General features: G+C 39.1%; 2 protein-coding genes across 6 annotated transcripts; one reads left to right on the top strand and one right to left on the bottom strand.

Annotated features, from left to right (window-relative positions):
* Nucleotides 1-41,514: 41,514 nt before the first annotated feature.
* On the bottom strand, nucleotides 41,515-76,075 carry MRPL14 (mitochondrial ribosomal protein L14). Of its 4 annotated transcripts, none has more exons than XM_074310795.1 (3): nucleotides 75,803-76,075; nucleotides 57,605-57,698; nucleotides 41,515-42,057 (listed from the first exon to the last, which is right to left on the bottom strand). In XM_074310795.1, exons 2-3 carry the CDS (start codon nucleotides 57,676-57,678, stop codon nucleotides 41,691-41,693), a joined length of 441 nt encoding a protein of 146 aa, XP_074166896.1. In that variant the 5' UTR covers nucleotides 57,679-57,698; nucleotides 75,803-76,075; the 3' UTR covers nucleotides 41,515-41,690. The 4 variants fall into 4 exon arrangements, with proteins under 4 accessions (XP_074166896.1, XP_074166892.1, XP_074166895.1 ...); XM_074310791.1 differs by lacking the exon at nucleotides 75,803-76,075 and adding an exon at nucleotides 75,624-75,751; XM_074310794.1 differs by lacking the exon at nucleotides 75,803-76,075 and adding an exon at nucleotides 75,633-75,721.
* TMEM63B (transmembrane protein 63B) lies at nucleotides 74,891-114,393 on the top strand. 2 transcript variants are annotated; one of them, XM_074310790.1, is made up of 24 exons: nucleotides 74,891-75,044; nucleotides 82,567-82,740; nucleotides 83,121-83,200; nucleotides 83,532-83,570; nucleotides 86,389-86,479; nucleotides 97,984-98,021; nucleotides 100,918-101,060; nucleotides 101,282-101,333; nucleotides 102,660-102,768; nucleotides 103,326-103,396; nucleotides 103,565-103,645; nucleotides 104,079-104,202; nucleotides 104,803-104,936; nucleotides 105,222-105,359; nucleotides 105,605-105,758; nucleotides 106,693-106,799; nucleotides 107,280-107,366; nucleotides 107,623-107,688; nucleotides 109,220-109,382; nucleotides 110,133-110,238; nucleotides 111,856-112,023; nucleotides 112,415-112,530; nucleotides 112,753-112,824; nucleotides 113,472-114,393. In XM_074310790.1, exons 2-24 carry the CDS (start codon nucleotides 82,594-82,596, stop codon nucleotides 113,739-113,741), a joined length of 2,556 nt encoding a protein of 851 aa, XP_074166891.1. In that variant the 5' UTR covers nucleotides 74,891-75,044; nucleotides 82,567-82,593; the 3' UTR covers nucleotides 113,742-114,393. The 2 variants fall into 2 exon arrangements, with proteins under 2 accessions (XP_074166891.1, XP_074166890.1); XM_074310789.1 differs by lacking the exon at nucleotides 74,891-75,044 and adding an exon at nucleotides 76,024-76,149.
* The last annotated feature ends 29,786 nt before the right edge of the window (nucleotides 114,394-144,179 follow it).

Here is a 144,179-nt window from a genome sequence, read left to right as displayed (position 1 = left end):
AGGGCAACAATTGGCACCCACCTCTTCTGCTTCTAAAAACCAATGTTCTTTCCACTACATCAGGCACACAGTATGTAATTAAGCTCTAAATTGTGTGGGTCAGGCTGTAGGTACAGAGAGCCATCCTGTGGAAAATCAGAGCCCTGGGCACTGTGCCCCTCTCCTGCCCCTTATCAGGGGACAGTGCCTCCGTGCCACCCGGACTGTTCCTAGCTACAACAAGCAAGACACGTCCACTCCCCTGAGGCATCGTGAGTACCTGCACGTCCCCTTTGGGGATGTGGTTGTAGGAAGGGCATGTACCCCCGGGCCCCTTCCCACACCCACCCTTTGGCTCTGATAATAGAGCGGACGCCTGAAAAGACACGTACATAACCTTCAGAAAGGAAACATCAGTGACTGGTGATCAGCTGACAGGGCTAGGCCACGGAGGACACGAAAATTGACCACTGCCCCCACATAGCCTTGGGAAAGGGGAAAGAGTCAAGGGAACACCCTCCAGCAGAGCCCTGATACCCATTCCTGTGACGCAGTGGGCAGAATGTGAAATCTGAAGTCCTGACTCTAAGGTCTACTATGACTTACTGGATCTTGGGTCAGAGAGGCACAGAGCCCAGGGAGTTGTAGACAGTGAGGATTGGGGTAAGTTTGGGAAAGATCTAGGAGCATACTAGTCCAGGAAAAGGAGACATAGACAAAGTTGGAGAAGGGAAGGCACTCTAAAAGCAGGGGGAAAAATGAATAAAAACAAGGTATGAAGAAGATGAGGATAGAGATAAATTTGCATGGCTGGACACAAAGTCTGAATGGGGACTTCAGATAGATAACCATGCATAGGTTATCTTTGGGGGAATAGTTAAAAATGCTCTGAGATCTAGAGAAGCCACAAAATAAAACTTCACTCTTCCCAGGGACCAGTATGGATAAGTGATTTTTTATTTTTTTTTAATGGACTCCTGGACCCATGAAAGCAGGAGTTAAAGCAGATTCCTAGACTTAGAGCTAGAAAGAAACTTAGAACTCTTTTAGTCCAAACACTTCATTTTATAAATGAGGAAATTGAGATCAGGAGGTTAAACCACTGGTCCAAAGCCATATAGTGTCAGAACCCAGTTTTGCAATGAGGTCTATGGACTCCAAATCCTGGAATTGTCACCATGGCATTCCCAAATGGACCTGAGTATAGTGTTCGTTTGAAGGGTCCCAGGGTCTTCAAGTTCCTCTTCTTTTCCTGTCCTCTGAAATAGGATTTACATATTCAAAAAAAAAAAAAAAAAGCAACATTTCCACAGATTCCAAAATTAATTGGCCAAAATCATGGGTGGGTTTGGGAGGTCATAAAAGCCCTAAGTTTCTGGCTGAGATGTGCAGGAAAAACCTATTTCCTCCACAGTTAAGAAAGAAACTACTCCTTCTTTATCTGAAGCCCAGGCTAGAGGTTACTTAGGATAGTGAAGAGTACTGAATTTGGAGTCAGAAGATTTAGATTCAAATTCTACCACACACACATACCACACACACATGTATGTACATATGTATGTATGTATGTATGTGTGTATGTATGACCCTCTCAACTCTAAATCTATGAATCTATTTGAGTTTTAACAACCAATGCTAGAATCCTGCCAAAAACAGTGGAGTAGAGTGGAAAAACAAACAAATAGTACTCTTGGAGTGAAAGATCTTGGGATCCAGTCTTTACTTTGCTGCCTATATGATCTCCCATTGTCTTACCCTCAGTTTCCTCATCTGCACAATGACAGATTTGGACTGGAAGTTCTTTAAAGTCTTTCCTAGATATAAATGCCATGCTCCTATTATCCTACTTTACCTTTGCCCTATAAGAGGGCAAGACAACCCTATAGTACCTCCTGGGTTCTAAAATATCTTTCCATTTGAACAGAAATAAAGTCAGAGGCTGAAAACAACTCTAAATGCCTGTCTACTAACTAATAGGGAGAAGCTTTAAGGGCCATAGCTATTCAAGAAGAAGGGGAAAATACCTCAGGTTAGGCAATACCTGCTGTGGTAACTCCAATGTGGCAACAGCCTGAGGGGTTTTCCAGATTCTAAGTATTCTAAGAACACCATAGAGGCTACAAAGCTCTGAAAAAATGTAAGCTCCTTTAGGAGCTTGCTATGTTTGGGTTAAGAGTGGGATTTGGTTTTTGTAGCTTCAGAGTCAGGGGATAGTTGGTACCCAATAAATAGTATGGAAGTAGTGTGATACAGTGGAAAGAATCCTGAATTTAGAGAAAGGATCTAGTTTCAAATCCCAGCTATACCCCTAATTCTCTGTGACAATGGACAAATCACGTATATTTATATAGCTCTTTGTTCATAAAAACCTTTTAAGATAAATAATAACATTTTACAAATGAGGAAACTGAGGCTCAGAAAGGAAAGTGATTTGCCCTTGACCCCTAGAGCGTATAGCCAGAATTTGTATTAGTCTCTCCTGAGTCTAACTCCAGAGTTCTTCCCAGCACACCATCCTGTCTTTAGTGGGAATCACTGAAGCAAAAGCAGCTTTAACCTGTGCTTTCACACACCCCCTCCACCTCACTCCACTATCCCCAAGGACTCCTTTACCCCATGCCCCGGGCTCAGTGCCAACAGCTGCAGGGGCTTGGCTATGGGTTCAACCTGTACCCAGTCCCAGCTGCCTGGCATTTACCAAAAGGGCAGTAGCAGTGAGAATCATCTCACCTGTGCCTTCAAAATGCCACTTGCTCATGAGGAAGCTGGGTCATGGGGGAGGGACGTGGATTGAATTTCAAAGATCCCTAAGCCAGAGAGAGGGAGGGAGGTAACAATCAGTCACCTCATGGCTACAACAGGCAGCTCTGGACATCTTAGATACTGAAGGGCTCTGGAGTTAGAGATCATCTAGTTCAACCCCCTTGTTTTTCAGATGAAAAAACAGGCCTGTGGAGGGAAAGTGACTAATCCATCACCCATGTGGTCCCTACTCTGCCTCCGAAAAGATGACAAAGGGTAGCCCCGTACTGAGGATTATCTCCAGCCCTCTGATGGAGGTTTCAGAGGGTCCCGGAGGGAAGCTGCTTTCTAGCTCTAGGTCCTTAAATAGGAGGAAGGAGATAGTTCCCACTTTCAAGGACTGGGCTGGTTGGAGAAATGGGGAAAATATGGCAGGAACAGAGAGAAAAGGGGAAATGAGCTTAGTGGCATATGGGGAAAAAAATAAATCCCTGGACACACCTTTGATTCTGTCACGATCTTCCTAGACCCATTTTCTCATCTGTAAAATGAAGGAGTTGGACTAGATAGCCTTTGAGGTTCCTTCCAGCTCAAGCTCTGTGAGCCTGTTCTGAGGGCCCAGGAAATGGAAAGGAAGGGTAAAGAACTTCTATCCCCTTCTTTTCCCAGACACTCTTTAAAGCCTAGGCAAAGCTGTAAGGGATCTTAGAACTCAATCAGTCTAACATTTTTGGAGCTCAGGTTCCCCAGCTACAAAACAAAATAGCTGGCTTAGGCCACCTCTCCCATGCATGTAGTGGAAGCTGCCCTGTTTCTGGAGTCCTTGACTTGTTAAAGGCAGAGACTTTCACTGTTTTCTTCATACTATGTTCTCCACCACTTGACACAGAGTAGGGGCTTAAGAAATGTTCTCTCCAAAGCCAGCGTCTCCCCCCCCCACACACACACACAATTAACACACTGCTTCTGCTCTGCCCTGTCCCTGCTGGTGGGTCTCTGGAGCTTAAGAAACCTTCACAATAAATGACATGATGATGAGCTTAGACAAGCCACTCTCTCCCTTGGCCTCTGTTTCCCTATTAGTACGCAGCCCAAATCTCAAGCCTGAAGCATTTGGGTTACAAGTAAAATGAGATCAGCTAATTCATATATAGAATAGAGATGCTTGTAGCTCTGACAAGTCCAGACCCGCACTACCAGTACAGCACAGGAGCAAGTGCAGAGGGAGCCGGGGCCTTGCGGCCTCCTGGTCCTGCCAGCCGTGCTAAGCCCTCCACCGCCAGAGAAGGGGCACTGAGGTTGTGCGGATGGCAGAAGGATGCTGGCACTCTCCCCGTTCAGCTTTCCTCGGGATTGGAAACCCAACTCCTTGCCACTGACGCTCCGAGGGCAGGTGGCCCTCCTTCATGAGCGGGGAGGGGACCGGAAAGGCGCTGACAGGGGAGAAGGGCATGGCTGTGACCCCTTCGCTACGTCAATCTCCCCCTGACTGACTTTCACATGTTCCTTGTTCTCCGGTGACTAGCGCGGTGGCTGGGCTCCCATTTCTTGAGAAATGCTTCCCCCTGCTGGCCAGCCCCCTGCATGGCCCGGGATAATAGGGTATGCAAGCATGTGTGCCTGCACGCACGCACACCCTCCCCCATGCAAGATTCCTTCTCTATGATAATAGAAATAATAATTTTGTTGTTGAGCCATTTTAATTGTGTCTGGCTCTCTGTAACCCCATGTGGGATTTTCTTGGCAAATACATTAAAGTAATTTGGCTTTCCTTCTCAGGCTCACTTTATAAATGAGAAAACTTTGGCAAACAAGTGAAGTGACTTGCCCAGGGTCACACAACAAGGCCAAATTTGAACTCTGGTCTTCCTAGCTCCCTCCACTGCACGACCTGTCTGACCCACAACTTAACAACGGCTACGACTTAAATGTGTCAGGCACGGGAGCGAATGCTTTCCAAATATTATTGCATTTGGTCCTCACAATGACCCTATGAAGTAAGGGCTGTTATCATCCTCATTTTACAGCTGAGGAAACTGAGGCAAACAACTTAATTTATTTGCCCAAGATCATACAGATAGCATCTGAAGCAAGATTTGAATTCGGGTCTTCCTGACTTGTTGCTATGCTGTAGATAAGCTGCCTCTCTAAAATGAAAGGACTAGACTGACTTCTAAGGTCTCTTCCAATTTTAAAGTTAGCTCAACCCCCTTCTTTTTTGTTTGTGAAGCAATTGGGATGAAGTGACTTGCCTAGGATCACACTGTTTGTGTCGGGTCAAATTTGGAGTCAGGTCTTCCTGACTCTGCCCAGTACTCTGTCCAAACCCCCTTATTTCATAGGTGAAGGCATTAAGACTTAAGGAGGCTGTTGCTTGCAGACAGGAACACAGATATTTAAATAAGAGACAGGATTCGAACCCAAGTCCTGAGTCTAGAACCAACGTTCTTCCTGCTATACTCTGGTACCTCCCTGATCCCATCCTGTTTTGATACCAGGCTGGTGGGGAGAATCAGACAAGCAAGTAGCGAAGGTCAAAGTGCTTAAGATGTTGTATGGCTCTACCAGCAAAGGCAAGACAGAAGGCAGAAGGTCTTTGTGGAAAGAATACTTGATTTGGAGTCAGCTGCCCAGACTTGTTATGCCAGCTACTTAATTTCTCTGGGTCTCAGAAAGGTTAAACACAAACTTCTAAGGTTCCCTCCCAGGTCTAAACCTCAGCTTCTCCGAGTTCCCTGGACGCTGATGGGGCTAAGGCACTGAGCATCCCATTTAATAATTACAGTTACCCACGCTAATTCCCTCCCTTTAGAAGTCCACTCAGCAAGGGATCCCCAGGAGTTAGAATGAGGGAGGCAGGGTTACACCAATGAAGTCTTGATGCTATGATGGGAAGGGTACTAATTCTAACATCAAAGGACCTGGGTTCAAATCCCAGCTCTGTCATTGACCATATTGTGATCTTAAGCAAGTCACTTAACTCTGGGTCTTTTGACTTTTATATAAAATGAAGAGATTGGATAAATTAACTTCTACGATCACCTGCAGTGTTAAGTCCAGAATCCTAGGAGCCTTTTCTTCTCAGTCACCCATAACTAGACTCTATGACCTCAAAGCCTATACAGTTCAAACCCCACCACCCCCATTCTACAGATTAGGAAATTCTCACCCAAAGTTAAGTGACTGACAGTAAGCATCAGAAGTGGTTTGTGAACCCAGATCCTCCATCACCAAAGCCAGTAGACCCCCTTGGCTGTACCATGCCGACAACCAGACTATGGGCTCCCTGGAAAATAAATGAACATTGAGGTAATGATCTTGGGGAAGCCCCTCCCCCTTTCCCACCCATGTCTCCAAATTGTTCCCCATGCCTTCCTTGCCCGGCCCTTTCCTCTCTTTGTGGGAAACGTGCCATGTAGGGGGCACGAGGACTTTCTGGTCCATCAGGTGGGCCCTCTTCCTCACATGACACATCCTTCCAAAGAAGCTAGCCTGGATCCTCAGTGGAGCATAAGCTCTAACAAGACCCACCAAGATGGAAATGTCTTGTGTTCAAGTCCAGCCATGACTTCTCTATCTCTCTCCTGACCAAGGTCAGGCCCAGGTAAGCAGGGCAAGCTTCAGTGAGCTGCCAGGCTGGATCCCAGGATAATCTGCAGGACACGGTGGGATCAAAAGATGGACTGGTGGAGAAAGCACTCACACCAAGGACATCACGTATTTAAACAAGAAGGAAGGGGATGGTTACGATGGCATTTTCCCAGGATGGAGACTGGCTTTATTCCCCCACCATATGGCCTCTCTCCAAGTCTTAGGGAATGCAGTCCATTTACTGAATCGAACAAGCCCATACAGCCTAAATTCAACCAATAATTAACCAGCTGAAGGCCCCTGACATGAACCACCAGCTCTTCATCCTTTCCAGATCTCATCTTTCTCTGTTAGAGGCATCTAAGTAGATAGAGCACTGGCTTCACAGTCAGGGAGACTTGAATTCAGATCCTGCCTCAGACACCAAGTTAGCTATATGGTTCTGAGTACATCATTTACCTCTCTGGGCCTCAGTTTCCTCAAGTGCAAAATGAGAGAGCTAGTCTAGATAATTTCTAAAGTTCCTTCTAGTTCTAGATCTACGCGCCTATGATCCTCCTTCTACTTAAACTTAACACTCACTTCTGTCAGGAAGCCTTCCTAGCCTCATTCCAGCTAGAACTTATTACCTACATCCCAATTTTCCAGCAGCCCAGCCCCTATCTCCAGTTTAGTAGAATAAACTAGCTCTTATTCTATATAAACCAAAAGCCTGGAAATAGAATGGGGGCAAAGTGAGAGACAGAGGCCCCAAGAAAGTATCAACATCGAGTAGGGTATGATGGACTTGGAAATTGGGACACCTGAGTTCGAATCCCACCTCAAATACTCCTTAGTTGTGTTTCACTGGGTAAGTTTTGAAAGTCATGTTTTAACCTCTCTGTACCTCAATTTCTTCATCTGTAAAATGGAGATAACAGCACCTACCTCAGATGGTCAAAAGTGATCCTGAGGATTATTAATCCAACACCCTCATTTTACAGAGTACACAACAAGGTCCAGAGAGGGGAAATGATGTATGCAAGGTCCCACAGCTAAGTAAGTGGCAGGTCCTCTTGATCTTCCCCCACCCCAAACTTTGCCCCTGGAAAACTTAGAGTCAATGGGGCTAGCTATGAAAGACAGCCCAGGGCAGGACAAGTGTTCAGCACCTCTACTCTCAGCTTCAGACTAGATACAGACTCCAAAAACTTGCTTTCGACACAAATATCTTGCTTTCGGCTGTGTATAAAGTAAGGTGGGAGAAGATGTACACACTGAGACACAATGAGAAAACAGATAATGTGATCCCGTCACTTACTACCTGTATGATCTGAAGTAATCCCTTCCCTCTCTCAACTCAGGTTCTTCTACAAAAAAAAAAAAAAAAAAAAACCACAAAAATTTGGGTATTGGCTGTGACCACACCCAGGCACTTGGAAGTACTGTCACATTCAGGGACACCTGGGCTTCCCTTGGGAGGTTTGTTTCCCACCCCAATACTATGTGAGAGTTCACTATATATTTCCATTTTCCCCATTACTAGGTCTGGGTACTCATTAATTCTTTTCTTTGCCAGCCCTGAAAAACATGAGCTTCTTGAGCATGATGACTTTTCAGTTTTGCATCCCCAGTGCCTAGAACAGGGGTTCTCAAACTACGGCCTGCGGACCAGATGCGACCCACTGAAGACATTTATGTGGCCCGCCGGGTTATGGCAAATGGGCTGAGGGGCAGAGACAGAGTGTGAGTTTCTGTTTTTAATACAGTCCAGCCCCCTACAGTCTGAGGGACAGTGAACTGGCTCCTTATTTAAAGTTTGAGGACCACTGGTCTAGAATTACATCTCGCACAAAGTAGACAGAATATCACATAGTGTCATATAGAGCTAGAGCTGGAAGGTATCCCAGAGAAACTGAGGCCCAGGGAGGGAGAAATGCCCAAAGTCCTCCAGAGAGCTCTTGTCGACCGTACCACTAGTCCAAATGAATCTCTAGTTGATGATTGTTTTCAGGCAGGATGACAAAGCAAAAGGAAGACTTAGGGAACTCTTCTGGAGCCCTGTCTTTGCTCAGGCCTCATCGGCAGCCGCCTATCCTGGCTATAAGTGAGGGCCACCATGACCCTCCCTCTTCTCTACTCCACCTCCAGCCTGCCCACAGCTTCAGAACCTCTCTGTTCTTGACACATTTCAATCTTGAACAGTGGGTGAGCAAAGTGCTCTTGAGCCGATCACACATCCTTCTCCATTCTTGCCCCATTTGTGGCGCCTCTCAGCAGAAAGTAAGTTGCAGAGAATGTGCTTAGCCTCCAAATCTCCTCAGACCAGAGAGTGGCAGGCCTAGAAGGCAACCCACTTCATATTATCAGCACTGGAAACTGGCAGAGAACTCCCAATGCTGGGCTACACAATCCTCCCATTAAGTCTCTGGAAATTACATGACTCCCAAGATTAAAGGTCTCTCACAGCCTGGCAGCACCCTTCCTTTCCCATGTCCTCTCCCTCCCAGGTCCCATGCCAAATGGTACCAGTCTCATGCCTTCCTCTATTTATGCCTCTGATTGCCAGTTTTGTGTCTTGAATACCTTTTATCACTATGGTTCAGTCATTCAGTGTCTGACTCTTCATGATCCTGTAAGAGGTTTTCCTGGCAAAGACAGGGAAGTGGTTCAATATAAGCTAAGTAACCTGCCCAGGGGTCACACAGCCAGTATCTGAACTCAGGTCTTTTTTGATTCCAAGCCCAGCACTCTATCCACTGAGCCACCTTGCTGCCTCATTCCTTTTACAATCTCACCATCCTTCAAGGCCTAGTTAAAATGCCTACCTTCTCCATGAAGCCCACTGAGACCCCTTCCCCTCAAGCACTTCACATTTCTATTTTGCAGTTCTAATTTATGTTTTATAGTTAGCTCTGTAATACATTCCCCCTAGTAGAGAGCTCTATCTTCTTGAGGATTAGTAAGTACTATTTCATTAGTTTTTCCATCTCCCACAAGTTCTAATACAGTGTTAAGTGTGTAGTAGTAGCAATAACAATAGAACTAAGAGGAGGGGGAGGAGCAGCCACAGCACAGTATGACAGGGTACTAAGTGATGATAATGATAGAGTTTACCCTGTGCCAGGTTTTATGCTAAGCAATATATATAATAAAAAATCTCCTTTGACCCTCACAACAACTCTGGGAGGTAGATGTTATTATCTCCATTTTACAGATGAGGAAACTGAGGCAGAGAAAGATTAAATGACTTGCTCAAGGTCAAATAGCCAATTTATGCCTGAGTCCAGCTCTGAACATGGTTCAGGCTTGACCCTCTATCTATTACACCACTTAAATCTGGGAAGTGAGACATGACTGCAAGTTTTGGATACCCTAGGAAATAAGTATACTGTCAACTCCTGATCCATGTGGCTTAGATATTAACTAGTAGCTCCTGATTGACTAGTGAAGGGCCCTGACATTGCCCCTGTCTATGGCCTAGCTCTTCCTTTACTTTCAGATGCTTCTCAAAGCTTACCTGGGTTAAAAAGACTCCCTAAACTCTCTTCACCTGGCACTAATCCCCACTGCTTCTAGCATCTCCTCCCCAACCATTTCCTCTCAGCAGTTCTCTAGAACCTACAGAAGTGCTAAGGAGAAGCCCTCTAAGAGGAACCAGTCATGGGCCTCATCTTGTATCCCATTCTCTGTAGAGAGATGTGAGTATCAATGAGATATATGCTCTAGCCATTTCAGTTAGCAGTGAGGAATTAATTCACTTACTCCCACCCAAGTCCTTTTGATCTACAGGATTTCTTGTCAGACCACGGCTACTTTCTGAAAGTTTTGTTCCAACAAAAAACCAAGTGGATCACAAAAGCCCTGAATCAACCTGGTATCTGGATCCCCTGGGCACTGTCTTCTAACCACTTGCAATATCTGGTACAAACCTTTAACTTGGTAAGGTCCCTATTTCTCTATGTATGTCTTATGGATAATGATTATTGGTGTGACAAGCATTTATTTGTGGGTCTATCCCTTATGGATCTGAAGTTATCTATCTGGGCAACAGGCCACAAAAAGCAGGTATGGCTGATGTAATCACAGATACAGACAGACCATAGGGAAAGGGGGAAGAAAGATGGAATTAAAGAGGAGAAAGTACTAAAGTAGCTTAAGGATTTATTCTGAACCTATTTATTGTTCTGTTCAAAGCTTCCAATCAAAAAGACGAAACATAGATAAGTAACATAAGACATACATAGTTAATAATCATTAAGACATAAATAGAGGAATGATACAGAGGTTGGGAGAACAAAAAACCTTGCAAAGTTTCTATTTAGAAAAATAGGTACTGGAGATTAATTTTCAGATTCATATTTTGTAATTTCAATTAAATTTAAAAACATTTATTAAATGCTTATTACATGTAAGGAGATACTACCGTAGGCACCTACCAAAGACATAAAATCAGTCTCTGCCCTCACATATTTCTGAGTAGGGGAAAACCTCATTAGAGAATAGCTCAACATTCATTTTACAAATGAGGAAACTAAGGTGTAAAGGGATGAAGTGACTTACTTGCTCAAGATCAGGCAGTGAACTAACTTAGAAAATTTTTCTGAAGCCATGCCAGGAGCTATAACCTGAAGAAAAGGGAATTTTAATAGAAAAGATAAAAGCTAGGAGAAGCTAAGTACAAGAAAAGTATGACAAAAGGCAAAGATCAAGGACAAGAGAGATAGAGAAAAAATATCTAGAGCAGGAAGATTCATCTTCATGAGTTCAAATCCATTCTCAGACATTTTCTAATTGTGAGACCCTGAGTAAGTCATATAACTCTGTTTGCTTCAATTTCTTCATCTGGAAAATGGCAAATAATTCCAGTATTTTTGCCAAGAAAATCCCAAATGGGGTCAGGAACAATCAAACAGGACTGAAACAATTTAACAAGGCTCCAGACATACAAAGTCAAAAACAAAACAGCCCCCAGCCCTCAAGGACTTAACTTACACCACCCACCCAGGTGAGAAAACAGAGGTTGCTTTAAAGGAGATCTTGCTCTTTGAAGTAATTAAGGATATTTGGTCTTCAGAAGAAAAAAATTTGTGGGAGAGAAAGGTAAAAGATAGCTGCCCTCAAGGATGTGAAGGGTATTTATTTAGAAGGATTCTACTTCTGCTACCTTGGGGCAGAACCACATGCTAAAAGTTTCGAAAAGGCAAATTTAGGCTTGATGTAAAGAAAAAACTTCCTAACATTTAGGGCTATCCTAAAGTAAATGGTCTACCTCAGTAAGTAGTAGACTTCACTCCCACCTCTCCCATCCCTTTACCGCCCCCCCCCCCAAATTTTCAAGCTAAGGACCACTTGCCTAGGAAGTCTCTTCCAATTCTGAGACTCTGTTCACTGCAAAGTGGGGAATATAAAGAGCAAGTGTGATATCAAACCACATGATCTATGAGAAAGGAAAGGTCAATATTATTATTAAGAAATCTGACTTTTTTTCAAGGGGGAAAAAAAAAACCCAGAAAAAACAAACAAACAAACAAACAAACAAACAAACAAACAAACAAAAAAAAACCACCAGACCTGTCCCAATAAGTAATGGATAGACTGTCCTCTGCTGGACAAGAACAGAATCACAAAGAAACAAAGAAAAATAGATCTCACCATGTAACTTTGACAATATTTTCTGGCATGAGGAAGCCATGAGATGGGATCTGAAGGATTTCAGCTACAAAACCAAAGTGTCATCTAAGACCTACCTCAACCAGTAGTCTAAGATGGATCCTGTCTCTCTGATCTGTCCCAGTCTTACTCCAGGGCAGAAGGACTGGATTCCATGACTAAAATCTAGTTAGAGCTGAGGAATGAGCCAGGAACAGAGAAGCCTTTCAGAGATGCTCTTCTGACTTCTCCAAAGTTGAAGACTGAAAATTAAGACTCTTGGGATTTAGAGCTGGAAGAGATATCATCTAGCCCAAACTTGCTACTTTACGATGAAGAAACTGAGGCCCAAAAAAAGGAGAAGTGACTCGCCCCATGCAGGAAATAGAGAGAAGAAATCAGATTTGAATCCAGTCTTCTAACCCTAACTATGAGCTGCATGACATTGCCTAACTCAAACTAAACAGCCATGGCATTTTAGCAGATCAGTCACTGATATTTACATACTCTCTGAAACCCTGAACAAGGCACTTAATTTTCCTAGAGTTCAGCTTCCTTATTTGTAAAATGAGGCTTGAGTAGATGGCCTCAGAGGCTCCTTCTAAATACAATTTATTGTTCTATGATATGGACAATTGCTTTTCAGCCTTAAACTAATCATCTGATCACCACAAGTTTTTGTGTCTATCAGTAAGACTGGGAGAGTTTCACATTCATTTCTTCTTAAATTTTGAATTCCAAATTCTCTCCCATTGACAATATGATGTCAATTATACACATGAAATCATGCAAAATATATGGAGTGGGAGAAGTTCTACTTCCTAAGCCTTTCTCCTACTTTCTTTTAAAATACATCTGCCAAACTACTGAAAGTCTTCTATTCATGCAGAGGAACAAAAAAAATTATTTTTAATTTGAAAAAAGAAGAATTACAGAAATTTGGTAGTTATCTAGTGTTGGTCTTGATCCCCTTAGGAGTCATCCCTTCCCTGGCCCCCTCCTGCTAAGCAGTCCTCCACCTGATGTCAAACAGCCCCAAAGAACATAAGTTATGTCTCACTCAGGACCATTAAGCATAATCAGTAACTATGAGAGAATAAGCCTGCTTCAGTGCCCCAGTGGTGACAGAAAAAGGAGAACAGGCCTAGTGGAAGTTATTCTACTCCTCCCCCCCCAAAAAAAAAAAAAAAAAAAAAAAAAAAAAAAGAGAAAAGAAAACCAGGTAGAATGGGGATTCCAAAAAAGCAAATTCAGGTTCAATGTCAGGAAAAACAGTCTGACAATTAGAGATATCTAAAAGTAGAATAGACTATCTTTGTGGGTTTTGGAGGTCCCCATCCCTGGTAGTCTGCAAGCATGTTCAAACTGTGGACTTAGAGAGAAGATGGTTTAGACTAGATGGCTGCTGAAGTCCCTGTCAAATTCAGTGATTCTGTGACCAGCGGGAAAAAATATTTAGCTCTTGATAAAATCTCTCTCTCCCAAGTCCCTAAAACTTTCTACTAACTAGCAGGATGCACCCTGAGCCTGGATTTCTCTTGGGTCATAGGCAAATGTAAAGTCCCACTAGGAGGCAGCATGAACTAGTGGGAAGAACACTCTGTAGCCAGGGGAATTGGTTTTGAGCCTCAAAGGACTCTGCTATTTCCTCCTGGGCAACTTTGGTCAAGTCACTTAATTTCCCAAATACCTTTACTTGAAAAAAATGAATCAGCTGGACTAGAATCTAATCATTACAGGTCTTTTCCAATTGAGTCAGTTTTGAATGGACTATTTCTCCCCTGAAATAATTTCTCTCCCATCACCACTGAGGCATGTGCAACATTGTCTAGGAAATCTGTTTTTTCTGTAAACACCTGCCCTGCAACAGGGCCTATGGTGGGGCTTCTTCTGAAGCCTATTGGTTGACAATCACCAGTCTCCCACCAGAAAAGACAAAAAGCAAAATCAGAGCACAGAAGGCCACTAGATGGTGATGTGAGCACAGAAATCAGATAAAAGGAAATTTAAAAAAAAAAAAAAAATTAAAAAGCATGGAATCCTTAAGGATGATGGGTAAGCAGATCCATTGTTCGTAATCTGGCCCACAGAGAAAAGAAAATATCTATTCCATCTTTAAAGGACTCCCAAGAAACGCTTTTTAAAAAACCTTTTTCCCCATCCCAATGTCTCTCAAGCCTTGTATTACCAAAATCTTACCAGCTGGATTCAATTTGTCCTGCCTCAGCTTCACTGAAGATGCATACATGGATCTCAAGCAAATCAATGAGCATTTATTCAACACGTATTAAGTGCCAGCCACTGTGCTTAGACCTCGGGATTCAAAGAAAAAGCTAACAGTCACTTATAGGCATATATATGTATTTATGTTATAGGCATTGTTATATGAGTGTTTATACTTGTATGTATATTAATTAATACATCCGTAACAAGATTTGAGAGAATGGGATGTGCATACACATATATACACACGTATGCATGTATCTAATTGTCTATTAAGTCAATACTCAACATTCATACATTCCATGACGTCTAGCATTTTCACACTTTCACAGTGACAACTGTGTACATTTGTAGCTATATACAAGAGAGAAAAACGGAGACAAGCAAGGCATGCAAGTTTACGAAGTGACTGATATCCTGCTAGGCATTTCACTGGTCTAATACTATAGAATAAAGAGCTCTTCGTGCATTTCAAGTGTCAGAGATAATGTCAAAAACTCAGCAGCTAAGGTCCTAGCAACCTTTCCCTTGGTTTTCAGATAATGGCCAAGTTAGAGAAGTTTACAGTATATAGTATTGTATGCATTCAATATGTTTTTATTTTTTTTAATCGAGATGTTATCATAAAAGGTCACAGAATTTTAGGGAATAACCAGTAAGAAAAAATTTTGCATGTTACAAATTTTATTATGTGTACTGCATTTTATGAGTCATTTCATGGTTACTGTATTAGGAAAAGTACATGTTATTAGAATTAATGTCTTATAATAAAGGATTTTATGCCAAAAAGTTTATTTTCAGCAATTTCTAGTTAAAGATTATGGTTTTGGGTGATTGTGAGAACCTGAATCCCTATCTCCTATAGGTTCAATATATCAACATATGTGTTTACTACATCTAGGAACATAACTCCACAAAAGTTGAGGACTAAATGTATGTGTGTGGAGATTTCTATACATATCCAACTCCACATACACACTGCAAACCTTACAATTAAATCAATTTTGAATGAGTTAAAAATACACATCTCTTGGCGTGTGCATGTGTATAGACATGTACACGTGTGCCTATGTATGTGCAGGTGTGTATATGTATATGTAGACAGTGAAGATATACACAGGTATAGGTATACACATATACCCACATATATCTGCACTAATATGTTGTTAAACATTTTCAATGAGGACAAATATGGAATCAAAGTTAGCAACCACACTGATGGAAAATTCTTCAACCTGAAAAAGCTACAGCCAAAACTAAAGTGGAGGGAATATTGGTACATGATTTTTTGTCAATGCAGTCTCTGAAACTGAGATGCAATAAAGTATGGATCTCTTTGCTGCTTGTACTAATTTCAGCTTAACAATTAACACCAAGAAAATACAAGTTCTCTATCAGCCAGCACAAGCCATCCATATGTGGAACCACCAGTTAGAGCAAATGGTGAAGTTTTAAATGCTATGGATAAGTTCTCTTACCTTGGCAGTACACTTTCCGAGACTATCCACATTAATAATTAATTTGACACACACATTTCCAGAGCTAGCTCAATATTGGGGAGGTTCCGAAGGAAGGTGTGGGAGAGGAAGGTTTAGAGTCTTTGTGCTGACCTCTTGTACGCCTGAGGAACCTGGACAGCATATCAGCGCCATGCCAGGAAGTAATCACTTCCATCTGAATTGTCTTAGGAAGATTCTGAAGATTACCTGGCAGGATAAGGTACCAGACACCGAGGTCCTTTTTCAAACTAAATTGCCAAGCATTCCAATTCTACTATAGAGAGCACAACTAACTTCACAGGGTTGGCCACATTGTTCAAATGCCAAATGTACACTTGCCAAAAATATTATTTTATGGATAACTCACACAGGCCAAATGCTCACAAGGTGGCCAGAAAAAGTGATACCAGGACATTCTCAAGGTCTCTCTTAAGAACTTTAGAACTGATTGTATGACATGAGAGATACTACTGCCCAGCATGTTGTGCCCTCATCAGAAAAGGTGCTATGCTCTATGAGCAAAGCAGAATTGAATCAGCTCAGAAGAAATGCAAGATGCACAAAGTTAAACAAGTCACTCCAAATGTTCCTAAGATCTATTTATGTCCAACCTGTAGCAGAGCATTCTGAGCTCGTACTGGTCTGATCAGCTAGTTGGACACATTATAACTTGCTCTCAGTGAATTCGACATGTTAAATGAGGGGTTCCTATGAAATCCCTATCTAGCATAGGGATGCCATTTTGGTCCTCTTCGAGAATGAAGGACAACAACCAACTAACCAACCAAGATAAGAATGGCAAAGGTGTGGATGAGCTGCACTGATGGAAAAACACTAAAATGGTGTCCTCTCTTATAATAAATCATTATATAAATGTAAGGGTCTATATAAAAGACAATCAGTGTGTCGTGGTGAATAGTGCCAATTTTTGGAGCCTCAGTTCCTTCCTTGGTAAAGCATGGAGTGAGAATGCTTACAGAGATAGCATGCCATAGGACTGTCCCCAGAACCAGAAAGATATGGGTTTAAGGCCATCTCTGACACATACTGCCTTCAGTGAATCTAGGGTAATCTCTTACCTCAAAGGACATCAAGTTCTTCTCCGAGTCATAGAATCACAACACTGGAGAATAGCCAAACCAAATGTAAATGTAACTGGAAATATTAAACAAAATAAGTAAAAATACAATAGAATATAGATAATGTTAGTAATTGTTTTTTCTAAGTCAACAAACAGCTAAAGGATTGTATCTGAGCTTGACACCATCATTCTAAGTGAACAAGTTGTAGAACATCTAGGCAGTTCCTCATCCATACCAGTGAAATTATAGGTGTAGACACAAATATTAGATGAAATAAATTCAAAGTATTACTGATATCAATAATTCAGAGCTTCCCTATTGCCTCTAGGATAAAAAGCAAACTCCATTCTTTGGCATTAAAGCTTTTAAAAATATGGCTCCATCCCATCTTTTCCAACTGAACTATTACTCCACCTCACCCACACTTAACCAAAAAGGTCTGTGTGCCATTCCCTGTACTGATGTTTCATCTTCTCTCATTCTGCTTTTGTGCAAACCTAGAATGTTCCCCCTCCTAACTACCTACTTGTAGAATGTGTAGCTTCCTTTAAAGACCAGTTTAAATATTAGCTTCCACAAGAGATCTTTCCTAACTTCCCCAGTCATTAGTATTCTTCTCAGCCCCATTTATCCTCTATGATCTGTTTATACCTATTTGGGTCTAAGTTGCTCTTCTGAGTAAAATTTTAAGTTCATTAAGGACAAGGATTGTTTTTGTTGACCTTGTATCTATAGCATCTAGTACAACATTGAGCCAGTCTTCAATAAATGTGCTAAACTGAATTGAATTAATAAGGAATAATCCTTTGGACTTAAAGACTGATAGTCAATAGTTCTTCAAACTTTTCTCCAGATGGACTTAGTTTCCTTATGAATCCTATGTCTTGAAGGTTAGTTAATTGGTACATTGGATAGAATGCAAGGTCTGGAGTCAGGAAGTATGACATCTTCCTGAGTTCAAATCTGACTTCAGATATTTACTAGCTGTGTGACCCCGGGCAAGTTATTTAACCTTATATGCCTCAGTTTCCTTATCTGTTAATGAGCTGGAGAAGGAAATGACAAATCATTCCAGTATCTATGCCAAAAAAAATCCCAGATGGAATCAGGAAGAGTCAGACATGACTGAAATGATTGAATGACTTATTCTTTAGTCCACAACTTCAAACTTGTCATCTATAAAAAGGGGAATAATAATAAAAAGGGTACCAAGCTTACATAAACATGTTGCCAGCTTCACAACAACTTCATGAATTCTCTCTGCTATCCTTCCTCATCTGTTCCATTTTGTAAAGCTCAAACTCCACTTCTTATAAAAAGTTATTTCTCTAACATTTTTTTATCTTTAAAATAACTTCCTACCTTTTTCTCCTGAGTACTTATGGTTCATATTACATATTCACCCATTTTGATATGTCCATCCAAGTTAATCTACTCACTTACAAAACCAGTTTTCACTTTTTATCTGATCAACATAATTTACACTGTTGTTGTTCAATTGTGTCCAACTCTCCATGATCCCCTTTGGGGTTTCCTTGGCAAAGATCCTGAAGTAACTTTCCATTGCCTTCTTCAGCTTATGTTACAGAGGAGGAAACTGAGGCAAATAGGATAAAGTGAGTTGCCCATGTCACACAGTTAGTATGTGATGGCAGTTGGATCTAAGGTCTTCCTGACTCCAGGCCCAGCACTCTAACCACTGTGCCACTTACTTATTCCCCAATATCACTGATCCATTCTTTTGACACTGCCTTGCTCTCAGTGAATTCAACACGTTAAATGAGGGGTTCCTATGAAATCAGCTCTAAGGCATCTTCAAATTCTAACATTCTTTGATTTTATGGCCAATTTCTTTTCATTTTAAATTTAATACAAAAATAAAATGAGAAGTAGAAGAGAAAAAAACAGGATACATGAAACTGCAAATCACTATTAAGAAAAACCCTGCATTTGTTCCTTAAAGATATAACAAACTCAACAAATAGCTTTCAAAACTCTCTTGTTTGCAGATCAATTAATAGAAAAGACTGCATATTTATGAGCAGAGACACATATAACAAGCAGATTTTGATAAGGAAATTCAGAGGAAGGAGATGTGGTTCCTTAAGAAGCTCCAGGTCTATTACACACTTATCAGATTGGCTAGGCTGACCGGAAAAGATCATGCAAAATGTTGGAGGGGATGTGGGAAAACTGGGACATTAATACATTGTTGGTGGAATTGTGAATGAATCCAACCATTCTGGAGAGCAATTTGGAACTATGCTCAAAAAGTTATCAAACTGTGCATACTCTTTGATCCAGCAGTGTTACTACTGGGCTTATATTCCAAAGAGATCTTAAAGAAGGGAAAGGGATCTATATGTGCAAGAATGTTTGTGGCAGCCCTTTTCATAGTGGTAAGAAACTGGAAACTGAGTGGATGCCCATCAATTGGAGAATGGCTGAATAAATTGTGGTATATGAATGTTATGGAATACTATTGTTCTATAAGAAATGACCAGGATGAATACAGAGAGGCCTGGAGAGACTTACATGAACTGATGCTGAGTGAAATGAGTAGGACCAGGAGATCATTATACACAGCAACAAGACTATATGATGATCCATTCTGATGGACATGGCCCTCTTCAACAATGAGATGAACCAAATCAATTCCATTTGTTCAATAATGAAGAAAAAGCGAAAGAACTATGGGAAATAAGTACGAACCACAACATAGCATTTCCACTCCCTCTTTTTTTGTCCACTTGCATTTTTAATTTCCTTCTCAGGTTATTTTTACCATATTTCTAAATCTGATTTTTCTTGTGTAGCAAAATAACTGTATGGATATGTATACATATATTGTATTTATCATAGACTTTAACATATTTAACATGTATGGGACTACCTGCCATCTAGGGGACAGGGTGGGGGGAAGGAGGGGAAAAGTTGGAACAGAAGGTTTTGCAAGGGTCAATGCTGAAAAATTACCCATGTATATATCTTGTTAATAAAAAGCTATAATAAAAAAATCTCAATAAAAGAAATATTTTTAGCTCTACAAACCAAAGAAGAGCTTTAAAAGTACAGTTTGAAAAACTGTGGGCATCTAAGATTTTGGTCTGCTGAAACCCCAGAGAACCTTAGCCACAGCATTTTATATATTTGGATCTCAGTTTATTCTTCTGTACTTTGAAGAAATTGGGTTAAATGAGTGTTTTTCTGAATGATCTGGGCCCAGAAAACTTTCAAAATTAAAGTTATTTTATTCCCCTCCCCCCCAAAAAAAGAAGCTCCAGGTCTAATGGTTCACAAAAAAACAAAGCCCACATTTGGGATGAAATAGGCATTGAAAATGGAAAAAGACAATATTGGGTATGGAGTCAGAAGACCTGGGTTCAAATCCCATTGCTGTCATTAAGTTACCTTGGGCAAGTCATTTATCTGGGCCTGCGTTTGTTCTGAAAGATGAAAAGATTCCTTTCTGGCTCTAAATCTGTAACCCTGTGAGCTAAGGTAATGTATGATAATCATGACAGAGAGGATTTTAAATATGGGGACAGTGAGGTCATCTGGCTATATCCTAGCTTGGACACTTACTAGCTGAATGACCTTGAAAAAGTCATTTATCTTCTCTGAATTTCTTCATCTCTAAATTGGAGCTGATTACTTTATCTGGGTGAGTTACCCTCCTTTTGAAGGAGGTTTTTATTAATGGGAAATATTGATGACTAATGTCAAAGAGTTTTGAATATGAAATATGAAGTGGTCACTAAGAGTTGCTGTGGGACTTTGACAGGCTAAAGAAGATCTAAATGATGCTGAAAGATGACTCAGCTGCTTAGTCAAGGACAAATGTGCGGAAGGAGGAGGCAGAAAGTGATGGAGGAAGAGAGTAGGTAGCTCATTAGGCTCATGTGGTAATCCAGGAAGGAGATTGGTGGCTCTGGAATTGAGAAAAGAACGCTCTTCAAGGCTAAGGAAGAGAAGGCAGGGCTTGGTAAGCTTGAAGTAGGGAGAAAATAGGAGACAGGAGAAAAAATGAAAACACTAGTGAGCTTCTGAAATGAGAAAATGGTGGTGACAATAATAATGGGAATTTGGGGGAGAAGTTAGGAATCCAGTTTTCCCTTGTTCCCAATTCTCAGGATTAAATGGGACCCTTGTAAAGGATCTAGTATAATATTTATCTGAAGAGGAATCCCCTTGGTAACATCTTTAAGAAGCTACTGATGATTTTTAGGAATCCCCACCACTAAAAATTACCTCTGGATAATTTTTATTATCCTATTGCCTCTGGAGGTAACCTACTCTATCATTAAGATTTACCTGAAACAGAGATTCAATGTGCCATTTCTACTCACTGTTCCCAGTTCTGGCTTCTGTGATTAAACAGAAAAAAGTCTACCTTCAACTACTCAGTAACAACTACTACCATAGTTTTGTTAAGTCTCTTCTTCAAGCTAAATTTTCCAGTTCCTTCAGCGAATCTTCAGAGTATAAGCCTGAGGCCCTCCAATAGAATGGTCCTCCTCTGTTACTCTTACATCCCACTATGGGGAGAGGGGTTGTATATAATATACGTACATACACCTATCTTCCAAGGTTGATGTGATACAATGTTTATAAAGTGATAAATATATATACATGTATCTATACAAGTGTAAATATGTATTGTGTATGTATATACATATGTAGATAAACATTTATATCTGAGATCCGAGATGTAATTTTTCTGAGTCTGAGAATAAACTCACAAATAAACATTTTTATTCTATCATGCTGTCTGAAGGCTATCCATCCTTTCTAGCAGAGAAAACAGAAGAATCGCCATCATTTAGTTATCATCTTTTCATGTTTTCTGGGTAGTGTCTTAACTTTTTTTTGATTGTCCTCTCTTCCAGCATAGCTTGAAAAAAAGTTCTGTTTTAAAAGGGACCTGTATGTACCAAAATGTTTGTGGCAGCCCTTTCTGTTTGTGGCCCCTCTTCTGTGGTTTAGAAACTGGAAAATGAATGGATGCCCATCAATTGGAGAATGGTTGGGTAAATTATGGTATATGAATGTTATTCTTCTGTAAGAAAAGACCAGCAGGAGGAATACAGAGAGGCTTGGAAAGACTTACATGAACTGATGCTGAGTGAAATGAGCAGAACTAGGAGATCATTATGCACTTCAACAACAATACTATATGAGGATATATTCTGATGGAAGTGGATATCTTCAACATAGAGAAAAGCTAATCCAGTTTCAATTGATCAGTGATGGACAGAATCCACTACACCCAGAGAAGGAACACTGGGAAATGAGTATAAACTGTTTGCATTTTTTTGTTTTTCTGCCCAGATTATTTTTACCTTCCAAATCCAATTCTTCCTTTGCAACAGCAACAACAACAACAAAATTCAGTTCTGCACATATATATTGTACCTAGGATATACTACAACATATTTAATATGTATGGGAATGCCAGCCATCTAGGGGAGGGAGTGGAGGGAAGGAGGGGAAAATTTGGAACAGAAGGGAGTACAAGGGATAATGTAAAAAATTACCTATGCATATGTATTGTCAAAAAATGTGATAATTATAAAATTAATTTTAAAAAATTTTTAAAAATAGTAAGTCATGTCAATAGAACTGCTCTTTAGACACCAATTTTTGGATTAGAGAAGGAGATCAGCTCTCTAAAGAAATGAGGGGAGAGACTAAGAATGGGCTCCGGGTATTCCTTTGAAAAGTGTGTTTAAAAGGATTTAGAAACAGTTAAAACCCAACATTTCTTGGAGATTTTGAGTTATCTTTACTTTTTTTTGCTTGGCCTAGAATTTCATAGTTGGATATCTAGTATTGTGCAGGAGACATCATGGTAAAGGGGCCATAGCTCTGTCTATGGAGTCATGGGACCTGGGTTCAAGTCCCACATCTAAGACTTCATATATTGCCTTGGACAGAGCTTGTCATCTCTTTTTACATGAACTCTATTTTCTCATCTGTAAAATAAGGGGGCTATGATGCCCTTTCCTATAGAGGGCTGAAACTGAAAAGGTGTACTTGAATCTGAGACTGCACAGCATTTAAGGCTAATTACATGTTCAATGTGAGATAGTAGTTTTATATACATATATTTAGATGAGATGATGATGTGATAGTTCTCCTCACCATTGGTGCTTGCTGAATTTGTGGTGGTGAGGTAATTGTAGGCAAGGATTGGAGGGTGGGGGGAGAGAGGTCAGAGTTGCTGAAGGATGAGGAAGAGAGAGATTTTAGGCTCTGGACTCCAGAATCCAGGATACATCTTTGGCAAGCTTCATGGCAGCTTGCCTGCCTCCTTTACTTCTCCTCCTAAAGACCAAGGACTTTGATCCTGACTGACTGATCCTGAGGCCCTCCAGGGAGCTAGCCTGGACATTAAAGAGTTTGCCGGAACATTATACTTTCCCCTCTTGATAAATGATCCTGTACTTGAAGGAAGTTAAGAATCAACACACAGCATGTTGGGTGCTGAAAACTCTTTTAAGACTTGAAAGAGATCTCCAGGTTACCTAAGACACAGTTCCTTTCATCCTAATACTTAACAGTCCCTTATAGTGACTTATAGTATATATAGTAATATATAATATTACCTGGGAAACACACTAAAGACTTGAAAAATATAAGTCTCTTTGAGGCGTGAGATCAAAAGCAATAACAACTTAGGAAATCAGGAAAAATTTCATGAAGAAAGTAGGGTTTGATTTGGGTTTTAAAGAATTGGCCGATGCTTTGCATGACTATACATACATATATGTGTGTGTGTATGTATGTATGTATGTATACAAACACACACATTAAACTGCTTGCTTTCTCAAAAAGAGAGAAGGAAGGTGAGAGAGACTTTGGAACTTAAAATTTTAATTTTAATAAGAATAGTAAGGAATTAAGAGGACAAAGGAGGAGACTATCGGAGACTGGAAGTAGTGTGAAACAAAAGGTAGTCAGAACAGCCCATTTTTAACTGTAGTACATATAATAAAGTTCATATAATAAAGAATATAAGGTTGGAAAAGTAGATTGGTACTGTATTGTTGAAGGCCCTGAAGGTTAAGAAAATGAACACATGCTTTATTCAGGAGCTACTGAAGATTTCTAAGCAGAGATTCTGATAGGGTATAGCCATAAAATTAGTATATCAATGACATGAAGAACTGGATAAATTTATTTTCTTGCTCCTGATTCTTTGCTAAATTCTTTCAGAACTTAGTCCACTTCAATTGGCATTATAATTACAATAAACTTTGCCCCCTGACTTGGATATGGATTGAAGCCTGCAAATTCTTTTGAAACACCTCTAGATTCAGTCTGTGAGCCCAAGGGATCTCTTTTGGGATCTCTTCTGAATCTCAACAGTTCCACAGGAGCAGATCAATTTGATGTAATAGAACTGTGTCCACTGATCTTTGTGGAGGGTGAGCCACCTGGTTTGGGGAAATTCCTAAAAGTGATCACCACCCACCTGAATCTCCCTAGGAAAAGCTTCCTTGTTTACCATGGGAATCTCCCAAGTCCAATTAATCTGTGAATAACTTTGATCTGGAAAATAATCACCACCCTTATTGATTTGAAAATTAGCCTTTAATCGCCCCCTAGCCGCAAACCATAGAAGGCTAATAAAAATGACTCTGTACCCAAACCTTTGCTAATTTCTATTTGGAACTGGCCCACTGAGTAACTTCTCAGTGTGAAAATAAACCTTTTTTTTTTTTTTTTTTTTTTTTTTTTTTTTGCCAAAAACCTTGCCTGGAGATCAGGACTGTGAATTCTGTGACATCGGCTTGGGGACTCCACATTGCTGTTAGGGTATCTCTCACCCCTCGACATTTGGTGGCCCATACAGGGATCTCCAAAATTTTGGCCAAGGTTAAGCCTTCTCTTGTCACTGTTGTCTATTCTTAGCTGGGACATCCAAACTCCTGGGAAGGTTTGGGCTGTTGGGACTCTATGCTCACCAGACTTCCTTGACTAGGGATGCCTAGACTAGGAATTTCTTCGTCTTTTAGCAGAAGTACCCTTAATCAGGGAATTTCTGTCACCTCTCTCCCTCTCAGGGATGCCTAAGAGGACAGGGCACTATACAATCTGGGAAAATCTAAGATTTGTGGCAAAAAAAAAAAAGGGACAATCCACCTCAGTCTCTATTCAAAACTAAAAAACTTAAAACAGCATGCAGGATGCTGCTAAAATTTACTGGAGAGAAATCAAAATTAGATACTAACATTTTTAATAACTCCCTCCTTCCTACTCCTTTAGAGACACAGGATCCCTCCTCTGCAACCCCATGTAGTCCTTATCAGGTCTGTGAATCCCTTCCAGATCCATCTCTTTACCAAAGACAGGACTTGGGTCCAACAATATTTCTTTAACTCTGTCCTCCTCATTTCCTGAACCAGATCCTGAGACTTCCTTATCTCCACTCTTCAATCCCTCTGATACAAGGGTTAATATTAAACAATCTGCCCCAGAGATAGAGGAAGCTGCAGAAGTCAGCTTTGGGCCCTCAAACTTCTCCAACTCAGCTGTTAAAAACAGTTTGTGGAGACTTTAATAATAGGTTCCAAAATGCAACATTGGAAAAAAAACTACAGAGTTAAAGTGAGAAATGGAAAACAATCCCAAATTTTAGCTGCTGCCATATTTGAAAACCATAGGAGTTTGTGCTTCAGGTATCATGGACAGGGCCATTGGGCCCCAAACTGTCCTCTGAGGAGGACCTTGGAGGTCCTTGTCCCAAGTGCAACCAGGAGGAGCACTGGAGGAGAGACTGCCCATAAGGCACTGACTTCCAGCAGGATTTGGGGGCTTGGTCAAGCTCCCCCTTGCTCCACCAGGACAGCTGAACTCTGGGTATCTTTGGATGTGATAGGTAAAACAATCCAATTTCTTTTTGCTATGGAAGCCTCTCTGTCTTGCTTCAATACTCTGGTCTCAGCCACCCTTCCCCCATAGGATAATAGGAATCAAAGGGAAATTTAATTGTTTTGACTTTCCCTCTGCCTTGCCAATTTAATGACCTGTTGTTTAAATACTCCTTTCTTATTATTTCCTCCATCCCTGCTCCCTTATTGGGGTGTAATTTAATGAAAAATTGGGCCAAATTTCTCTGCTTAGATCTCCAAGTGATCTTTTTGTACTTCTTTCAAAACCTTCCCATATTCTCTCTGAAATCTGGGAGAAAATAGATTCCTCTGTCGGGGACCAAAGAATCCCTGGGCAAGCCACTCACACCACTCCAATCTTCGTCAGCCTGCAGGACCCCAGTATATTCCCCCCATAAAGGCCGATACTGAATAAAGTCAGAGGCTAGGGAGGGATTGCAATCTCTGATTGAAATATTTCTTAAGCACAAACTTTTAACATTGGCTAAAGATTTAAGGGATTTGGAGTTGCTTAACAGCAATCTCATGCAGTATTGGATGGATGATATCTTGATTTGCAGCCCCACCCACGAACTCTTGATTTCCAGGCCTCCAAGGGTCTCCTTATCCAAAGCCCATATTGCCTGCCAGTCTGTCAAATGTTTGGGCCGTAATCTATTCCCATTCAAGGTTCTGATCAGGCCAAGACTCTGAAAGCCAAACTGGCTTCTGCCCCTACCCTGGATCTATCTAATTTAGAAAAGCCTTTCACTCTGTAAGAGGATGAAAGGCAGGGCCAGGCCTTGGGGGCGGGGAAGGGGGGTGTCTTAACTCAGACTCTTGGACCCAATTCTAGCCTGATTGTCATTTCTCAAAGAAACTGGACTCAGTTTCCCTAGGCTGACCCTTGTGCCTTAGAGAAGTGGGGCTGCTTACAGCCCTTCTGATTGAAGAAACCTTAAAAGACACCCTAAGGCAGCCATTGGAGGTTTTCATCCCCCTCTATGTTCAGAGCATTTTAGAAGCCAAAAGGCATTAATAGCTTGGTGGTGGGAAGCTTACTAGATATCAGGTTCTTCTGCTAGACATCCCTGACCTGACTTTCTGGGTGTATCACACCTTTAATCCTATAACTCTGCTCCCTGACAATAGTCACTCATAATGTGAGGAAGCTTTAGATTTTGTCTACTCCGCATGACCTGACTTGAGAGACATTCCTCTTGACAACCCAAATGGTGAATGGTTTACAGATGGATCCAGTTTTCTTGAAAATGGGAAAAGAAAGGCAGGTTATTCTGTGGTGACCCTCAATGGCATCCTGGAAGCTAAGCCACTGCCCCCTGGTACTTTGACCCAGAAGCTGAACTCATTGCCCTAACCAGAGCTTTGGAATTGGGGAAAGGAATGAGAGTTAACATCTATACTGACTCCAAATATGCTTTTCATATTTTGCCTGCTCATGGAACTATATGAAAGAAAGGGGACTTTTGATAGCAAAGAAGTCTCTTATTAAATATGCAGGAGAAATCTACAGCTATTGCAAGCTGTCCACAGACCTGAGAGTTTCAGTCATATTTTGTAAAGGACACCAGAAGGGAGATTCACTTCAGGCCAAGGAGAATAGATTGGCAGATTCAGCTGCTCAAACTGCTGCCCATTCACCCCTAACTATGGCACCTTTAATCCCCCAGCTCCCTGATTCTTATACCCCTTCATATAGCTCACAGAAACAAGCTCTTGCAGAATAAATGGGATACACCCTTTCTCCTTCTGGTTGGTTTCAAAAACCTCAAGCCAACTTTTTTTTTTTTTTTTTTGGCTGAGGCTGGGGTTAAGTGACTTGCCCAGGGTCACACAGCTAGGAAGTATTAAGTGTCTGAGACCAGATTTGAACTCAGGTCCTCCTGAATTCAGGGCTGGTGCTCTATCCACTGCGCCACCTAGCTGCCCCCTGCTCAAGCCAACTTTTAATCCCAGAGACAAGTCAATGGAAACTCATTTTTGGTCTTCACCAAGCTACCCACTTAGGAAGAAAAGCTCTTCAATCCCTGGTGAAATGCACTTTTACTAGGCACAAGCTGGGAGAAACAATCAGGCATACCTGCCAGGCCTGCCCAGTTTGTGCCCAAGTAAATCTTGAAGGAGCTGTTAAACCTCCCCCTCTCCTGAAGCCTGTTCAGAGAAGGGGCACATACCCAGGGGAAGATTGGCAAATATACTTTACACATATGCCCCCTTGCAGAGGTTTCAAGATGCTTTTGGTCTTTGTTGACACCTTTATTAATCGGGCAGAAGTTTTTCCCTGTAGGACTGAGAAAGCTCAGGAGGTATCATAGTGCTTGCTAAAAGAGATCATACCTCGCTTTGGTCTGCTTAGCTCCTTGCAGAGCAACAATGGCCCGGACTTCACATCTCAGATAACCCCAAATGTGGCTGAGGCACTTAAAATCACTTACCACCTTCATTCTGCCTGGCGTCCTCAGGCTTCTGGTAAGGTGGAGAAAATGAATCACACCCTCAAATCAGTCCTTAATATACTGTGATTAGAGACTGGAGAGGATTTGGGTGAAGAATCTCCCATTAGGGTTTCTTAGAGTCTGCAATCCACTTTGGGAGAACATTAAGCTGAGCCTCTTTGACCTTCTGTATGGGAGGCCCTTCTTAACCTCTGACATTCTTGTAGATCCAGAACAGTATCTAGTCACTCAGTTTGCCACACAGCTTGGTGAGGTCCAGAAAGCTCTTTCTGAATACACAAATGAGCATCTCCCTAAACCTACAGATACTCATTTCAGACTGCCTCTCCTGTAAATCCAGACATGGTATACTTAAAATCTTGGAACCTCAAGGTGCTGACCCTCTGGGTAAAGTGGAAAGGACCATATAAGGTCATTCTGACTACTCCAACATCAGTCAAATTGGAAGGGTTCCCCAGCTGGACTCATGTGTCCCCTAATCTTTGTGGAGGGTGGGCCACTTGGCTTGGGGAAATTCCTAAAAATGATCCCCACCCATCTGGATCTCCCTTGGGAAAGCTACCTGGTTTCCTATGGGAATCTTCTACCTTCAATTAATTTGCGAATCACTTTGCTCTGGGGAACAATAACCACCTTTATTTTTTTGATCTGAAAATTAGCTCTTAATTGCTCCCCCAAACCATAGAAAATTAATAAAAACCAACTCTGTACCCCAAACCTTTGCTAATTCCTATTTGGAACTGGCCCACTGGGTAACTTCTCAGTGTGGGGGGAAAAAACAACTCATTTTTTGCCAAAAACCTTGCTGGAGATCAGAAGCACCCCAAGGTCAGGGGACCTTAAAATTATTGTTGTTTCCCCTAGAAGCTATATTCCATCACGGTCATTCTTCTATTTGAACCAATTAGTGTGATTGGGCAACTTTTATGTGAAATCTGTGACACTGGCCTGGGGACTCCATAGCTGTTATGATATCTCTCACCTCTCATTTCTTACCCCTCAACAAATTCAGGGTATCAGGTAAAGCAAGAAGAGTACTGAATTTGAAATCAGGAAGGTAAGGGTCCAACACCACTACTTCTGACACTTTTTAGCTGTGTATGACCTTAACAAAGTTTTTTCAGAGTTATTTTGAAGGATAAATCTTAAAAATGTTAAGTGTACTCTAGATGTTAAAATATAATTGTTAATTCAACAAATACTGTTTAATTAGCTATTGTGTGATGGACAGGTAGATGGCAAAAGGGAATAGAACAGTGGGATTAGAATCAGAAAGACTCATCCTCATAAAATCAAATCTGGCCTTAGATATGATAGCTTGTGTCACCCTTGGCTAGTCATTTAATCCTGTTTACCTCAGTTTCTCATTTATTTTTATTTTTATTTTTTTCTGAGGCTGGGGTTAAGTGACTTGCCCAGGATCACACAGCTAGGAAGTGTTAAGGGTCTGAGACCAGATTTGAACTCGGGTCCTCCTGAATTCACGGCTGGTGCTGTATCCACTGTGCCACTTAGCTGCCCCATTTCTCATTTATAAAATGAGCTGGAGAAGAAAATGATAAACCACTCCAGTGTGCAAATAACTATGTCTATGCTAAAGAAACATTGCCGTAGGAGTATTAGTGAAAAGATGCAACATCATTTCCCCACCTGTAAAACAAAGAGGCTAGACTAGATGATACAAAAGCAACCTTCCAGCTCTAATATTCCAGGAATCTACCCCAAATACCACTGAACAAAAGGCTCTGCACAATAAACTATCATTCATTAAAGGCCTATTATATGCCAGGCACTGGGAAACAAAACAAACAAAAAGCACCTGTTCTCAAAGAGGTTCCATTTCACCAGTTCATTGCCTTCCCTGAGCCTCCATTTCTTTATGATTTGATGACATTGACCTTACCCAAGTGACTTCCTATTGTAAAGCCTAAGTTTCTTCAGTGGTGAAGTAGATGATCTTCAAGGTCTCTGATGCTCTAAGCTCTTCCTTAAAAGGCTCTAACCTTGATTCTAGGTCTCACTCCAATCCCCCTCCACACAGCCTAAGAAACAAGAAGCATTATATTAGCCAGTATTGATTGGATGACATTGTGGGGACCTTGTATTTTTCTCCCTTAAGAATTCACAAAATATTTTTTGTTCTTTGGGTTTAAAAATAGTTTACATCTACCACAACTATTTTTATATGAATTTAAATATCTGGACACATGCATCTTCACCTTCCTCAGTTGACTCTTTTACTCTTATAGCTGCTCCACCTTCCTGACCAGAGCATCAGGAAAAGCTAAGCCATATACTCTGCATTCCCTGGGACTGAGCATTCTCATCTTCAACCTGGCCTCTTCCTAACTCCTTGGTATCTTTTGTTCCACACCAACAACACTACTATTGCCTCAGGAAAAGGCTTGTTAATGGACTGACCAACCATGAGAATTCTCAGACAAACACACTCTTCCCTGGCTACTACTCTCCTAATCATGCAATCTCTCCCATGGAACAGAATCTCCTTAGGGCAGACTGACTTGCTTTTTATTTATATCCTCAGGCTTAATATAGTGTTTGACACATAGGAACAATTTAATAATGATTTTCATTCATCCCTAAATAAAATTCCAGGACATTTATGCAGTGCTTTAAAGTTTGCAGAGCATACTACATACATTCTATCATTTGAGTCCTCTCTCTAGTTAGTGAGTTAAGTATAGTGGGTATTAACCCCATTTTACTGATAAGGAAACTGGGAATATGAGATTTTAAGTGTCATTGTCCACATTTAGCTACTAAGTATCAGAGGCAGGATGTGAGCTCAGGTCTTCCTGATTCCTATTCACTCTATCCACTTCACCAAGATGACTAGAGGAACAACAAAACACAAAGACAGCTTAAGTGAACAAAATATGACACATATTCCATGACTGCAAACAGACTTAATATTAATGTTATCATATAATAATATTATTAAAATCTTATTTTGTATCTTCCCTAAATTCTAATCCCAGGGCCTGGCACATAGAAGTTGCCCAATCATACTAACTGGTTCAAATAGAATGCCATGATGGAATATAGTTTCTAGGAACACAGCAATAATTTTAAGGTCCCCTGACCTTGGGGTGCTTCTGTTCTAATAATCTGTCAATGATTCTAAAGCCTTCTATAGCTTTGGAATCTGTGATCCTGAGATCTTCCCCTTTTCTCCCCAACCTTGGAATACTATTGTTCTGGCAATCTGTCTGTCAATGATTGCAAAAAGTCTTTTGGCCTAGGAATATAATAAGATTTCTTCCCTTAGACTTTAGGGAAGATATATATTAGTAATCTTGATACTCTAACCTTAGAATACTATTATTCTGACAATTTTGTCTGTCAATGATTCAAAAGTCTTCTGATCATCCTAGGTCTGCTGGTGAGTGGTAACCAAATTCCTGAGGCCACTCCACTAAGTTCTACTTCTAGGCCATAAAATTAGCATATCAATAACATGAAGAACTAGATAAATTTGTCTCCTTGCTTCTGGTTCTTTGCTAAATTCGTTTCCAATGGTATTGCCTGCTCACTACACCAGTCTATGATCCCAAACCTTTTGGCATCCCTTCCCAACCTCAACACTAGGACTATGTTTTACCCTCTTTTGTACCTTCCCTAAGCACTAATCCAGGACCTGGCACACAGAAGTTGCCTGATCACACTAACATGGATTTAAATTCTTAGCTCTGCTCCTTACTCCCTTTCTATATGACCTTGGATAAACAGCAATTTCTCCTTGGGCCTCAGTTTCCATACCTATAAAATGAAAAAACTAGAAGAGACAATAGTTACAGCAACTTCCAATTCAATTCTACAGGGCACTTAAAGGAAGAGGAGCTGAATGGCACATAACAATCTGATCAGAATGAATTTTCTTCCAAAGATGCCAAGACTATTTTCTTTCCTGAAATACCAATTAAGTTCAAAGTTTCTAACTTTTTAACATTGCTCTCTGATCAGAAAAGTTTTCCACCCCCCTATTCCCTGTTGTACAAAAGGAAGAAACATCAATGAAAGAAAATTCTAGTTCCTTTATCTAACTTGAAATAATCTTTCCCTAGTCCCCTAGTCAGGAACCCCCAGTCACAGAATTTAAGTCTCTTGTTCCTTTCGATTCCAAGAATACTAATTATCTCCACAAGTCTTGAAGGGAGTTACCACCCTGAGGCCTTGTAACCCTCTTGTAACGACTTCTTAGCCCCATCATCACCAATCTGTCATTTTCTTTAAGAATTTATCACCACTGTTAGGGGATTTTTTACTTATAAAACTAAACAGAAAGGCATCTGACAGGTCATAATCCCAACCCTCTGAAAAGTGCATTGCAGGGGAATGATTATGTTCTCCTATTCTTCACCTCCTCCATGAAGGCTTCTCTGGATTTCTCAAAGTTAGTACTGATCTCTCTCCTCATACTTCACATGTTTATGCAGCTCTCTGATGTTCAAATCACATAATACAGTATATTATACATATCTATGTTTGTCTTAATCTCCTTCATAGACTAAACTCCAAAAGGGTAATTATGTCTCATCTAAACTTTCTAATCTAAACCCTGAGGCCTAGCAGAGTGTCCTATATATTAGGAGTTAATATTTGTTTGTGGAATAATGAAATGAAATAAAATGAAACCAGGAGAGCTAAAGTGAATAGCCAAGATAGCATACATAACAAATAACTAGCAAAGTTATTAATTCTAGAATAGAAGTTGGTCTCTACCCCATCTAGGCCAGGAGTTATTAATGTTTGTTTTTTTTGAGGAGGCAAGGACCTCTCTGGTGGTCTAGTGAAGCCTATGGAATTCTTCTCTTAATGTTTTTAAATGCACAAAATAAAATACATAGGATTTTCAAGGAAACCAATTATTGAAAGATAGTTAACAAAATATTTTTTAAAAATTTGAAATCTATCACAGACCACTTGGAAGACTCTCTACACCTTGTGAGGCTTAACTTGTGGGGCCTAGCACCTAACATGGTACTCTTCTTCACAGTAAACATGTAATAAATATTTTCTGCTGACATAATATACTCCCCGAAAAAGAGGAAATTGCTCTTTCTTTCTTTATTGTACTTCATTTTCAAAGAGGACCAGAGCATCAGGTAAGTGATGCCATGACTTGTAAGTGAAGTGGATTTAAATGAGAGACAGATGTGCAAAGTCACCAGCCTTACTTCTCCTCCAGAGCCATCTAGGCCCAGTAGCAGCACACAGATCAGGACAGCTTCTCAAAATAATGTTTTTAAATGCATAAAACAAAATATATAGCATTTCAAAGGAAACTAATGATATTGAAATAATTATGAAAATATTTTCCTTTTAAAAAAAAAGGGGGGAGGATAGGGCAGTAGATAGAACACCAGCCCTAGAATCAGAACCTGAGTTTAAATCCAGCCTCAGACACTTAACACTAACTGTATGACACTGCGCAAGTTAGTGTCTCAACAAAAAAAATAAAATGTTTGAAAAAAAATTTTTTAAATCCACAGATCCCAGCTTAAGAACTTTTACTACAGGAAATTCTCCACTAGAAATTCCATTTGTTTGGCTCCTTTGAAACACAGAATGTCTGCTTAAAAAACAGGCTTAGACTGGGATACTGGCTTGGTAGTGACCAAGATCACAATTACTTAATAGCAGAAGGAGGACTAGCACCCAAATTCCCCGATTGCCAGTTCATTGCTCTTTTCATTATATTGCTTTCAGAAAAAGGAAGCATCAAAGCCTTTCTCTGTGTAACATGAAATGGTGAACTGAAAAGTTGTATGACTTTAAAAGCTTAATGCTAAAACAGCACATACGGATTTTCTGAATTTGAAAATCTTTACTAGGGTTTAAAGTCTTCCAGTCTACCTTTTCACTCACATAGGCATAGGAAGAGGTGATTTCAGCCCGTGGCATCATAAGGGCAATAACAAATTAAAAGCCAGCCCTCCCACATACCACAGACACCATACCTTCTAATCCCAGTATATCAGCATCCCCCCAAAAAATATTCCTAGAATCCAGTGCTAGAAAGGATTTCAGAGATTAAGTATGTGCAATTTTCGCATTCCATACGGGAAGTCACTCATCCACAGTCACATGGATATTAAATGGCATAGCTTTGAACTTAAAAAAACCTGTTCCCCATCACAGACGTACATTACCTCTAGCTAGCCAGACAGCTAAAGAAAAATCAGGCTTTTGGTCACAATGAGAACCAAATATTTGTAGAATGTTGATCAAGTAAGAAAATTCATTTAATGATATTTATAGAGCATTTTAAAGTTTGCAACAGTTCTTGATGCTTACCTCTTTATCATCTCACAAAACCATGGTGTGAGAAACCTAAGGATTAATGGCACTCTTCCTATCTTGGGAGATAAGGAAAATCAAGGCAAAAGGAAGCTATATAACTTGTCAGGTCACATAGCTATTAAATATAAAAAACAGAATTTGAATTCAGGTCTTTCAGACTAAGTCCAGTTCTCTACCATTCTGATGATTTACTCCTTTATCATTAAAGAAATCCCAAGGCCACTTCATTCTGTCCATGAGCTGGCTATAAGGGACATCATACTTCCTCCTTCCCCCTTCTCAAAAAGTTAACAAGGTAAGCAAGGACCTAGAAATGAATTACCTGCTTATCCCTAACCTGAGAAAAGGGAAAGAAAGGGAGAAAACACAACTAGAGTCTTTGTCCCAGTGACAACAAAAGGTAGAGACAACAATTAAAAATCTAAGAACCTTTATAGCAGCAAGAGGGATTAACAATTCACCATCCAGATTAGGAAAAAAATTCAACTGATTTATTGTAGCTCCCACTACCAGCTCAGAGAATCCCATACATGGAAAACAACAATAACGGCTCATTTCAAATTTGATTTTCATTTTGGAATCCAAACAATTGAAAAGGTATCCTTTAATTTTAATTTTATTTTTTTACTATACTCAGATGCTTGTTTAAAATCAAATTAAAGAATAGGCAAAGGTGATCATTTATATCTGAAGAGATTCTGGGGAAATAAAGGAGAAAAAAAAAAAGCCGAGCTCACTAACAGAGCAATATTAAAATTTGGAACTATATTCAATGGGCTATAAAACTGTGCATATAAAAAACTTTTGATTCAGTAATACCACTACTAGGTCTGAGTCCCAAAGATATAAAGAAGAAAAAGGACCTTTCTGTACAAAAATATTTATAGTTCATAGTAGCTCTTTTTGTAGCAGCAAAGAACTGCAAATTGAAGGGATGCTCATCAACTGGAGAATGGCTAACCAAGCTGTGGTATAATTGTGAAGGATATTACTTTGCTATAAGAAATGGTGAGGAGAATGATTTCAGAAAAACCTAGGAAGATTTATATTAATGATGCAAAATGAAGTGAGTAGAACCAAGCAAAAGCAATATTGTAACAATGATCAACCATGAAATTTAGCTACTCTGATCAATACAAAGATCTAAAACAACTCCGGAAAAACAAGGAGTGGGGAGAAGAGAGAGACAGAGACAGAGAAAGTGAACTTAGAGCAAATTAAAGCATATTGGTTTTCACTTTCCTTTTCTTGTTTAGGCAAGCTGTGGGGGGGGGGGGGGGTAGGGGAGAGAGAACAATTGGCAAAACTTGCTTTAAGATATTTTACAATCATTTATTATCTCCTTGAAGGAGGTTTTGTTTCTTCTTTCATGGTTTTTTTTTTTGGGGGGGGGTATTTTTTTGGTTTCTTCATATGTTCTTTATATATCTGAATATCTGGTTTTTTAAAAGAAAATTAAAATAAAATTGACACAGTTTTTTTAAAAGACAGCAATGTTGACTGAAAGTACTTTCCACAAAGAGACCAAAGAGTTCCATACTAAATCTAAAAAGATCTAGGAACAAATGTTACATAGCAAAGGATCTTCAAGCAATTCATTGTAGAAACATACAAAACTGCAAATCATTGGTTAAGAGTTAAATCTAGGCAACTAAAATCCACACACAAGTAAACCAAGAACTTCATTTAAATTCAGTTTCAGTCTTCTTCCACCAAACCTTCAAACCAAAGCAGAAATTTTAAAAGGCTAATTAATTAGTTCAGCTGATAAGGAAGCCAACATACAAAGAAAAACTCTTCAGGGGCCTCCAGTTATACCAAAAGCTGAGGCAAATCCATGGTGCAAATGGTTGCTATATTCACAAAGGGATCTGGCTGAATGTGTGTGTATGCATCAACATAATCCATATCTACAGCAAAATAATGGCAACTCAATGTCCTCCAAACAGAGGATCAGAGGTGCCACTGTCACAGATGGAGATAAAACTGGCCAATCTGAAAAATTTAAATATTAGAGCTGGGAGATATCTCAGAGCTCATTTAGTACCAATATCTTCATTTTTCAGAGAAGAAAGAGTAAGGGGAATTGTTTAAAGCCACCCAGCAAATTAACTAAATTATAGTTAAGATTAGAACCCAGGTCTTTTGACTCCTGATCCAGTGTTCCTTACCCAATCCCTACCCCAAATCCAACCTACTTTCTGGTGGTGATAAAGAGGTCAAATATAAGGATACAAAGAAGTAGAACACAAATGACCAGCACTTAAACCAGATAATCAGGTCTTCAGTCACCCAATGGTACCTATATTTATCATGTGCCATATTTATTTTAGAACAGATTTGCAATCCTGCTTTCACAATGCCAGATAGTGTTCTAGTCATCTCTGGAGGTGGTATCACAAAATCTCAAAAAAAATTTAACTTTAATCCACATTTTAAAAAGCAATCACACACAGATGATACAGTCATTTTTACTACCAATAATTTTTACTGACTTCAATAAATTTGACGCTGATAATAATGTTGGGGACACTGGCTTTTCCAAGGCTATGTCCTATGACAGCTTCTAAGGGCTAAAAAGACACTGACTGCTCCCAGCAATCTGTGAAGCAGTTTAGAGAAGTAGGAAAGGCCCATCACTAGTAGAATGGCTTCTTGATGGGGAATTCTTTGGCCACAGAAACCCATCACATAAAGAAAGTTAGTGGAAAAAACATTGCATCTCAAGTCAGAAAACCAGTTTTCAGTTCTAAGTCTCACTAATCATTGTGGCACCTTAGCTTGTTGTTGTGAGTCTTAGTTCCTCAGCTGTAAAACAGGATAATTCAGTCTTTATTGGTACAAACAATGAATCTCCTGAAGTAGTTGTATGGATTCTAAAACACAATGCATACTTCCATTGAGTAAATTATATTTCATGTAAATATTTGCATTTCAAAAAGTATTTCAGAATTGGATTTCAGAAAAAGATCTGATGAATTGAGTGGAGACTAAAGCATACTTTTTTCACTTTGTTTTTTGCTTTTTAATATTAGGTGTCTTGGTTTCTTGCAACATGGATAAAATGGGAATATGTTTTGAATGGCTTTAGATACATAACTGATATTGCTTGCCTTCTTAATAAGTGGGGGAGGGGAGAGAGGAGAGAATTTGAAACTTTTTTTTAAAAAATGAATGATAAGGATAAGGGGAAAAAAAGTGAACATTCAAATACTTCAGGGAACTCAATGTTCAAACTCATCTGGAGATATCTATAATTGAGTGTACTACCTAAATCAAAGAAGCTGTGAAGACAAGTTAAGGTACTATATGTAAAGGACTTGATAACCCCAAAGCACCACATATAAAGGAGAGCCTCTTATTATAACTCTAGGGCAGTGATCCTCAAACTTTTTTAATAGGGGGTCAGTTCACAGACGATTGGAGGGCCAGACTGCAGTAAAAACAAAACCTCACACTCTGTCTCTGCCTCTCAGCCCATTTGCCACAACCCGGCAGGAGCATAAACATCCTCAGCGGCTGCATCTGGCCCACAGGCCATAGTTTGAGAACCCCTGCTCTAGGGGATGATAAATCCAACAAAGGCTAGGAATTACTGGGAATCATAGAAACCCTGTATGAAGATGAAAATGGAAAAACAAATCTGTCAACCCCATTAGCCATGGAAGAAGCAAGAGACTTGGGAAAATACTCAGTAAAACAGTATGGAAAGAAAATCAATCCTTACATTGAGAAATGAATTATGATCAATACCCTCCAGGATGGTGCAAAAAAATAAAAATCACAAAATAAGCGAATTAAAAAGAACAATTTAAGACAGAATTGTAAAATTAGTGGGAGTAAAAGCTACTTAGGACAGATTTGGATTCCAGAGAAGTGGCTGATTTCAATGTCATACAAAAAGTCATGGAAAATAAGAATTCATAATAACCGAAACAAGGATAGTACTGGAGTCAGCATAATAAAGTAATAGTAAAGATGAGGAAACAGACAAGTGATTTGCTCAGGGTCACATCTGATGTCCAATCTGAACACATAAAGATTATATCTTCCTGGTTCCAAGCACACTGCTCTGTCAACTGCACCACCTAGCTGCCCTTAAAAATACTACAAGTATAATTTATCCCCCACTTTCATAAAGGAGGAAACTGAGGCAGAGATTGAAATGACTTTCACTCATTCAATGACTAAACAACAAGCATAAGATTCAAATCCAGGACTTGCGACCACAAATTGCTCTATCAAGTATACTTTCTACTGGCATGGTCACCTTCCTCTACCTTCATAGTCTTCTTTTTTTCTCATTAGAATCTCATTCATTGCTAAGAAAACTTCTAAGTCACTAATGTCAAAAGAATGAAAGAATCCTTTTATCTAGAATAAAAGAGTTTCACAATCTGGCTAAAACTTCTTTTTCCTGTCTCAATTCCATTTTCCCCAACTTCTTCTACTCTAAATTACACCAAAACTGGACTAGCTGTTATCTCATCTCACTAGCAGTCACCACATATGTATGTGAACTAATACCTATAACCTTTCTTTACACATTTCCCCCTCTAAATACTAATCCCATCTTTATCCTTCAAGGTTCAATTTAAATGTTACCTCCTCTTGTGGCCATTCCCTACTTCCTACAACAGAAAGTCTCCCTCCTGAAATTATCTTAAGAGAATTTTGTCTAGCTCTTTTCTTTGTATCACAAATATTTGTATACCACATTTTGTATCCTAACTCCTCCCCATTAGAGTGTCCTTAAGGGCAAGGGTTTGACCATTTTCATCTCTATTATCTCCACACCAGGCACACAAGAGACACTTTATGTATTGAATTGTTGAGGGTCTCTCTTCTACCAGCACCAACTATGGCAAGAAATGTGGTCAAAAGGAATTGTGGGGGCAGCTAAGATGCTGCAGTGGCTAGAGCACCAGTCCTGGAGTCAGGAGAATCTGAGTTCAAATTCGTTCTCAGATACTTAATATTTCCTAGTTATGTAGCCCTGAGGAAGTCACTTAACCTCAATTGCTTCAAAAAAGAATTGTGTAAAAGCATATTTGTGATAGCTAAAGGTTAAAAACAAGATATGCCCAAGGAAGGGGCAGCTAAGTGGCGCAGTGGATAGAGCACCAGCCGTGAATTCAGGAGGACCCGAGTTCAAATCTGTCTCAGACACTTAACACTTCCTAGCTGTGTGACCCTGGGCAAGTCACTTAACCCCAGCCTTAGGGAAAAAAAAAAAAAAAAAAGATATGCCCAAGGACTACAGGAAATGATAAACAAATTATGGTATGCAAATACCTTGTGGAATGATGATTAGTGATGAACATGAAAAATTCTAAAAAGCACTAGATGACCTAGATGAAATGATACAAGCTAGGATAAAAAAACAATAAACATGATGATTACAACAATGAGAATAAAGCCACCACTATGAGGTAACAATGCTCTAGTCAAATTCAATAGTCAAGGTTAGTAATGCACTCAAAATTAAAGGACACAGCCCTTCTTTCTGTTAGACATTGATAAACAAGCTTCTTTTTAGGGTGTACACTTTGTGAGATTTGCTTGAGTGTTTATTGGGAAGTGTCTATGACAAAACAGAATATATCTATATGTTGTTTTCAAGAAATGAAAAGTAAAGAATCTGTGCAAAATACATATTGGAGCAACAGGTCATTTCCATCATAGCTCTCCAAACCAAAGCAACATAAGAAAACTCAAGAAATGTAGTCTTGTAGCTAGTGCCCAACCAAGGATCAAGCCCATGATCTTGGTCCAAATTTTGAGCAGCATGCTCTCACTCACTAGGTTAACTGGCCTCAGACTTTGGAAGATGACCTGAAAGGTAGATTGCAACTATGGAAACAGCTGTGTCATAGCTTCAAGGAGACAACAATAACAAAGATATACATAGGAAAATTAGAGGATAAGATACACGTCTTCAAGTGATGGAGGGGAAAAAAAGGCAAGTTTATAAACATCAAGAAACACAATCTGTGATTATAAATATTTCATGGGTAAAAGAAAGCTGTACCAGCTAAGAGCTAGCAGAGGGAAGGTGGACAGCAAATTAGATTCCAGTTTGCAAAGTGATAGGACAGCTGGAAGAAAAGCAAAGCTGAGGCTATTCTGGGCTGTGTATTGTAGGCAACTGCGTCACTGATGGGGAGAGGGCTCTGGCTGCCCAATCCTGCTGAAACCACAGCAATTATGAGCTCAGCAAAGCACATCTTGGGAGGAAAGACTGAGTTCAAGGGAAATCAGAGAAAGGGACAATAAGAGTTAGTGAGATTGGCTTTGGAAAATCTCAACATCGGTTACTATAAACTGAGTTGGAGGAAGAAACCCAGGGTGGAGGAGACAAATGGGTATAAAATGGTAAGTCTTCACAATGAGTGTGTGAGACTAAAAAATACTTCCAGCTAACATAAAGGGCAAGAGGAAATTACAAATGATAACTCCAAGAAATAAAGGTGTAGCTGCAAGGGAAGCAGTCCTCCCTGGGCAGGATGCTGCTGCTTTGGGCCTAGAATCACTGTCCTCAAAGTCAGAGGCCAGCTGAAACTCAAATGCAGGGGATCAGAGTACACACAGAAGTGTGCTGCAGGGGATAAGCTCAGAACAACCCATTTGGATTTCCTCTATTCTAGGACATATCATCTTTTTCACTTCTCCACAGACCTCCTTGAACCAATTCAGAGAGCAATAAATGGAATCTGCTGGCAGCAGCCACAAGAGTAACACCTTTCTTGCAAAGGATGCAACAAGTGGGCCAATTTAATGACTCCCCCCTCCTTAGTTATGCTCAAACATTATAAAACAAAATGGCTACTGCTATTATGAGACCCATCAAAGCCCAAAATATAAAAGAAGCAGGGAAAAAGATACTGTTCCTCAAAACACCCAATCCCCTGAATAAAATTCAGGGCCAAGGATATTCCCTGGGACAGGAAACTTCCTAAATTAGCAAGATACAAAACTAAAGGTCATGTCGTTTGTTTGAAGTCAGCGTCCCAGAAGTCGAAGGGAAACCATTTTATAGTGGTGAAATGACTTGTCTAGAATCACATAGTTTAAAAAGTGTCAAAGGAAATATACATAAAATATTTTTATTACTTCACAGAATTTGGTTCTCCCTCCCTCCTGGGGGAAGAAGGGGATAGAAGGGAGGAAGTCTCTATTTCCCCCAAGTCCTATTCTCAGTTGGGGACTGATCTGTGAATTTTCTCCCTCTAAGGGCACTTCCTGCAGTCAAGAGTCCCTGGCCTCTCATACGAAGGTCTGGGCGATGGCAAGTATTTTGGAATACTCGCCTTCCAGCCGCCGGAGACTCGTTGGAATTGGTACCCTGATGCGAGTACCCACTGGGTTTCCATTGTCCTCAATGAGGACTACATTGTTGGAATCAAACCTTGGTGTCATTTGGGGGCCAGGCATTCGGTGCCCCACAATGAGGGCCTTCTTCTTCTGCCCCTTGATGGCCAGCAGTATTCGGTCTCCCACCTTGCCCACTCCAGTCTTATTGTAGACATGGATGCATCGAGGTGGGCGATGGTATGCAGTGTTGCCTAAGGCACTATTGTCCACCACACGGACTCTGGTCATCTTCTGTATTGCTCCAAGAGCTTCCGTGGTGCTGGAAAGAGGAGAAGAAAACAATCTAAAATTAGACACTGTCTTCCAAGAAGCAACCCTTAGAAGCTTTACATTCACCATCAATTGATCTGGGAGGCCCCAAGATGAAGGCTACATATTAGCAATAAATTCTCTAGGTCACAATTCAACCCTGATTTTCCCTGTGAAAACTAAGAGATTCAATCCAGAACAGGAAGGTATTACTACTTTGTCCATGCTCACAATACTTCAGATCTCCTGAGTGGAAATTTCTATCACCAAAATCTTAATAAATAAATCCTAGGAAATCGATCAAGGTCACTATATAAATAGTTAACTGACTTGTTCAATCACAATCACAAGCTAAAAAACATTAAAGGAAGGATTTGTACCTGTCTTCCTGATTCCATGGTCCAAACCCTATTCATTGTGTCATGCTGCCTCTAGTTGCTTAGTCTAAGAGAGAGAAGGAAGAGGGATTCATCTATGACCTCACTGAAAACTCCCTGTAATGATATAGATGCTCTTGCTACCAAGGAAGATCTGCATTTTCCCTGGAACTTAGTCTTAACAGAGTGGACTGGGGCACTGAGAGGGGTATCTGGCCAAAATGTGTCAGAAGTGGGATTTGATCTCAAATTTTCCTGATTCTGATGTCCATTCTCTCTCCACTAAGCCAATTTGTTTCTCTTACGTGTCAATACCAAACTCACTTAAGTGCAAAAATCTGATCTTTTATCAGTGTTCAAAATCCCAACTTGTCAGATATGAGGAAATATTCTTTAACTAAGAACTGGACAATGCCTTTAGATTCATCAGACTTGTCTAGTGTAAAATGTCTTCATTCCAGTACTATCTTGAAGTCTTTCTTTTTTAAGATGAAATTTTAAAGAACTAAAAAAAATAAGATTATGGTAAAGTCATAATTCCTGAAAACCTTTCCAACCAAATTGCTCATATCTATTATTTTAGAGAAAACTAGAAAACTACCTCTTTCAAATGGCAAACCTTAGAGGGATCCCTCTAGTCACTTATCATGCCTTTGCTACAAAGTAGCTATAGATTTGGAATAAGAATCCTTGATCATGAACCTTGACCTCCTAAAACTTACCTATGTGACTGAGTAAGTGACAAAATGTCTCTGTACCTCAGTTTTTTCACTTGTTGACACTACCTTTAAGATTCTCATTGAGATCACTGAGCCCAGTCTGGGAAGTATACCCACAACTAACTTTGATGTATCATCAAAATAGACATTCCTAATACAATAAAGAACTTAAACTCTAAATTTACTAACTCAAAAAAAAAAAAAAAAAAGTTTGCAATTAGAATGCCAATTTCAATGGTATATGCACTAAAACTACATTCCTATTCCATACCATCTTCTCTCCAGTCCAATTTCATAAGCCCATCTTTCATTCACTTAACTATTAAATGAGATGATGGATATACTTTTAAAAAATTGAATCTCTTGCCAGAGAGTATATTCACAAATGGTGCTTCACTTTGTTTTCTTCCCAATTTTTACTCTTTTGTAATAATAGTAGTTCATATATAGTTCTTTCAAGTTTATAAATTATTTTCCTCAAGGCAACACTATGATATAGGCAAAAAAGAAAAAAGCATTGGGAGACAGAGTAAAGGAAAAGAAGAAGCATGAGAAAAGTCCCCAGCTGACTACAATACATGAACTCCCACTCACCAATTCTTCTGGCTAAGGCAAGGCAGATATCATGGTAAATAAATAATTGACCTTACAGGTTTGTTGGGAAAAAAAAAAAAAAAAAGGCATTTTAGAAACTTAAAATATTCTAGAAATGTGAGTGACTGAATATAGAAGTTCTACTGTACACTCTTGATTTCAGCATATATGGTTCCAAATTAAATTCCTCCACCCCCAGCCCAATGTCAATACCCAACTGCCATTCACTTACTATCATTATCTATCAATTGAAATAATGGATGTAAAGTACTTTGTAAACCTTGAACTGCTAGACAAATGGCAGCTATTTTCATGATCATCATTACCCTTCCACTAAAACACTCCTTTAATAGTTCCTCACAGTAGAGAGGTGACCCTGGGTTCTCAAAGGCTGAGTATAAATGCTGGTCAATCCTAATCACTTTGAAAACCTTCAAGTACAGACCTCACAATATCTGTTGTGTGAAGACTAAGCAAGTCAAATAAATATGATGGTGAGAGGTGGTCCCATATACTCTCTACTACTTAAGAAAATTTACCAAATGCTATGATTCACATCTCTGAAGGGAGATCACACACCAATAAAATCAAGATTCTCAATATATCAGTATCATCATGACCTAATCAAATTCTTATTCAGGAACTTTTCCTCATTCTTATGCTACCCTCTCCTCCAACCCTACCACCCAGCTCAGCCCAGTATTCACAATCTCATTTTCAGACCTTCAATATCCTTACCTATTATTCTACCCATAAACTCATCTCATTCCTAGACTCCTGCTGATTTCCAAATAGTTAAGTTTCTAAAGTCAAGATTTCTAGTAATAAAAAATTTAGCATGCTGAACTTCTTGATTTAAAAGAATGCTTAAATGAAAATATCTGTGTTTTCAGTTGGAAAATTACCGGGAGAGTAGTTATATCAAAAATCCTATAAAAATCTCATATTCAAAGTTATATGGAAATGGTCCAGCTCTAAGATCAAATACTTCCCAAGGGACAAATGGTCAAAGGATTTGAAAGGAGTTAAAAAAATACATTAATTAACCATGATTTAAAAACAAAAAACAAAAAAAAGTACTTCAAAGCACTAATAAGAAATGCAAAACAAAATATCTAAGGTTTGTCTTACACTCACCAAACTGGCAAAAAAAACCCCACAATAGTCATTGTTGAAGGGACTGTGAGAAGACCTTGTTATGTACACTATCGGTGTTCTGAATTTGTCCAACTAAGTATAAAAACAATTCTGCATTATTAGAGCAAAATGACTAAAATGTCCATATCTTTTTATCCAGTATATTGTGTAGTATATTAGGCATATACTACACAAAAGGTTAAAAAGACAGAAGGAATGGTTGCATTTATATAAAAATATTCATAGCAGTATTTTTACTGATAGCACTAAACTGGAATTGATTGAGGAAAGACTAAACAAAGTATGGTTCATGAATGTAAAGGAATATCACTACTGTAGAAACAGAAAACATGGTAGATAAATATAGAGAAACATAGAAAAACACGAACTGACACAAATGGAGTTAAGTTGAGCCAAGATAACAATATGTACAATGAAAATGGAAAGAGCAACCACCAACTAAAATTAAATGCTGCTTCCACCACAAAGATGAGACATGAGAAGAGACTTCTCTCACTTCTTTTAAAGGGATGGAAGAATTTGAAAGTAATCACAGAGTCAGACTTTTTTTGATATGATTTTCTTCTTTTTGCTTTTCTTTTTATAAAGGATGCCTCATAAAAGGATCTGGTAGAGAAAGATTAGAGGAATGCTATGGGAAATTTGTACTTTTTAAGAATAAGATATTAAATGTAAAAATTTAAGCAAAAAAAAAAAAAACCACTATCAACAAACATAAAAAAAAAAATACTCAAAACTGCTATTAAGAGAAATTCAAATTAAAACAACCAAAAGGTTTTTATATCCATCAAACAGCCACATGGAGGAAAAAAGAAACCACTTTGGGGGGGTGAGGAAAGGCAAATTCATTCAAACTGTTGGTGGAGCTCTCAATTCATCCAACTAATCTTTTAATGCAGTTTTTTAACACAATATCTAGGGATAGAGCTGGGAAGGTAAAGAAAACATTCACCTAAAGTTCTCCCAAGATTCTCCTCCAAATAACTTTAAAATCAAACCAAACTCTGGAGTGGAAGAGCCAAAAGACTAGAGTAAGACATTCTTTGGGCCCAAGATAACATAGATGTTATCATGTAAGCTAGGTGGTACAGTAGATAAGAGTATCAGGCATAGAATCAAGAAGATTCACCTTCCTTGTTTAAATCTGGCCTCAGACAATTACTATCTGTGTGACTCTGGGCAAGACATTTAACCTTGTTTGCCTCAGAAGAAGTTCTAGGTAGTGAGGTGGTATTAAAAGAGAAACATCAGATTATAATATTCCCTAGGGCAAGCACTGAAGGTCTCCTGGAATCTTCACAGCCTCCCATGAACCTTTTGTTCCTAAGTAGGTCTTTAGTTCAAATTGACAGCTATTATAGTCTCTCCCAGATGGGGAACTCTAAAAACCCTACCTTTACTTATCCAATCAGAAAGCCAAGATGTCAACCCCACCCCCACAGGTTATATTTCCCCTTAGCAAAGATCCACCCATGGTTTAGACTGACTGCTTTACAAGACTAAGCCAGTTATGAGGTATTCTCTTCCACCTTATATAGCATCTTCCCTTTAATGGTTTCTTTCCTTCTCCTTAATTGTGAGCCAGCCATGGGGCACTCCCTTCTCATGACATCTTTCTCCTTATTATAGCTATATCTCTTTTAGGGTTAACCCACCAATCAATGGTGTAATCAATCTCTTTCTCTTCCCCTTTTGAGAGATAGTCTGCTAAGCTTCTTTGCATATTTCTACTTCTGGGCATTTTCCCTTTAATAATTTCTTCCTCCTGATTCTGAGTTCCACTAGGGAACTTGTCTTTCCCCTTGTTAATTGTTAAAAACAAAAACAAAAACAAAAACACCTTGCTAATTCTGTGCTAGTCACATAATAAAATAGCAAAACCTTAATAAACAGTGAAAAATACCTATGACATAATTTCTTTGTCATGAATTGAATTGCTATTATACTATTTTTATACAATCTTTCACAATCCATTGCTCTTATGAATCTATTTCATATTATCACTCCTGGTGCCTATTTTATCTCTTTATCAGTTTCCTCCGTTAGTGATTCATTGAGAAGACTGTGTCCCTCAAGAAAACAAAAGGAGTGAATTACTATTATGTTAGTAACCAATTATTAATTTGGGATCCAGGTTTTCTTTATTTCCTCATTTGTGGCCCAACTCCTCTCAAAGGTCAGACTCTGAAGGACATAGCTGATTGAGATTACCACTAACCTTAGGGGAATATGCTCTTAGACCTTGGGCTGGACCCCACCCAACTAGAAAACTTTATTTCAGTTTAGAATTCAGTCTGGGCAAGTTTCGTCCCAAAGAAAACCTGTCCTGGGACCCTCCATTACAGTTTAGAGTAACCCAGATCCCGAAGGAAAAAAAAAATAACCAGAGTGGTCCAGATGGATATAAATTCCCCTGTCCAGATTTCTGGAGGCAGCTGAGAGTATTGGGATCAAGCCACATTCTCAGCAGGAGAAGCTGAAGACTTCAAGCCCATCTCCTCATTAAATTGCCAATAAGGATTGATTTTCATTTGTCAGGGGCATTCTCTTTTACAAAGGTTCTTAACACATTCAGTGTCTCCATTGGTTGTCTTTGGTTGATAAGAAAAACTAGTAGGCATCAACTTACTTATTATTAGACTAAAGTTGATTATTAATTACCCAGAAAATCTGGCTCTCAGAGTTGTTTTCATTTATCACAATACCCACTTCTGTTAAAGGGTGGAAAAGAGCATTTTCATTCACAGTTCAAGGAAACCCAAAAGAGCAATATCACTTCCAGCCCAAAGGGATCTGGGACCCTGAGGAATTGTAGTAGTTACAATCCCAAAGGGTCCCTTACTGGTTAAAGATCATAGTGCAGATCAAGAAAACAGTGACCATAACTCTCCCCAGAGCAGCCCCAAACCCCCAAACTAGCTCTGAAAACAGTAGTGTGAAGAAGCCTGAATGTTGAGACAGACACCCCAAAACCACCCTAACCCCCTGGGGCCAAAGTCCAAGTTTAATATAAAGTTTCAAGTGAAGAAATACAGGGGGTAAAAAGAGCAAACAACAACAAATGTCATCAAACCCTAACTACTAAGCTACTATGTGGCAGGGAAGATCAAGATATAAAATCAGAAGTAGACTTTGAAGTCAGAAGTCCTACAAAGTCTCAAAGAAAAATGTGAACATAAGCCCAACAAGAAGTTCTGGAAGAGCTAAAAAATGTATTTTCAAAATCAATAAAAGTGGAAAAGGAAAAATTAGATAAAGAAATGAAAACAAAAGAAAAAATAATGAAGACAATTAACAGCTTTGTAAAAGAAGCACCAAAAAAAAAAAAAAAAAATACGGGGGGGGGGGGGGGGGGTAAGGGGAGTGGGGGAGGGGACAATTGCTTAAAAACCAGAATTAGCCAAATGGAAAAAGAGTGTTAAAAAAAAAAAAACTCACAACACACACACACACACACACACACACACACACACACACACACACACACACACACACACAATGATGCCTCAAAATTTAGATTTGGGTAAGTGGGAAACTAATGACTCCATGAGACATCAAGAAACAATAAAACAAAATCAAAAGAATGAAAAAATAAAAAGGAAATGTAAAATATCTTATGGGGGAAAAAACTGAGTTGGAAAATAAATCCAGGAGAGATACTTTTAAAATCACTGGGTTACTACCTAAAAGCCATGATCAAAAAGAGAATTTAGACATCATGTTTTAAGAAAATTATCAAGAAAAATCTCTCTGATAATCTAAAACCACAGGTCAAAATAGAAATTGAAAAAATCCATCAATAAGCACCTGAAAGAAATCCCAAAATGAAAATTTTTGGAAATATTATAGAGAGCCAGGAGGAAGTAAGTTCTTAAACAGTAAGAACCCAAATCTTCCTGACTCCCATGCCCATTCTCTCCCCACTAAGCCAATTTATTTCTCTTACAGTGTCAATACCAAGGTCACTTTAGTGCAAAAATCTGAAGTCCTCTATTAATGTTCAAAATCCCAACATCCCATCCCTCTATGGTTTTAGGTTTTACTTGAGACCAACTCTCTGTTAGGCCTATTTCAGGTTTTTGGCTCATCATCTTTTCCAACAAACAATTGTAGAGGCAGACCTATTAAAAACCTTGATAGAGATTGCCTATTACTGGAACAAAAGCATTCATTACTGTACAATAAATCAAAGACATACTTGGTGAATTTAGGACAGGAAAAGGCATATTACAATGAATCAAAGACTTTCTTAGTAAATTTAGGGCAGGAATGAATCAAAGACATACTTGAGGTAAATACATTAGTATGATTGTTTCTTCTTTGTAGTGGTGAATATCACAACTATTTACAATTCTGTAATTCTTGAACACAACTGTGTTATTTGCAATTCTGTGGACAGGCTTTGATAGAGTGGATACAGGAATGTCAAAGTATGGATTGATTCTGGAAAACAAAGGATGCTAGTGACAACAGACTGGAAAGTATAAAACATTGACACTCAGATTAATAAAATAAAGACTATATAGCATATCTTCTGCTTGGTCCTCAGTTATTCATTCACACCTAGTTCAAAGAAAAAATACTTATAAAAGCAAGTAAGAAACAAAATATTGTGAAACCACAGTTAAGAATACCCAAGATTTAGCAGCTACCAGATTAAGGAAGCAGAGAGCTTAGAATGATATTCTAGAAGGCAAAAGGGCTGAGATTACACCCAAGAAAAACCTACTCAGCAAAAATGAATATAATCCTTGGGGGAGGGGAGGGAGGGAGGCCACCATTTAATGAAATAGAGGACTTTCAGGCATCCTTAATGAAAAGAGTAGAGCTAAATCTGATTTTCAAATACAAGCCTCAAGAGAAGTAGAAAAAGGTAAACATAAAAGAGAAATTGATGTAAACTGTGTCCCCCTGATCTTTGCAGGGAGGGGGAGGGAAGGGGAGAGAAGACTGGATCTGGAAAGAAAAACCCTAAATCACAACCCCACCCAACCTTTGGGAGTGGCTCCACCTTCCTATTCCTAAGGGAAACTCCCATAATAATCTCTTCCTATAATTCAATTGGAGATCTTGGACTAGGACATAATTACCATCTATTATTGATTAGTCCCTCAAATTTATCTGGAAATCACTCCCTAACCCAGGCCCATAGAAACCTAATATAATCAAGGTCTGTACCCCAAACCTTTGCTAATTTCCTATCAGGATTTGGCCCATTGGGAAGTTCTCAGTGGAATAAACCCATTTTTTAGTTAAAATCTCGCCTGCAGATTGGGACTGCGAATTCTTTTGCAAAAACCTGCGACACTAGCCAGGGGACTCCATTGCTATAAAGATATCTCTCACCTCCCATTTCTCATACCTCAACAAAATCATAAGGCACTCCATAAAGTTAAACTGTGTTCCTTTCTACATGTGATGATGCAATGTGTCTTCCAAGAATTTTATCATTATTAAGGGAGTTAAAAGGATTCAATATAGAGTGTAGAAGTGAATTATGTTGGGATGATGCTTAAAAAAAAAAAAAATGAATAGATCAGAAAGAGGGATGGCCTGGGAAAAAGGGTTAAGAGACAAGAAGAATGAAGAAACTGGGGGTGGAGGAGTAGGGACTTGCACTCTGGGCAATGCAGAGTACAACATTTGAGCCCTCCTCACATCTAAATTGGCTCAAAGAGGGAAGAGATATATAGATATAAATATATACATACACTCAACTAGTAATGGATAGATATCTTACCCAACAAGAATTAAGATAGGTAAGGGGACAAGAGAAATGAACTGGGGAGAGAGAGAAGAGAAAGGAGATGACAAAAGGGAAGGCAGATAAAAGAAGACAATGATCAGATGCAAAACATTCTTTAGAGGGGCAGGATAAAGAGAGAGAGAAGGATAAATTGAAGAATAAGGGATGGAGAAAAATTCATTTAGTAATCATATTTGTGAATGTGAATGGGATAAGCTCACATATAAAACAAAAGTAGATGGAAGAATGGTTTAGAAACCAGAATCCAACTATATGCTATTAACAAGCAACACACCTGAAACAGACAAACACACAGAGTTAAAATAAGAGGCTGAAGCAGAATCTACTTCAGCTTTAGCTGAAGCCAAAAAAGGGAGGGATAGTATTCATGTTCTCAAACAAAGCAAAAGCAAACACTTTTGGTTGTTTTTCAGTCATATTCAACTCTTCATAACCTTATATGGGGTTTTCTTGGCAAAGATAGATAGTTAAATAATTTGTCATTTCCTTCTCCAACTCATTCATTGTACAGTGAGGAAACAGCAAATAGAGTTAAGTGATATGAATTCAGAAAAGTGACACCATGACCAACACTCCATCCACTGTGACATCGAGCTGTCCCAAAAGCAAAAATAGACCCAATTAAAAGGGATAAGAAAGGAACTATATCTTGCTAAAAGAAACTGGAGACAAAGAAGCAATATGCATATTATTAACACATGCACTAAATAGCATAGCACCCCAATTCTCAAAGGAGAATTCTCTCTCTCTCTCTCTCTCTCTCTCTCTCTCTCTCTCTCTCTCTCTCTCTCTCTCTCTCTTTTTTTCCTTGAGGCTGGGGTTAAGTGACTTGCCCAGGGTCACACAGCTAGGAAGTGTTAAGTGTCTGAGACCAGATTTGAACTCCAGTCCTCCTGACTTCAGGGCTGGTGCTCTATCCACTGCACCACTTAGCTGCCCCCTCAAAGGAGAATTCTCAAAAATTCTCAATTAAATGAATTACAGGAAGAAATAAGCAGTAAAACCATATTAGTGGACAACCTTACCTTGTCCCTTTCAGAACTAGATAATTCTAGCCAAAAAAAAAAAAAAAGCCAAGAAAGAAATTAAGGAAATGAATAAAATTTTAGAAAAATCATCTGATTTTTCTTTTCTTTTTTTTTTTTAAGAGCTACACCTCTACAGAAAACTAAATGAAAACAGATATGAATACATTTGTTTCCCAGCAGGCTATAGAACATACACAAAAAGTTACCATGTAGATGTAGAAAAGAAGAAATATTAAACACACCCTTTTCATACAATAACACAATACAAATTACATTTAATAAAAAGTCTTGGAAGCACAGATTAAAAACCAAATGGAAATTACATAATCTGATCCTAAAGGAAGAATGGATCACAGAGAAACAATCAATTATTTCATTAAAGAGAATGATTATGAGACAATATTCCAAAATTTATGAGATCCAACCAAAGCAATTAGAGGAAAATTATATCTCTAAGAGAAAGAAAAGATCAATGAATAGGGCATGCAATTGAAAATTAAAAAAAAAAAAAAAAAAAGAAAAAAAGACAACCTAGAAAAAGAACAAAGAATCCTAATTAAACACAAAGTAGAAATACCTGGTTTTATTTTTTTAAAAAGAACCAACTATGAAACATACCACTAATTAATTTGATTAAAAAGAAAAGAAAACATTACTAGTATCAAATGAAAGGGGAAGAAGCCTTGCAGTTCTAGATTTCAAAGTTATTACAGAGCAGTAATCATCAAACAATCTGGGTACTAAAAAAGTTGTAGAACAGACACAATACCGAGTGATCAATTGCCATAGTAATCTAGGGCTTGATAAACCCAGAGATTCAAACTTTGGGGGTTAAGAATTCATCATTTGACAAAAATTACTAAAAAATTGGAAAGCTGTTTGACAAAAACAAGGCATAGACCAATATCTCACACTGTATACCAAGATAAGTTCAAAATGGATAAATGATTTAGATATAAAGGATGATGTCATAAGTAAATTAGGAAAGCATGAAGAAATGTACCGGTCAAATCTATGAATAAGGGAAGAATTAATGACCAAATAAGGGATAGAGATTACAATAAGCAAAAATAGCTAATTTTCATTACAGGAAATTATAAAGCTTTTGCACAAACAAAACTAAAGCAACCAAAATTAAAAGTAAAAGAGGAAATAGAGATTTTTGGAAGAAGTTTCTCTGATAATTTCTCAAATGTATAGGGAATTGATCCAAATTTGTAAAAATAAGAGCTACTGCCCAGCTGATAAATAGTCAAAGGATATGAATGTTCAGTTTTCAGAAAAAGAAATCAATAATTTAAAAAAAAATGCTTGAAATCACTACTGATTAGAGAAATGCAAATTTTAAAAACTCTGAGATACCTCACATCTATCAAATTGGCTAACAATTTCCTTTTCTGATATAAAAAGGAAAATGACAAATGCTAGAAGAGATTTGGAAAAATTAGAGCACTAAAGCATTATTGGTACTGGAAAATAATTTGGAATTATGTCCAAAGAGCTCTAAAAACTGTGCATACCTTTGATTTGGCAATACTATTATTAGGTCTGCATCTCAAGGAGTTCAAAGAAAAGAAAAAAGGACTTATTCACACAAAAATATTTATAGCAGTTCTTTTTGTAATGAACAGAATTAGAAAGTGAGATGTCTATCAATTAGAGAATGCTCAAATAAATTGTGGTATATAATTTCGAAGGAATACTATTGTGCTTTAATTCTTTCAGAAAAACCTTAAAAGACTTTATATGAACTCATACAAAGTGAGCAGAACCAGAAAATACCGTACACCATAATAGCAATATTGTGTGTTCAAGACAATGATTCAAGACAATTACAAAGAATCTGATTTTTTAAAAAAACTCCTGAAAAAGAACTGATGAATTGTGAATGCAGAGTGAAGTATACTTTTTTGATATGTATTATTTTGTGTTTTCTTTTGTAACAAGGCTATTATGGAAATATGTTTGGCATGACCTCACATGTATAACTGAAATGGAAGTGTATGCCTTCTCTCTCTCAAGGAGGAGCAGAAGTAGTAGGAAAGGAAAGAATCTGGAACTCAAAATTTCTGAATGTTAATGTTACATGTTTTTATACATAATTGGAGGATATTTAACAAAATACATTTAAAAATTTTTTAAACATAGATTTTAAAAAAGTCCCATTTATACCAAAATATTCATAGCAGCATTTTTTGCGATAACAAATTAGGTTAGTCAATCACAAAGCATTTATTAAGTATCTTCTATGTGTTAGGCATTGGATTAAGCAGATGGTTACAAAGAAAAACAAAAGGCAGGTGCTGCTCCCATAGAGCTCACAATTTAATAGAGGAAAAAGCATGCAAACAACTATAAATAAACAAGATATATACAGGACAAATAAAGAGATCATTTCAGAGGGAAGGCACTAAGATTAAAAAGAGCTGTGAAAGGCTTCTTGTAGTACTTTAGCTGAAACTTGAGAAGAAGCCAGGGAAGCCTATAGGTAGAAATGAAGAGAAAAAGGTTCCAAGAACCAAGGACAGACAGAGAAAATGTCCAAACTGAGTTGATATATCATTTGCAAGAAATGGCAAGAAGGCTAGTGTCACTGAACTGCAAGGTACACAGAAGGTACACTTACTTATTTAGTAAGTAAGGTATAAGAAGTCTGAAAAAGCAGGAAGGGGCTAGGTTATGAAGAGCCTCAAAAACTACAAAAGATTGATATATGGGATCCTAAAGAAAAAAGGAAGCTACTGAAGTTTAATGAATAAGAAAGTGACATGGTCAACCTTGTGAACATCAACCTGATAGCTGAATTAAGTGCCCATTCACTGGGAAATAGCTGCATAAATTGTAGTTTTAAAATGTAATAGAACAATACCATGTAGTACTATTAAGAAAGGGTCATTATGTTTGTGGCAGCCCTTTTTGTGTGACTAGATACTGGAAAACGAATGGATGCCCATCAACTGGAGAATGGTTGGATAAATTATGGTATATGAATGTTATGGAATATTATTGTTCTGTAAGAAATGATCAACAGGATGAATACAGAGAGGCTTGGAGAGACTTACATGAACTGAAGCTGAGTGAAATGAGCAGAACCAGGAGATCATTATACATTTCAACAACAATACTGTACGAGAATGTATTCTGATGGAATTGGATATCTTCAAAAAAGAGAAGATCTAATTCAGTTCCCATTGATCAATGATGGACAGCATCAGCTACACCCAGAGAAGGAACACTGGAAAATGAATGTAAACTTTGCATTTTGTTTTTCTTCCCAGGTTATATTTACCTTCTGAATCCAATTCTTCCTGTGCAACAAAAAATTCGATTCTGCACAAATATTTTGTATCTAGGATATACTATAACATATTTAACATGTATGGGACTGCCTGCCATCTAGGGGAGAGGGTGGAGGGAAGGAGGGGAAAATTCAGAACAGAGGTGAGTGCAAAGGATAATGTTGTAAAAAATTACCCATGCATATGTACTGTCAAAAAAAAGTTATAATTATAAATTTAATTAAAAAAAAAAAAAAGGTCATTAAAAGAAGACAAGTATGAGCAATTCAGGGGAACTCAGAAAGATTATTAAGAACTAAGTGTACATAGTGCAAGGAAAACAGAACCAAGAGAACAACATTTAGATGACCACAATAATGTAAAGAAAAACAACGAAGTTAGAATTCAGTTTAATGTAATGACCAAGCTTGATTCCAGAGGGCGGGCAAAATTATTTCCCTCTTTTCAATAAAAAAGTAATAACCAAATCAATCCACAAATACTCATTAAACACTCATTATGTGTCAGGCACTGTGCTAGGGCTGGAAATACAAAGAATGAAAGTAATCTCTATTCACAATGAGTTTATAGTTTAATGAAAAAGAATGTAATTATAAAAATGCAACATAAATATAAATCAATACCAACAAATATGTATAAAGAAGTTAAATACAAGGTAGTTTGGGAGAGAAGGTACTAAAATTTGAGGGATCAGAAAAGGACAATGGATGTAGAATATTACAGATGTCAGACAATGGATGTCCGCTTGACCCTAACTGTTTCTCTATTATAAGATAGAGGTCTTTGGCAGAAGCAAATTATTAAGAAATTACTGTGATGGGAAAATAATAAAGTACCAATTTTTAAAAATAGTTAACAGAGATTATAAAAGATGGGAAGTCAATAGTGGAGGAGTTATAAGAGAGAGATACTACAGCATTACCGGAGGTAAAAAGGCCCAACCATACTTTATTTTAATTTGGAATTATGCACAAGTAATTAAAACATCCATACCCTTACACCTAGCAAATCCTCTATATTAGTTAAGTTGTCTTCAATAGAACCACTTCCTACCAGGGGTTTCCGCCTCTCCATCTTCCTTCAGGTTAAGCTAATGAATGGCCAGGAAAATAAAGTATAGCCCTGTCTTTCTGGATTAATCAAGTCTTGAAAAAAATTAGTCTGATCCCTATTGTTGGGGGAGAAGGGAACCCTATTGGATTGTAGTTCTACTACATACATATCTCAATGAAATCAAAGAAACAGGTTATTTGGGTATGTGTCCGCCCTTCAATTGAAGAGTGGCTGAAAAACTTTGGTATACAAATGCAATGGAATAATACTGCACAAAATGTTTGTAACAGCTCTGTTTGTGGTGGCAAAGAATTGGAAAATAAGTAAATGCCCATCAAATGGGGAATGACTGAGTAAATTATGGTATATGAAAGTAATGGAATATTGTTCTATTAAAAAAATGAACAGGCTGATTTTAGAAAAGGCCTGGAAAAATTTACATGAAATGATGCTGAGTGAAACAAGTAGAATCAGGAAAACACTGTACACAGCAACAGGCAAGATTATGCAATGATCAACTATGACAGACATGGTTCTTTTCAGAGGTTCAGCAACACAAGGTAATCCCAATAAACAGGATGAAATCGCCACACAAATGCAGAGAAAAAAACTACACAGATAATGTAAATCAATACATGCTATGTTCTCTCTCTCTCTTTTTTCTTATTTTTGTTTCCTCTTGTAGTTTTTCCCTTTTGTTCTGATTTTTCTCTCCCAACATGATTCATAAGGAAAGTGCAAAAAAAATGAATGTACATGTACAACTCCCTCTTGGTCTTGTTTTTTGTTTTTTAACATGTAACTGGGAAAAAAATTTTTAAAAAAAAAACATTATTGCACAATTTTAAAAAGTGACATTTGGAGAAAGAGGAAGATTTGTATAAAGTGATGCAAAACAAAATAAGCAGAATCAAGACAATAAACATAACAACATGAATGAAAAGACAACTAAAATAAAATTAAACTGAGTAATGGGAGTAGGGGGAATAATGAAGGCACAAGAAAAGAATTAAAACAAACTTCCTACTTCATGGCAGAGGTAGAGGAATATTAAGATAGAGTATTACATACAATCAAATAAATTTCCACAGCAAATATTTTTTGCTTAATTGTTTTTCTATGTCACTCATTAGAGTTCAATCTGTAGAGGGAATAAGAAATGACTGTGATATAAAGGCAAAAACCATCAATAAAATATTTTTCTTAGATTTTAAAAAGATCATTTTACTGATTTAAATACATTGAATAAATTTCCCTTGTATCCTGCTCTAATCACTTCTATAATTAAAAGAAAAGAGGAAAAAAATTCAGCAAAAGGGATCAGTTTATTGAGAGAAGTGCAATATGCAATATTTCACATGAATAAACTTCCCATGTCTGCAAAGAAGTTGGGGAGGTGTCTTCTCAAAATTTCTTCCCTGGAACCAGGCAGAAAAAAGGAAATAATGAAGGAGGGAGGGAGAGATGGGAGAAGGGAGAGAAGGAAAGAGGAAGGGAGAGAAATAAGGAAGGGAGGGAGGTAAGGAAGGAAGGGAGGAGGAAGAAAAGAAAAGAAAAATTACCTGAAATAGCGTTGACTTAGTGCTCTGCTAGCAAGGTTTAGAAGGCTCCTCCAAGGTCCCATAGAGAAAGCCATGGGAATTCTGGGATGAAATCCTGCAGAAGAAAATATATATTTGTAAGACAAAGTTCTTACTAATAGCTCACTTGCACTTTGAAAAAGGACGAGGCTTCCTAGTGTGTGACCCTGGGTAAGTCACTTAACTCCAAATCCTTCAGTTTAAAAAAAAAAAAAAGAAAGAAAGAAAGAAAAAAGAAAAGAAAAAGAAAAAGGACTAGGGACACAGGTTGAAGATGGATAGATAGGAAGCACTAAGTACAAGCTTTTATCTACTTAATTGGCATGACATACAGTACCTAAAGAAGTTTTGGATTAAAGGATGTTTCCTGGGTTCCAGCAATTACCCTACCAACCAGATTCCCAGAACTTATATTCTAGCTGTAGGGTTGGAGACAGGAATGTTCTTTTATTTTGTTTGCCAAGGGCTAAGCACCTACTAAAGCTCAAAGGAATCTAGCAGGAAACAAGTTCCTGGGTTATTTTCAGTTACACCACTTACAGATAAAAAAGCTACTGGATACACCTAGTTAGAGAACATTTCCCAGTTTCTCCATAGAAAGGGCTTTTGTAAATACCCTGAGCTCTAAACAGAAGTGTATGTCTTTCTTAGAACTGGACTCTGATCATAAAAAAGAGGGAAAGACTCATGTGCAAAAATGTTTGTAGCTGGCCTTTCTGTAGTGGCAAAGAATTAGAAACGGAATGGATGCTCATCAGCTGGAGAATGGCTGGATAAATTATGGGATATGAATATAATGGAATATTATTGCTCTATAAGAATCAACTATTAAGATGATTTCAGAAAGCCTTGGAAAGACTTAAATGAACTGATGTTAAGTGAAATGAGTAAAACCAAGATAACACTGAACACAGCAAGAAAAAGATATGATGATTAATTCTGATGGACTTGGTTCTTTTCAAAATTGAAGTGATCCAGGACAATTCCAATACCCTTAGGATGGAAAGAGCCATCTAAATCAAGAAAGAGGACTGTGGGGCCTAAATATGGATCACAACATAGTATTTTTACCTTTTTTGTTGTTTGCTTTTTTTCCCCCTCATTTTTTTTCTTTTTTGATATAATTTTTCTTGTGCAGCATAGTAAATGTAGAAAAATGTTTATACTAACCAGAAACCCTAAAATAGGCAGCTAGATATCACAAGGAGAGATAATTAGGGTTTAAAAAACTTTATTAAGAAATTAAAGAAAAGAAAGACACAAAGTAAACTTATAAGGTCATTTTTCACTTAGATTCCTCAAAAACTTGAAAAAGCCAGTCAACTCAATCTTTGAACCTGTTCAAGAAAAAGGAACAGAGCTCTTTTTTCCCAATGGTACCGCTCATTTTGTAAGAATATGCCAGCAAAAATCTAGGGGTAAGCACATCCCAGTGTGCTCTGTCATCTGTTAGACATGTGACCTTGGGCAAATCATTTAATTTTCCTCATCCAATGAAGATAATATTTACTCTACTTAATAGGGCACAAGTTTGTTCTTTAGACAAAAAGATAGTTCATGTGAAAGTACTTTTAAAACTTTGAAGAGCTATTCAAAAATAAGCTATTGTAATTATCTATTTCCTTTTTTTTCAGAAAGGAAAAAAATAAGAATTTCAAAAATAAACTAACAAGATAAAGTAAAGGAATTCATATTCTATAATCACTGACTTCCTCGTAGGATGTCCTCTGAAGAAGAAAAATCAAAGCAATTCTTTGTATCATAGGGTAAGTCCTAGTAAAACTAGCTGCTAAGAAGCTAATTTTGTTTACAAAGTCACTGACTAAATAGTAAATACTGCAGACTTAAGATGAACTTTCAAATATGGGCATAATCTGACAAGACCAACCACATTATTGGCATATACTGACTAAGTATGTGCCTTGCACAACATTGGCTAAATAATTTGAAAGAATATTCAGAAAGACAGATAAAATATATTAAAAAACAAAGCAAACAAAAAAGTAGCAGTTCCTTTTGTAGCGGCAAGGAACTGAATTTTTTTTTTTCTTTGTTAAAGCTTTTTATTTTTCAAAACATATGTGTGGACAATTCTTTAACATTAGTCCTTGTAAAACCTTGTGTAAGGAACTGGAAATTGAGTGGATGCCTGACCATCACTTAGGAAATGGCTGAATAAATTTTGGTATATGAATGTAATGGAATATTATTGTTCTATAAGAAATGATGAGCAGACTGATTTCAGAAAAGCCTGGAAAGACCTACATGAATTGATGCTGAGTAAAATGATCAGAACTAGGAGAACAAATTTCAAGATTATTGTGATGATCAACTATGATGGACTTGGCTCTTCTCAACAATGCAGTGATTCAAGGCAATTTCAATAGACTTGGGATGGAAAAAGCCAATCACATCCAGAGAGAGAACTGGAGACTGAATGTGAGTCAAAGCATAGTATTTTCATCTTTTTCTCTGTTTCTTTCTTGTGGGTTTTTTTTCCCTTTTGGTCTGATTTTTCTTGTACCACATGGCAAATATATAAACGTGTTTAAAAGTTCTGCACATATTTAACCTATATCAGATTGACTGCTATCTTGGGGAAGGGGAGAGGTAAAGGAGAGAAAAAGAAAAATTTGGAACATAAAATCTTATAAAAATGAATGCTTAAAACTATCTTTATATGTATTTGGAAAAATAAAATGCTATTTAAAAAGATCACCTATGGAAGTGTAACAACTATAAAAAACAAAAACTAAAAAACAGAAGAGAAAAACAAAGATCTCATATATGCTAAAATATTTATAGAATTTTTTGTGGTAGCTAAGAATTTGAAACAAAGTAACTGCCTAATGACTAAAGTGGTTAAATTAACAGTAGCACATTAATGTAATGGACTACTATTGTGCCACAAGAAATAATTAATATGAAAAACACCAAGAAACATCTTATATAAACTGATACAAAATACAGTAAGCCACACCAAGAAAAAAATATGTTCAATGATTACAATGTATATGGAAAGAATAACAGCAACAAAACAATTGAAATTGTGCTGCAAAACTTCAATAATCAAGCTTGGCCACAAAGAGGAGATAAGACATTTCCCCCACTTGAGAAGCAGGGGTCCAGAAGTGTAAAATTATGCATCTAATATCAAACTTTATAAATGTTGGATAATTTATTAAAGAACTTTTCCTCCCATTTCTTCCTTTTCTGTCATTCATTATGAAGGATGACTCTGGGAATGGATGAAAGGAGATAAGAGGAAATAGAGACAAAATTTTTTTTAAAAAATTAATTTTAAAATGTATATTGTTTTTACGGGACAGTAAAAGACTTGTGTTTGGTCCCATAGGTATCAAAAACCTTTAGAACAAAATAAAAATGGGCAAAACAAAATGGCCTTTTCAAAGCTCATGTTCTATACAAACTGATGTGATGATCCCTTAAGAAATAATCTTGACCTAGCTGCCTCATGGCACTCAATATAAAAATCCTAATCACATGTAGCAATGGTATCTCTTCTTTCTTCCTCACCTAGTTCATAGTTTAGGGCTGGGATGAAAGGATATCCCCACAAGTGTCCAACAAAGGCACAACCACAGGCTTGCTTTACCACCAGAAAACTGCACCACTGACAGATTTCAAGGATTCAGGTGATTAAACATCCATGTTTCCACTGCTACAGTATTTACACATCACCTCTTTCTTCCCACAAGTTCAAAGCACTAAAGATAAGTTTTTACTAAGATGGGTGGAAAAAAAAAAATCACAGCTTACCTCCACAAGAGGAGAGGGTGGGGAGGAGGGGAAAAGTTGGAATAGAAGGTTTTGCAAGGGTCAATGCCCATCGATTAGAGAATGGCTGAATAAATTGTGGTATATGAATATTATGGAATATTACTGTTCTGTAAGAAATGAACAACAGTATGACTTCAGAAAGGCCTGGAGAGATTTACATGAACTGATGCTAAGCAAAATGAGCAGGATCAAGAGATCATTATATACTTCAACAACAATACTATATGATGATCAATTCTGATGGACCTGGCTATCTTCAACAATAAGATGAACCAAATCAATTCCAATAGAGCAGTAATGAACTGAACCAGCTACACTCAGCAAAAGAACTCTGGAAGATGACTATGAACCATTACATAGGATTCCCAATTCCTCTATTTTTGTCCATCTGCATTTTGGATTTCCTTCACAGGCTAATTGTACACTATTTCAAAGTCTGATTCTTTTTGTACAGCAAAATAACTGTTTGGACATGTATATGTATTTTGTATTTAATTTATACTTTAACATATTTAACATGTACTGGTCAACCTGCCATCTGGGGGGAGGAGGGAGGAGGGGAAAAATCGGAACAAAAAGTTTGGCAATTGTCAATGCTGTAAAATTACCCATGCATATATCTGATAAATAAAAACTATAATATTAAAAAAAAAAAAAAAGCATGGTCATTTTCATAAGAGAAAGAAGAGAGATTTAGGGGTTTTTGCTTGAGTACTTCCTCTAAGTGAGGAAGACTACTTTTTTTGAATTAGCAATTTAGGGGAAATATTCCTACACATCTAATTAGGCCTCAAAGGACTAGAAATTGAGAGAAGAGTAGCCACAGTATCTACTTATTCCTGGAGAGATTAGGAAATAGAAGCTTAATATCCTGTTTGCTCAAAGAGCTCAGAATAGATTAAGTGCAAATCTAAAAATTTTTTAGAGATGAAGGCTGGAAACTAGCTGCTAAAGAGACATTAAAGAATTGAAAGTATTCAACAAATATTACATGGATTTACACTTTCCCATAAAAATTCCTACAACATATTTTGGAAGGAGTAGAGAAGGGAAGGGACAATGAAAAAAAGGGACAAAGAGTGTTTTCTCATGCTTAAAAATATTTTAAAATTTTACATCTCTGATCCATGTGTTCTATAAGTGACCTACATAGATAAGCATATAGTAATTCACCTAATAAGGTTTTAATAAGATGATAATGAGAGGAATAAGATTTACAATACCTATTCTGTGTGTGTGTGTGTGTGTGTGTGTGTGTGTGTGTGTGTGTGTGTGTGTATATCTATGAAAGAAGTATTATGATGGTGGGCTTGATCAAACAAAATTCAACAATGGTCATTTATTAAGCACCTATTATGTACCACGACTTGTGCTAAAATCTGACAGAAAGGAAAAATCAGTTTGCCCTCAAGAAGTACACACTACAAAGGGAAAGAAAACAATTATGTACATACAACATACATAGAGAAAGAGAGGGCAAATTAGACTCAGTGTCAGTGGGAAGGCATTAGCATTGAGGGGAACCCAGAAATTCAGGAGACAAATGACACTTATTTTGCAAACTCTCATTAAAGGTATACTAGCTGGAGAAAGTCTCATGACCAACAAAATAGACTAGACATTTTATCTGATTCTCTTCAACCTCTCTAAAACAGAAAGTTATATGCCAAATAAAAATCAAGTTCAGTTATCTCTATAGTCTAGTATATCTAGAATCTAAAAAGTTTAAAAATAATCAGAGGAAAAAACAGGAACTGCCATTTAACCTGAGCTCCTTCAACTCCCCTGTAGTAGCTGTTTACGAACATAAAAAATGGACTTACTGTAAAAACCCAAAGACCCAATACACCAGCTTGCAGCAAAATCTAACATCATACTCCTGCCTTTCTCTAAACAAAAACAAGAACTCCCAAAGATCTCAGGAAGAAGTAATGCAAAGCCCAGGAACATAAGCAGATAAATCTACAGTGAAAACATTAACAATAAAGGGACATGGCCTTCAAATCTAGCTAACAAATTCAGAATCTATGAATAAATACCGAAAAGAAAAGGAAAATCCAAAACTTGGTAAAACAGAGAACTCTATGGAACATGAAGAGAACATGAACCACAACATCCTGTTAAGAAACAGAACCAAAAAAAAAAAAAAAAAAAAGTAAGAAAAGAAAAAGAAAAACAAAATGAAAATTTATGACCTATACAACAACAACAAAAAAAAGATTAAAAAAAAAAAAAAAAAAGACTCTGCAATGGCAAATCTCACCAAAGAAACAAAAAAGAGAACAGACTGTGACTGCAAATACATAGAAGCAAAGGACTATATAGAAAAGAAAAGCAAAAAACATGGTCAATAATCTAGGCTAAACATACTGATCTCAAAGATTGGCTTAGTAGAAACAACTTAAGGATCGGTATTATATAACCCAGAAGAATATGACAAGGCAAAAAACCTGGATACCATAATAAAAGTAATATGAGAATTACCTAGAACTTCAGAACACAGAAAATTAAATAACTGAAATAATTAATAGATTACCTCCAGAAAAAAAATTCAAAGCCACAAACTCCCAGACATAGAATGGCTAGATTTAATAAACCAAATAAGAAAACAATAAATTCTGCAAGGGATCAGGAAAAAGATCTTTAAATAAAAAAGAATTTGAGTATAACATTACTGGGAATTTTCATATTGAAATCTTTTTCAGGTGATTAGTGGATTCTTTCAATTATCTTTATTCTCTCATTCTTGGAAATAATGAGTTTCCTTGATAATTTCTTGAAAGATGCTCCCCAGCTAGCCTTTTTTTCTGATGATGGCTTTCAGACAGTCCAATAATATTAAATTATCTATCCTGGATCTATTTTCCCAGGCTGATTATTTTTCCAATGAGATTTTTCACATTTTCTTCCTTTTCTTTCATTATTTTGATTTTGCTTAATTTTTAATGTTTCGTCGAGTCATTTGCTCCCACTTGTCCAGCTGTAATTTTTGGGAATTATTTTCTTTAGTTAGCTTTTGTCCCTCCTTTTCCATTTTGCCAATTCCATTTTTTTAAAGGAGTTGTTTTCTTCAGTAAATTTTTGTACATTTTCCTTTTTTTTTTTTTTTTTTTTGGTGCTTCTTTTACTGAGATACTCTTTTCATGATTTTCTTACATAACTCATTCCCCCCCCCCCAATTTTATTATATCTCTTATTTGATTTTTAAAATCTTTTAAGCTCTTCCAGGAGTTCTTTTGGGACCCGAGACCAATTTATATTTCTCTTGAGGCTTCACATGCAGGCACTATCATTGTTCTCTTCTAAGGTTGTGTTTTGATCTTCTCTGTTGGCATCGTAGCTTTCTAAGGTCACGGTTCTTTTTTGGTTTTGCTCATTTTCTAGGATATTATGTGACTTTTAAAATTGAGCTCTGCTCCTGAAATACTGGAGGCATTACTCCAAGCTTCTTGAGTCAGGGGCCTGGCCACTAGCCACTGGGGTCTCTGAACTTAGACATTCACCTGCTATGCCAGGACCTTCAGTGGCAAGAAAAAAGTCAAGACAACTGAAATGGTTCAGGTTACAGTAGATGACCTTCAATGTCTCTAACAAGTTCTAGGTGCTCCACAGTACTGCTTCAGCCACTTTCATGGCTCCTGAAACAAAATGTTCTCATCCACCCATCATGCTGGGGGAAGTCTTCACATCTTTGAGGTAAGACAATCCCCTAATTCCTTAGGTTTGAGGTTTATAGGTTATCCTGAACCTGGTCTAGATCATCTGCTGAGAGTTTACCAAGGGATTCTTTGGGTTTGTTTTTTTCATATGCAAAATCAATGGGCAAGAATAGATGACTTCTAATGTCTTTTCCAGCACTAACATTCCAAATCTATGCATACTCAATTGTATAAAATTCCCCAATTCTACAAACTCATTCTAAACAGGAAAGCTGAAAATTAGGTTATACCATTGGAGATTAAAATTGATTCTATAATTACATACCAAGTGACTTGGAAGCAAATTTAAATCACTTCAGACAATATATAACGTTTTGTTACTCAAAAAAAGTGTTTATGCAGAAAGATGAACCAGATGGTTTTAAAGAGTCTCAGTAAGAATCTTTATGTCCCAAAGAGGTCATAAAAAAGGAAAAGTTACTTTAAATAACTCTTTTTGTGGAGGCAAAGAATTGGAAATTGAGGAATGGCCATCAATTGAGGAATGGCTTGTACAAGCTGCAGAATATGAATAATAGAATACTGTAGGCTCTATAATAATGAATACACAGATTTTAGAAAAACCTGGAAAGACTTACATGAACTGAGACTGAGTGAAGTGAGTAGAACTAGAATATTGTACACAGTAACAACGACATTGCAATGGTCAACTGTTAATGGCTTAGCTCTTCCTAGCAATACAAGGATCTAAGACAATTCCTAAAGATACATAATGGAAAATACTATCCATAACCAAAGAGAACTATGAAGTCTATGTGCAGATCAAAACATACTATTTTCACTTTTCTGTTATTTTTCTCATGGTTTTCCCTTTTGGTTTGATTTTTTTCAAAACATGACTAATGTGGAAAGATGTCTAACATCACTGTACATGTATAATCTCTATTTGCTTGCTATCTTGGGGGGAGGGGAAAGAGGGAGAAAAATCTGGAAGTCAAAATTTTACAAAAATGAATGTCGAAAACTACTTTTATATGTAATTGGAAAAAAGTAAAATACCATTAAGTGGGGGGCGGGGGAAGATTTCTAGTAATGTGACTTCTATCCTAGTCTATACTAGAATTCTCCTCATAATCCCAAATACAATGAAATAAATTTATTCAATTAAAAGAATATCATTTTCATCCTAATTAATGGAAGATTCCTTACAGTTATTTAGGGAACAATAGCAAGAATTACCCAAGTGAATTATTATTAGCCTGTAGTCAAAAGATGACTGACTTTCACTAGTTCTCTAACTGTAAGAATTTATCTAGGTTAGATAAAACAACATAAACTGCCTTCACTATTGTTTTTGAATAAAGATTTTTTTTTTAATTATAGCTTTTTATTTACAAGATATATGAATGGGTAATTTTTCAGCATTGACTATTGCAAAACCTTTTATTCCAACTTTTCCCCTCCCATAGATGGCAGGTTGACCAATACTTGTTAAATATATTAATGTATAAATTAAATATATGTATACATGTCCATATAGTTATTTTGCTGTACAAAAAGAATTGGACTTTGAAATTGTGCACAATTAGCCTGTGAAGGAAATAAAAAATGCAGGCAGACAAAAATAGAAAGATTGGAAATTCTATGTAGTGGTTCATAGTCATCTCCCAAGTTCTTTCATTGGGTGTAGCTGGTTCAGTTCATTACTGCTCTATTGGAACTGATTTGGTTCATCTCATTGTTGAAGAGGGCCACGTCCATCAGAATTGATCATCATATAGTATTGTTGTTGAAGTATATAATGATTTCCTGGCCCTGCTCATTTCACTCAGCATTAGTTCGTGTAAGTCTCTCCAGGCCTAAGTAAAGCTTTTTCTTAAGTTTATTATACAGACTCTAGAGCCTAAAGGCTCCAGGAAGCATTCTAGGTCAAAACAACTAAACTGAGAATGCTATTTTAAATACACTGGCAATGAGAACAGAAAACAGGCTATAAGGAATCTGTACTTCTCCTGTTCAATAGAAAACTAGAGGGTGGCGCAGTGGATAGAGCACCAGCCTTGAATACAGGAGGACCAGTGTTCAAATCTGGTCTCAGACACTTAACACTTCCTAGCTGTGTGACCCTGGGCAAGTCACTTAACCCCAGCCTGGGGGGGCGGGGAGGGGAAGGAAAAATAATCTGTCTACAAATCATCTTTGTTGATCAGCCTGGAGAGTTGCTTTCTGGTTCTAGCAGGTTGGCTTTCAAAGAGCTGGTAATTATTCTAATTTTCTTTTCTTTTTTTTTTTTTGAGGCTGGGGTTAAGTGACTTGCCCAGGGTCACACAGCTAGGAAGTATTAAGTGTCTGAGACCAGATTTGAACACTGGTCCTCCTGAATTCAAGGCAGGTGCTCTATCCACTGCGCCACCTAGCTGCCCTTGACAGATTATTTTTAACTCAGAATCAAACCCAACCACTCCTTTAGTGATGACTCAAGTCTTCCCAATACCCATGGGCAGATCCTGAACTAAACCACCTCAAATCAATGAAAATTAATTTTTTTTAAAGGCCAAATACTATGCCGAATAACAAGTTTTATTTCCCCCACAACCAACAATCCTTTTATGAAATTTTTTAAACATTCATTTTTTAAAATCTGAATTCCAAATTCTCTCTCCTCTTTGTCCCCATCCATTGAGCAGGCAAGCAATAATATCCATTATACATATGAAATCATGTAAAATCAGCCTGTTTCTTCATCTATTAAATGACAGAGATTAGACTATATATGACTTCTAAAGTCCATTCTTCCTAATGCTTGATCCTATAACTTACAGTTAGTTAAAATCTTTTATCTCCTCTACATGTTATACAAAGGAAAAATGAAAAACCTATGGGCAAGGTACTGTATTTTCAGAGATCCTTTTCTATAACTATAGTATGATATATTCCAAACCAAACTCAACAATGGCATAAAAAAAGGATATTCCTTTTGTAAAGCCTCATGAGGTTCATAAATCTGAGAGCTTCAAGAGGCCTTCGATGAAATCAATTCCAAATCCACCTTACAAATCAGGCCCAAATAAATGAAGCAATTTAACCAAAATAGTAGGTTGTAGAGAAGAGATTCAAAGTGATGAGGGTTAAGGTTTTGGGGTTTCCTTTAGTAGGGAACCAAATGATACAGTCTAGATTTATGGAACCAAAATGAAATTAGTGTTTCTGGTGGTCAGGAAGTTAAATGATAAGGTCTAGTGGCAAGTTTGGAGTTCAGGAAACCAAATGGAGAGGTTTGGCTCCCCTGCATCCCCTTGGGATTCAATTCAGGGATAGGGAGTTTTGGGGAACTTCCTTCTGGCGGCGCAGAGATTCTCTGTAAAAGAATTTACAGACCCAAAAACCTAGATTGATAAAAGAGATTTATTATAGGAATTGGGAAGTAAAGTTAGAAATCCTGACAGAGAGGCATAAAGTCTGGTTAGGGAAATAGGTGAGGATAAAGAGAGGGTGGCACTGGAAAATAATTCTTATACAATGGGCAGAGGAATTTCCTTGGCATCGAATGGCATAACCTAACATGGCATGTTTGGAAACTCTGCAAAGAGAGGATTTTAGTTTGGCTCTTTTATAATAGGAGTTTTGGCTACAAACTGAAGGGGGCTTGTGGGTGGAGTCCCAAGTTGGCTGGGTTTCAGCTTGAGCTGGAATTTGAATAGAATTCAATGAGTTTCAATAGGATTGGAATTCCTTTAGTTAGATAACAGAAAGAAACTGTCAGGTTTCCCTTGGGTGGAGTTGATTTTCTCCTTCAAGGAGTTTTATACTTTTGGAGTCTCTTCTTCAAAAGCAAAGTTCTCTATCTGCAAACAGGAGCCTATCCACAAGCTCCAAAATGAAATACAATGCATTTTCTTGAAGTTAGAAATAAGAAACTTGGTTTTGCTGGAATATTTTCTACAATTCTCCCCAATTTCTCCCCTCTGAACTGGCCACCCTCTATGCCTGGAGTATCTTACAGAATCTCTCACTTTCTAAGACTAAATTTAAGGCACTTTCTTCTATACCAAGGCTTTTTGGGTGGATTTCCAACTGCAACTATCCTCTTCCCCGAACTACTCTTTATTGAACTAGTTTGCATTTATTCCTTATACTTATTTAGGAACATGTCTCCCCTAATAGAATAAAAACCCTTTAAAAGGGATTATTTCAGTCTTTATCTTCATATTCCTATTGCACAGCAAAAAACCTGGAACATAGTATACATACAATCCATACGGATCCTCAGTGAGCCAGAAGGCCCAAAGCATGGCTCTATTATGTCTCTCCATCTGACTTTTTGGTTTCCTCCATCAAAAAAAGGGAAAATAAGTCCAATATTTTACAAGGCTTGGCTTTCATAGCCTCTTTTTTATAATTCCAAAAAACTGAGTATTGAATATAATGAAAAATGGGAAGTTGGGGACTGTGAATTTCATTTATCTAAACTAAACAATCAATCACAGCCCCATCTCTCAATCTCACATATTTATTATATCCTAAAATCAAGCTGTACTTACAAATAAGCAAAAAGTTTTGGTGGTCTTTGCAACACAAGCAACAAAAAAATCCTTCAAAGATTTAAAGTGGAGTGTGGAATCTAATTTATTCAAACATATATTTCTTAAACATTTATCCAAGGCAAAGTACAATGCTAGTGTAAAAAATACTGGTAACTCCTTTGGGAATGTTCTTCAAATTTGTGAATAAAGTGAATATAAATGGAAAAGCCTATATTTCACTACATATACATCTGGCTCTCCAAAATATATATGCCCAAGGCTAATCAAAAGTCAGGGAGTTAGAACCAGTAAGAGGAACTAATTAATAACAGCATTTAGAGAAATGGAAAGATCTTAGAGAAGTGTTGGTTGGGGTAGGAGAATAGAAAAGCTGGGGAAGGAAGAGATAGCATTAAATTCTAGATAGGAGGCAGGTTTAGGACTGAGAAGGCTTGAATTTAATTAAAATAAAGCACAGATACCACCACTCCCACAAGATAGCAGACTTCAAACTGGTGTTAAAATGTGGAAAACCTTTCTTAGCCAAGAGTAGCAATACAAAATAGACTGAAAGTTTATTGAAAATGGGAGGTAGGGATGAGGAAGAAGGGTATGTCCTCCAGAAATGGTGGCTTTTAAATGCTTTACATAGTAGGCATTTAATATTTGTCAAAAACACACAACAGAAAAAGAATTTTGCAAAAATAAAGTGAACAAGCTTATTCCCAAAGAGACTTGAGAAGATAGCACCCCCAAATTCTTTAGAGGAGGAAGAAAGGCTTGGGAGATTAGAGGTCCATAAATGCAGAATATTCCACAAATTCTGATTTTTTTCAATGACTGCTTTTGTTGATTTTTTTCCAACTCTTTTTTCATTTTTAAAAGAATTCTTTGCTAATTCTCTGAAAGAATGAAGAGAGAAAGATAGTAGAAGAAATGTAGGGCATGTAAAAACAAAAAGTAGTAAAAACAAATTCATTTAAAAGACAATTTTAATGCTGAATTTACTCTCATGTTATCCTACTCTCACTCTGTTCTCTTCTTTTGCTTCTGGATCAATACGATGATTGAAATCACTTTTAAAATGTTTTTAAGGTTAAGAGGGAACTAAAAAAAGCACGATACTCCCAATCTCCTTAGAGCCCCAGATGATTTTTGAAAAAATTATTCCCTAATCTGAATCTTGTTTCACTAATGAATAATTTACAGTAAGTATGCTATTTGGCAGCTTCCTTAAGAAGGGACTAAAACATTTGACCTACAACTTTTCTTGGGTCTAAATTGGATTCTTTGGCACACTGGTTTGTACTTGTTAAACATGCAAAAACAAGCACCAAGAAGAATAAAAACCCAGAACAAGCTACCAACCTTTCTAAGTAGTTCCCTTGGTTTCAACTATCACTTCTACGTAGGTGATTCGGAAATCTGTTATTTGCAGATGATTTGAGTGAGTTTTAAGGCCTTCACCTGAAGTGTCCTATCAGCACCTCAAACTCAAATCTAAAATCAAGATTACATTTCCCCTAAACTTGCTCCTCCACCTGAGCATCGAGAGAAAAGAACATCAAGTTTGCATTCAGAAAATCTGGGCTAGAATTTCATTATGACCTTGAACAAGTTATTGTCTCTCTGGACCTAATTTTCTTCATCTAAAAAATGAGATTGAATTTAAGATTTCTCTGAGGTTCTCTCAAACTCTGAATCCTAACAAACTTTTCTAGTAAGTACTGTGATTAAGAATCCATTTGGAGTCAGAATATCTAGACTGTAATTCTAGTTCTACTTCTTACCACTGTGACACTGGGTAAATCATATCTTCTCAGAAACTCACTTTCCTCATCTATAAAATGAGAGGTCTGAAATAATTTCTATGATCCAGTAATCCTACTTCTATCAGTGTCACCACCATCAATTCAATGAGCATTGTTCAAAACCTCTCTCCTTAATCTACTTAATCTCCTTAATCTACTATATCCAATAGGTCATAAAAGGCCTGTCCAAATCCACTCGCACAGTATTTTTCACATTCCTTCCTTTCTATCCCAACTGCTCCAACCCAGCATAGGCTACCTGATTACTATAAAAATGTGATTTTAAGTCTTCCTACTTCTAGTCCATCATTTGAATGGATGCCACACTTCCTTATGCTCCTGCCAAACATTTCCCACTCTCCATGCTCCCAACTTTACTGACACTTCCATACTCCTGGAATGCAGTGTATACCCCCAAAATTCCTATCTATTCTTTAAAACCCAACTCAAATACCACCTCTTTCACTAAGCTTTTCTTGTCTCTTCATACTCTCAGCTATAAAGAACTTCTACTTTATCCTGTCCTCACAAGAGGACAAAACAAAATGCACTTATTATAATTAATGTGGCATTAACTGGATAGCCTCCAATCTCCCCCAGATGCTAGCACAGGGTTCTGCTCTTAGTAAGCATTTAATGAGTTTCTGGAAGTGAAAAATAACTAGAACAACACTCTATGGCCAAATTTTAAAATAAAACTTTCCTCCCCCCATTTGAGGGTTTCTCAAGTGGATCAAAAATATTTTTAAAAATTGACAAATGCTGATAAGTAGATATAACAACACTCAAATACAAAGAAAGAGTTCTACTAATTCATCTCTGAAGGATTCTTCTAACCTTAAATGTCCCAAGGTCCTATAGAGATTGTGATATGTTCTGAAACAAAAATCAGTAGATGTAGTTTGACAAAGAATAATCCTTTTTTTCATGTAAAGCTTAACTATAAATATACCTTCATCTCCTGAAATCAGGACTATCCCAGGAAATCTAGAACATGGTCATTGTAGACAAGGCAACACTGCCTGAACACAAGACTGTTGTGCAGAGTGCCTGAGACAAATAGTCTTGTAACAGAGCTTCAGTACCCATCCATAGTAAAGGAAAATGAATATTAACTATATTCTCAGATACCTCTTATGTTGGTCCCTGGTGTTCTGAGAAGGCACTTAATGCTTTCTTTCTTTGGTTTTCTTCCAAGTGTACTGAGCCACTCCTCTAGTTGAAAACATTATGTTATAGGTCATAATAATATTCACAGAGCAATTTGAAGTGTACAAAGTACTTTCTTTACAATAGAGGAGTATATTAGTTACATTTTGCAGTTGAGGAAACTAAGGTTCAAAGACGCTAAGTGACTTGTCCACAGTCACACTGCTAGGGCTCTCAAACCAGGTCTTCTGAATCCAATGTTCTCCTCAGTGTCTTTCATGAACTCCCTTCAGGCAAATCTAGAAAGCAATGCATGGTGGAAGCAGCAGTGGATTTAGAGTAAGACCTAGGATTGAGTCCTAGGTGTGCTGTTCACTAGCTAAAAGTCAAAACATATTTGAGCCTCAGTTTCCTCATCTGTAAAATGGAGATAGCAATATTTTCATTACCAACACATCATAAACCTCAAAATCTATAAAAAAGAAAAACAGCATACAAAATGTTTATAATCCAGAAATCAACATATTTCATATTCACAGTGCCTGGCACACAGAAGGCAATTACTAAATGTTTGTTGATCTACTGATTCACAATTAATATTGCTACATTTTCTTTAAAGAGCTCAGGGCTAGCTGGGTTACATAATGATAAAAAATGCTGTACAAAATACTACATGATTCTGTACTCAGAAAAATGGAATCCAGATATAGAGAGAAATTTCTCAACCACAACCTGAAAGATATACTCCTATTTTGAAGCTGAGGAAATAGGCCTAAAGTTAAATGATATGGCCAAGGCAATGCACAGGTATAGATATACCTAAAACATATATGTGTATGTGTATATATATAAATACACACACAGAGAACCAGGATTTAATCCCTGTTTCCTGACTCCAAGCTCAGGAATCTTTCCACTATTCCTCACTGCTTCCCTAATAACCAATATTTTTGGCAATCTCTCTAAAGAATGTCTCCTATGGGTAACAGACAAAACATTCAAGCTTCTTATCAAACCTACTGATGAAGGGGAAAAAAGGTCAAAAAACACTGAGATACTGAAATATCACAAATCTCTAAAAGGAAGCAAGCATTTAAAGGGTCAAAGGGACATTATGGGGATGATATAGTCATTAGGTTAGAGATCACCTAGTCCAACTCCTTCGGTTTTAGATGTAAAATTAAGGCCCAGAGAGGCAACAAATTTATCCCACCAAGGTCACACAGTAGCAAGCACCAGTGTTAGCATTTGTATCCAAAATCCTGACTTCAATTCCAGCATTCTTTTTTTCATACCACTGCTTCTTTTAGGGTTTCCTTTTGGTTCTGCACTACTTAGCAATCACCAATCACTTAAAGATTATTACCATCTGCGGATGACTTAATGCTGGGATCAACTAACGCATCCAGTTGTGATTGAATAAGAAATCAAAAGAAAAAAAAAAATAAAATGTCCTTAACAGGTTAGAACCTTGGTCTAAATCTAACAAGATAAAATTTAAAGGACAAAAAAAGTAAATCTTACGTTTGGTTTCCAAAGAAAATTTGCTATGACAAGCTAGAATGTTTAACTAGCATAGACCGGCACTGTCTGAGTAACAAGATTACTGGAAGAGAGAACAGTAGTTACTCTCTGATGGACCATATCAGGGCTGTAGTTTTAGTATCTCTAGCCCTAGCACTCGATAAAAGGCTCATCACATATTCACAAAGCAGGCTATATGGTGACAAAGTACTTTCCTGTCTCACTCCTTTTTCACTCCTCAACAGGAAGCACATATATTATTCTCCTCAAAGGGAAAAACAATGTCAGAGGGGTCAGGGCCTACAGGCAGTCGGTGGCAAAAATGGGACTACAACAGTTCTGGGGCTCTTTGACTGCCCAACATGTCCTAGTAAATATTTGTTGAATAAATGTTGACTTATAGAACGTTAAGCCTGAAATTTATTATGGTAATAAGTTAGCATTCACATAGTGTTTTTAGAGTCTACAATTTTAGAAACTTGAAGCTATTTACATTTTCAAATTATACAAACTAATTGTTATGGAAAGGAGCAATTTCATCAGTCTTAAAACCACTTCCTAGACATTCAAAGGGGCTGGGATGGGCTCAGGACGTTATATGATTCTGGATTTGATGAACTCACTGGGACTTCCCAGCCTGGCAGATAGATTCTCTATTTCTGGTAAAATGAGAATGCAGAGAGGTAAGTGCAATACAAGGAATTGATTTGTTCATCAAGAGTGATGAATTTAAAGCAAAAGGCCGATCCCTACCCCACAAGCACATAGAGACAAGAGATATCTCTCCCAACCACGCTGACTGAAAGGAGAGATAGGGCTTCGGAGGCGTCCCAGGCGGACGCCAGAAGAACAGAGGAAGGGCCGGGACCCACTGCCTCAGCCTTTGAACTGCAGCCAGGCCCGCCCATGCACAAGCTTCCTGGGAACAGAACACTGCTCACTCCTAGGAAGACAGGTGAGTCCTCGTCTCCAGTAATAATAATGGGGCCTCGGGTCGGGAGCACACCGGGCCGATGCCCTTCACTTCTGTCCCTCCCCACCGCCAGCAGCAGCGCCGTTTCCCAAGGTGGGAGGGCAGAAGAAAAGCCGGGAACATACATTCCAGAGACGTAGGTGAAAGGGAGCGGAGGGATAGGACACACTACACCCTTTCCCACACGTGACTTCTCCCCCACCAACCGGCTCCAACTAGGACTCTCTCCAATTTGTCCCCTGCTCTTCCTTCAAGAAGCCCTTCCCTAGATCTTTCCCCAAACCAGGCCTCCCCCTCGCCATCCTCCGTTCCTTCCCCTCCACCCCAAAGCCCTCTCCCATCCGCCGCCCCTTTGCCCTCAACAGGACCCCCTATCCCCGCCACTCTCCGTTCCTTCACCCCTGACAAGGTCCCTTTTCCCCACCAGCTTTCTTAACCAGGACCCTGGCCCTCTTCCCCCTAACAGGAACTCGACATTTACACCACGCTCTTTGCGTCTATTAGATAAAGGAAAGCAAAAATAAAGGAAAACTTAAAAACAAAAACTCTGCCCGCCATTACCGCTCTCACCGCCGAGTTAGAGGAGACCTCGGGTTCCAGAGGTTAAAAGCGCGCCTTACCCCGCCCCCACCTGCTCCGGCACTTCCACTCCACAGCATCCCCCCTCACACCCCGCCCCACCGCGTTTAAAGAGCGCTTGCGCAATAGGGTCTCCCGGGCCCCATTCCACGCCTGCGTACCTATGTGCGTGCATCGCCTAGGGTGCGTTAAGGGGTGGGCCCATGACGGTCGGCAGCGACGCTGCCTCGCCCCCTTCAACTTCCCCCCTCCCTTCCTCCGCCTTCCCCCCTCTTCCCCCTCCCTAACTTTGCTCTCTCCCCGCCCCTCCTCCTCCTCCTACCCAATCCCTCCCTCCCTCCTCTCGTCTCCCTCCTCCCCTTTCCCTCCTCCCCCAGCCGGGAGCCGCGGCCGCCTCAGGAGCCCGGAGCCCGAGCCGCCCAGCAACATCCCCTCCCCCCGCCCCCGCCCACCCCGGCCCGGAGCCCCGACTCGAGCCTCGGAGCGGGAGCCGCGTCTGCGCCCGACGGTGAGTAGGAGACCCCTTCCCGCGCCCCCACTCGCCATTCCTGAAAATCCACCCCGGTTTAAAACCAGGGAATGTAATTATGCGGACCCCCCAAAAAAAATTTGGCGACCCCTACCAGGGTTCCAAATGTGCTTCGCCCTCGGAGTGCCCAGCTGTTGGGGGCCCCCACCCCACCTCTTCACCCACCTGCCCATTCCAGGTGTGTGCCCTCTCCCCCATGATGCACCCTCCGGGATTCCTTCCCCTCCCCCGCCCACTCTTTTTACGGCGATCCAGATGTTGTGGCCTTCCCTCCCCCTCCCATAGATGAAGCTTGAGTTTGGTGGTTTGGGGGTTTTTGTTGGTGTTCGGGGGGATTTGTTTGGGTTTTTCCTTTTATTTGTTTGCGGGGAGGAGAAAGGAGGGAAGTGTCGCATGATCTGATAGACTCCGTGGATTTTACCGCCGCCCCCCCAGACACAAACACGCGAGCACGCGCGCGCGCGCACAAACATATACACACGAGTGGAATCTTTCCCTGCGCTGGGCCCCAGGCTGCGGTATGACTGCTTTGTGCCCCCTGGCCCACACTGGGGGGACTGAGTGGGGGAGGCGGGGTGACCGAGAGGGCCTGGCCGGGGAAGGGGGGGGTTGGGGGGTGAGAGTGTGTGTGGATGTCTCAGCGTGTGCTCGCTCGTTTCCTTCCAACCCGGCACAATGCAGTCTTATTCCCGGCGCTAGCCCGGGGCGCGGAGCGGGCAGTGGAGAAAGATCTGCGAACGAGGGCTTCTCCGGGACCCTCCTTTTCTGGCCGAGGCTGGGAATTTGGTAACACCGGGCCACTGCCCCTTGTCCTGCTAGAAGGCCAGCGGGATGTCCGGAATGGCGAGGGGGGGGGCGCTGGCTGTCCTTGGTGCTGCACCTGCCCGGGTCGTTGTGGACATGGACTTGGCACCACAGGGGACCGCCGTCCCTTCCAGGGAGTACTTGTGTGTGTTTTGGGGGGAAGCTTCTGCCTACTAGAGAAAAGGTGCTGATGCCAACTCGGGGTTACACTGAGGTCCTGGAGTGGGGAGTGTCTGCTCCCTCCCCCGAGTGAAAAGAAAAGGTTGGCAGGGCACGGGGTGGCATGAGAGCCCAGGTCCTGGCATGCCCAAGTATTGCATGCTGGGACCTGTAGTTCGGCCTGTTTTTCCGTGGGTCCAGGGTTCTCACAGACTGGCATCCCCCTCTCATGCACCCTCCTAGGTTATAGAAACACAGGGTGTCACAAGTGTTGGAAAAGACTTGTGATAGCATCTAGCCAAAGGCTCGCTTTCCCACAGGAGAAGACAGAAAGCAAAGTGACTGGGCCAAGGTCATGCAGCTCATTAGTGGAGGACCTAACACTGGAACAGGTCCTGTGGTCCCAGGCCAGAGCGCTTTTCATCATAGCACACTGCCTCCCAGCTGGGACTGGTGCCCAGGAAATAGCTCTCTGGAGAAGCCTCAAAGAGAGCCCCACAAAGACCCTAAGTCACATTTTCAAAATTAGCTTAGTCATAGCTCTCTTTACTTAAGAAGCCCCAAAATAAACCCTGTTTTTGTGTTTCTTGTCATTTTTTTTTTATCAGCTCCTTCTCTCATTAAACAACCTGACAGTAACAAGCCCCTGTGATGCCACAAAGTTTCTCTTAAGAAAACAAAAGCTAAATTAAAACTAGAAAAAACATTAGAGATCATTATTCACACACACATACACACATCCCAGTTTTATAGATGTGAAAAGTGAGATCTAGAAAGTGTTATGTCCCCGGTGACAGGACTCCAGCCTCAACTTCCTTAGCTATTAGTCCAGATGCCTTTTTTCTATGAATAATAACTTCCAGTAGCCTGCATTTTAAACCCAGGGCTTACTGGTGGGAGAAGTTTACACTCCAAACTCTGAATCATAAATGTCCTCATTTGATAGATGTGTGCCACCTGGGCTAATCCTGAAGTTCTAGAAGATACGGAGAAGTTGGAGGTTGAGAAAAGAAAACCATCAGAGGGAGAATTAAATTTTATCCCCAATGCAGCTCATTGGCATGATGTGGATAGAGGATGAGGAAGAGCCGAGGTCAGATTTGGTCGTACTGGATGTGTAACCCTAGACAAGTCACTTCTCTTGTAAGAGGGGAATCTTACTTAGAAGGGTTGTTGTGAGGATCAAGTGAGATTCTATTTGTAAAGTGCAATGTCTGGCACATAGTAGATGCCATTTAAAATGCTTAATCCCTTCCCTCCTTTCAAGCTTCTTTGATAATAAATGATCTTTTTTATTCTCATATTACTTGTACTTTTCAGGCCCCTTCTCAAAGTTTTGTCCTTACTAGGACATTTCTGCAGAAGGCAGAGATGTTAACATGTCTGTGTTATCAACAGAAGGACTGAGCATTAGGGATTTAACTAAAACTAGAGCTCTAGTCCCTTATATGCCAAGTTAAGCATCCTTCCAGTGGAATACACTGTCTGACTGTAATTACAAGTCCTAAATTACAATTTCCCTTGTAGTTCTACAATAATAAACTTTAAGCTGTGACCCACTTCACTTTACTCATTGTTCGCAATAATAAAATCCTGAATTGGGCTGAATAAACTCTTTTCCAACTTAAATTAAGCATCTCAATAAAACTAGGGAAATTTCTTGATACCACTGGCATCCCAATAAGAGGAGGAAAGTTGCTACCCTTTATAAAAATTTAACTCTGGTCTCTTATAGAAGCATATGCTGTAATGACATTATACTAATTTGGATATCAGAGGACCAAATTTCCTAGTTTTGCTCTATATTAGCTTTTTACTTTGGGCAAATTATTCTCTACCTAATTCTTCTGTGAAATGTGGGTAATAACTTACAAACTTACAAAACCAAGTTGGATTAGAGTTAGATGAGAGGGAATTTGGAAATGATCTTTAGTCCTTGGATTGTGAATATCAAATTAAATATTGTATATTAAAGGTCTTTACAAATTATATAGGGTTATATAAGTAAGTGAACTATTATACTATTACTTCAATCTTCTTCAAAATCCTAAACTGCATAAAACCTGTTCCTCTCCTCCTTTTTAACTCCCACCATAACCTCTGCTGTTTTTCTCTTCTCATTTCTTTTACTTTCATAGACTTTACAACTGTAGCTAGAATAACACTCTAACAGAGCTCCTTTTCATTTTCAGTTCCATAAACTAGCAAAGCAACTGACCTGACTAACCTACTCACCTTTGTTGGGTGGTTAGGTCATGAAAGGTCTCTTGCCCTTAAGGATGTGGAGAATGGGTGTGGGTAGTGCCACACAAACTGCCAGGCTCCCCTGAAATGGAAGGGAGACTGGAAATTGGAGCTTGAGGGGACTTTGTCTTTGTATCTGGACTTCAGAATATACTGTGGTATAAGAGAAGGGTATTGCAACAAACTCTGGAGTAAAGGGGAATGCTTTCAAGATGAAAAGGGACCTTGAAACAATATTGTACCCCTAACTTAAAGTAACAGTCTTCTGTTTACATACCCAGGTTCATAACACACAACTCCCCAAGTATACAATGTAATAGAGACAGAAATGTACATTTTTCATGTACCTGAGAGACAGGCCATAATTGACATGTTGCATTTTCACACCAGGACTGTCATTACACATCCTCATACACAAAGTAGTTGTCCAGTAATTTAATAATTGCTCTTATATGCACAGGGCTTTTACCTAGGCACTTGGAGAGGGGGGAGTAGTATTAACCATTTACATAGATACAAACATCAATCCATGTGGTCTCTGTCAATTGGCTGTCCCTTCTATTTCCCTCCTAAATTTCCCTATATGATATGGTGGAAAGAATCCTGGTTTTGGAGTTTGAATCTCTGTTCTACTTCTTACTATCTGTGTGATCCTACACCAGACTTCTTTACTCTGCACCTTGGTTTATTTCTTTGTAAATTGAGAGAAATTTCAACTATTTGATTTCTAATGATCTTATGAACTTCAGATCCATTATCATTTCTCTTTTCGCTACAACCTCCAGTTTGTTAGATAAGGAAGATCTCTTGACCTCCATGTAGAGAGGCAACCTTGGGGAATGACAAAGGGTTTGAGTGGGGGAGCAGAGACTCCCACTGAGTCCTGTCTTGGGCCGATGGGAAGAGGCTGCCTTCTCTCCCAGAGTCCCTGACACGCCCCTGTGCTTGTTGTTTGGCCTCAGGCGTGGCAGTTCCTGTCCCCAGGCCCCCAGCAGTCTCCTCTTCTACTCCCAGAGACCCCTCTTGGGAAGCTAGCAAGTGACTGAGTGTGGGGAGGGAGGTGGGAGAGCAAAGAAGCTGATACTTTGGCCTCCTTAGAGCTTTCTCCTCTAGCCTGAGGTTGACACCCCACCCCCCACCCCTTATCCCTTTGGGGCCCAGGCTGCCTGCAGCTGCTGCCTCCCATTCCCCGGGCTCTGCAAGAGTCCAGGTGTCTAGGCCACAGATTGGTTGGGCTTTCTCTTGGGATAAGGGTACTATCTGCCCCACCCTAACATACTTCCCAGAGGGAGCTTAAAGAGAGCTATAAATAACAGAGGTGAAGCCTGGCCTGCCGAGTAAAAAAAGGGGGGGGGGGAAGCTGTCTTATTATTGTTTCCTCTGAAATTAGCCCCCTCCCATCCTCGGAGAGCCTTATTGGGGAGGGTAAACCTGAAGACCTCCCACTCTCCCCTCTGGTCTACCAATGGTGCCGCCTAAATGAGGGTGTGGCATTCCCAGATAGCTCTGCTCTATGAAAAAAGCTTAGCATTCCGGGAATTGTAGTCTATATGGGCTACATGAGGAGAAAACGATGGGAAGAAAAGAATTTTTTTGTTTGTAAGATTTAAGAAATAAAAATGTTTATAAGAATAAATATAGCCTAAAACAGCATAAAGACCATTCTCTTTTTAAAATATATAGCAATATTCTATGGGATTAAAAAGGATTATAAACACCCTGAACATCATTCTCGAATGGCTATGTAAACAATGATACAAAATTTTCATGATATTAAAAAAAAAAAAATCTTCATTTAGATCTGTTAGTAGATGGAATAGGTTGTTTAGGGGTTGTGGATTCCTCTACTGGTATGGATTGGACTAAGTAGTCACTGAAGTCCCTTGAAACTGTAATTCTGTGATTTTCTTGGCAACACCTATATAAGAAACAGTTCAGCAAGAGCAGCTTGAGAAAGCTGGGTTGGAAGAAAAGGGGAGAAGAAATAATAGGTCACAGGACTCCGTATATTACCAGAATCCCTCCATCTCTGTGATCATGTATGGAGATACTCTGGTGAAGTGGACCCAGAAATCCATACTGCCACTTGAAACTTGACTTCCCTTCCTTCCTTAACAAGGATGGGGGTAGGGAAAAGAAATTTAAAGTAGTATCAAGGTGAGCTAATGATCCCTTTTTGTTGATGCCATTTAAATGTGCCATAGTATCTAATATTCTGTCTTGAATGTAGGTGCTTGGTACATATTTATTGGATAAATGAATCAATAAGAAATTTTAGAACTAAATGGGATATTTTTATTCAACCTATCCATTTTGCATGTGACACCTAGTCTATAATTGATACCCATTTTTCCTGGAGGTGGCTATACCTTCTACCCTTGCAACTGGAGTAAAATACCTGTATTCTTTAATGTCTTCTCTAGTTCCATTGGCCAAAAGTATTAATTGCTTAGTGGTCAGCCCTCCAAACAGTAAACCTCTCTTATATAAACATATATACAAGCTATAATTAGGCTGTTTGAAACCTTAATAATTTAGCAGGAGGCTCAACAGTTCCAGCTACATTGTCACAGCCTTCAAACCCAATTACCTCCACACTGTGATGGAGGAATTTAGTATGAACAGGATAGGTTGCCTACCCTGACTCTTTTGTAATCTCCTACAGGCAACCACACTGATGGGGTTTAATCTGAGACCCCTCCACATAACATCACCATCCATTCCTCTCACAGCTACTCTAAGAGCCCAATTCTGTTCTTTCTTTCTCTGATCTTCAAAAGAGTCTTTAAGGCCTTAAAAGGATGGGAGTCAGGAAAAAATTGGAAGGAAAAGGAAATGAGAAATGAAGGGCAAGGAACTTCAATTCTGTTCTTATTAAGGAAAAAATGGAAGGGGGAAAGGACTCTGAGTCCAATTCTATGGGGTTTAGGATGGGGCAGGGGCACATGAGTTAGACTGTACATCTCAGGTTAGCCCCCTCCCCTATTTCCCCAACAAATCCATGGCTTCCTCTGTCAGATCTTACCATTCCCAGAATTCCTCAGTCTGTCTATATACTTCCCACTGGTTTCTCTGGATGAGAACTAAGGGCACCCCTTTCTTTTCACTCATATTGCTGCTTAAAGCCAGGGGGATGAAAGCAGGTGAACCCTAAGACCTTCAGCTGACCCTTTTCTTCCATTACCACAGGAGGACGATGCGGCAATAGCAGTCACGATGCCCTTTCCACTGGGCGACTCGACACTCAACAACTCAGAAACTAAGGATTACTGTTACAAAGCCCGGATCAGAAGCACTGTACTCCAAGGGCTGCCTTTTGGGGGGATTCCCACAGTACTTGCACTTGACTTCCTATGCTTTCTTGTGAGTGCTCCCTCCAGTCCCTTCTGTGGAGAATTCCCCTAGCTCTACCCAGAACATCATTGGGAAGACACATAGTTCCATCACTGCACCTCACAGTCCTTGAATTTCCCCTTGTATGCTACATAGATACCTATTCAAGTTGCAGACCTTCTAACCAAAGCCCCAGTCTTCCTACTCATACATAACGAAGGGATTCCCCCATGTTCTTTCCCTGTTCTGTTAATATGCTCAGCTCACATCTTTGGCCTCAGACCCCCATCTTATGGTTTTCCCACTTATTCTAAACTCCAAGACCCCTAAATTGTCAACATTGTCCTTTCTATATGAGAATGTGCAGAACCCCAGTTTTGCCAATCTTTTCCCTGTATCCTTTGCCCCAGTTGTTGCTGTTCCTGTTCTCTGTCCTGCGCAAGGTGGCCTGGGACTATGGACGACTGGCTTTGGTTACCGATGTTGACAGGTGAGGATGGAGGAGGGGGGAGGGAAGTAGGAAGGGAAGAGACAGACAAGAGTTGCCCCTGTTTTCTAAACCTTTGCCTTTCCCCTTATGAGGTCCCCTCATTTTCTCTTTTCTGAATGAATATGACTATGCTATTCTCCTATCCCTCCCATATCTATTGTGTTTTTTTTTTTAGATAGGGGCATATGCTTTAGGGTCTTGGGGGAAATTACTACAATAAGAAGTGATCTTCAGTTAGAAGGTGATACTCACTAGGGGGAGGAGGGTCATGGAAGGGGTTCTACTACCCCCTCCCCTGTAGACCTTAATGCTCTCTATTCTCTGTCCTCAGGCTGCGACGCCAACAGAGAGACCGAGTGGAGCAGGAATAGTACGTGGGGCATCAGCCCCTCTGTTTCCCCTGCAAACCATCTTCCTTTGTTCCCTGGCTTTCTCACTTCTCATCTCTTGCCATTTTGATGTTTTCTTTTGCAGTTTGTCTCTCTGCAGTCTCATGGTGGTTTCGGGATTAACTCAGGCGGTGTGCTTTGCAAAGCAGGGAGTTCCTCAGCTTGTCTCTGGGTTTTATGCACACATATACACACACACAGGGGGCTCATGACATACACATTCCCAAAATTGAGCATCAGAAGGATTATAAGGCTGGAGCTGGGGCAGTCTTCTAGATATTTTATTAATAAAAAAAGAGGGTCCATGGGACATGGAACCACTCCTACTTGGAGACACTTAAAATCCCCCTCAACTGCAGAGACAAGAAGGAGGTTCCCTGTAGCTTCCTTCCCTCAAATCCCTATTCTTTAGATTCCAGGGTCCCCTCCTTACTTCCTTTGTCCTGGTGGCCAGGAAGTATATCCACCCCCAGCTGCAGGATCAGAACTGTCCAAGGAGCACCGGCTCCTCCCCTTCTCCCAGCCCCTATCCTGGACCTGCCCCCCTTGCCTTGGTCTCTGTTTGCAGGATAGAAGCCGCTTTTGCTACTGCTGCTCCTCCTGCTGCTGCTTCTACTACTACTGGGGGGAGGGGGAAGGAGGGTAAAGGGCCAGTTCAACAGATGTCTCCTAACACACACACACACACACTCTCTCTCTCTCTCTCTCTCTCTCTCTCTCTCTCTTTTTCTCTCTCTCTCACACACACACACACACACACACACACACACACACACACACACACACACACACTCTCACTCACTCACTATCTCACAGGATAGAACTTGGGAACCATCTTTCCTCTTGTCAGACACAGAACCAAGGGAGAAGGGACTTTGACTGGATCCTTTACAAAGCTTGCAGTTTCTCTAGAGAATGGTGCCACTGCCCCCTGCTGGGCAGTTCCTCACTGCAATGCAGATATTCCAAGGCCTCTTCAGGCCCTTAATTCTAGTCAGGACCAGCCTCTCCTTCCTGCAAAAGCAGAGGTCAGGCAGAAGTTGGCTCAGCTGCTTTCTCCTGTGGACCAATGTCCAGAGTATCCTGTCCACACCCACCACTAGGAAATGCTTGGCAGTTTACACATTATAGTCTTGTAAGCTTTTCACAACTACCTTGTAAGATGGGTAGTACAAACATTATTATTCCCATTTTGCAGATGTGGAAACTGAGGTTCAGAGATGTTAAATGACTTGGCCATGCTCATATAGCTAGTAAGTGTTAGAGCTGGGATTTGAACACAGGTGTCTCCTAACTCCAGGTCCTAGTACTTTTCACTTCTAACTTCAGTTTCTCCCTTAGAACACAAAACTATTTCTTGCCATTGCATTCCCCATACTCACAGCTTTAATAGTCATGTAACTCACATTTATGTAGCACTCTCACAAGTTTAAAAAGAACTTTCCTCACATCAGCCTTATGAAGTAGGGATAAAATATACAGACATTTCTTCTATATTCTCTGAGTAGTGCCAAAGCTAGAAGGGATGTTAGAGCTTATTTAGTCCATTCCTCACTTCTGACAGATGAGGAAAATAGCATTGCTAAAAAAAATATTACCCCAAAGGAGAGGTGCCATAACAAAACAGAAAATAATTTGGGCCTTCAGCCTGGCTCTTTCTCTGACCAGTCTCCTTTTCCAAGTTTCAGAAGGCCTTCGGCACTATCTCCCAGGCTCCCTCCTAGACTTTGGTTTCTAAGACAACTTCCATTTCTAAGAGCTGAATAGGGCTTGAAGGAGCAATGACCTCTACCTTCATGAATCAGGAAACTAAAATCCAGAGGAATAAAACAACTCAAGTCACAGGGCATTAGAACAATGGCGTCTTGACTCCCAGCACAATGAACTTTCTACTATTCCAGCTTTCCCATTTACTAATTATATGGTGATAGGCAAGTCACTTAACTTTTCTGGGCCTTAGTGTTCTTATCTGTAAAATGGGAATAGTGATACTTGAAACTTCCTACCTTATTGGGTGGTCGTGAAGAAAGTATTTTGCCAACACTAAATAGGAAGTTATTACAACTTGGCAGCTAGGTGGTACAGTGGATAGAGTGCTGGGCCTGGAGTCAGGAAGACTCATCTTCCTGAGTTCAATCCAACCTCAGAAACATACAAGCTGTATGACCCTGGGCAAGTCACTTAACCCTGTTTGCCTCAGTTTCCTCATGTATAAAATGAGCTAAAAAAAAGAAATGATAAACTACTCCAGTATCTTTGCCAAGAAAACCCCAAATGGGGTCACAGAGTCAGACACAACTGGAAAATGACTAAACACTACCAGAATTACTACAACTCAGCTTACTCATTGGATTCTAAATAGATTTATACTCCAGCCCCTGCCCTGACCATCTCACCCCCATTAACTCCCCTAAGGCTAGTCCCTGCCCTTTTCTTACCACTGCCTGGACTTCTCCCTGCCCTCTTCCTTCTAACCACCCCATTCTCTTCATTCATACAGCATTGATTGAGTACCTACTGTGTTCACAGTCCTGTACTAGGCATCCCCAGGCCTTCTTGAGAAAGAGAGGAGACAGAAATGGGAAAAAGGGAAGAGGAGTCACTCCATCCATCCCTGTCTTTTACTCCCTACCTCCATTCCTGCTTCGCCTTTCTCTGTTGCCCTGTGCCTTCCTTGGCCCACAGAGCTATGGTGTAGTAGCATCTTCCCTCCTGTCTTAGGTGGGGGAAAGCATCAAGCATCTCTTCTCTAACCCTTTTCTCCCCCCCCCTCCCCCAACCCCAATCCCCACCTTTCAGTATGTCCTCAGCAATGCAGGCAGACAGCCATGACCGCTATGAGCGCCTCACTTCTGTCTCCAGCTCCGTGGACTTTGAGCAGAGAGACAATGTAAGTAACCTCCTTTCAATCACCATGAACATTGGTGACCAACAATCTCATCTTTATTTGTAAGGCACAGCAAGGCAAGAATTCAACCCTATTAATCCCCTTAAAAACTGTCTAACCTAGCCCTAGCTGGGTGGTTTATGAGAGGCTTTAGGAGCTTTGACTTGATCCTTCCTTGGGTAGGCTTCCCTGAGCTGACCAATCACCCTCTTCCCCTACAAGTTCAGGGTCCTGTCACTTCTTCCCCATGGGGGAAAAAAACAGGGCAGACAGCCACCAAAGAACATGCCCCAACAGCCAGATGGCATTCTTACTCCTGGTCTGTGACTTCCTCCACACCCAGTCCTTAATTACTCACAGTCCTTGACCAGGAGAAGGTAGCCAGGGTTCTTTCTTCTGATAAGAACATAGTGTGGCAGTGGCTCACCCAGGGGACCAAAAGTCTCATCACCCCTGACAAGTTAACTCAGGATTACCTTACAGCTGACTAATAACTTAACAGGCATTTATATGTTAGGTTTTAGAGCTACAAAAACCGAAACGAGACATGTTCCTTCTCAAAGAGCTTACTGTCTTTTGGTGAGGGAGCACATAACTTGCACACTGATAAAATAATGATGCTAATTAGGTATTAAGTGCCAAGGATTTAAGACTACAAAATGCTGTGATTATTCTAGAAGAGAGAGGGACCACTTCCACCTCAGGATAATCAGAAAAAAGTAGGAGGTATCATCTGAGAAGGATCTTGAGGGAAAGAAAGGATCTCAACAGTCTTGGAGATGGAGGAAATCCATCCTAGGTTTGCAGGAGCAAAGGTGAGATGAGACACGGATCAGGGAGCTTTTAACAGTCCAGTTTGGCTGGAGCCTAATATGACAAGAAAATATTGTTAGGTGAATGAAAATGCAAATAATAGGCCCTTGGTTAGGTGCTGAGGATAAAATATAGATGTGATGGAGTAGCTCTTCTAAAAGAGCTTTCCTTCTAATAAGGGAAGCCTTTCTGTCTGTAAACAAAGGAAGCCAAAGGGCAGTCATTTTCCCAGAGTAATTGGATACTGATTACTATTTCCAAAGCAAATATCAGAGTGGGAAAGATATCCATGTTATGGCTGGGCAGATGGCAAAATGTTTGGAATGGATCTGATCTGGGGCTAGCCAGGGATAGAGACATCATCCAGAAAGGCTACTATTCCAGATGGGAAAGCAGGGTGGTCAATGACAGGTTAGATGTTAACTCAAGTTGCATAATTGTAAAACATTTTCTAGAGTCATTTTCTTGTCAGTTTAGTGAATTTCCACTCATTTGACAGTCAAGCTCAGATAGATAATATTGGAAAGATAAACTAGTATTAACTGGTGGGAGGCTTTCCATACCAGGCCATACCTCTCCTACTGGTCATTTTTTTGAGCAAAGTGATAGAAAAATGATTTGGGGAATGTTATTTGAGAATAAAGAGAGAGACTGGAGACCAGGGGACCATTGTTATAATAGTCTGTCAGAGGCAATGAGTAACTGAAGTAGGATGTGGTGGCAGTGTTATTGCAAAGAAAGAAAAGTCAATGAATTTTAGAGAACAAAACTTGACAACCGGTTACATCAGAAGTGGGAGGAGAGACGGGAATGTGGGAAAGAAGGAATCGAAAAATGATTCCGAGATATTTAGTCTAGGTACCTGGGAGAAATAAATTAGTTTTAACTTTTTAAAACTTTAAAATAAATCTGAAAAACAAATTCCCCCAGTATATGATCCAACAAAACAGATTCCCATGTTAGCTTTGTCCAGGGATGTATATCTCCTTCAGAATCTTAGGCTCATCACATCTCTTTCAGGAGGTGAATGGCATGTTTCATCTTCATTCTTTTGCAATCAGAGTTTATTATCATATGATCAGAATTCTGGTCTTTCAGAGTTGTTTTTCTCAATAATGTTATGATCACTATAAATTGTTATCCTAGTTCTGCTCACTCTTCATGTGCTCATAAAGTTCTTCATAGTTTCCTCTGACATTGTCTATTTCATCTTTTTTTTTTTTTTTTTTTTCTCAAGCATTTGGGGTTAAGTGACTTGCCCAGGGTCACACAGCTTGACTGGTGCTCTATCCACTGTACCAATTAGCTGCCCCCATTTCATCGTTTGTTATGGCACAATAATATTCTACAACATACATATTCTTCAGTATGTTTAGTCATTTCCCCAGTATGGCAGCACATTCATAATTTTTCAGAGCTGCTAAAAATATTTTGTACATATGGATCCATTTCCTCTTTCTTTGAGGTACAGACCTGGTAATAGTATTGCAGAGTCAGAGATCCTCAAAGATAGATACCTTTCTGGGCTTTGTTCCAAATTGCTTTCTAAAATGGCTGGGCCAAGTCCCAGCTCTTCCAACTACTATATCCGTTTGTCAAGTTCTTCCATCATTTATCATTTTCCTCTTTTGTCATTCTTGCCAGTTTGATAATTATGAAATGGAACCTCAGAGTTGCTGAAATTTGCATTTCTCCAATTATTAGTTATTTAGAGTATTCTAAAAAATATATACGTGTCAACATTATGTATGTCTTTTAAAACTTCCTTCTGATACCTTTTAACCATTTGTCTTTTGGAGAATGGCTCTTAGTCTTATAAATTTGAGTTCCATGTATGTCTTGTAAATGAGACTTTTATCAAACTTGTTGCAGTGAGTTTTTTCTCCAAGTTATCTATTTCTCTTTTAAATGTAAATATCTTACATATGTTTAAGTAAAAACTTTTAACTTAATATAATCAGCTATCTTTTATCTTTTATGATCCTCCCTATCATTTGTTTAGTCATGATTCTTTCCTTACCCTTACATCCAAAAGGTAATTCTTCCTTGCTTCTCTGATTTGTTTATCATGTGACCTTTTATGTCAAGGTCACATCAAATGGAAATTTATCTTGGTGTGTGATGTTAGCCAAACCTAAATTCCTTCAAAATACTGTCCAGGATTTCTCTTTGTTAAAGTTATTCTTTCATTTAATTTTTAGTTGACTCTAGGAATATACCATCATATCTACAAAAAGATCATTTTTGTTTCTGTTTTATTTTCTCAAAATTTTTTTCCCATGTCTTACTATTCTTGTAAGCATTTCTAGCAATATATTAAATAGTAGTAGTGATAATGAGTATCTTCTACTTACCAACTCTAATAACGTTGGGAAAACCTCTGACCTCCATTACATTTAATTTTGAATTTGAAGAAATACTATGTTTTATATTAAAGAAAAGTCCATTTATTCCTATGATTTCTAGAGTTTTTCATAGAAATAAACATTGGATTTTGTTAAGCCTTTCAGAATCTACTGATTAATTTTTTTTTTATTACTTATATTATTAACATGGTTTGTTAAAAAGCAAAGTTTTGGGTTTTATTGAACCAATACTCCATTCCTAATATAAACCCAAGCTTGTGATAGTGTATGGTTTTTTCTAATATATTGTTGTAGTCCACTTGCTAATTTTTATTTAAAAAAAAAAAAAACTTGTGACAATCAGCATTCATTAGGGATAATGGTCTGTAGTTTTCTACTTCGTTGCTGATTTAGGTATCAAAACTATGTTTTTCATAGAAAGAGATTGAAAGGGTTCATTATTCCATGTTATTGCAAACAGTTTAGTAATAGAATTAATTGTTTTTGAATTCAGGAGGACCTGAGTTCAAATCTGGTCTTAGACACTTAACACTTCCTAGCTGTGTGACCCTGGGCAAGTCGCTTAACCCCAGCCTGGGGGGGGGGGGGGTAATTGTTTTTTGAATACTTTAAAGGATTTTGTGAATCCATCTGGTTCTGATGTTTTTTTCTCTTGAGAATTCATTTGTCTTCAATTTCTTTTTTCTTTTTTTTTTTTGATAAGAAGTTTTTAAAATAATCTATTATTTTTTCCTTAATCTGGTCAATATATCTTTTTGTGAATATATATTTCCTCAGTTAACCAAGTTTGTTAGCAAATAATTAATTGGATGAAATAATTTCTAATAATTTCCTTTATTTCTTCTATAATTGTTCTGAGTTCTTTTTTCATTTTTGATTTAAACAGTTTGGTTTGTCTCTCTTAAAAAAAATCAGGTTATCTCTTGATTGTATCAATTTTTTAAAATCAACTTTTAGATTTATTTATCAATCCAATAGGTTTTTTGCTTTCAACTTTATCTCCTTTAATGTTCAGACTTTCTATCTTCTTACTTGGTGAACTTTTGTTTGTTTTTGTTCATTTAGAAACTGCATGCCCAATTCATTAATTTCTTCTTTGTCTCGTGTGATCATGAAAATGTTTAGAGGTACACAGAATATTTTTGGCTGCTTCCCTTAAGTTTTGGTATATCATCTCATATTAATTCTTCAGGGATATGTTCTATTATTTTTATAAGTTGTTTTTTGAATTATGTTATTTAGTTTCTTTTAAAATTCCTTTAGAATTATGTTATTTAGTTTCTTTTGAAATTTTTAAAGGCTTGTTATTGATCATAATTTTATTGCTTTATGATCATTAAATAATGTATTGACTATTGGGGGGGGGGCATTTTTAGTGATGTCTTTATGCCCTGTATAGTTACTGCTTTTTGGTATGTGAATTCCTTTCTATTCCCTTTCAGTATTTGCCAGAGATCTATCATCTCAATTTTTTCTAAAGTTCTAGTCATTTCCTTAACTTCTTTCTTTATTTTTTGTATAGATTTGTTCTAATCAAATCAGTTAGGACAAAAGAAGATGCATTAAAATAGCCCTTATTAACACCATTATAGTTTTACTATTTCTCCTTTTAAGGTTACTTTTTCTTTAAGTGTTTAAGTTCATATTGTTTATGTTACTTATTAGATACATATTATTAAGTATTTATATTGATTTGTTATATATGTCATATGTCTTTGAACATATTGACCTAATGCAATAGGGCCATATGATTCTGCAGAGAATACATTTTTAGGAAAAGGTGATTCCATTTTTTGATATGTATTTATTGATTCACCAAACATTTATTAAGATATCTCCTACTCTGTGCATATCATAATGCTTAAACATTAGGGAAAATAGAACATTTAAATAAACTATTTCCTCCCCTCATAACTGTAATAGCTAGTGTTTACATAGGACTTTTAGGTTTATAAACTGGTTTGGAAGCAGGTAAGTGGTTCAGTGCATAGAGCACCAGATCTAGAATCAGGAAGACCTGAGTTCAAACTTGGCCCTGGATACGTATTAGCTTTGTGACCCTGGGCAAGTCACTTAACTTCTGTTTGTTTTAATCCATTGGAGAAGGAAGTAGCAAACTACTCTTATAACTATCTTTGTTAAGAAAACTCCATGGACTATTGTCCACAAGGTCAAGAAGAGTTGAATGCAATTAGACAGCAAAGTGGCTTGCATGTTGTCTCATTTGATCTTCACTACAACCCTGGGAGGCAGATAATATTATTATACCTATTTTGTAGATGAGGAAATTAAGGCTGAGAGATATTCAGTGAATTAGCTAGGATTACTCTGGTAGTAAATATCTAAGGCAGGAATTAAACTTGTCTTCCTAACTCAAGTCTAGCTCTCTATCCATTGTGGCACCTAGCTGTTTCCCTTCATGGAACATAATATCTAATAGGGAGCTAAAACACAAATAAAAATAATTGCAATGCATATATTACATAGAATGTGCATTAGAGGAGCAGAATAATGTACCTTATGGTATTTGGGAGATTATATCAGAACCAAGGAAGGTTTCATGAAGGAGATAACTTTTGAATTAGACTTTAAAGAATAGAGGTGAATTCAAAAGGCGAGGAAGAAGTAGGAAAGCATAGGGCATATCTGAAAGACAAGGAATATCAGTTTGACCTGAAAATAGAACACACAGAGGAAATTAATATGAAAGAAGACTAGAAAATAGGGTGATGCCAGAATTTGAAGAAGCTGAGCCACAGGTATTCTGTTGTCCACTGAGGTTTTATCATCTCATATCATATCTTCTTTTCCTCCTTCCCAGTCCTATTTTTCTTCTTCTCCCTGGACCATTCCATGGAGCAAAAATATAATCTCCCAGTTTTTTCATTCTTGCCCATCCCAGAAGTGAGCATACAACATTTTAAAAATTGAATATGAGTTTTTCTGAATCTCAATACAAATTATGGCATTCATTGGCTGGCATACTGAGTAAAGGTTCAATTTTCCTACTTCATTCACTTTTCTTCATCTGCTTCTCCTTTGAGAAACCGCTGTATTTAACCTTTTCATCCTTTTATTCCTGAGGCTGGTTCGCTTGTCTTTCTCTCTTTCTCTCTTCAGCTTTCTCCTAATACTTTGGACCTACTCTAAATGTTTATATTTTCATAGCATTCCAGTTTCTTTATATGTCTTAGCTCCCCTGTTATACTGTAAACTCTTTAAGCAATGGACTATTTGCAGTTCTGTGTTATATTCACACCTAGTGTCTAGTACAGTATCTTAGTACAGATTAAGTACTGCCTAACAATGTATATCTGAAGATTGACCCTGCCTTATTTAGTGAAGAAAATTTAAACTCAGGTTTGCATTAAAAAGCCCACCATAGCCTGTCACCAGCTCATCCCCCTGGTCTTGTATTGTACTGCTTCCCTGCCCAGTGTATGCCCCATTGTACTTGGAGAAATTTATTCTCTTCTCAAAGGGAACACCAGACTGGCTCTATCTCAGGATCTCCCTATTTCACAAAATAAAAATTTCTTTAATCCATCTATCTATTCACAGTAGATTTCAACCTCTAACTTAAAGACTTCAGTGTCTTCTTTCCCATCAGTTTCTTTTTTTTTTTTTAATAATTTAATTTTTATTTTATTTTATAATTATAACTTTTTTTTTTTTTGACAGTACATATGCATGGGTAATTTTTTACAACATTATCCCTTGCACTTACTTCTATTCAGATTTTTTCCCTTCCTCCCCCAACCTCTTCCCCCAGATGGCAGGCAGTCTTATACATGTTAAATATATTACAGTATATTCTAGAAACAATATATGTATGTAGAACCGAATTTTTTGTTGCACAGGAAGAATTGGATTCAGAAGGTAAAAATAACAGTTTACACTCATTTCCCAGTGTTCCTTCTCTGGGTGTAGCTGATTCTGTCCATCATTGATCCATTGGAATTGGATTAGCTCTTCTCTATGTTGAAGATATCCACTTCCATCAGAATACATCCTCATACAGTATAATTGTTGAAGTGTATAATGATCTTCTGGTTCTGCTCGTTTCACTTAGCATCAGTTGATGTAAGTCTCTCCAAGCCTCTCTGTATTCCTCCTGTTGGTCATTTCTTACAGAACAATAATATTCCATAACATTCATATACTATAATTTACCCAATCATTCTCCAATTGATGGACATCCATTCATTTTCCAGTTTCTAGCCACTATGAAAAGGGCTGCCACAAACATTTCGGCACATACAGGTCCCTTTCCCTTCTTTAGTATTTCCTTGGGATATAAGCCCAGTAGTAGCACTGCTGGATCAAAGGGTATGCACATTTTGATAACTTTTTGGGCATAATTCCAGATTGCTCTCCAGAATGGTTGGATTCTTTCACAACTCCACCAACAATGCATCAGTGTCCCAGTTTTCCCACAGCCCCTCCAACATTCATTGTTATTAGTTCCTGTCATCTTAGTCAATCTGACAGATGTGTAATGATATCTCAGAGTTGTCTTAATTTGCATTTCTCTGATCAATAGTGATTTAGAACACTTTTCATATGAGTGGAAATAGTTTCAATTTCATCATCTGAAAATTGTCTGTTCATATCCTTTGACCATTTATCAATTGGAGAATGGCTTGATTTCTTATAAATTAAAGTCAATTCTCTGTATATTTTGGAGATGAGGCCTTTATCAGAACCTTTAACTGTAAAAATGTTTTCCTAATTTGTTACTTCCCTTCTAATCTTGTTTGCATTAGTTTTGTTTGTGCAGAAACTTTTTAATTTGGTGTAATCAAAATTTTCTATTTTGTGATCAATAATGGTCTCTAGTTCTCCCTTGGACACAAACTCCTTCCTCCTCCACAAGTCTGAGAGGTAAACCATCCCATGTTCCTCCAATTTTTTTATGATTTCGTTCTTTTTGCCTAAATCTTGGACCCATTTTAATCTAATCTTAGTATGTGGTGTTAAATGTGGGTCCATGCCTAGTTTTTGCCATACTAATTTCCAGTTTTCCCAGCAGTTTTTGTCAAATAATGAATTCTTATCCCAAAATTTGGGATCTTTGGGTTTGTCAAGGATTAGATTGCTATTTTTATTCACTATCTTGCCCTGTGAACCTAACCTATGCCACTGATCAACTAGTCTATTTCTTAGCCAATACCAAATGGTTTTGGTGACTGCTGCTATGTAATATAGCTTTAGATCAGGTACACTTAGACCACCTTCCTCTGACTTTTTTTTCATTAGTTCCCTTGCAATTCTCGACCTTTTATTCTTCCATATGAATTTTGTTGTTATTTTTTCTAGGTCATTAAAATAGTTTCTTGGGAGTCTGATTGGTATAGCACTAAATAAATAGATTAGTTTGGGGAGTATTGTCATCTTGGTAATATTCGCTCGACCTATCCAAGAGCACTGAATGTCTTTCCAATTATTTAAATCTGACTTTATTTTTGTGGCAAGTGATTTGTAATTTTGCTCATATAATTCCTGACTCTCCTTTGGTAGATATATTCCCAAATATTTTATACTATCAACTGTTATTTTGAATGGAATTTCTCTTTGTATCTCTTGCTGTTGGATTGTGTTGGTAATGTATAAAAATGCTGAGGATCCCATCAGTTTCACAAAAGAAAATGCTGAATCTAGGAACTGAAACTTGACTAATATTTCAGGGCTAAAAAGAAGCTAACTTGAAATTTGAACACAGAGCCTCTTGATCCCCAATCCAGTGTTATTTCCTCTATGCCATGTTGCTTCCCTAATCATTCTCCCCAAAGTTGGAGATTGGTGCTCTTTTAGTTGTAGAGGAGCTGGGGAAGAAAGAGGAGGAAGGTGTAGGCAAGGATTCCAGAGGTCTAAGAGACCCTGGTACCAGCAAGAAGGGGAGCAGCAAATAAATGGTTCACAAGTCAAGTATATGTAAGTCTCAAACCCTAAGACTTCCTATGGGTGGGAAAGGAGTAAGCCATGGGGCAGAAGCAAGCCAAGATTAAAGTGAAGTGATTGCATATTATTGCCCGCTGTCCTAGCCAACACTGCTGGAGAGTGGAGCTCACTTTCCATCTAATGCAGCAGAGCCTTTTTCTTTCTGCCCTTGCACCAAAGTCTAACAGTAGGGAAAGACTCTGTTCTTAGAACCTTCATCCTATTGTTTCTAGTCACTGTTATGTCAGTAAGGGAGGTGGAAAGGCTCTTAGTAATAGCTGAAAAAAGACCTTTTGATATAATAGAACAATTGATTTCTTTGCAACAGTGTCACAAATTTTTGTTAGTGTCAACTCTGGGGATCCTAAGAGACATGCTTTCCTTTTCCTGTGAAGAAAACTAGAAATTTAATCCAGACTCCCTATGGACTCAGCCCCTTTCCTTTAAATAATTCCCTCTCACCATTCATTATGGAACCCAAACCCACTCAGATCCCCCTTTTTTTTTCTTCCAGAACCCTAAGAGACATCAGTTGCATCAGAATCTAACTTTGACCACATTCAGTCCCCAAACATGCAAGAAAAGCTCTGTACTAGGTGTCAAGTCAACTACAAATTTAAATAAGATGTGGCCCCTGCTCAAAAGGTGGGGATATGAGTCAGTAGACATCTGACTCATATACAAATAACTTATAAATAATTGAGTACAATAGTTTGAGAGGTACAAACAGCCATGCCATTGGAGATACCACTGCAGGTGGAGGAAAGGAAGGCCTTTTGTAATACATGGCATTTTAATTTAGTCTTAAAGAATGGGTAAGGATGCCTGGGGACTTCCAGTCATAGAGACTGATTGGAACAGGTGAAATGGACTAAGAAAACATCAAAGACACTAATTTGAGTAAAGTATAGATTGAGTGAAGAATGGAAAGATGAATTGATGCCAGCCTGTACAGAACAATGCTTCCTTGGACAGTTTAGATTAGATTTAGTACACCGTAGGAACCAAAAGTTTTTTCTAACTATAGGAGTGCTATAACCAAAGCTTTTTTTTTTTCTTTTTCTTTTTCTTTTCTTTTTTTTTTTTTTTTTTTTTTTTTTTTAGTTTTTAGTTTTTAAAGAAAACTTTAACCATGTAAGATGGAGTATAGGTGGGGAGAAATGAACAGTGGAAGATTTCTTTAGGAATCTTTATAGAATGAACCAGTCAAGTAATCATGAGAGTCTTCACTAAGATTATGGAAATGGAAAGAAAGGGGCAGACAGAAATGCTAAGGTAGAATTGACTGAATGTAGTGATTAGATGTTGAAGAGTATAAAAGTAACCTTATTCTTTTGAGGTGGGTAATGGAATTCCATAAAAGGAGAAACAGGTTTGGGGAGAAAACACGGCTAAGCTCAGTTTGGAATATGAATTTAGGGTTCTTGAGTATTCAGATATATTAAGATTTAGTTTAATAGACCAGAGGATTATTTATTTAGAGATAAATCTGTGGGATTATATAAAATGGCTAAGAGAAGAAAGGAGAGAGACAAGACCAAGACTTTGGAGAATGGCTACATTAAAAGAATAAGAGAGCAGACAGAAGGTTATATCAAAGAGATTGAAGAACTGAAGGAAAGAATATCCAGAAGGAAGGGATATTCAGCTGTATCACAAGCTACAGAAATATGCAGGAGAATATGAAATGAGAAAAGGCCATTGATTTTGGTGATTAAGAATTCAGTATGAGACTCTTGCGACAAAAGTTTCAATACAGTTGTAATAGCAGAAGCCAAATTGTAGAGGAGGAAGTGGGTATTCCAAGTGTAGCCCATTCTTTATGGCTCAGCAGTGAAGAAAAGAGGTTCATAGGTATGGTAGTACCAAGGGAAGGTGTGGGGAGGTTGGGGTTTTTGTGGGAGTTTTTTACAGAGAAACTGAATATGTTTGTAGGCATTAAGGATGGAGCTAGTGAAAAGGATGAAAATAATGAAGAACAATGAAACAAGATCCGAATTGTGGGAAATTGGAAGGAGAAGAGCATAGATGGAACATGGGTTTTGAAAATAAATCTCCATTATAGTCCAGCCATTCCTCTATTGAGTCTTTCTAGAAAACAGATACCAGAGAGAATTTTGATTTTTTTTTTTCCTCCATAGCCTTTTTTGCTAGAAGAGCAAAGCTGAAAATTGTGGTATCAGAAAGACTAAGGAATGCCTTAGGTAGAACCTAATGTCAAGATAATGAAGTCCCTTGGTAAAAGTAAATGGAATAGAAGGTACAGGAGGGAAGGAGCAGAAAGCAAGAAAGGTCCAGGGAAGAGCCAGTATTGTTTTACAGATTGGTAGGGAACCAACTCCAGGTGACATATCTCTTTTGTTCTGTCCCTTCCTCTCCCCCAAACAGGGTTTCTGCTCCTGGCTGACAGCAATCTTCAGGATAAAGTAAGTATAATGGAGCCTCAGGCTCCCCAAACTCTCATCTCACAGTCCTCAGTCAATGTCCATAGTGTCAGAGCTAGAGCCTTTGAGGATTCTGGCTTGATCCTTCCTAGAATTCACTGGGATCTCATCTAAGATAGGAATTACCTTTATCCCTGTCTAGTATCATCAGTGGCTCATCTCCCTCCCACCCACCAGGTGTGGCTGGCCAAAATGGTAGGGCAGTTAAGTAGAACAGTTCCCTATTTATCAACAGGAAGGAGCAAGTATACAACGTGCAAGAGCAAGTGCCCAGCAGGCAGGATCAAGTATACAGCAGGCAAGAGCAAGTGCCCAGGAGGCAGAAACAGCTATCCAGAAGCGCAAAGAACCTACCCAACAGGCAGGAGCAGCCACCCAACAGGCAAGAGCAGCTACCCAGAAACACAAAGGAGCTGCTCAGTAGACAACACTTGCCTCTCATCAGGGAGGACCTATTGTCCAGCTGGCATAGGCCAGTGCACAGTAGGAAGAAACTACTGCCCAACTGTCAGGGATTAGTGTGCTGGAAGACACTGTCCCCCCAGCAGAAGGTGGTACATGACAGGAAGGTGTCAGTACCCAATTGGCAGGAGTTGCTAACCAATAGTAAGGAGTGACTTCAAGAGGTAGGGGCAAGACCCCAGGAGACAGGACCAGTCCTTCTTCTGGTAGGAATAAGCCTTTAGCTGGCTGGAGGAAGCCATCAGCTGGCAGCAGCATGCATCCACGAAGCAGACAAATTCAATGACAGAATCAAGGATACAGAGAAAAAAAATAAGCATTCAGGCAATATTGAATGCTTTCTTCTTGAGGTTAGCTGGCTCCCCAACCAATCCCTTAGGCAGAAGGACAGAACCCCTTATCAGAACTCAGCCTTTCTGACACTCCAAGGTACCATTGATCCACCACCAGTACCTTCTCTTCCTTATCCCATTCCTATTTAAATTCTGTCTTCTTTGCCTCCTTCCCTCTAAGTTCCTCCTCTTTGCTTGCCTCTATTTTCTTCCCATTCCACTCCCATTATCCCCACTTCTTGCTTAATCTGCTGTATTCAAGCTATGCCTGGTGATCATACAGAGGTGATACTCCCTGCCAAAAACACACACAAGACATGTGTAATAACACTGAAATAGAAAACAAAACCAAGTGATATATTCTAGGGGAAAAATTTTTTTAATACTTTCAACTGGAAGGGTCAGGAAAGACTTCACAAGGGAGGAGGATACCTGAATTCACTTTGAAGGAAGAGAAGAATTATGCAAGTTGGGGACAGAGCAGATTATATTAAGCCCCTGAGGAACCAGCTGGGAGCCCACTATGGGCTGGAATAGGTAACACAGAGGAAGAAGTATAATAATATAAAATGAGGCTATATAATATGCAATGTATAAAATATATAGTACCAATTATTACCTGTACCCAGGTGGTTCCCCAAATATATATGTATATAGATAGATAAAGATAGATATTGGGGTTGGCATTTACGAGTTCCCCAAATATATATGTAGATAGATAGATAGATAGATAGATAGATAGATAGATAGATAGATAGATAGATAAAGATAGATATTGGGGTTGGCATTTACGAGTCACTTGAACATTTTATATATATATATATAAAAATGTATAAAAAAGAAGAGAATAGAGCCCAGCCTTTGAAGACATTCACACCTATAGGGTGGGACATGGATGATGATCCTAGCAAAGAACTCATCATTCATTTAGCAAATACTGGAAAGGAGAAGTCAGACATAAAGGAGGAGAGCCAGAAGGGAGCAGTGTTGTGGTAACCAAAGAAGGAAGGCAGGCAGAGCAGATGATTCTTCCCCAGCATTTGTCTGTGACCTTGAGAAGACAGAGACTAGAGGAAAGGTAATCAAGAGTAATTAGAGGGCTTGACCAGAGCACCAAAGGAGGCTAAACTAAAGAAACAGAGAAGCAGGAATAGTGAGACAAAGTGAGTGATAGTCTTGATTTTCTCAGTTATGTAGGAGGCAAGGCCCTTCACAGAGGAGGAGGAAGGAAGTGAGGGGGAAGGAATGGCCTGAAGTTTACAGAAAGAAGCAGTTATTTGAAACAGTCACTACAAGCAATATAATAAATAAGAAAGAATTGCTATGCAATAGTGAGGGTCCACATAAACCTCATATGGTAGATCAGAGGAGGCTTCTGTGGTAAAAGGAAATACAGTCTGCACTTTGGCAAAGTGTGAGCAGTGATAGAAAAAGGAGGCAAGGAGAAAAGTATTTAACTGTAGTGGTCAACTGTAGGATCATGAATGAAGAGAGGAAAGTGAGACTAGTGGCATTCACTGAATGAGGTTTGTGTAGAAGGACTAGAGGCCTAAATGAGGACAAAGAACAAAGAGTTTTAGCAAGCGTGAGATAAAAGGATGGGAAATTATTATACAGAAGTGGTGCAATTTGAGCAATGAAGAGAAGTAAAATCTGATCTTTGTGGTTAGTTGAGGTTAAATGAAGAAGATACAGATCACGGGAGTTGCAGGAGTTGATCAACTAAAAGACCAGAGTATTTGAGGTGACATCAACATATATCTCTTTCTTCCCTTCAGCATTCTCACCTCTTTTTTCTTATTCATCCTTCCTCATTTTCTGTTCTCACTTTTTTTTTTCCCATCCTCCTCTATAGTTTCTTTTCAATATGCACAAACAAACCTTCCTTCCATTTCGCATCCCTTTGCAGAGAGAGGAGAAGCCAAGGGGATTATATTTCCTAGTTTGGAAGTTGAAAAAATACAGATGTGAAGGTCAGAAGTTAAGAGAAGGGAATGGTGATTGCCCTTTCCTCCTCCATTGATTCTGATTCCATGTCCTTTCCCATCTTCTGCTTGCCTATCCTTTCCAATCCTGCTCCCCAGAGATGAAGAGATCTTGGACAAGTGTGGGGCTGATGCAGTTCACTACCTGACATTCCAGCGGCACATCATTGGGCTGCTTGCGGTCGCAGGTGTTCTCTCCGTGGGCATTGTGCTTCCTGTCAACTTCTCAGGGAACCTGCTTGGTCAGTAGGGGGAAGGTGTGCTTCCTATCAATTTCTCAAGGAACCTGCTGGTGGGGGGGAAGGGAAGGGAAATGACTTGAGTGAATGAATGAATGGTGAATGAATTTTTAAAAATGTTTATTAAACTCTTACTATGTGCTAAGCACTGGGCAGCAGGAGATGGGCTAGTTCCTGATGCTCACAGCTTCTTGTCCCTCTTCTCTCTCTCCCTTTACCCCAAGAAAACAACCCCTACAGCTTTGGGAGAACTACCATTGCCAACCTAGACTCAAGGTAAGGATGTGGGAAACAAGAAAAGATATACACTAGTGTGAAGCTGGAGGGGAAAAGAGAAAAGGGCAGTGTAACATGGAGGATAGAGAAGAACTTAGACAACCATGAGCATGGATAAGAGGGTAAGGAGATGAATGGATGGGAGTCGGACATAATAGGGCAGCAAGAGAAAGTTAGGCTTGCTTAGTAAATAGAAGAGGTTGGGAACAAGAGTGGGGAATGGAGCAAGGGTAGAGAACTATGGGGCGGGAGAGTCCTCTAAAAAGAGGAGATAGCCTTAAACCACATCGGAAGAGAACACTTAACCTGGAATATGTCACTAGCAGGAAGGCTTTGGGCTCTGGAGTGAAGGGAGTTCGCCAGATACACAAGCCTGTAAGATACATAGTACAAAGATTTTCCCCATTTTTAAAAAAATAACTGTGATGGAGGTAAGTAAAGAGATTTTGTTCAAGGTCCTACAGCCAGTAAGTGGTGAAGTCAGGCCCCTAGCCTCCAAGTTTCTTGATTCCTCACTCTGGGAACCTTTACTACATCAGACTGCTTTTTAGGAGATGTCAAGTGAATAAGCATTTTATTAAGTACCTGCTGTGTACCAAGCACATTGCTGAGCACTAGAGATTCAAAGAAAATCAAACAATCCTTGCTCTCAAGGGATTCACGGTCTACTAAGAGACACAAGATATGGACTGAATAAAACAGAGATAGTCTTGAAGAAAGGCACTGAAAGGGTTTTGGAAAGACTTCCTGCAGAAGGTGGGATTTAAGTTGAAACTTGAAAGAAAGAATTCCAGGTCTGGGGCCAGCCCAGAGAAAATGCTCAGAGCCAGTAGATGTAGTGCAGTGAGAAAGGAGGCAGGAGGCCAATACACTGACTCATTGAGGACACAGGAGAATAACTGGAAAAATAGGAAAGACTTTAAAGCCAGAGTTTTATATATGATTCTGCAGGTGCTCCTGAGGGAATCACTGGAGTTTATTAAATAGGAGAGTAACATGGTCAAACCTGAACTTGAGGAAGTTCATTTTGATAGTGGAGTGAAGGAAGGACCAAAGCAGCAAGACATTTGAGATATGGAGCCCAGCTAGAAGACCACTGCAATAGGCAGATATAGGGTGATGGACCTTTTAGACAGTGAATTTAGAGTCTGAGATTTGGTTAGAGGAGAAAGAGAGTCAACTTATAAACTTTTTGAGTGGGTCAGAAATGTAGAGATCCCAAAGTGAATTATTTAATGTTAGACCGGGTTAGAGATTAATGCTACGAAAACAGAGCATTTGCTCCCAGCTAGATATGTTCTCCTTCAAAGCCCTGTTCTTTTGCAGTAACAACCTGCTATGGCTGCACACCTCGTTCGCCTTCCTGTACCTACTACTCACTGTGTATACCATGCGAAGACATACCTCTAAAATGCGCTATAAAGAAGATGACATGGTAAGCAGAAATTATGTCACCCCCATATTAAGTGCCTGATACTAAGAGCATCACTTGATGCTCAGCTCCTGTTCCCTAGTCTCAAATCCACACCATCCATTTCCTTCATTCTTTATCTGTAATCCTACTTCCTCTTTCCTCATCTTCCTTTTGGTCTTTCCCTTTTTCCTATCTTCATCTTTTCCCCCTGTGTTCCTCCCTTCATCTTCTGCTCCCTCCCAAATCTGCAGCATCTTCTTCCTCTTTAATGTTCTTTTTTCTTACCCCACCTTCCTATCTTCTTTCCCCATCTCCACTTCAACAAATGCCATCTCTTCATGACAACTCTTGTGAAATGAGGTCTATACTTAATATCCTTAGTCTTCAAAGCCCACCCTCTTTATTATGGTCCCCTAGTACCACCTATCCCACCACCATACACTGTTTTTTGGGACCTTCTTTGGCCTCGGGTCCCATCCAGACTCTGTATACCTCTACTTAGAGTACTCTGCCACCCTTGGAACTGTTAAGATCTAGCAAAGTGAACCATCTTCTTCCACATCTCTTTTCCCTTTCAGGTGAAGCGCACCCTCTTCATCAATGGCATTTCCAAGTATGCAGAGTCAGAAAATATCAAGAAGCACTTTGAGTGAGTTGGCCCTCCTGCACTGCCTGCACCAGCTGGGTCCTTGCCTGCCCTTCCTACCTCTGGAGGCCGAGTGCCAGTGTGGGGCAAGGAGGAGGGGGAGAGACATGTTGGGCACAAAGGAGGAGGGGCTTTTTCCCTCAGAGTTGCTAATGGAGGATTATGTCATAGGGAGGCGTACCCCAACTGCACCGTGCTTGAAGCCCGGCCTTGCTACAATGTCGCAAAATTGATGTCCCTGGAAGATCAGAGGTGAGTGGTTCTCTGAGGGAGAGTCGTAGGAAAAGGGATTATTCCATTTTCCTGTCCCTTCTGATGGTAAAACATCTTAGAAGAAAACAAGCTTTGGGGATAGGTTGAAGAACTCTGGCTAGATTTTAGGGAGGACTTTGAGATTTGACTCATAGAGAGATAAGGACCATGATTGTCTCCTTTCTTGGAGGGCTCTACAGAAGAAAATATGGTCCCTTCCTCTCTGTCTGTCTGTGTAATTCTGTCCTCAGGCAGGTACATAGAGAAGAGGACTTCACAAGGTCTCCACCTTCAGAGCCAACTGAGCTCTCCCACACATAGACTAGACAAAAATCCCTCAAGGTTGAGAAGTATTAGCAAAGTGAAAAGTTAGGGTGCTGCCCCCATTTTGCCTCACTATTGATGGGTGTTCTTGTCCCCTTCGGTCCCACAGGAAGGAGGCGGAGCGAGGAAGGATATACTTCAGTAATCTGCGGGCCAGAGAGAACGTCCCCACTATGATCAACCCCAAGCCTTGTGGGCATCTTTGCTGCTGTGCTGTTCGAGGCTGTGAAGAGGTAGGGGGAGGACAGGCAGTGGGAAGTATCTGGCAGCTGGGCAGGGGGCTCCCCAGAATAGCCCTGAAGGAAAAGAGAAGCAGGAAGGTACACTAGATGAAACACTAAGAGGCTATATACAAGTACCTATACAGAGGTCTGGACTGACTACTGAAAACCCAGCTTTAGAGAAATACCAAAATATCTATGAAATGAGCTGGAAATATGGGATATAAATGCATGCACATGTGCACATCCTCTCACCCCCCAAGAGAGGCTCATGCCCATTAATGCCAACAGAAGACTACAGACATAACCACCCCTGTGTGCTCCAATAGCCTTCCCTTCCTTGTGGCATCCAAAAGACTCAGCACAGGAGAGGGATAAGAGATAGTGCTACTTGACATCTCTGAGCCTGTTGCCTAATCTGTAAAGTAATTCTACTTGTAGTGCCTGTCACAGAGGGTTATTTTGTGTGAAAAGGGACCCCTCTTTCCCCAAGGTTCCTCCTATCTTCATCCCACTTACACTAAAAATGTCCATCTTTCCTGGTTTATGCCTATTTTCCCCAAAACCTTGAGCTTCTCTCTCTCAGCTCCTTACCCCTTCTCCCTCCTACAGGTGGAGGCCATCCAGTACTACACACAGTTGGAACAGAAGCTGAAAGAAGAATATAAGCAGGAGCAGGAGAAGGTGAACCAGAAGCCACTGGGCATGGCCTTTGTAACCTTCCACAATGAGAGCATCGCTGCCCTGTAAGTTCAGGGGACAGCCTACCCCTCAAACGTCCCTAAACCCTACCACCAGTCCCTCACCCCATCACCTTGCCAGAACTTCTGACTACCAAGTGCATTTTCTAAAGACACCATCCCATATACAAAGTATGCATTCTTAAGGTCTCTCTTCCAGTGCCCTCTAGCTCTGTCTTGCCCCCCCTTGATCTTTTCTCTCCTTTTCTCTCAGTGACCAGTATCCTTTTTTTCCAATGTCATCTCCCCTATCCTAAATCATATATTCTAGCTACCTTTCCCCCTCCACAGTATCCTAAAGGACTTTAATGCGTGTAATTGGCAAGGCTGTACATGTCAGGGGGAACCCCGAAGCTCATCTTGCAGTGATTCCCTGAACATCACCAACTGGACAGTTTCTTTTGCCCCTGATCCTCAGAACATCTACTGGTGAGAGGAGAAAGTTTGGTTGTATGTATGGGAATGCTAAAGAAGCAGGGTCAGAGAAGGCTGAGGATAAGGAGGGCAGGATATCTGGAATCTGTGAAGTGAGACCCCACTCTCACTCCCAGTTAAATGTGGAACAATAGGGCAAGAAAGCTGAGAGGACTGACTCCTGAGAGGGGAGTGGGTGGTCCTGAAAAGAGTAGACTGGGAGATGATATTCTTTCCCTTCATGTCCACTACACATACAGGGAAAATCTCTCCATCCGTGGCTTTACCTGGTGGTTTCGATGCCTGATTATCAACGTGGTGCTCTTCATCCTCCTGTTTTTCCTCACCACTCCTGCCATCATCATCACCACGATGGACAAGTTCAATGTCACCAAGCCTGTGGAATTTCTCAATGTGAGGCTCCTTTTCCCCAATATCAGTCCTTTGTCAGCACACATAGAAGCTAGCACGCAACACTAACTCCCGCTTGCTGCCTCTATTCCCCTCTCCATACAATATCTATTCTTGGATTCTTCATCTTTAAAATGAGTGAGTTGCATTAAATGATCTACAAGATGTTTTCCATTTCTAAATCCTATAGTCCTCTTGTCTAGCTAGAGTAAAAATGTCTTTCTGAGACATCAACTACATGATTTTCTTTCTGGAACACCCTCAAAGAGTTACACATACTTTCAAAATCAAGCATCTATTAAGTACTTACTATAGACAGTACTGTGAACTAAGGAAAATAGATTATGTGCTTGTTTTCAAAGTCTTAACTAAAAAAAGTTAACTTTTTAAATTAGTAAGCTATTTCTTCCTTCATCCCTGCCATGAAAACACCTCAGCCCTGCCACTAAAGACATATGAACCTCTCCAGCTCTCTGTACAATGAGAGCTGATGATATGTTCCCTCCTCAGCTTTGTTTTTGCTATCTGCGCCCTCTCTCTGGTGCCTTTCTTCCTCTTTCTTTCCTATCAGGCCTAGGGGATATTCTCCTGAGAGCCAACTACGTACATTCACTCACCCATGTGTGTTCATAGGCTGGACTGGGGAATTGGCTGGCCTGCATTTTAATCCTATTGCTGCTGCTAATTGGCTGTGTGATGGGGAGCAAGTCACTTTTCTTAAGACCACAGTCTGGATGAAGTAATCTTCAAGATCCTCTCACATCTTTAGTATTCCACAGGTTCCTTGCTCATACTAGCATGTGATCTTGCAATGGAATTCCCAGAATTCCCCAGAATGGGAAATAGGAGAAGGGTGAATGGAGACAGTGGAGCAGGCCAGGATGGATGACTCCAAGCTTCATGATGGCATCCCCTCTTTCCCTTGTCTTTCCTGCAGAACCCTATCATCACCCAATTCTTCCCCACTTTGCTGCTGTGGTGCTTCTCAGCCCTGCTGCCGACCATCGTCTACTACTCTACCTTCCTAGAGAGTCACTGGACACGGTGAGACACCCAGGATCAGCTCCATCTCATCTCAGCTTGTGCTCCCCTGGAGAGAAGGCCATGTGGCTCAGTTGAGGAGCCCTCTCTGATTTCAGATCCCACATATTCCACTTCTCTTGGACAGCTTAAGCAAATCATTTCTCTTCTTTCTTTTACTTCAATTTACTGCTGCCCATGAGTGAGGTTATCCTGAGATTTAAAAAAAAAAAATCTCTGTCCTCCAGAAGTTTAGATTCTCCTAATAGGGGTAGAGGATGGAGATGGATACAGACATAAATAAATGTAAGATTCTTTGAGTAAAGAGGGAAGAACTAGGGCATCAGGGAAGGGCTTGGGAACTGAGAAGGAGAGTATTTCTAGGTCCTCCCTAGTACTATTTCCAGTCCTTTGAAAAGAATGGAGAGGTAGGTGGGCATTGTTGTCCCAGACTGATGATGATAATGATGACCAAGATGATGACTTTCTCCTCTCCCACCCCAGCTCTGGAGAAAACAGAACAACCATGCACAAATGCTATACCTTCCTGATCTTCATGGTCCTGCTGCTGCCCTCTCTGGGCCTGACCAGGTAGGATGTGGGACTCAGTGGGGGGTGGGAGAAGCTCCCTCTCCTCACTTTCCCTTCCCTGCTTCTCCCTAATGAGGAGGCAAAGGGAGACTGGGCACCTGCTTCCTGGATCTCTTACCTCCCTGGGGTAGAGCTCTTTCAGAGGGGAAGGGAACAAGATAGAAAAACTTATCCCTGGGAGTTGTGAAGGAAAGGGAATGGGGAAGTGGTCTGGACTGGCCCTCACCAGTATCATTCCCCCTCATCCTCCCTGCAGCTTGGACTTCTTTTTCCGCTGGCTCTTCGACAAGAAGTTCTTGGCTGAAGGGGCTATTCGGTTTGAGTGAGTGACCAGGGGAACTCACAGGAGTGATGGGGGGACATCTAAGTGACAGCAAAGGTGGAGGGGATGATAGGTAGACAGCCTCCCATGGGGATAGGGAAGTAGCATCAGCAAGGGGGTAGGCTCTACTGCTCATTGTGGGGTTCCTGGGACACACTTTCTGTGGGTCTTTGTGGCTGATATGTCTATAGCTATGGGGATAGATTTTATTGTCTACTTTAGGATGGCTAGATCAGAAAAGGGGATGGATGGGTTGCCGACAATGGTAATGCAGAGATTGCCCCCAAACAGGTATGCATTCTCAGAGTATCCCTGTTTACAAGCTCTGGAGTGTCTATAGGAACATGTATTCTAGTAATCCCTATGTATAGGTTATCTTGGGGTCAAGAGGGCAGTCATGCTCTGGAAGTCTGAGATCCACATTGAGGTGTCTGTCTGTAGGGACACATGCTCTAGAAGACACTTTCACACTGAGAATACACGCACTGGGCAAGAGGTATATGGTCTAATTAGACTGAGAGTTCATATTCTGTTAGTGTCAGTGGGAGAGATAATTAATAAATATTTATTATGCATTAAAGGTGGGAAAATATAGAAGAGGCAAACTTTGGCATATGTAGGGGTATCTCTGACAGTACATTATCAGGTGGTTTCTATGGGTAAGGAGGTCTAGGAACATGCTCTGGTATGTTGATGTGGTGGTCTTCCCGAGGGTACTTTCTAGGTGTCTGGGGACCTATACTCTAGTGATCTTGTCCTGAGAGTCTGAAACCCACGCTGAGCTGTAGCTGTAGGAACACCTGCTTCAGGAGTGTCTGAGGGCCTTCCTGGGAACGTACTCTCAACTGTTGGTGTGAACCATCTGTGGGAAACACTCATGGCAATTTTTGAGGCCCCCCTGGATGTCTGTGTGGGCATCTCTGCCATGGTTATAGGATCACACACTCTGGTGTGTCCGTTGTCCACATTCCTTGGTGCTCTCAGTGGGCAAGGTGCTTGTGGGAATGTGCTCAAAGGAACATGTTTTGGAATGTCTGTGGAGTACATTCTAGGGAGATCTCTATGGGTATATTATCCTTGGGAACACGTTGTCTCCATCAACAGCCTTTCTGGGTAGTTTTTTATGGTGAGGTGAAAGGTGACATGCTTTGGGACCATCTTTTGGGACATTAGGGGGTCCTGTGGATGACATGTGCATGAGACTTAGTCATCTGGGATGTACTCTTGGATGTGGGAGAAGCCAAACCGCAGTCTCTGGGGCACTGACTATCTTTGAATTGTTAGTTTTCCTTTGGAGCTAGATGGGCTGATGCTAATCAGATCCCCACAGTAGGACTACATGGGTCTTCTCTCAGGGTGGACAGGGCCCCATATGGGGTAGAGTACACAGAGGTGCACAGTGGGAGGGAGGCCCAGAGAGAACTCCTGAGGGCTGGGATGGGAGGGGCCAGTGAGTATGTGGATTGGGGGCTGAACCTCGTAGTGCCCTTCACCATTGGGCATGGTAGTGGAGCACCAATGGTGCCCACAGGTGTGTGTTCCTGCCGGACAACGGCGCCTTCTTTGTCAACTACGTCATTGCCTCGGCTTTCATCGGCAATGCCATGGACCTGCTGCGAATCCCAGGGCTGCTCTTATACATGATCCGCCTCTTCCTCGCTCACTCCGCCGCCGAAAGGCGCAACGTCAAGCGGGTATGGTGAGGGCCTCCCCCGTAAATATCTCAGGCCCTTGGTTCTGGGTACTTGGTGGGAAAGCAGAGCAGGGGGAAAAGATGTCAGGGGGAGAGGAGGGGCTTAAGGGAGGGCATTGGGAAGGACAGAAACAGACAAGGTTGGGAGTGGGGAAACGGAACAGGACTGGCAGCCATCTGCTCTTAATCCCACAAGGGGACACTTCATCCTTTTTCTAAGGAGGTAAACCTAGGTAGCTTGTCTTTCCTTCTCATGCTTTTGTCCTCTGACTTCTTCACGCAACCACCCATGCACACACGTCCCCAGCTACTCTGTCTCCTCGACCCCTTCTCCCTCTGTCTTCTACTCTCTGTCTTTCCATTTGTCCTCTCTTCCCATCTCCCCATTATCTATCCTTCCTTCCCTCTACATCCTTTTTCATCTGTCTCATTCCTTCTCTTGCCCTCCATTCTTCTTTATCTTCGGTCACCCTTTCCATTTCCCTTTCCAGTCATTCATCTTCCTTCATTCCCTATCACCTTATCCCTTGTCCGTAACATCTTCCTCATTCCTTCCCCTTCCCCTACATTCTTATCTTCCCTACTTCCCTGCTCCATTCATCTTGCCTCACCATGTGTACATCATCTCCCCTGCTCTGCTCCTATCACCTGGTCTCCCAGCTCTTCATCCCTGTCCTGTTTCCCTGCCTCTTGGGTCCCCAGAAGTCTCTGAGCCACCCACTCCCCTACCCCTGCCCCATCTCCCCCCCAGCACCAGGCCTACGAGTTCCAGTTTGGCGCGGCCTATGCCTGGATGATGTGCGTCTTCACGGTGGTCATGACCTACAGCATCACCTGCCCCATCATCGTACCCTTCGGTAGGCAGCGCCGCGCCGGGACTTGGGCCCTGCTGAGGGGGACTTCCCTAGCTAGGGCTACTCCTCGACCTGGGAAACATTACGCCGGGCTATAAGGGTTAGGCCAGGCCTGGCCCCGAGTGGACAGAGCCCTGGGCTGGGAGGACAGAGCCCCTGGATCCTCCCACCCGGTCTCTGCCTCAGTCTGGGACCTGGCCTGTGGGTGGGGTGAGAGAACAGCCCAACCCAGGTCTGCCCCTTGCAGGCTCCAGGCAAAAAAGGAGGGAGGAGGGAGGACGGAGGACAATGGGAAAAAATCAGAGACTCTGAAGTGCTCAAACCCGCAAATATTTAGGCACGTTCACAGATGCACTCACATTCCATCTATCCATGCACACACATGTGTGTGCACACAAATACACATTTAGGCACATTTAAAAGAGCCCTCAGAACCAAGAGAGGAACCTTTGAGTTAGTGGGGAAGCACTGGGGAACACCAGTGCAGGGAAGGCAAGTCATGATGCTGAAGTGAAAGCCTAGAGGAAGACTGTTCCTGAGATGTCTGCTATAGGTAGGCTGGGCTAGCCAGCCCTTGGGATAAACCAGGGACTTGGCCACCTCAAAGACAATATTTATGGAGATCTCTGATGATCCTTGGGATGAATGCATATAGTTAATGACAAAACACCCCTCAAGGTACGAAGATATTTTTGCTGATTAGTTCCCCTATTATGGAGATAAACTAGCAAAGGGCATGTGATTGTCACACTTTGCTTAATTTGCTGTAAACTGCCAGACACGAATAATGTTTGCTCATCATTGGTTTCCTTCTGCCTACTGTCACCCAAAAAACCCTTACCTTGAGCTGTTATGCAAATAGCCCAGCAATATGGATTGCAGCTTAAATAGCCCAGCAATACGGATTGCAGTTTTCCCAGGGGCCCATGGACAAACCCAACTGAAAAATGGTTTGTCTTAATTGGCCTAGCCTTTTAGCCCTCCCCCAGACACCTTTCTCTTTAACCTACCCCAGTCCCTTTTCTGGAGTCTCTCTTCTCCCTAGGCATTTGTCCTCTAGTCCCTTCCCATCCTTTTACCTAGAACTCCTAGACCTTCAAGGCACTTACTTGTGTTTCGCCAAGGAAGAAGACTCATCATATAAGTTGATTCATACTAAATGTGAATGATTGATCAAGTTAAGGAGCTGGCCAACTACCTAGAAGTCATTTACATTCTAAAGAAGTAGCTCAATTTCCAGATTAGTAGTTCTTAACATTTTTTGTGTCATGAACCCCTTTGGTAATCTAATGAAGGCTAATGGGCCCCATTTTCAGAATCAGAGAACCAATTATATTGAAATATAGTTTTCAGAATATTTCAGCAACAATAGCAAAAAGTTCACAGACCTCAGGCTAAAAGCCCCTATCCTTAAAGGAATAGACCACATGATAGAATTTCGGAGGGAGGGAGGGAGGCAGAAAAGGGGTAATTCCAAATTAATCATTACAAAGTAAACTGCTTTTATTGGATCAGTGATTGATAAGTTATTGCCCTGTTGGGCTGTGACTTGCAATGGGGAAGGGTGGGAGGGTTGTTTAAAGGTCAGAGGTCAGGGCACTGGCCTAACTGTCCCCCTAGGGCTCATGTACATGCTGCTGAAGCACCTGGTGGACAGATACAACCTATACTATGCATACCTGCCGGCCAAACTGGACAAGAAGATCCATGCTGGGGCAGTGACCCAGGTGGTGGCGGCACCCATCCTCTGTCTCTTCTGGCTCCTCTTCTTCTCTATCTTGCGTGCTGGTGAGGGAGGCCTGGGGAGAAATGGGGTGACCAGGGTGGGCAGAGGTAGGGGGAAGTCTTGAGACATTAAAGTTGGGAAGCTAAGTAATGTCCATGGACTTGTCTAAGCCAGTTGGAAAGAGGAGAGGAAAAAGCCTAGGGCCCTTTGGGGTTGAAGTATACCGTAACTCAATTTGCACAGCTTTTCCCAAGTTCTGGGAGAGTTAAATAATGGGAGAAGAGGATGGAGTGGAATGGGATTGAAAAGGTGGGGAAAACACTGCAGGAAGAGATTAAGGGATATAGAAAGGAGCAAAGGGATGGGGAAATAATGAGAAAACAAATCAGAGTTGTAACAGAGAAGCCACATCCCTGCCCACCCCAATCCCGTTCATTTCTCCAAATCCCACAGGGTTCTTGGCCCCCACTTCCATGTTTACGTTCGTGGTCCTGATCATCACCATTGTCATCTCTCTCTGTCACCTCTGCTTTGGATACTTCAAATATTTCAGTGCTCATAACTACAAGGTGAGATGGGAGAAGATATCCAGGTAAATCCATCTTAGGAACTACAAGTTAAGCCTCAAAGGAATTTGGAAATGGCTGGGGAAGCCAGGTGACAATGAAGGCTCTCTGGGCTTTGTTGGACAAAACAACTGGAACTCCCAGGGAGGGGGAGAGAAGAGACTAAAAAGTTCTGGAGGTCAATGGTTTCTCCTCATTGTTCACAATTGAACCTTCATTCCCTAGATTGATCACACCGAAACAGGGGATGTCACTGACTCCAGAATCAATGGTAATCGCTCCTCCATCAAATCTGCAGTGAGTATTCCTTCTTCCCACCCTCCATCATGGTCTTCCCTCCTTCCCTCCCCTACCAAGTGCCCACAAGGAGAGAAAAATCAATGTCATGTTGGTAATAGGAGATTCATGGCAGTTTTCCATATTCCTCCCTCCACAAGTCAAGGGAGGAAGGATGCTGCCACTCCGTCTCTCACCAAGGACCACAAAGTTTTTGAGGGAAACACTCTGGGAACCTTAAAAAGATGTACAAATGGCAGGAATTCTCCAAGGTACTGTAGTGTACTGGCAAGAGCATGAGCTCCTTGAGGACAGGGCGTGGCTTTGCTTTTGCTTTTGCTTTGTATCTCCAGCACTTAACACAGTGCCTGGCATGTAGTAAAGGTTTATTAAATGCTTGTTGTTTTGATTAGAGTCAGAGAACTTGGTTTCGAATGCTGACCCTGCTATTAGTACTGTGTGACCATAGGCATTACTCCTCTAGTCCACCGTTTTCCTCATTTATTAAGTAGTTGGGTCAGATGATGTCTAAGGTCTCTACCTTCACCCTTACTGTGGAAATAGCTTCACCCAGAGACCCTCCATCCAATCCCACTGCTTCCACCTAGTCTCCCTTCCCCAGTTCCATACTACCTTTCACTCTCTTTTTTTTCCCCCTCCCCCCACAGAGGTACATTGCACAGGTGCTGCAGGACTCAGAAGAAGACAGGGATTCTGGAGACTCTGCTGGTTCTGGCGGGTCTGGGGGTTCTAGGACCTCTGAAGTCTCTGGGGTCTCTGGGATATCTGGGGCCTCTGTGAATTCCAGATCTATGAAGGAGGAGCCTCCATTATCCTTAGAGCATGATGAGGAGACTCTGATAACCCAGGAGGAGCTCTCAGACACAGATTTCCAATCCTATGTGGAGAGCCTCATAGAGAATGAAATCCACCAGTAAAGGGGGTGGGGGAGGCCCTGGTGGCTCAGCCCCTGCTCTTGACCCTTCTTCCCTCACCCCATCCCCAACGGACACTAAAACGCTAATAATTTATTAGATTTAAAGCCTCTTCCTTCCCCCACTCTGCTTTAATTACGGTATTTCAACCTTGGGAATATTGCCCACTGCCTCCCTCCTTGGAGGCCAGCCTCTCCCCTGAGAGCCCTCCTCCCCTGCCCAACCAAGGAGAATCGCCCCGAGCTGGCCCCGGGGCAAAGTAGAGGGGGAGGGCAAAGGGGATGTCCCCCCAAAACCAGGGGCCCTTCCCCTCCCCACCCAGGGCAATGGCCAGAATGGAGTTAATGAGAGCCATGGGGGGGCCACTGACTGGATATCTGGTGGGGGTCAAGGTGGACAATGGGACTTACACCCTTTTAGCCCCCAATACCCCACCAGGCCTTTATGCTTTGGGGACACCTCTATCCTTACCTACCCCATTTGGGGGTTGCATGAGAGGAGAGGGGGGCCAAGTGGGAAGTGGAGCCTATCTGTCCCCCAGATAGTGGGGAAGGAGTCGGGGAGGGGGAGGGGGTTGGGAGAAAGGGGCACAGCTGACACTGGAAAATGGGGTTTTGCACTTTTTTTTTCTCCATTAAAATAAAAATGAAAAACTGGTTAGGTTGTATGTCTTGTCTCTGGAGATGGTTCCTAAATCCATCCATACACCTCTCAGCACTCTCCCAGTTGCCTGCCTATGGCTTCTATGTAAAAGAAAGCAAAGGACTGGAGGGGAGGCCACCAGCCTAAGAGGGCAGGCTTCAGTTGGGCTTGAGTGCTTCGGGAATCTGGGAGTGGCTGCCGGTATTCCTGGACTCCATCCCTCTGCTGTGTGTCCTTTTCTCTGAGGGTCCATCAAGTGTTACAAGTCTAGTGGATCTTTTCAAGTGTGGTGGCTCACCGGGTGCTGTAGCACGGAGACTAGCCACCACGCTTGCCTGGCAGCCCTGTCTTCTCCAGTCCTCCTTGCCCCTCTGTGCCCTTTACACCACTTCTCGGCGTTGTCGTCATTAGTAGCGGCCGCCGCTCCTTGGGCCCTCCGGGACTGAGCGCCACATCGTGCCGCTGGGGATGAGCCCGATTGCTGCAAGTGGGCCCGGGTATGGGGCAGCAGATGTCCAAGGCAAAATTAGCCAACATCATCCGAGCAACGTGGGTTCATTTTCAGTAAGAAGTTTCCCAGGCTCTTCACAAATGTTACCATTCTGTCCGTAGAGGTCAGTTATTTTTGTGATTCCCCACCAATGGGGCTAGCCTTTGGTAAGCTGTGGTGCATGACTAGGAAGTGTCCCCGGGAGTGGAGATGGGGTAGCATCCCGACTAGTTACGGAGGAGAAGATCCCTATTAGGAGGTTAGCTGCTGCGCTGGTCACGAGGTTTAGTCACGTGGTCCAGTAAAAGGCGTGGGTCTCACTGCACAGCCTCCCACACAGCAAGCACCGAAGGGTAAATTAGCGGTTAGTTAGCACGTGATTTTGGCTATGGGTGAGGTCAGTGAGACCGGAGCAGAGGCTGAGGGAGCCATCTCTCCCAGAACCGGGCCTCCGCATAAAGCTATGACCGCAGTGAAATTAACGGCGTCTAATTTAGAAAGGGGGTGGGGGCGGGGAAGGAACCTCGTCCGCTCCCTTTTCAGTTTCTCCTTACCCCGTTCCCCAAGCCCTTTCTGGCAAAGGTGTTTGTGTCTCGGCCGGAGCCGAGAAGAACGGACTTTAAGTCTGGCCCCGCTTCAGTCCGCTAGAGACGGACATGGCAAACGCCTCCGGGATCTTTCCCAGAAAGCCGCGCGGCGCGGAATGGAGCGCTACGGGGCCTCAGGCTAGCGCAGATTCCGCGCGGGAACACAACGCACCGCGCGCAAATACATTCTGGGAGGAGACCACAGGGGGGTTTCCCCCCCATTTCCTCTCTTTCCCCTCCCTCATCCCCTACCTCCGCGCGCACACACTGGCTAGAGAACCTGCTGATCTCAGCTCCAGCGTCTTCTAGCTACGTTTTAAGAAGGTTATGGCCGGATCATTTCCATGGGAGACGTCACGTGAAGAGCCGGGGCTGCAGACCAAATGAGGACCATCCGAACAAATAGCATCATTAGCCTAGTGCTGTTGTGCAAAAGAAGCCGCCAGGGGGCGCCAGAGCGCCCACCTGCGTCGGGCCGCAGCCACTTCCTGGCCAGCCGCCTCGCCCTGCTGGCCCCGGGGGAAATGGCAGCCCGCCCGCGGGTCTGCCGGGCTCACCGAGAGCGGCTCGTGACTGATAAAAGACACTGCCACCTACGAGGAGACCCAGGGGCAAAATGAGCCTTTTCGGGGAGGCAGAGAAACACTGAGCCGGACCTGTCGGAAGCGGAGGCGCGGCCCGCCCGGCCCGAGAGTCCGCGGTTTCTGGCTCGCTTTTGTTCCTCCCCCTCCCTTCTCTCTGTTATACACACACATGACTTTTTCTAACTACAGTTTTCTTTATGAACTATGTTGGGAGAAAAAATCAGAATAAAAGGGAAAAACCATGAGAGAAAAACAGAAGAAAAAGGAAAAACGCAGCGTGGGTGGATTACCGTCAGGCTCCTGGATTCCCTCAGGGTGCCCGACTGCAGGCCCCGCGCTCCATCTCTGCCCCCTCTCCCGCCCCCATCGTTAGCGGTGCTCTTTCCTTTGCCGCGGGGTTCACTTGGGGCTTTCTACGCTCCTCTGCATTTCTTTTTTCTTTTCTTTTTTTTTTTTAGCTGAGGCAACTGGGGTTAAGTGACTTGCCCAGGGTCACACAGCCAGGAAGTGTTACGTATCTGAGAGCAAATTTGAACTCAGGTCCTCCTGACTGCAGGCCAGGGCTCTAGTCACTGCGCCATCTTGTCCTTGTCATTTATTCAGCCATTCTCCAAATCCATGGGAAGCCACATCACTTCCAGACTTACTTCTACACAAATAATCACTGTAAATAAATAGATATTATGTGTAGATGTTAATGTCTGTCTTTGACTTTCTTAGGCTATCTGGTCATTGGATGAATTTTTTAGGTCAAAGAACAAGAAATGTTCAGTATCTTTTCTTGAATAATTAATTATTTTCTAAGACTATTAAATCTTTATCTACAACTCTACCAGTAGTGTATCAGTTTGCCTTGTCTTCTCATTGCACCTCTAACATTAACTATCTCTGTTAAATGTTGGCAGGGACGTGGGAAAGCTGGGACACTGATGCATTGTTAGTGGAGTTGTGAACTGATCCAATCATTCTGAAGAGCAATTTGGAGCTATGCCCTATGACCCTTTGACCCAGCAGTGTCCCTCCTGAGTCTGTATCTCAAAGAAATCATACAAGAGGGGAAAGGATCCTTGTGTTTCTGGGTTTGTAAGGTGAAAAATAAAAATGATTTTAATTTAAATTTCCCTTTTAGTATTTTGATGCATTTTTTCCCATCCCTGCTTTTTCCAGTGGATACAAACACACAAATGTACTTGAAATGAAGTCTGTGGAATGACTTATCCGGAGGTGGGGTGCTAAGAAGAAGTTTAGGAAGTAGGTGGCTCAGTGGACTTGAAGTCAGGAAAACCTCCATTCAAATCCAGCCTCAGAAACTTCCCAGCATTGTGACTTTGGTCAAATCACTTAATTCTGCCACTTAAGAAGGAAATGGCAAATCACTCCAGTATCTTAGAGGTCCATGGGGTCACAGAGTTGGACATGACTGAACAACAACAATCCCAAGAAGCAACATAGAATAATGGAATTTTAGATCTGGAAGAGACATTTTTGGAGACAAGTGAAGTCAACCCTTTTCTTTGTGCTGTTTATCCCTTCCATTTCTGCACAGTGGGGAGCTAATTCAATTATCCTCTCATTCTCCCTCATCCTTTCTCTTTCATCTTCAATCTCTCCTCTTTCCCCACACCTACAAATATGATTAGGTATACCTTCTTTTGACAGACTTTTGTTTGGTTGCTGAACCAATTTCCACCCCCACCCTTTCTTTACTCTTTGTTTAAAAGGATGGCTCCCTAGAAGGGATTGGGAAAGACTACATGTCATGTGAATGTAAATATAAGAAATCACGTAAAAACAAGAGATATCAATTTAAATTTTACTTAAAAATAAAGAGCCTTAATTTAACCTTGCCATATTTTCAGTTTTTATCAAATAGATATATGAGAGGAGGCACTAGGGATGCAAAAGTGACAGGACAGTTCCTGCCATCTTGGATCTTTCGACCTGATAGGGAAAGGCCACAAAGAAAGAGGAGATAAAAATCAGCATAGATAGCTTGGAATGATGCCCAGGAAGTGATGTGGAGGCCTGGTTCCAAGTAAAAATAAAATAAAAGAACACTTCTCAGAACCTAGCATCCCGGGCAGAATCCAAGATTGGGGACAATATGGGGAGGAGGAGAGGGAGGAGAGAGGAGTAGTAAGGCTGATGGAAGGAGTGTAAGGAGCATGGTTTGAAAATGGTGAAGGAAGGAAGGAAGGAAGGAAGGAAGGAAGGAAGGAAGGAAGGAAGGAAGGAAGGAAGGAAGGAAGGAAGGTTTGTTAAATATCTATTTTGTGTGAACTACTATACTAAGCATTTTACAAATAGGTTCATGATTTAGACATAAAGGGTGACACTATAAGCAAATTTAGTAGAGCAAGGAATACTGTATCTGTCAGATCTTGGAGAAGGACGGGATTGTGTTTCTAATAAAGGCCTTATTTCTAAAATATATAGAGAATTGATTCAAATTTGTAAGAATATAAGTCATTCTCTGTTAGGATTACAAGGTGATTATAATTGAAGAGACGACAGGACCATTACAATTTCCCAATTGGCAAATGGGCAAAGGATATGAACAATTTTCAAATGAAGAAATTGAAATCATTTCTAGTCATGTGAAAAAATGCTCTAAATCACTATTGATCAAAGAAATGAAAATTAAGAAAACTCTGAGGTACCATTTCTCACCTCTCAGGTTGGCTAAAATAACAGAAAAAAAAATAATGTTAAAAGTTGGAGGGGATGTGGAAAAACTGAGATACAAATGCATTGTTAGTAGAATTGTGAACTGATACAACCATTCTCCAGAGCAATTCGGAATTATGTCTCAAGGACTATCAAATTGTGCATACCCTTTGATCCAGCAAAATCTCTATTGGATCTATATCCCAAAGAGATCATAAAAGATAAAAGGACCCACATGTATAAAAATGTTTGTAGCAGCTCTTTTTAAAGTGACAAGAAACTGGAAATTGAGTGGATGTCTATCAGTGGGAAATTACTGAATAAGTTTTGGTATATGAATGTAATGGAATGTTATTGCTCTGTAAGAAATGATCAGCAGGATGATTTCAAAAGAAGCCTGGAAAGACTTACATGAACTGATGCTGAGTTAAGTGAATAGAACTAAGAGAACATTGTACATAGTAACAACAAGATTATGCGATGATCATAGACAAACTCCTGAAAATGGATTGCCTACACTGGCTACTCCCTCTTCCTCGCCTCCTATTTCCTTCTTAACTCCTTAGAATCAATCATTCTAACTTCATCACTTGACTGAAACAACTTTCTGAGCTTGCCAACAATTTCTTAACTTCTGAATCCAAGGGTCTTTTCTCAGCCCTCATCCTCTGTTCCCTTCCTCCCCCACCCTATGTCCCTGATAGTCTTTCCTCCCTTAGCTTATTTGGCTGTTCTCTGTTAGTTCTCCTATCTGATGTCTTTCTCAGGTCCTTTGCTAAAACTTTTATGCCTCACTTCCCAAAGTTCTCCTGTAGGCTTCTCTTTTCTCCCTATATTCCTTCTTTCATCTCATAAGTTTTTAATCTCATTTCCTCTTATAAAATCTTTCTATCCAGATGACTCCCAAATTTGTATATTCAAACCCAATTTCTTTCCCTCAATTCTCTTTCCTGTTCTACAACATTAACCACTGAATTGGTCTTTCAGATTTTAGTCTTTCCTCTATTCAATCCAACTAATACATAATTTCCAAAGATAACCTTCCTAAGGAACAGGTCATTCCCTTGTTCAAATATCTTCATAAGCTCCCTATTGCCTCTAGGATAAAATATTAATAGAGCCTGGCTTGGCCTTGAAAGTCTTCCACAATCTGACTTCCACATCCCTACTTTTACAACCTTATTTCATAATGCTTCCTTTTTGACACATACTACTTTCCAGAGAATTAATTTTAATTCATTTCCATGCCTTCATACATACACTCACATCTTCTAGTTCTTTGAACTCTGTGGCTGCCTCTTCAATGAATCCATTCACAACCCTACCTCCATCCCCACTGATAGCTCACTCTTCCTCTTTAAATTGCTTCCTATAGAGCAATTTGGAACTGTGCCCAAAGGGCTATCAAACTGTACCTTTGATCCAGCAGTGTCTCTATTAGTTGTGTATCCCAAAGAGATCATAAAGGAGAGAAAGGACCCACATATGCACAAATGTGACCTTTGTGTAGTGGCAAGGAACTGGAAACTGAGTGGATGCCCATCAATTGGAAAATGGCTGAATAAGTTATGGTATGTGAATGTTAAGGAATATTATAGTTCTATAAGAAACGATCAGCAGGATGATTTCAGAGAGGCCCAGAGAGACTTCCATGAATTGATGCTAAGTGAAGTGAGCAGAACCAAGAGAACAATGTGCACAGCAATAATAAGATTATGTGATGATCAACAATGATGGACATGGCTTTTTTCAACAATTCAGATCAGTTCCAATAGACTTGTGATGGAGAGAGCCATCTACACCCAGAGAGAGGACAATGGGGACTGAGTGTGAATCACAATATAGTGTTTTCACCTTTTTTGTTATTATTATTTGCTTGCTTTTTTTTTTTCCTTTCGATCTGATTTTTCTTGTGCAGCATAATAAATGTGGGAATATAGTTTTTTTAAAATGGAAATGGACTTTTTTATTCTTTTACAAGAATATTTTTTATTATTATAGCTTTTTATTTACAAGATATATGCGTGGGTAATTTTTCAGCATTGACAATTGCAAAACCTTTTGTTCCAGTTTTTCCCCTCCTTCCCCCCACTCTCTCCCCCAGACCAATACATGTTAAATATGTTAAACTATATGTTAAATACAATATATATATATATATATATATATATATATATATATATATATATATATATATCCATACAGTTATTTTGCTGTACAAAAAGAATCAGACTTTGAAATAGTGTACAATTAACCTGTGAAGGAAATCAAAAATGCAGGTGGACAAAAATAGAGGGATTGGGAATTCTATGTAGTGGTTCATAGTCATCTCCCAGAGTTCTTTTGCTGAGTGTAGCTGGTTCAATTCATTACTGCTTTATTGGAATTGATTTGGTTCATCTCATTGTTGAAGAGGGCCACGTCCATCAGAATTTATCATCATATAGTATTGTTGTTGAAGTATATAATGATCTCCTGGTCCTGCTCATTTCACTCAGCATCAGTTCATGTAAGTCTCTCCAGGCCTTTCTGAAATCACTCTGTTGGTCATTTCTTACAGAACAATAATGTTCCATGACATTCATATACCACAATTTATTCAGCCATTCTCCAATTGATGGGCATCCAGTCAGTTTCCAGTTTCTGACCACTACAAAGAGGGCTGAATGTGGGAATATGTTTAGAAGAATTCCATATGTTTAACCTATATTGGATTATGCATTGTGTAAGGAAGGGAATAGAAGGGGAGGGAGGGAGAAAATTTTGGAGCACAAGGTTTTGCAAGGGTGAATGTTGAAAACTATCTTTGCATGTATTTTGAAAAATAAAAATGTTTTATTATTTTTTAAAATGCTTCCTATATTTCCATGTGTGTATTCACTCTCCTACCTCTTTCGGGAGTTGGGGCTGTTTCATTTTTCTCTCTGTATCCTCATAATTTAACTTATTGCCTTGCCTTGTATATATTAGGTGCTTAATAATTGTTAGTTGAATAGGACTGATAAATCTGTAGCCTAACAAGAACAGGTCAAAGCTTGCTGATACCACACTATATCTATTTTTTTTTTGATACCACACTATATCAAAGCAGTTTGAGGATATTCCTAACACAGGAAGAATCCATGACAAAAAAGAGAAAGTATAATAAAGCTCAGCCCCAGACTTGAGGGAAATGGAAAAGTAGGGCTTCACAAAAAAGGTTAGAAAGCCCTAATGGAGTCCTTTCCTTTCATAGATAAGAAAGCCAACAAGGTAAATAACTTGCCCCAAGTCATAGAGTTAATTAGAAGCAGAGCTGGAGCTAAAGTCCAGCTGTCCTGACAGCTCATATTTCTATAATGCATTAAGGTTTATAAAGTACTATGAAACCTGTTTTATCCCTGTTTTTATAGATCAAGATACTGAGAAATTAAATGGATTTTTCCTTTAAATGATGAAAAGCATCTACTTAAAAAAAATTAGCAAACATTATTTATAATGGGTATAAACTGAAAGCCATTCTCCCAAAAAATCAGGAGTGAAACAAGGATATTCATTATCACCAGTATTATTCAATATTGTATAAGAAATACTAGCAATAGCAGTAAGAGAAGGAAAAGAAATTGAAGGAATCATATTGAGCAATGAGGTGTTAAAGCTATCACTTTTTGCATATAAAAAGATAACATACTTGAAAAACACTAAAGCAACTCAAAAGGCAATTGAAACAATTAATAATTTTAGCAAAACCACAGGATATAAAATAAACACATAATCATCAGCATTTCTGTATATCACGAACTAAACTCTGAAAGAAGATACAGTAAGAGATAGCCCATTTAACATAACTGTAGACAGTTCAAAATACCTGGGAATATACCTGCCAAGACAAACCCAGAAACTAAATGAAGATAATTATAAAACACTTTTTATACAAATAAAGTCAGATTTAAATAATTGGAGAAATATTAATTGTTCATTGGTGAGTAAAGCCAATATAATAAAATAAAAATAAAAGTGATTATTCTACCTAATCAATGCCACCCCAATTAAACTAATAAAAAGAAGTTTATTGAGCTAGGAAAAAATAACAAAATTCATTTGAAAAACAAAAAAGTCAAGAATATCAAAAGAATTGATGAGGAAAATGTAAAGAAGGAAATTTAGCAGTATTAGATCGTAAACAATATAAGGCATTAAAACTACCTAGCACTGGCTAAGAAATAGAAAGGTAGAACAGAATATACGTATAACACACAATAGCAAATGATTATAGTTATCTTGTATTTCACAGATGTAAAGGTTTAATTTGGGGGGATAAGAATCTACTATTTGGTTTTTAAAAATGATGAAAAAACTAGAAAGCAGTCTGGTAGAAATTGGATCTTGACCTATCTTTTTTTTTTTTTTTTTTTTTTTTTTTTTTAAGGGATTATTTTTTTTTTTAATTTTATTTTATAATTATAACATTTTTTGACAGTACATATGCATGGGTAATTTTTTACAACATTATCCCTTGCACTTACTTCTATTCAGATTTTTTCCCTTCCTCCCCCAACCCCCTCCCCCAGATGGCAAGCAGTCTTATATATGTTAAATATATTACAGTATAATTTAGATACAATATATGTGTGTAGAACCGAATTTTTTGTTGCACAGGAAGAATTGGATTCAGAAGGTAAAAATAACAGTTTACATTCATTTCCCAGTGTTCCTTTTCTGGATGTAGCTGGTTCTGTCCATCATTAATCAATTGGAATTGGATTAGCTCTTCTCTATGTTGAAGATATCCACTTCCATCAGCATACATCCTCGTACAGTATCATTGTTGAAGTGTATAATGATCTTCTGGTTCTGCTCGTTTCACTCAGCAGGATCTTGACCTATCTTACACCATTTATACCAAGATAAGGTCAAAATGGATACATAACCTAAATATAAAGGGAGATATCATTAAAAAAATTAGAAGAACATGGAACATGTTACCTATCAGTCTTTTGAATAAGAAAAGACTTTATGAATAAACAAGAGATATATCGTGAGATGTAATCAGATAATTTTGATTATACTAAATTTTAAAAGTTTTGTACAAATAAAACCAATGTAGCCAAAATTAAAAGGAAAGGAGAAGATGTGAGAGTCAGGAAGGACTATAGACAGGTTCTGATACAGAAGTCTCATATCTCAAACATATAGAGAATTTTATCAGATTTATAAGAATATGAATTATTTCCCAATTGATAAATTTCCAAAGGATATGAACAAGCAGTTTTTCAATAAAGAAATCAAAATTATATATAAGTATATGAAATAAATTCTATAAATCATTACTGATTAGAGAAATACAAATTAAAACAACGTTGAGATCTCATCTTGCACCTATCAGATTGGCTAAAATGATAGAAGGAGAAAATTACAAATTTTGCAAAGGATATGAGAAAACTGGGCATTAATAGAATTGTGACCTGATCCAACCATTTTGAAAAGCAATCTGGAATAATGCCCAGAGTTATAAAACTATGTATACCCAGCAACATCACTATTAAGTCTGTTTCCCAAGGTTGTCAGGAGGAAAGGGGAAAAGACTACATATTCCAAAGTATTTGTAGCAAGTCTCTTTGTGATCATAAAGAATTAGAAATTGAGGGAATGTCCATCAATTAGGAAATGGCTGAAGAAGTTGTGGTATATGATTGTGATGTAATATTATTGTGCTATAGAAAATGATGACCTGGCTGATTTTAGAAAAGCATGGAAAGACTTGCATGAAATAATGAATTAAATAAGCAGAACCAAGATAACATTGTATACAGTGACAGCAATATTGTTGAATAAACAATTAATGAATGATTAAGTTATTCTGAGTGTAGTAAATACTCAAATCAACTGCAAAGGACCATTGCTATCCACTCCCAAAGATAAATGGAAGTATATATCACATGGCTGTACACGTGTATATATGTATACATAGACACACATATATACATATACACATGTACATACACAATGCTATTTTGGCTATGTGGCAAAAAACGATGCAGGATTAAACATTTTCTGTAATCCCCATGACCTTCCAAATTTTTCCAAAACAGGAACTATGAGCCAAAGATAAAGCAAATTCAGCTGTTTTCCATGGTCTAGAACCCAAAAGAAATGTTTTTAAACCACTAATTTAAACCTGAGCTTAATTAGCACTCCTTACCACAGGGAGAAAAGCCATATTATTCAATCCAAGGATCTTATCCACAGGTTTATACCAAATCCCAGCCCCATACCTTGACCCTTACCCCTTTCTGTCATTCTAGGATCTTGGAGATCTGAGCTCTAAGCTCTTGAAATTTGCTGAGGCCAAAATACCCTATGCTACAACACCCTATGCAACAAAAGATCTCTGCAGGTAAGTGGAGGAACAGAGGGAAAGGGGAAAGACACATGTCTGGCCTTGAAATAAAGCTTACCTCACACCTGCCATGGGGCAGTAATTTCTATGTCATCTACAGAGACTGGCATTGTCTTAGCAGCAAGGAACAATAAAAAAAGAGAATCTGCAAGACAAGCTCTACAAAGCAGTGGTAGAAAATACCTAGAGGGAAGAGTTCATCATGGATTCCTTGAAAGTTTTGATTCTATAAGGAATACAGAGAACAGAAAGCAATTAGAGATAAATAGAAGAAAATATAAATATATCTCTTATAACTTTAAATGTAAATGGATAAAATAATAAAATGAAAATGATTGACAGCTTGGATAAGAAAATAAAACCCTATAATCTCTTGCTTAAAAGCAACAAAAAAATTCAAAAACCAAAAATAAAACAGAAGGAATAGGAAAAAGTTTATTATATATTATCAAGTGAATACAAGAAAAGCAAGAATTGCAATCATATTATCTAGCAAAGCAAAAACAAACATTCAAAAGATTAAAAAGGTCAATAAGGAAACTACATTATGCTGAAAGGAACCATAGACAAATAACCCGCATATATATATTAAACTTTGCTCCAGAAGCAGATTAGTTGCGAGACATAAGAGACATTGACACACGGCCTTAGAATATAAATTCCTTCAGAGCAGAGCCTGAAGATTTTTTTGTCTTTATCACCATGTTATATTTTTTGGTCATTATTAGGTCATTTCAGTTGTATCTAACCTAGCTGGAAGTTTTCTTGGCAAAGATACATCAATCATTTGCCATTTCCTTTTCCAGTTCATTTTACAGATGAGGAAACTGAGCTAAACAGAATTAAGTGACTTGCCCTCACACAGCTAGTTAATGTGTGAGGCTGGATTTGAACTCAGGATGAATCTTTCTAACTCCAGATCTAGCATTCTATCCATTGTGTCACTCAGCGCCCTCTCTCCATCACTACTCCCCACAAAAAAAAAAAAAAAAAAAAAACAGAGAGTAGAAAAACAAATAAAATAGTAAACGAACAGGGTGAAATCACAACAAAATGAGAATAAAAAAAATAATAAAAGCATGCAATACACAGTTGCTAACAACTAACAGTTGCTAACAATGCTAACAAACTATAAAGAACCACCAAAGAAAAAAGAAACTCTTGGTCCTGAAGGATTCACAGGAGGATTTTATTAAACCAACATTTCAGAAATTATCCTCAAAAGTTGAGAAAGAAAGCACCTTACAAGAATCCCTTTATGAAATAAATATGAATCTAGTATTTAAGCCAAGGAAAGAACATAGAAAGACTACAGAATAAAATCATTAATGAGTATTGACTTGAAAATTTTAAACAAAATTCTGTCAAACTAAAAAGATTTATCAAAGAAATCATTCATTATGATCAAGTGCAATTTATACCAGGGATACAAAGTTAGGCTCAACATTAGGAAAATAAACAACATAATTAATCATATTAACAATCAAATCATCCTGGGCAATTAGATGGCACAATAGATAGAGCACCAGTCTGGAAGTCAGAGGACCTGAGTTCAAATGTTATCTTGGACACTTAATACTTCCTATGTGACCCTAGGCAAGTCAATTAACTTCAATTACCTCAGGATAAAAAAAAAAAAAAAAAAATCAAAACATTTAAAACTACAAAATCATCTCAACAGAAGCAGAAAAAGCCTTTGAGAAAATATAGCATTTTTAATGCTGAAAAACTGACAAAGTATAGCCATAAGGATATTTTTTAAATATCACAAAAATCATCTATCTAAACCAAAAACAAGCAGTATATGAAAACGCAATATATCAGAACCTTCTCTAATAAATAAATGAAGCAAAGATGCCCACACTCCCCAGAATTATTTTATATAGTGTTGCAGTTGCTAGCAATAACAATAAAACAAGGAAAAGAAAGTAAAGGAATAAAGATTTGTAAAAGGAAACAAAACCTATTTGCTGACAATATAATGGTTTACTTGGAAAATCCTAGCGAATCAGCAAAGATACTAATTGAGACAATTTATATAGTTTTAGCAAAGTTGCAGATTGCAAAACATACCTTCAAAAATCAATAGTATTTCTATATCATAATAATAAAATGCACAAAGAAAAATACAAAGGGAAATTCTATTTCAAATAACTACAAAATGCATAAAATATTGGGGATCAAGCTACCGAAGCACACAAAGACTTTACAAAGTGTTCCTTAAAGAAATAGCAAGCAACTTAAATATCTGGAGAAATAGTCAGTCCTCATGGTTATACTAAAATAATTAAAATGGCAATACTACTAAAGTAATTCTATACTTTTAATGCTATACCAAATTATCAAGGGGACACTTTCTAGAACTTGTTAAAATGATAATATTCAATCAGAAAAACAAAAGACCTAGAATATTAAGAAAAATGATGAAAAGAAATAGGGAAGAAGGAGAAATCACACTTTCAGACCTTAAACTATATTATTATAAAGCAGTAATCATCAAAATTATGTGGAAGAAAAAAACAAAACCCAGAAATAAATTTTTTAAAAAGTTTATTAAGTCATCTGGCAGAAGGGTAGAACCAAAAAAAGGAGTAGTCTGCTCTTACCAAAGTGTCTGTAAGATACACATTATATAAGATTCAAACAAAGAAGGAGGCTAGTAACTGCCAAATAGGTCATTTGGATTGTTTGAGATACTTAGTGGGAGGAAATTCTGCACATCAATCTTTAGATCTAAAAGGTGTCCGGTGAGCATATCCTGAATCTTGAGTTAAGCATTAAACAGATCTGGTCTCTAAGTAACAAGTCTGGTTACTCAGCCTTGCTCATTGTTTGAGCTAGAGTTCAAATAATGCAATAATGTTTTCCCACAAAAGCTACCTATTATTTGCTAAAAAAAAAAAAAAAAAAAAAAATAGAGAGAGAGCAATGAAACAGTTTACAAGAGAAACAGATGGGGGGAAATGGAATTCAATATCCCAGTATTTGATAAATAAGAAAACATAAATTACCTAGAGAAAAAAAAAAAACTTCTTATTTGATTTAAAAAAAAACTGTAGGGAAAACTGGGAAGCAGGCTGGCAGAAATTAGGCTTAGGTAGATATTTCATACCAAATTCCACAATACATTCCAAATGGATTGTAATCTTAATATTAAAGTTAATGCTATAAAAAATAGAAAAGAATGGATCTCTCATAGCTATGGGTAGGTGATGTATCAAACTAGCAATAAAGGGAGTTACAAAAAGATAAAATGGATAACTTTTAATTTCATGAGAAACTTCTGCCAAATTTAATGCACCCAAAATGAGCAGAAAAGTGGTGAAATGGGAAAAAAAACAAAAAACTTTGAATCGTATTTCTCTGAAAAGTATTTGATACCCAAAATATAGAAGCAATTAGTAATAATGTCTCAGATTAATAATCATGCTCCAATAAATAAGTGGTCAGAGGACTTACACAAATAATTCTCAAGAGGAATTGCAAAGTATTCATGACCACCTAAAAGAATATTCCAATCAGTAAGAATAAAAAAAAAAATGCATAGCAAAACTACCTTGAGATTTTATTTCACACCCTACAAATTGGCAAAAATGACCAGAAAAATAGAAAATACCCAATATTAAAGGGTTTGTGGAATGATAGGCACAGTAATACATTGTTGATAAAGCTATAAAAAGTTATGCAACCATTTTGGAAAGCTATTTGGCATCATGTAAATAAAGTAACTAAAATATTCATAACTTTTTGAACCAGAGACTCCATTATTGAGCTTACATCCCAAGGAAATCATTGATAAGAAAAAAATCTCCATATGCTCCAAAATATCAATAACAACACTTTTTGTGATAGCAAAGAATTGGAAACAAAGTCGATGTACAATAAATGAGACAAAATGGATCATAGCCAAACTATGATCCATGAATGTAATGAAATATGACTACACAATTAAAAATGATGTGTCATTATTTCATTTGAACTTAAAAACAAACCTGGGAGGCAACTACTACAGATAATTATGTATTACAAATGAGGAAGCCTAGACCCAGAGATTTTATTTGTCCATCATTACAAAACAATAAAAGTGGGGAGGATTTGAATCAGGTCTTCCTGACTCTAGATTTAATATTTTCCACTACCATTTGCTGTCTCTCTAGTAAGTCCACTCAAATGTTATTTAGCAAAATAAGATTCAGAAACTTCTTGTTACAAATAAAAGATTAGAGAGAAATGATCTAAAGTTGCTCAAGTTAGGTAACATTTAAAATGGAGACCACCTGTCTGAATTCATACTGTTCATCTAGTAGAATCCTTTTTGGGAAAAGCAATCTGTCAGTTCATATGAAAAGTTACAGAAGTAATAATACCTTTGAATCACAATCTGTGGTTGGGAATATGCCCTAAAAATGTTACCCAAAATTGTCAAGGATTTTCATAGTAGGATATTTAAAATTGTTTTTTAAAAATGGAAGCAACCTAAAGTTCAACAATAGGGAAGTGGTTAAGTACATTCTATTACATTGTGTGATGAAATATTATAATGTTATTAAGCCTGACAAATATGAGCAAAATAGAAATATGAAAAGACCTTTATGAAATAATTGAAACTGTAAAAAGCAAAACTAGAAAAATGAAGTATATTTAATATAAAAAATGGACAATAAAAGTCCTGACTGAAATGACTGAAAAGTAATGCTATCTGCATTGAAATTCATTATTTAAATGTAAATAGTTGCAAAGAAAGAGGGGGAAATGATATATGTCATAACACAGAGAAGCATGGAAAGGTCTACATGAATTGATGCTGAGTAAAATGAGCAGAACCATAAGAACATGGTACACGGTAACAATAAGGTTATGTAATGATCAATGTGATGGACTTGGCTTTTCTCAACAATGTAGTGATTTGAGGCAATCACTCAAAGCAATCACTTGGGATAGAAAAAGCCAATCACATCCAGAAAGAACTATGAAGATTGAATATGAATCAAAATATAGTATTTTCACCTTTTTGTTTGTTCTCTCTCAAATTTTTTTTCCTTTTGGTCTGATTTTTCTTGCACATGATGACAAATAAAAAATATATTTTAAAAGATTGCACATATTTAACCTATATCAAATTCCTTGCTGTCTTGAGCAAGGGGGAGATAAGGGAGAGAGGAAAAATTTGGAATACAAAGTTGTACAAAAATGTATGTTGAAAACTATCTTTACATGTATTTGGAAAAATAAAATATTATTTAAAAAAAACAAAATTCTTTGCTCCACAAAAAAGCCATTTGTTATATGAAATGATACTCTGGGAAAGAGAACAGAGACACTTGGGATAACCATGATCATGCAAAAAACAAAAAAACACTAATAAAACATAGAAAAAACAATTTAAAATATCAACAAATCTCTGCTTTCTCCCCCCCAAAAAAACCTCTTTTTCTTAAAAAAATACAGAAGAAAAAAGAGAGGGATTTTTTTTTTTTGATTGACAAAGATGAAAACATAAATATAACCTTGTTGGTTAATTAGTTCCAAGACCTATCACTGCAGGTTGAGATCCATCTTAAAGGTATATCTCATAACTATCTGTCTTATCATGGAAAATAAATGTGATACCACTAGATGAAGACTAATGTCCTAATTTTCAAAAAAGAGAAGAGAATGGAATCTGCAGTTCACATAGGCCAATAAGCCTAACTTCAATTCCCCGGACAATCCTAGAATGCATTGTTAAAGATGATAAGGGATAAGGAAGTAGTGATTCCCAAGAAGCTAACATGCCTTTGTCAAGAATATTTCATGCTAACTTTATTGCCTTTTTTTGACAGTTACTAAACTTATGAAAGAGGAGATTGACATAGATAGATTTTACTTATATTTAAGTGTTTTTTTAAATCTCTCATACTATTTTTGGAGAAAAGATGGCAGGATGACAATGTTATATATTTGGAACTGGTTGAATAGTCAGTGGCAAAGAGTAGTCATTCCTGGTTCCAGATCTTCTTGAAAGTGGGTTGACAGGAAAATGTTTTAGGGATTCGTGCTTTGTCCTGTGCTGTTTAACAATGTTATCAATGATGTAGAGAAAGGCATAGATGGCTCATTCATCACATTTACAAATGACACACAGCTGGAAAGGTTAGCTAACCCAGAATCAGGATCCAAAAAATCCTGGCAAGCTAAAACATTGAACTAAATCTAACAGGATTATATTTAATAGGGGAAATATAGCATCAGGTTTGTAAATACACAATAGGAGATGCAGCTCATTATCTGAAAATTATTTGGCTTTTAATAGACTGAAAGTTTAATCCGAGTCAACAGAGTAATATGGTTGCCAAGTCATCCAATCTGACTAGGAGTTATATTAATAGAGACATTACTGTGTAGCATTTTCTCTGGATGCCCCCTTCAACCTGGAATGCCCCCTTTTCAACTCGGCTTACTCACTTCTCTGGTTTCCTATAGTTCAATTCAGTTCAATTAAATAAATATTTATTATATGCCCACCATATGTGTGGGCAACCAGGTTGCATAGTGGATACTGGACTCAAGAAAGCTCATTTTCTATATAGAGAACTGACCCTAATTTATAAGAAATCAAACAATTCTCCAATTGATAAATGGTCAAAGGATATGAACAGACAATTCTCAGATGATGAAATTGAAACTATTTCCACTCATATGAAAGAGTGTTCCAAATCACTACTGATCAGAGAAATGCAAATTAAGACAACTCTGAGATACCACTACACACCTGTCAGATTGGCTAAGATGACAGGAACAAATAATGATGAATGTTGGAGGGGATGTGGGAAAGCTGGGACACTGATACATTGTTGGTGGAGTTGTGAAAGAATCCAACTATTCTGGAGAGCAATCTGGAATTATGCCCAAAAAGTTATCAAACTGTGCATACCCTTTGACCCAGCAGTGCTACTACTGGGCTTATATCCCAAAGAAATACTAAAGAGCGGAAAAGGACCTGTGTGTGCCAAAATGTTTGTGGCAGCTCTTTTTGTTGTAACTAGAAACTGGAAGATGAATGGATGTCCATCAGTTGGAGAATTGTTGGGTAAATTATGGTATATGAAGGTTATGGAATATTATTGTTCTGTAAGAAATGACCAGCAGGAGGAATACAGAGAGGCTTGGAGAGACTTACATCAAGTGATGCCTGAGTGAAATGAGCAGAACCAGGAGATCATTATGCATTTCAACATCAATACTCTATGACAATATATTCTGATGGAAGTGGATATCTTCAACATAAAGAAGATCCAACTCACTTCCAGTTGATCAATGATGGACAGAAACAGCTACACCCAGAGAAGGAACACTGGGAAGCGAATGTAAATTGTTAGCGCTACTGTCTATCTACCCAGGTTACTTATACCTTCGGAATCTAATACTTAACGTGCAACAAAAAAATGGTATTTACACACATATATTGTATCTAGGTTATATTGTAACACATGTAAAATGTATGGGATTGCCTGTCATGGGGGGAGGGAATAGAGGGAGAGAGGGTTAAATTTGGAAAAATGAATACAAGGGATAATATTATTAAAACATTACTCATGCATATATACTGTGGGAAAAAAAATTCTAAATAAAAAAAAAAGAAAGTTCATTTTCCTGAGTTCATGTTTTACCTCAGACACTGACTAGCTACATGATCCTGAGGACTTTACTCACCTGAAAAACGAGCTGGAGAAAGAAATGGCAAATCATTCTACTGTCTTTGCCAAGAAAAGCCCAAATAGGAACACAAAGAACAGAATATAAATTAACAATTTGTATACATCAGTGTATACTATATGTTAAACTTTGGCGGTACACATAGTAGGAGCTTAATAAATATTGATTGATTGAATAGGAAATGGATAGTTCTGCCATACTTTGTCCTGATAATATCACATCCATAATACTATGTTTAATTCTAGACAATATAGTGAAGAAAGATGATGCTAAACTGGAGAGTACCCTGAGAAGAACTTGAGATCATGGCTTAAGAGGAAGGAACAGAGGATTCTTGGCTGGAAGAAGAAGGCTCATTAGGAATGTAATCACTCTCCTCAAGAATCTGAAGAGCTTATTCTGTTTGACTTCAGAGGTCAGAATTGGAAGTAATGGATGAAAGTTACCAAAATACAAATTTAGACTTGAATAAAGGAAAAGCTTCCTAATGATTAGGATTACTCAAAAGTGGAATAAGCTGTCTCAAAAAGTAATGAGTGCTTGTTATTGGAGGTCTTCAAAGCTGAAGAGCCTCTTTTCAGGTATATTCTACTGAGAATTTTTTGAGGGAATATGGCTACTAAGATCCTTTTCAACTCTGAAATTCTTCAATAAGAAGGTTTTCCTTTGGGCATTGCTAAATATGGTTTGTTTTTCTCCCTAAAGAGTTTGCAGCTCCCACTTAGACATTCAGGCTAACAAGACATCAAATATTATGCAGGCTTTATTTAAACCAACAAAAACAACAAGTGGCTTGTATTTGAGCTATTAATTAGGAAAATTCTTCATTATGATCTACCCCACCAAACTTGGTTACCTGTAGAGTCACTCTGACTTAATAAGTATAATACCTCTCTAATATGAAAAACATACCTAATATGTCAACAGGTCCAGTAAATAGAGTGTTGGGATCTGGAGTCAAGAAGACCTGAATTCAAATCACATCTTAGACTCTTCTAAACTGGGCAAGTCACTTAACCTCTGTTTCACTTTCCTTATCTGTAAAATGAGCTGGAAAGGGAAATGGCAAACCACTCCAGTGTCTTTGTCAGGAAAACCCTAAATGGGGTCACAGAGAGTGGGACCCGACTAAACAATAACAACAAAATGAGAGTACGATCCCTTCAGTCCCTATTCCCAAAGAAACATAGATGGAGTTGGAGATTTTCAAAAAGATAATGTACACATCTTGTTCCTTGCCTGCTTCACCAGGTGGAGTTAATGGGATGGGATGGAGAGCAAGGGAAATATCTGCTCTGACAGTCATATCCATGATCTGTCCCCATATCTCAGCCCTACACTCTGCATAGCATCTCCAGGTTATCCTGCTGCTCACATCTCCAGCTGAGCTCGGGAATTACTCATCACTTTACTTGAAGCATGCTTGCCTTAAGGAGCCAGTTCTAAATTACAAATCATTTCCAGAATCATTCAAATGCCCTTTCATGGCTCCTCTTCCCATAAGTCCTTTCCCCCTCTCTGTTGCTCATGTTCTTTAGTCCCATGGTGTCATATGAAAACCCAGCTCCCTTTGATTCTTTTTATAGGATATTTAGCTGCCTTTTTGAGCCCTGAAGTCCTTTCCTATTGGCATATGTCCACAACATGGGAGAGAACTAATGGATCAGAGGATGTTGAACATAACTCTTTCTTGTGAGAGATGCAAAGTCTTAAGTATCAATTTTAGTACCTAAACCTAGGGACACAAAATCCTCCTGAAAGTTAAGGTTTCAACATCCTGTCCATCTATCTCCCAAAATTCTCTGCCTTCTAAATTCCCTCTCCAGTGCTGGTTGCTTCTTTACTCATATCCCTTACACAATGGGATCATGGGGAACTTCTTGTTCTCCACAACTACTTTCATACTCTTCCTTTGCCATCATCACATATCAATCTCTCTTCCCTTGAGTTTGACTCATTCATTTTTTTTATCATCCATCCAGACCCTTGTTTTCAACATCCCTTTTTGTAAGACTTTGTGTTCCAGATTTTTCTTCCTCTCTCCCTTAACTCCCCCCTCTCCAAGACAGCAAGCAATCTGATATTGGTTAAATATGTGCAATCCTTTTTTTTTATTATAACTTTTTATTGACAGTACATATGCATGGGTAATTTTTTTACAACATTATCCCTTGCACTTACTTCTGTTCTGATTTTTCCCTTCCCTCCCTCCACCCCCTCCCCTAGATGGCAGGCAGTCTTATACATGTTAATTATGTTATAGTATATCCTAGATACAATATATGTGTGCATAACTGAATAGTTCTCTTGTTGCACAGGAAGAATTGGATTCAGAAGGCAAAAATAACCTGGGAAGAAAAACAAAAATGTAAACAGTTTACACTCATTTCCCAGTATTCCTTCTCTGGATGTAATTGATCCTGTCCATAATTGATCAATTGGAACTGATTTAGATCTTCTCTTTGTCGAAGATATCCACGTCCATCAGAATACATCCTCATTCAGTATTGTTGTTGAAGTGTATAGTGATCTTCTGGTTCTGCTCATTTCACTCATCATCAGTTCATGTAAGTCTTTCCAAGCCTTTCTATATTCATTCTGCTGGTCATTTTTTAAAATTATTAATAGTTTTTATTTACCAGATATATGCATGCGTAGTTTTACAACATTGACAATTATCAAACTTTTTGCTCTAATTTTTCTCCTCCTTCCCCCCTCCCCCAGATGGAAGGTTGACCAATACATGTTCAATACGTTAGAGTATAAATTAAATACAATACATGTATACATGTCCAAACAGTTGTTTTGCTGTACAAAAGAATCGGACTGAAATAGTGTGCAATTAACCCGTGAAGGAAATCAAAAATGCAGGCGGACAAAAATAGAGGGATTGGGAATTCTATGTAGTGGTTCATAGTCATCTCCCAGAGTTCTTTCGCTGGGTGTAGCTGGTTCAGTTCATTGCTTCTCTATTGGAACTGATTTGGTTCATCTTATTGTTGAAGAGAGTCATGTCCATCAGAATTGATCATCATATAGTATTGTTGTTGAAGTATACAACTATCTCCTAGTTCTGCTCATTTCACTCAGCATCAGTTCACGTAAGTCTTTCCAGGCCTTTCTGAAATCATCCTGCTGGTCATTTCTTACAGAACAATAATATTCCATAACATTCATATATCGCAATTTATCCAACCATTCTCCAATTGATGGGCATCCATTTATTTTCCAATTTCTAGCCACCACAAAAAGGGCTGCCACAAACATTTTGGCACATACAGGTCCCTTTCCATTCTTTAGTATCTCTCTGGGATATAAGCCCAGTAGTAACACTGTTGGATCAAAGGGTATGCACAGTTTGATAATTTTTTGAGCATAGTTCCAAATTGGTTTCCAGAATGGTTGGATTCATTCACAACTCCACCAACAATGATGTGCAATCCTTTTAAACATATTTTCATGTTTGTCATGTTGTGTAAGAAATATCAGATCAAAAGAGAAAATAACAGGAGAAAGGAGACAAATAAACAAAAAAGGTAAAAATACCATGCTTTCATCTACATTCATTCTCCATAGTTCTCTCTCTGAACGTGGATGGCATTTTCCATCCTGAGTCTATTGGTATTGTCTTGGATCACCACATTGTTGAGAAGAGCCAAGTGCATCACAATTGATCACTATATAATCTTCTTGTCATCCATACCCTTATTACTAGGATCTACTGGCACTCTTTCTCCTTTCTCAAAGATTTCTGGACTCAGCTCACTGTTTGTCTGCAATCATCCTTGGAGACTCTATGCCTCCTCTAACATTCTGACCTCTCATTTGTATCTACTTTGTATCTACTTCAGTCATTTATCAGGATGCTCAGACCTTACATCTGGACCATAATTACTATCTCTATATTCCTGAACTCTGAAATTCCTCTGCTGCCCTCTTCACTCACTCCTCTTAAAATTATTCATCCTCCTCACTGTAACAGCCTCACCTTCTATTCCTTCCTATTCTCCCTGTTCTCATATAATTTTCTTTTCACATTCTTAAACCTTTAGTTGACCATATCAACTCTATACCATCCTCCACACATGACTCACTTTTGTCCCTGCCCTACCATTGTTCATTCATTAAGAATCCTCACTCCTATATTACCCTCTACCATTCTTCTAAAAACTTGTATCTCCTCTAGAAGGATCTCTGACCACTTTAGCTCCCCAGACATCATGATTTCTCCCTCGCCAGTATTCCTACAGCAAAAGCTGTTTATAATTTCACAACTTTCCTGTCCCAAGTACACGCTCTGCCCATAATGTGTCTTCCCAAAATTCCTGTTGAGTACATAAGCCTTTTGCCTACTGTAGAGCTGCCCTCCACCTTCAGTTTTTCTACTCTTCTACCATCCATTAGTTATAGAAGGCAGCAAAGTGCAGCAGAAGGAGTCTTCAGTTAGCTGGGGTTCGATAAGTGTGAATTGGAATCAGCTATGTGCATGTGGGTTAAGTCAACTAACAACCTCTTACACTTCAGTTTCTTATCTGTAAAATGGGCATCATGTTGTCTGTACTACAGTGTCCCATTCACAAAGTATTGGGAAGAAATAACTGTATAAACTTTAAAGCAACACAGAAATGCAAGCTTTAATAATTGTTCTTTTGTTATCAGGCAAGATGCCTAAAATTAAAAAGAAGAAAAAGGAGGAGGAAGAGAATGAGGAGGAGGAGGAGGAGGAGGAGGAGGAGGAGGAGGAGGAGGAGGAGGAGGAGGAGGAGGAGGAGGAGGAGAAATGAGAGAGCAAAAAAAATCCATTTATGAAGAGAGGGGAGAAAAAGGAAGAAAGATCAGAACACAAATATTATTGGGTCAGGGACAATAAGTATTAGTATATAATTATGTTGGGGTGGATAAATAGAAGAAGCCTCTTTTAGGAAGGGATTTGTACAAGAAATTAATAAAGGGATGGGAAGCTAAACAGTCCCCAAGTGTCTGATCTCAGGCAGGACAAATAGAATGTTGGCATGTGGAGTCAAGAGCCAGACAAAGGCCAGGCAGAGATTACATCACTAGTGGACATGGGCTGTGGACCCAAAAGGCTACACCAGATTTTGCTATAGATAGGTTAGAGACTTCCTGGCCCAAGACTCAGCTAATATTTTCCCCCTCTTTTTTGTTTTGTTTTGTTTTGTTTTTGTTGAAGTTTTTATTTTCAAAACATATGCAGTGATAATTTTTCAACACTGACCCTTGAAAAACCTTGTGTTCCCATTTTCCTCTTCTTCCCCCCACCCCCTCCCCTAGATGGCATATAATCCAATATATGTTAAACATGGTAAAAATATGTGTTAAATCCAATATAGGCATATATACTAATCAATTATCTTGCTGCACAAGAAAAAATCAGATCAAAAAGTTTAAAAAACGAGAAAGAAAATAAAATTGAAGCAAACTATAACAAAAATGTTGTGTTGTGAACCAGTCAGTTCCCACAGTCCTCTCTCTGAGTGTATATGGCTTTCTTCATCACTAAACAACTGTAACTGGTTTGAATCATCTCATTATTGAAGAGAGCCACATCCATCAGAATTAATCCTTGTATAATATTGCTGTTGCAGTGTACAATGATCTCCTGGTTCTGCTCATTTCACTCAGCATCAGTTCATGTAAGTTTCTCCGGGCCTTTCTGAAATCATCCTGTTGTCATTTCTTACAGAACAATAATATTCCATAACATTCATATACCATAACTTAGTCATTCTCCAACTGTTTGGCATCTACTCAGTTTCCAGTTTTTTTTCAGCTAATCTCTTTTATACAGTCAGGAAGGGATAGTAAATCTGGACAGGCCTGAAAGCTGACAGTGATATGCAAGGCTTCCAAGTCTTGAGAGGTCTAGGAAGGCTGCCTGGATGGGCTCATTGGGGAAGGAGACAAAGGGTGGCAGCTGAGTCTCCGTGTGGATGAGTAAAGGTAGATCATTGATGGGAAAATAATCCAAACTAGATTTTGAAGAAAATGCATTCAGACTCGGGCATAAGATGCTGGTGTCCCTCCACTCAGAAGATATTTATTTGCTTATTATTTTTATAGGCTCAGGAGCTGGGCAGTACCAGATAAAGTTTAACCTCCTTTTTTTTTATTTTTTTTCTTTTTCTTTTTTTTTTTTAAACAAGTGAGGAAGATAAAACTCAGAATGGTCACATGATTTCTCTCAGGTCACACAACTAGGAGCATGACTCCAAATTTCAGAGAAAGTTTAGTAAGCTTCAAGAAACATAATATAGTGAAAAATTCACTGGATTTAGAATAAGAGGAACTGGATTTGATTCTCAATTTTGCTATCTAGTGATCTTAGGCTAGTTACATTTACTCCAAATTTAATTTCCTCATATGTAAATGGAGGGGCTTCTCAGGTCCTTTCTGATTTTATGATAACCCTATGACCTAAGAATCTGAGACTTTATCTAATCAAATCCCCTAACATTACAGGGAGGTAAACTGAGGTCCCTTGGTGTCCTATAGACAAGAAAGACTTAATAACATTTTTTTGATCAGGAGAGTAATTTGAAAAGAACTGGATATTAAAAAGATTTTGCAAGGATGAATGCTGAAAATTATCTATGCATATATTTTGAAAATAAAAAACTTATAAAAATAAATAAATTCAAAAATAAGATAAAAAGATTCCTTTTTCAATGTTGTTTACATTACTTTAAAGATACAGGGTGGGTTTCCGTTTAGGGCATGAGGGAGGGGTGCCTGTGACCAGAGGCAGAAAATTGGTTTTAGAGACCTGATAGATATAGAATTCTCTACTTAATAAGTTTGTTGAATGATTGAATGGAATCGAACGATTAATTGAATGAATGAAAGGCTTCATGTTATAGTGAAAAACTCACTGAATTTGGAGTCCACAGTTCAGGATGTGAACCTGGCTCTGCCATATATGTGCCACTTAACCTCTCTGGGCTTCATTTTCCTCACTTATAAAATTCAGATGCTGAACTAGCTAGTCTTTGAAGCTCCAGTCAACTATAAATCTGAGATTTTGTGAATGTGAGTCTAATTTGGGTTAATTATGCATTTGATCCTGTAGCCTGAACTCTCCATATCTATCTCTGGTTGTCCCTCTTCCTCCTCATTTTCTGTAGCAGGTATTTAGGGGTCCTATGAAAGGAGATAGGAACTGTCTGTGTTATAGGAAACAAGAGAAGGAAGAGAAAAAGATTTTATGTACCTACATGAAGTACAAAAACAATTTCAAACTGAATGGAGAAACTAATATTGGAATTGTCTATTGCAAAAAGCCATTTTAAAAAAAATTTTGGTAATGGGTTGGTGGTGGTGGTAGTTGGGTTTTGGGGGGGTTGGTTTTGGGTTTGGGGAGACTTTCTTATAAATAGTAGTTTATTTTTCCAATCACTTGCAAAGATAGTTTTTAATGTTCATTTTTAATAAGATTTTGAGTTTCAGATTTTTTTCTTCTAATCTCTATCCCACCTATCCCCCAAGATGGCAAGAAATCTGATATAGGTAATACATGTGCAATCATGTAAACGTATTTCCACATTACTCAGATTTTTACAAAGTCTTTGGGGGAAAAATGTTTTAAGCCTCAAAAATCAGGAGAAATAGTCCAAGAAGTATTTTGTTTTGTTGTCTTTCTGCCCACATTCCTCCCTCTCCCTCAACTGTAGAGTGGTTCTCTGGGCTAATCAAAGTCTTGTTGCTCACTTTCTAGACTTCATATATACTAGTTCTGGAGAGAAAAGTATCAGAATAGGTTAGGTTCATGGAATGCTTGCTGTAGAAAAGTATAAAGTAGAGTTTTAAGGTAGAAGTCAAATAGGGAGGAAAAACAATGTTTACAGAAAGTGGGTTAGGCATTAGATGTCCTAAGAGGATGGGGAGCTGGGGAGGTAAAAAGAATGACTGCCTTAGCTCCTCTTTTATTATCCTGTTATTTTTTTTTGTACAATAGTATTTTATTTCCTCCCAGATACATTATGAGAAATTTTTTTGTATTCATTTTTCCAATATTTTGAGTTCCAAATTTTTCTCCTTCTCTCTCTTCCCTCTTCCAAAAAAGGTAGCAGTTTGATCTAGTTCATACATGTGCTATCATTTCCGTATCAGTCACAATTGTGAAAGAAGAAAAAGATTAAAAGGGGAACAAACACAAGAAAGAATCAAATAAGTGAAAAAAATATGCTTTGATCTGCATTTAGAGTTCATCAGTTCTTTATGTGGGATGGATAGCATTTTTCATCATTAGTCCTTCAGAGTTGTCTTGGATCATTGAACTGCTGTACTGCCATGTCATTCATAGCTGATCATCTTACAATATTGTTGTTACTTTGTACATAGTACATTTCATTTTACAAGAGCTCATGGAAGCCTTCCCAGGTTTTCTGAGAGCATCCTCATGACCACTTCTTAAAGCATAATAGTATTCCATCATAAATACATACCATAAGTTATTCAGCCCAACTGATGAGTACTCCCTTAATTTCCCATTTTTGCCTCCAGAAAAGAGCTTTTATTGATATATTTATACTCATAGGTCCTTTTCCTCTATGTTTTTAAAATCTATTTTGGAAAACAGACCCAACAATGGTATTGCTAGGTCAAAGGTATATATAGTTTTATAATTCTTTGGGCATAGCTTTCTAGCTCTAGAATGGTCAAATCAGTTCACAACTCCACCAATAGTACATTCATGTCTCATTTTTTCCACATCCCTTCCTTTGCTGTCCTATTAGCCAATTAACAGGTGAGAGAGTACGTCAGAATTATTTCAATTTGCATTTCTCCAATCATGTTATTCTCTTCTGAGTTTCTGCATATTGGAGCACCAGAGATAACTAGAATCTCCTTCCCTCCCAGCAGCCTGTAGGGCAAGTCTTCAAATCCTACAGGAGTACAGTACCACTTATTCTTTGACATGCCATTCTGGAAATGAAGGCTCCTTACACATCCATATCTTCTGTCATTTCCTCAAAATCTTATTTCTTCTGCCATCAACAACCAGAGAAAGAACTATGGAGACTGAATATAGATAAAAACATACTATATTTAATTCTTTTTTTCTTTTTCACGGTTTTTCCCTTTGTTGTGATCTTTCTTTCACTACATAAGTCATATGGAAATGTGTTTAAAATGAGTGCTTTCTGTCTTGGGGAGTTGAGGGGAAAACAGGAAGGGAGAAAAATTTGGAACTCAAAATCTTACAAAAATGAATATTGAAAACCATCTTTGCATGTAATTAGAAAAAACAAAACACTATGAAATGAAAAAAAAAAAAAAAAGATCTCATTTTCTTGTGATTATTCTTTGATAAGACATCTGGTTGGCCCAATGAATAGAATACCGAGATACATATTTACTAGCCAGCTATGTGATACTGGGCAAGTCACTTAATTCTGTTATCTTCACTTTCCTTATTTACAAAAAGAGGTGGAGAAGGAAAAGACAAACTACTCTAGTATCTTTGTCAAGAAAACTCCAAAGGAAGAGTTAGAATGGAATGAGCAACAACAAATTCTCCATCACAAAGAGACACCACCCTCAGCCAGAGTATATTTGTTGATCTAGCAGAGAAGTTTTGTGGAAAAGAAAGGAAGGTGTTGAGGAGGAAGATTGGAGGAATTTTCTGTAGGAATTGATTCATTCTTTCTATTTAAATCCCAAGATTTAGAATTTAGGTTTATAAAACCTATAAAACAACTTTTAATAAATTATGGGATAGACAAGCAAATAGATGCATAAGCACACATACACATACACACATATATTGCTAGAGCAGAGGGATAGACATCTGTGATTGGGGTAGGTTACAACATTGCTGCAGGCCTTCCTTAATTAATTTCACCCACCCTTTCTTAGGTGTACTATACACATCCCACCCAAAGTCTAGTTCTAGGCTATAGAATTATAACATCATATCTCTACAGCTAGAAGGAATGCCAAAAAACAATCTAGGACAACCTCCTCGTTTTTTCAGATAAAGAAATCTCATAAGACTCAGAGATTTGGTGCCCAGCCTGAAGTCCCATAAGTAGAATCTGCACTCAGAATTTCCCTTCCAAAACCAATACTCTTTCTGCTATACTTTTGTTAAAAAAAAACAAAACAAAAAAACTACTTTTCATAATGGTAAAGAGACTCTAGGGCAGGAGTCCTTAGTCCAGGGTCTGCTGATTTTCCACGTTCCCCCCAAAAAAATGTTTATCCATGGCTCTTTTCAACAGTGAGGTGATTCAGGCCAGTTCCAATGGATTAGTAATGAAGAAAATCATCTGCACCCAGAGTCCTCTGACTGGGGGAACTGAGTGTGAACCACTACATAGTATTTTCACTCTTTTTGTTGTTTGCTTACGTTTTGTTTTCTTTCTCTCTCTTTGCAGCACGATAATTGTGAAATGTGTATAGAAGAACTGTACGTATTTAACATATATTGGATTACTTGCCATTTAAGGGAGGGAGTGGGGAGGAGAAAGAAAAAATCTGGAGCACAAGATTTTGCAAGGAGAATGTTGAAAACTATGCATATATTTTGAAAATAAAAAGCTTTAAAAATAAAAAAGTGTCCATCAATTTAGCTGGGGAAAAAGTTACATCTTTATTTTCACTAGCCTTTGATTTCCTTTACAATCCTGTATAATTTTTTTTTTTGCATTTAAAAATATTATTCTTAGAAGGGGCTCCATAAGCTTTGCCATATTGCCAAAGGGAATCCAAAATAACTAGTTTGTATATAGGGCAAACCTTAAGATTTGCAAAGAGTTTTCTATTTTTATCTCATTTGATCCTCACAACAATTCTATGAGGTACATACTATTATTATCTCCATTTTATAGATGAGGAAACTGAGATAGAGAGATGTTAAGTGACCTTGTCCATTCAGAAGCAAGATTCAAGCTCTTTCCTAGGATAAGTCCAGCTCTCTATCCTTAGTACCACCTAACTGCCATTTATGATACAAAAAGAATTAATAATCTCTGCTCTACATGTCCAGCAAAAAGTCATTACTAACCGACTAGTGAAAGTGAAGGATTTCCCATTTTGTAAATTGCTGCTAGTTGGGCCAGGCCTAGAGTCAGGAAAACTCATCTTTTGGAGTTCCCATCTAGCCTCAGACACTTATAAACTGTGTGACCCTAGACAAATCACTTGACCCAGTCTGCCTCAGTTTCCTCATCTGCAAAACAAGCTGAGAAGGAATTGGCAAACCAGGACAGTATCTCTGCAAATGGAGTTAATACAACAAACAACAATAAGGCAGTGCTAGAGTTCATAACTCAAGTATGTAACCCGCAGTCCATCCTGTCTTTAGTCCCTATTGAAGAAGAATTGTTAGTAAAAAAAGAACCCGGTATTTAAAACCATGATTAAAATCTGGATTCT

Source organism: Sminthopsis crassicaudata, chromosome 4, assembly GCF_048593235.1.
Source record: "Sminthopsis crassicaudata isolate SCR6 chromosome 4, ASM4859323v1, whole genome shotgun sequence".
In the NCBI taxonomy this organism is placed as follows: domain Eukaryota; kingdom Metazoa; phylum Chordata; class Mammalia; order Dasyuromorphia; family Dasyuridae; genus Sminthopsis; species Sminthopsis crassicaudata.
The sequence above is the reverse complement of the archived record's forward strand: the minus strand, read 5'-3'. Positions and strand labels throughout refer to the sequence as shown.

Excerpts from the sequence above, each read along its gene's own strand:
- MRPL14 (XM_074310795.1), bottom strand. The coding sequence starts at position 57,678 with ATGGCTTTCTCTATGGGACCTTGGAGGAGCCTTCTAAACCTTGCTAGC. Across the intron at positions 42,058-57,604 it reads CTAAGTCAACGCTATTTCAG|CACCACGGAAGCTCTTGGAG; the intron begins GTAATTTTTCTT and ends TCCTCTTTCCAG.
- TMEM63B (XM_074310790.1), top strand. The coding sequence starts at position 82,594 with ATGCCCTTTCCACTGGGCGACTCGACACTCAACAACTCAGAAACTAAG. Across the intron at positions 98,022-100,917 it reads ACAGCAATCTTCAGGATAAA|AGATGAAGAGATCTTGGACA; the intron begins GTAAGTATAATG and ends CCTGCTCCCCAG. Across the intron at positions 103,397-103,564 it reads AATATCAAGAAGCACTTTGA|GGAGGCGTACCCCAACTGCA; the intron begins GTGAGTTGGCCC and ends ATTATGTCATAG.